This window comes from Vulpes vulpes, chromosome 9 (genome assembly GCF_048418805.1).
Source record: "Vulpes vulpes isolate BD-2025 chromosome 9, VulVul3, whole genome shotgun sequence".
Classification (NCBI taxonomy): domain Eukaryota; kingdom Metazoa; phylum Chordata; class Mammalia; order Carnivora; family Canidae; genus Vulpes; species Vulpes vulpes.
In genome coordinates, this window is record NC_132788.1 from 58,720,542 (window position 1) to 58,842,437 (window position 121,896).

Here is a 121,896-nt window from a genome sequence, read left to right on the forward strand (position 1 = left end):
ACAGAAAAGGATCTGTCAGGTTAGAAGGACCCAAGTTTGGGGTGTAAAATGTTGTCTGCTTCCTATTCATCTAGACTGACTTACTAACATACCTATGCTCAGTGGACTTTTATAGACAGTTTAGAAAAAACGACTGAGCCTTCTTCCCCATGCTATCACCAGTTCCACCAGAATGGAACTGGGCTTTTAGAGCATATCTAGAAAGCTTGGTTAATCTTTTCATATTCATAGTATTGAATCACAAATGCTGTTCCCTCTTGGCCTCAGTTCTGTACAACTAAGTGATGAGCAAAGGGCACATAATATGCTCTGAAAAGAGTAGCAAAGCATGCTTTGCCTACTCTTCCCATACCAGGAAATTCTTTTGGAACTAGATTAGCATTGCCTTCTCTGTCTGAGAGGATGGTTTACATGACAGCTCCAGCCTCCTGCAGCTTTTGCAGGCTGGCCTTCTCAGAGTCAGCATGTTGTTTCCATAATCATTTTGATATTTTAACTCAGGTACCCCAATCTTCACTCCATCCCCAGATGATTGTAGTACAACCTGTTAGCTCTGTTGACCTCTCAAAATTAGTGCCCAAAGCAGGGACCACAGGGATGAATTTTCTATTAAAAAAATAATTGGAACCAATTCATGTTCAGGCCAAAAACAAATTGTTGCCATGCCTATGTATTTTAAATGTTAATTTTGCCTAAAAATATTGCAGTGACTTTAGGCAGGAGTGCCAAAGGACACCATGACCTTGTCAAACTAGCATAGTTTCTCCTAACCTTCTGCTCTAGCTTAATCACTCTTCCTTACTCAGGAAGAGAGCCCCACAAAGTTATCAAAAAGAGGCTCTAGCCGCCATCCTCTGGCTTTTCTAAGAACTTTTGAGTCCCCTAAACTGTGTAGAGGCTACTAAGTTTTGTGGGCACTAGAAGTCACTGTGATGATAGATTGAAATTGTTTCCATTTGCTATGGGACAATTTCTATCAAAGGAAGGTTTTTGCCTCTGGACAGCCCCCTGAGCTCCCAGCCAAACAGGCCATGCTAACTGCCCACCATCCTCTCTCAAACTGTCTTAGGAAGGAGCTTCAGGCTAGGTCAGTCACAGTAATGGCTTTCCAGCTGTCTTGTCCTTTGATTCTTCACCAGGCCTGACAGTTGTCTGCATTTAATGCTATTTGTAACCGTGCATCTGTGTTCATGACTTCCCCCACTTCTCGCTGCCCACACCTGTTGCCTTTGTGTTTCTCTGCATTGTGGCTGTTCCTGGGTTCTGGTCTATTCAAAGCTCTTCTATAACCTCACTCTAATGGTTGTTTAACAATTGTTCTGTGAGCGGACATTTCCCCTTGCTTTAATGCTTCTTCTCTTTTAAAGACTACGTGCATTCCCTTTGAAATGAAGCATTCCTGGATTACCTGTTAGTGCTGGTGCTTGAGGCTGGCTGTGGTAGCCTGGGCGACTCTGTTCAGGTTGTAGAATAACTAATATTTTACCTTTTTTTATGACTCAATTGAAGGGCACTTCTGTCTGCTCCGATTTTAATTCCTTGATAGATACCCAGTGCATCCTAGCAAGGAAGGCTTTCTACTCCACTGGCTCCTTCAGAAGCAAAAGTACGTTAAATTTTACACTTCATTGACTGGGGTCTTCTTTCTCCCCTGTATCCCCTTCACCCAACTGAAGTAAAAAGCTGAGACCAAGAAGAACGCTGGGATCAAGCCTTCCTTGCTAGCCATGCCCTAATAATGAGCATATCTTTATGTGGTCTCCACTGCATTTGGTTTTGTTTCTGACTTCATATTCCTTTGAGGTACAGTCAGAGGAAATGCTGAATTCCAAGTAAGCTCCAGTGAGGAGCTACCTTTCAGCTTTGGGAAATACTGCATCCAAAACAAAACCAAAAACTATAATCAATAAATTGACACAGGCAAAATTATGGTTCCCACCCCCACATGAAACGGGGCATTTTGAATGTGGCTCTAAGAGTGAACATTTCTGTCTGTGTGTTGTGTACGCTAGGTGATGCCCTCAGCAGGACTGACTACTAGACTGTAAGTGTGTTTTATCAAAGTGTGTCAGAATAAAAACTCACTTGCACGAATTGAAAAGTACAGAAATGACACTTGTGAACGCGTGAACGTTAACACTGTAGTTGATAGATCTTAAGCTGCTAATTGTTGAGAGAGAATTACATTTATGTTTTGTCTGGTTGCTGCATATTCTCAGCAGCACTTTTACTGTACATACAAATTGAAATAAAGACCTCAGCTATTAACGAGGTGGTTGGACTCGGGTTTATTTTGCTCTTTTGCATATTTATTCAGTTTCCATGACAAGTTTGTCAGTTTGAAAACTTTCCACTAGTTTGTATATTTAGAAAATCTGTGTGTGTGTGTGTGTGTGTGTGCGTGCGCGCGCGCACACTCAGTATCTTGAAACCATAACTGAGAGGTAGGTGGCTGTCACCCAAGATTTTATACCCATCATCAGACTGTCACTTTGCCACAATTCCTTTCAACTGGTAGGTAAGATTGCCTTTTAGTTATTTGGAGGAAGTTTTTTAGAGGTATCCCCCCACCTCAGATTAATCTAGTGACCCCAGATGGGTATAATAATCCCTGTCCATTCTTTTTTACAAGTGTGTTTCACTGTGCTCAGAGGTGTAGCTACCAACTGTCACCATACAATGCTGTTATAATACCATTGATTATATTCCTAATCGCTGTTCATTCTTATAAGGCTTTGTTAATAAGCAATTGTTATGATGGGTATATAAGTACACTTTGTAAAACATTTGACATTTGAGGTCTTATATACATGGAAGGGGTTATTATCTAGCTAAATCCCATCTATGGTTTTGTTAGGGAGTAGTAATTTTTTTTAAGTAATCTCTGTGCCCAACATGAGGCTTGAACTCACGACTCTGAGATCGAGTGACATGCTCTACTGACCGAGCCACCCAGGCATCCCTAGAGGTAGTAATTTTATTTTTAAGAAAAGATTTTATTAAAAAAATAAAAAGATTTTATTTATTGGAGAGAGAGCATGAGCAGAGGGCAGGGAGAGGGAGAAGCAGGGTCCCCACTGAGCGGGGAGCCTGATGTGGGGCTCCACCCTGGGACCCCAGGATTATGACTTGAGCCAAAGGCAGGCACTTAAACCACCTAACCACCCAGGCACCCCAGAGGTAGTAATTTTTAATATGGATTCTCCTTAATGATCTCTAGGGCAGCCTTTGGAAATCCAGAAGCTCTCATCTTTCCTTTGACAGGGTACCAAGCAGGTACCTGATGACTTGATTCTTGACAGCCACAATTTGAATGTTGAGATATTTGGACCCACACTTCTGGCTTACTAGCTCTGCCTCCTATCTATCTGAACGTTAGAGATATCTTGATCCTACCTAGTGGGTGTTGTGAAAATAAAGAATGCCTCTGTAAAAGCTTTTTAAATTGCAGTGAGAATGCCTTAAATTTCTTGAAGTGTGGACCAGGCTGCCATGTACATATATGCACGTTGAACATTGCCCAACCCCATAGTAGGCTACACTATAAACTCAATATATCCACATGTTGTGCAGGGCATAACAGGTACAAAGAGCGGGCCTGATTATAATAATTATATAATGTATAATCTCAAAGCATGCTTTATTTTCATTCATTAAGAACTTGGAAGAGTGGAAGGCTGGTAACAAATCTGAGAAGCTGATGTGAAAACAGACTGGGGAGACAGGCAAGGGTATGGCCAACCAGAAAATATATCTCACCAAAACATTCAAATGTACTACTTTTAAACTCTATGAACTAAGCCAGCCACCTAGCCAGCTTGTGACCTCGAGTCTAGGTAGCGAAGAATGGCTAACATTTATTACTCACTAAATGTTCTTGAATGCCAGGCATAATGCTTAGTACTTGGCATGCAGTTCTCACTGCTCCTCACAGTCTCACACAGGCAGTCCCTGCATTGTCTAGGTTAGGAAACAAACCTGGGTTCAATGGCTTGCCCAAAATGATACTGTTAGGAAATGGTAAATGAATGTGTTGGAAAATAAGTTGGTACAATATATATAACAAAAGATGAGGGTTTACAATGTGTGAGTCTAAGAGTTAATATGAACCAAGAAGAAAACAGCTCAGTAGAAAAATAGGAAAAGGTTACAAAGTAGCTCATAGAAAAGGAAATGAATGGCCAGTAAGCATTCAGAAGAAAATGTTCAGCCTCATGTGTAAATCAGTACATTAAATGGAAAAAAAAAAAAAAAAGGCCAGTTGTGGAGTAGTATACTGTCTCCTGTTTATGCAAAATATTCTCGTTTGTGTAAATGTATGTATGTAAGTCTCTAGAAAAGGAACTGCCCAGTAAGCTGTCCCCACGTAGTCGTTCCAGGGTGAGGGGGGCTTTCATGCTTGACTCCTGAAAATACGAATCTCTTGAATGCAAAATGTATTTGTTTTCTAATTAAAAATACCAACAGTTTGTAAAAAGGAAAAGGTCGGTCCATTGTGGAGAAATGAAAAGAGTTGATAATGTTTCTAATACCAGATTATAATAGACCATTTTCTGCATTAGGATTGCCCTAGAAGGGTCTCTAGACCCAGGGTGAACCATCTACTGGGCTTTCTGGAAACCTGGGTTTCCAGGCTTGGTGGCCAAAAGGATCTCCCACTGCCAGAAGGGGATGTATGGAGAGGTGTGACCGCAGTAGTGGGTACAGCCTGTTCAACTCACCCCGGCACTTATCCCACAACATTTGAGAGCCGCTGTGTACAGCGACTGGGCTGTGGAGATGTGCTAAATCAAGAGAAAACTGGTAGAATGAAATACATGTTGCAATAGAGGCCACGCGTGGGAGAGGAGAGGAGGAGGCACTTCTTACAGGGCAATCGGGAAAGGCTTGGGAGGAGGCAGCGGTATCTGCCTGGCACGGGATGTGTTTGGGATGAGTGGAGGTAAGGAGGGGGTTACAAGTTGAAGAAGCAGTATTAAAGCCATGGAGGTGAGAAAGCCGGAGGTGAGTGATTCCAACCTGTGAGTGAGTGACGGGCAGGCTGCCTAGAACAATGCGGGAATCAGCAGCAAAGTTAAAAAAGCGGGGTGGGGGCAGGGGAGCAGGTTGTAAGAAATCTGGAAAGCCATGTTAAAGTTTCACCCTACAGCTACCGCTACCAGAGAGGCTCATCAAAGGTCTTGAGAGGTGTAGTGACCCAGCCTGGTGTTTACAAATAATTGTCATCATTTCAAAAGAAAGCAGTAGCCTCTTTTTCACTGTCCCAGGTCAGTTGGGTGATTGAGAAATGCTGCCCGAGGTATTTGGTCTTTTGCCTTTTGATCCTATAATATAGAAGGAGCTTCAAAATTTTATTGATGTATGAAAACTGAGGGTAGAGGAAGATCAGACCCCAATTTTTACTTCAAAAAAAATTTACTTTTGGCATTAGAATCCTTCAATCCTAGAGCAAGAGTACTCAACAAAATCTAGTCTTCTGTCTTTATGAATTTCAGTTTAAGCTGTCCAATCAAATTTTCCTTTAGAATGGCAGCCCGGGTGGCTCAGCAGTTTAGTGCCGCTTTCAGCCCAGGGTGTGATCCTGGAGACCCGGGATCGAGTCCCATATTGAGCTCCTGGCATGGAGCCTGCTTATCCCTGTGCCTGTGCCTCTCTCTCTCTCTCTCTCTCTCTCTCTCTCATGAATAAATAAATGTTTAAAAAAATTTTTTTTCCTTCATTTCAGCAGTTACTGAGATTCTATTAAAAGGTACAGCAGGGGCACCTGGCTGGCTTGGTGAGTAGAGCATGCAACTCTTGATCTCGGGGTCGTGACTTCAAGTCCCACATTAGGCTTAGAGATTACTTTTAAACAACAAAAACCATACCTTAGATGATTGTGAGGATTAAAAGAAATAGTTGTAAAGTGTCTCACCCAGCACCTGACCTCAAGTACGTGCTCCACAAATGGTCTCAATTATTATTATTATTATTATTATTATTATTATTATTATTATTATTAGACCAAGAATCCCTTGAAGACAAGGACCTGTTTCTCTCATCTGGATCTCTTCAGAATATATCCTGACTCCCATTCTCGCTGACAAGGGGCTCAGTAGCCAGAATTTGGGCTGTCCCTGGCAGCCCTGGCTATGGAATTGGTTTGGGAAATGGAAAAGTCAGTATTTGTCAAGAAAACGTAAACAAAAAGAGAACACAGCCATAGGGATCAAAAACCTGCAAATGGAAGGACATACAGCTGGCTAATAATTTTATTGATGATTTCTTAGCCATAGTGGCAGGGACACTGCCATGTTCAGGGCTATATCCTCAGTGACAGGAATGATGCCTGACATTTAACAGGTGCTCATTAAAAAGTGGAATTTAAAACTTCACGATTGAATCCGTATTCTGTGCCAGGCACAGTGCTACTTGTGTTACCTTCTGTTCTTATCCCTGCTATGAAGAGGAGCTGGTGTAATTTTCATGTTGCCAATGAAAACAGAAGCTCAGATAAGTGTATGGATTTTTCCCTACGAACAAGTCGTTTCATCAATGGCAAAGTCAGGATTTGAACTCGGCTGAATTGCCTCTAGAGGCTATGCTGTTTCTACTATTCCATTTTGCTGGACAATGAATCAAGACTTGTGGATTTCAGACTTTGTGTGAGAAGGCAAATCACTTATTTTTCCTGGATCCCAGTGTCCTTACTATAAAGTTACCTTAGTTCTCTTCTAGGAATAAAATGATATTCTTAGCGTTTGCTGCCTAGCTCAAGATCTCCTTAGGAGCATTGGCCATAACCATGGGAAGAGTTAAATATTGAGATAGGATGAAGTGGAGATTTGCAGCTGAGATCTGAGTATGACCATAATAGGATTGGGTGTATGGGAGGAGGAGTGGAGCAGGGAGCCAGGAAAGGGGTTTGAAGCAGACATAACAAGGTGTCTGCATGACAGTGGGCACATGGGCATTCTGTTCTCTTACTGTAGGAAATATTTCCTGATCTAAAAGAAAAAATTAAATATAAGGTATCATGGTGTTGACATATGAAGCAACTTTTTTTCCAAAGATTGATTGATTGATTGATTCATGAGAGACAGAGAGAGAGAGGCAGAGACACAGGCAGAGGAAGAAGCAGGCTCCATATCCAGGGAGCCCAACGTGGGACTCGATCCTGAGACTCCAGGATCATGCCCTGGGCTGAAGGCAGCACTAAACCGCTGAGCCACCCGGGCTGCCCGACATATAAAGCAATTAATGGGAGCATTAAAAGAATGATAATTGGGCCAGTTCTCTTCAGTATGCTCTTCATGAGATGTACAAGTTGTGTTCAGCTACTCAAAATTCTCACAGAGCACATCAAGACATCTCTGGTACTTCAAAAACCAATGTTCAAAAGAAAAAGTATCACAGTTCTATCTCATTTAGTTTTTCATTTACTGTAATGGGTTATCTGAGAGAAGTAGTGCAGGCAGCTCAAAATTTCCTCATGTCCTTTAAAAAAATGTATTTTTTAAAAAGATTTATTTATTTTAGAGAGAGTACACAGTGGGGAGGAGCAAAGCTAGAGAGGGAGAATCTTAAGCAGACTCTGTGCAGAGCCTGACATGGGGCTGGATGCGGTGCTCGATCCCATGACCCTGAGATCACAATCAGAGCTGAAATCAAGAGTTGGATTTTAACCGACTGCACCACTCAGATGACCCATTAAAAAATGTATTTTTAATAGTTGATATTTCAAGCACAAAATGTAAGAATTTCAAACATCAAGCAACAAAGTTTTTGTCCATTTTGAATGCCCTAATAAATAAATAAAAATAAATGGCTATCACATAGTTCAATTTTCCATTTGAAAACCCCTTTATTTACTTCCCAAAATATTTATACATAAAATTCGAATTTATCAATGAACTTTTTTCTCAAAGAGTATGTGTAATTTGTGCATGTTAAAACTTGACCTCACAAGCATTGTAAATCCCTGAAGTTTCATTCTGCATGCCCAAGGGGTCTTGACAACCTCTTTTTAATAGAGAACCTGACAGACTGCTTTAAGTACTGAAAACTTTTTTTTTTCCCTCTTATTCATTTTCCATAGGTATCTTCCAAAACATATGACACACTTCCTACTGAAATTCATTTAATAGCCATGACAGGCTGTCAGCCCACAGAAGTGCACGTGGATTATCAGAGTATGACACTCTTGCCCCTGCACTAAAACAACCCAGACTACCTTTATTCTTTTTTTTTTAAATAGCAGTGAATTGCTTTAAATTCACTGAGATATGCCTCCCACAACCACACAATTCACTCATTTACAGTATTCTACTCAGTGGTTTTTAGTATATTCACAGAGTTGCTCATCCAGCATTGCTAATTCCAGAACATTTTCATCACCTCCAGAAGGAACCCTACACCCCTTAGCTATCACCCTCCTCTTCCTCCATTCTTCCCAGCATGAAGCAACCACTAATCTACTTTCTATCTATAGATTTGCCTACTCTGAACTTTTCATACAAATGGAATTCTGAAATGTATGGTCCTTTGAGATGTTTCTTAGGGTGTTTTTCAAGTTTCATCCATAGGGTAGCACGTTTCAGGACTTTATTCCTTTTACTGCTGAGTAATATTGCATTGTATGAATATACCACATTCTCACTCATCATTGGATATTAAGGCTTTTTTCTACTTTTTTGACTATTATGAGTAGCACTGCTGTGAACATTCATGCTCAAGTTTCTGAATGAACATATGTTTTCATTTCCCTAGGAGTGGAAGTGCTGGGTCATATAGTAACTACGTTTAACCTTTTGAGAAGCTATCAGCTTGTTTCCAAAGTGGCTGAATCATTTTACATTCCTACCAGCAGGCTCCACAGGCTCTCCAGCACTTGTTACTATCTGACTTCTAAATTATAGCCATCCTATGTGTCTAACGTGGTATCTCATTGCAGTTTTTTTTTTCATTATTACAAACAAGTTTATTTTATTTTTTTATAATAAATTTATTTTTTATTGGTGTTCAATTTACCAACATACAGAATAACACCCAGTGCTCATCCCGTCAAGTGCCCCCCTCAGTGCCCGCCACCCAGTCACCCCCACCCCCCGCCCTCCTCCCCTTCCATCACCCCTAGTTCATTTCTCAGAGTTAGGAGTCTTTATGTTCTGTCTCCCTTTCTGATATTTCCCACACACTTCCTCTCCCTTCCCTTATATTCCCTTTCACTATTATTTATATTCCCCAAATGAATGAGAACATACACTGTTTGTCCTTCTCCGACTGACTTATTTCACTCAGCATAATACCCTCCAGTTCCATCCACGTTGAAGCAAATGGTGGGTATTTGTCATTTCTAATGGCTGAGGAATATTCCATTGTATACATAGACCACATCTTCTTTATCCATTCATCTTTCGATGGACACCGAGGCTCCTTCCACAGGTTGGCTACTGTGGACATTGCTGTTAGAAACATCGGGGTGCAGGTGTCCCGGCGTTTCATTGCATCTGTATCTTTGGGGTAAATCCCCAGCAGTGCAATTGCTGGGTCGTAGGGCAGGTCTATTTTTAACTCTTTGAGGAACCTCCACACAGTTTTCCAGAGTGGCTGCACCAGTTCACATTCCCACCAACAGTGTAAGAGGGTTCCCTTTTCTCCGCATCCTCTCCAACATTTGTTGTTTCCTGCCTTGTTAATTTTCCCCATTCTCACTGGTGTGAGGTGGTATCTCATTGTGATTTTGATTTGCATTTCCTTGATGACTATGTACTTTTATTCTAATACATCTTTTCATTAGCTCTCCTATTTATATCTTCTCAACCCAGGCTATGACCATCACATTTCATTATTGCCTAAGTGCTTGACTTACTTAAAAGGCTTCCATTTCCCCTCTAAAAACTGCTTTTCACCCACCATAGGGTAGGATCCCATATATCCTGACTCAGAGTTATGTCCAAAGTAAGATTAAATGGCTTCTGAATGTGGCCCCACCAATAAGTAAGAAATATTCTTGGACTCTGACTGCTGACCTAGAGCAGCTTTGAGACTTCTTGCTTAAAACCAAGATTTTTATTTTTTAATTTATTTTTTAATACTTTATTTATTCATGAGAGACACAGAGAGGCAGAGACAGAAGCAGGCTCTCTGCAGGGAGCCCGATGTGGGACTTGATCCCGGTACCTTGGGATCGTAACCTGAGCTAAAGGCAGACACTCAACTGCTGAGCCACCCTGGTACCCCAAGATTTTTATTTTAAAAAGGAAAAAGAAGGAAAGGGAAGAAAGGGGGAGAAAGGAAGATAGGAAAGAAGGAAAGAAGGCAACTCAGCCTACCACTAGTTGTGTGACCTGAAACTTGGTTGGCCCAGGCCCTCACATGGGTGTCCCACTTCCTTAGGGCATGCCTGGTGCCGCTTTACTCCTCTGGACCTTTGCATGTGCTCTTCCCTCTTCTTGCAATGACCCCACCACCACCACCACCTCATCTGTCTGCCTAGCAAGTTCTTATTCTTTTACATAACTTTATTAAGGAATTTTTCAAAGATAGGGAAAAAACAAATAGTATAACGAACCCAAATCCACAGTTAGCAATTTGTAGTCTATCTTGCTTCACCTGCACTTGCTCTCCACTCCCCTCTTCCCCCAAACTGGATCCATTTGAGGCAAATATCAGATAGCAGACAGTATTTGTCTATTTTTTTTTAATTTTTTTTAATTTTTATTTATTTATGATAGTCACACAGAGAGAGAGAGAGAGAGAGAGAGAGAGAGGCAGAGACATAGGCAGAGGGAGAAGCAGGCTCCATGCACCTGGAGCCCGACGTGGGATTCGATCCCGGGTCTCCAGAATCGCGCCCTGGGCCAAAGGCAGGCACTAAACCGCTGCGCCACCCAGGGATCCCGTATTTGTCTATTTTGATTTTTTTTTCTGGTCAAATGTGGTGGGGTTTTTTTATTATTATTAAAATGACATTCACATAATAAAATTAACCAATAAAATAAAATAATAAAGTGAACAATTCAGTGGCATTTAGTACACTTAAAATATTGTGGAACCACTGTCTATCTGGTTTAAAAAAGTTTCACCACCCTAAGAAACCCCATAGTCATTCAGCAGATGCTCCCCATCCCCCCTTCCACACTCCCCTAATCACCATTCTGGATTCTGTCTGTGTGGATTTACCTATTCTGGACGTTTCATTTAAATGGAATCATCAAGGCAATGATTAAAGGACTGGGGTGAGAGTAGGGGGTGAAATGGAATCGTCCCATATGTGACTTTTGTGCCTGGCTACTTTGACTTAGCATAACGTTTAAAAAGTCATTTATGTTGTAGCATGTGGCATCATGTCATTCCTTTTTATGTTTGAATAATATTATGTTGTATGAACACATTTTGTGTAGCCATTCACCAGTTGACCACTTGTGTTGCTTCCACCTTTTGGCTGTTCCAAATCAGCTGCTATAAATGTGTGTACATGTACCCATTTGAGTATCTGTTCCCAGTTCTTTGGGGGTGTACACCTGGGAGTGGAGTTGCTAGGTCATATGGTAATTCAGTGTGTGACTTTCTGAGGCCTTAAGTGCCTCTGCGAAGCCTGTCCTGACTTCCCCTCACACACTTAGGTGTCCCTGCCTGTTGTTGCGGTCTCAGTTGCAGCCCCCGCTGCACTGAATGGCGTCTATTGGTTTAAGTGTGGTGTACCCATGCTACATCCCTTTCTCTGGTGAGTGAGCCTGCTTTCAGGAAACACTCTTCCCCACTCATGCTCCCCCTAGTTAAAGAAGACCCCATATGAACCCTGGCTGGAAGGATGGACAAGTGATCTCATCAGGCCAGTCAGAGTCAGTCCTGAGGCTCTGATGACTCCGATTGACTTACTTCAATGCGCGCTGCATTGGAAAAGACAGACTCTACCCCCTTTTGCTATCTATAAGAGTCCTGTGTGCCCAGAGCTGCCCCAAGCTCAACATGCCTAACTAAGCATGAAGTCAAGAGGGAAGGAGGCAAAGCCAAGACACAGAGACAAGAGATAGGTTCCTCATGAAACCAGCCTGACTCCTGGATGCAGCCATCCTCAAAGCCATTTCATTTTTTGAACCTCAATGGCATGAGTCCCTCACTTTCCTTTATTGCTAAAACTGTTCCAGTTGGGTTTTGTTAACTGCAGCCGGGAGACACATGTGATGGTTGACCCATGAGGGACCATCTGCCAGGACCCTTCCTTGTGGAGCCACACCTCCCCCAGCGTCAGCCATGCTGTCTGCATGAGAGTCACCATTATTCTCAGTCTGGGACTGTCAGGCTCAGGACCTGAAAGAGGGTCAGTCTAGTTTTGGGGTCACAGGAGCGGGTAAGCATGAAGTTCGTAAGGGAGAGCTTCTGGCAGGGAGACGCCGGGCCAGCAAGGTGAGACGACACACAGCATGGCACCAAGCTACTGGCCCCAGCCACTCCTATAGTCAGCACACTCTATCCTCACCACGGATTGACCGGTAACATATGCCAGTATGATTCTAACTAACCCCCCTTTTGGCCTGATCTGTCTGTTCATGTGTCTCCCATAAGCTCCTAAGACACAAGAGTTGCCTTAACACCAGCACGGCACTCTGACCGGACACCTGCAAGGACACACAGCTGACTTTGTCCAGTGCTTATCCATCCTAGGAGCAGGCAACCTGCCTTCTGCCCAAGTGTGACTCCCCGTGACCTCAGGCAAATCACCTCTCACTGGCTCTTTAACTCAGCTGGAAAATGGAGGTAAAAATACACCTGCTTCATGAAGCTATGAGGGTCTCATGAATTAATCTGTCAAAGTACCTAGAACAGAATCTGATACATCGTACAGGCTCAGAAGATGTCAACTTGTGTTGCTATTCTTTGGAAGCACTGCTCCCATGTGTATCCTTTGCTCTAGCTGTGGCGCAATGTTGCCACACGCTGTCACCTCCACACCTTTGCATGTTGTTCCTCCTGCTTCTCCATCCCTCTGTCCACTTAGGAAATGTCTATTCTTCCTTCAAAAAGCACCTCTTCTCAGAAGACTTCCTCGACCAACCCTTCTTCCCCTACAATGAATGTCCCTCAAACAGACCAAAAATGGTCTTCACTCCCTTTTCTGAGTATGTGTTCTAGCACCGGCTAGGCTGGGCCCTTGTAACCACCAAGCAGTGAGTGTGGCTGTGCATTTACCCAACTGTCAGCACCCCCAGATTATGAGGGGAGCACAGGGAGGGGTTCCTGTCTCCAGGGACCCTACAGCTCCTCAACGGATAGGTGGTGGCTGGGGCCCTGGGAGCCTATAACACATATCCCATGAGGGCACTTTAGGTTGGTTCCAGCTTTGGAAAGTGAGATACCTAGTGTGAAATGGTCACAGATTGAACTAGAAATCTCCCAGTTATGGCACAAGTACCAGAGGAACTTGTAAGTCTGGAGGGAGGCCAGTATGCAATGGGTTCCCACACTTCAGACCTGCAAACTAATTTACAGGTGGGCCCCCAAAAGGAATTTGGAAACACTGTTCATCTTCTCACACAATTTTAAATTGACACAATATTTAAAGTTTAATCAGATGTAAAGAATGTGCTTTCCAGGATATTTTAAATATTGACATTTTTTCTCATCACTATTGGTAATACTTCCAGTGAATCTAAAGAGCATAGTGATTGGATACCCACCACCACTCACATAAAAAGTACAAAAACAAGTTCTTCTTTTTTTTTTTATTTTTTTTTTATTTTTTTTTATTTTTTTTAATTAATTTTTATTGGTGTTCAATTTACCAACATACAAAAAAACACCCAGTGCTCATCCCGTCAAGTGTCCACCTCAGTGCCCGTCACCCATTCCCCTCCAACACCCGCCCTCCTCCCCCTCCACCACCCCTAGTTCGTTTCCCCGAGTTGGAGTCTTTATGTTCTGTCTCCCTTCCTGATATTTCCCAACATTTCTTCTCCCTTCCTTTATATTCCCTTTCACTATTATTCATATTCCCCAAATGAATGAGAACATACACTGTTTGTCCTTCTCCGATTGACTTATTTCACTCAGCATAATACCCTCCAGTTCCAACCACGTTGAAGCAAATGGTGGGTATTTGTCGTTTCTAATGGCTGAGTAATATTCCATTGTATACATAAACCAAATCTTCTTTATCCTTCATCTTTCGATGGACACCGAGGCTCCTTCCACAGTTTGGCTATTGTGGACATTGCTGCTAGAAACATCGGGGTGCAGGTGTCCCGGCATTTCATTGCATCTGAATCTTTGGGGTAAATCCCCAACAGTGCAATTGCTGGGTCGTAGGGCAGGTCTATTTTTAACTCTTTGAGGAACCTCCACACAGTTTTCCAGAGTGGCTGCACCAGTTCACATTCCCACCAACAGTGTAAGAGGGTTCCCTTTTCTCCGCATCCTCTCCAACATTTGTGGTTTCCTGCCTTGTTAATTTTCCCCATTCTCACTGGTGTGAGGTGGTATCTCATTGTGGTTTTGATTTGTATTTCCCTGATGGCAAGTGATGCAGAGCATTTTCTCACGTGCTTGTTGGCCATGTCCATGTCTTCCTCTGTGAGATTTCTCTTCATGTCTTTTGCCCATTTCATGATTGGATTGTTTGTTTCTTTGCTGTTGAGTTTAATAAGTTCTTTATAGATTTTGGAAACTAGCCCTTTATCTGATATGTCATTTGCAAATATCTTCTCCCATTCTGTAGGTTGTCTTTTAGTTTTGTTGACTGTATCCTTTGCTGTGCAAACAAGTTCTTCTTTATTAATGAAGTTTTACTTCATTGTTTTTTTATTTTTATTTATCTTTTTTTTTTTTTTTTTTTTTTTTTTTTTTAGTAATTTCTACACCCAGTGTGGGACTCAAACTCACAATCCCAAGATCAAGAGTGGTGTGCTCTTCTGACTGAGCCAGCCAGGCTCCCCTTATGTCATTATTTTTGAATATGTTGATTATTAACAAATATTTTGAAACTTGAATCCACAGCACCCACAAAGTTTCAGCTTGGGGTAATATATTCTTATGTGATTACATGCTCCTACTTCTCTGTAGGAAAAACTATAGACAAGTAAAGCTTCAAATATTTAAAATTTTCTGTGATGGTAAATCACGTAAGTGTTTAAAAACTGTTACTCTGGGGTTCCCCGGGTGGCTCAGTGCCGCCTTCCACCCAGGGCGTGATCCTGGTCCCACGTCAGGCTCCCTGCATGGAGCCTGTTTCTCCCTCTGCCTGTGTCTCTGCCTCTCTCTCGGTGTCTCCCATGAATAAATAAATAAAATCTTTTTTAAAAAACCCTCTTATTCTGGAAAGTTATCATTACAAATGCTATTAGTATGCAACTGATCAAAACATAAATATATTACAAATAAAAAAATATAAAAATATTACAAATATTGAAGAATTTATTCATGAGAGATGGGGGGAGGGGAGGCAGAGACACAGGCAGAGGGAGAAGCAGGCTCCCTCCGGGGAGCCTGATGTGGGACTCGATCCCGGAACTGCAGGATTACACCCTGAGCCAAAGGCAGTTGCCCAGCCGCTGAGCCACCCAGGCATCCCCAAAATGTTGTTTGAATGCATTTTTAATGAGTTGATCAGATTTCCCTGGTTTTGTGTACCAGTGGATAAATATTCCTTATGTCTATGATGAGACAGTGTTCACTTTCATCTCATCCTAGTTCTCATGTATAAGCACTCAGAGGTCTTGTCACATAAAGAGGCAACAGAAAAGAAAGGGAGTGGTATTGGAGCAAGTTAACTCTAAAATTCCTTTAACTTCCTTTTGAGTCTTATGCCAAATCAATAGTAATCCATCATCAAGCATTACTTTTTGTTGCAACTAGGTGATAGGTAAGTATACTGGTCTCTCTGCTTTTGTGTATGTTTCCATTTAAAGAAATTATGTTTAATCTCTATTGGTTGACAAGAAGATGAGGACCCTCCTGCAATTTTGTTACAGGCAAAACATGGGAACTACTTGCCTGGCAAGAGGATTTCTTCCCAGTCTTTGGAGCCCTTAGAGCCCTTCTTCCTCTCCAGACCCAGAGCAGGACTTCCAACTGGCCTTTTGTTGACCTTGGGTCGGGGGCATTTGCCTTTCTTTCCCAAAACAAGAAGCTGCTTTTTTAAAGAGTCGGTGCCCCATTTGAAGACTGTGGTGAATGAGGATGATGAACCCCTTGACCACGGGTCTGGGGAAATGGGTCAGGCCAAGAAGGATGAAAGAAAGATTCCATCTCAGAATGCAAGCGCATTCTTTGTCTGCTCCATCCTCTCCCATGAGCCTTGCCCAGACCTTGGCACTTTCAGTGGAGAGGACCTGGGACCTGCCCAGGGTCATTCAGTTAAGAATGGTGAGGCTGGAAATCTCTATATCCATCTTCTCAAATTACTTCAGCCCAGGAAAGCTTAGCGAATAAATTTCAATTAAAGTAAAAGCCCACGGGATACCCACGGGGTATTTTATTTTCAATTAAAATAAAAGCCACGGGTGGGGGGGCGGGGGCAGCCCAGGTGGCTCAGCAGTTTAGCACCGCCTGCAGCCCAGGGTGTGATCCTGGAGTCCCTGGATGTGTCCAGCGTCGGGCTCCCAGCATGGAGCCTGCTTCTCCCTCTGCCTGCGTCTCTGCCTCTCTCTCTCTGTGTCTCTCATGAATAAATAAATAAAATCTTTAAAATAAAATAAAAGCCCACAACTAAATGTGGTCCTGGAGGGGACCCTGGGGGTGGGGGTGGAGTGGGGGGAGCTGGTGGTGGGTTAGGGGAGCATGCTGTAAAAGACCTCCTTGGGATAAGTGGCAATATTCGAACAAGGTTTTGCAGTCTAAGTAATAGTATTGCCTCATGATGAAATCCCCTGATCTTGAAAACTCTGCTGTGGTTGTGTAACAGAATGAACGCCCTTGCTCCTGGGAAGTACTCACTGAAGGGTTTAGAGTCTAGGGGCGTCACGTCTGCGACCTACTCTCCGGTGCTTGAAGGGGGATGTGAATATGCAGAGAGCGGGTAAGAATGCGAAAACTTGGTGAATCGGGGCTAAGAAGGGGGTGCGAGAGAGTTCTCTGTACTGTTCTCACAACTTTTGGGGGATGGAAACGACCTGAACCGAGCAGGTGCGGGAAGCCTGGTCTCTGTCGCCCCCGGGTGGCCGGCCTGGGGAGCGCAGCCTCCGAGTCCAAGAGCCTCCGGCCGCGGCGCCCGACCTCCCCGGGTCCAGGCGGGTCCAGGCACCCGGCGGGCTCCGGCCTCCCGCGGCCGCACCCCCCTACGCCGGCTCGATTTCCTCGCTGCTCAAATCCGTCTGCCTCTGCGAACAGCTAATGTGAAGTCACATTAATCTCGGCTTGAAAGAAGTCGGAATTCCAGAGCTTCCAACTCAGAGCACATGCTTTCTACAAGCAGGGAAACCGAGGCCCGGAGAAGACAGACTGAGCGTGACTAGAACCACGGCCGTCCTGCGCCTTCCTCAGCAAGCAGGGCCTCCGAGCCGCACCGAGCCCTCGGCAGCCCCGACACCTAGCCTGGGTCCGGCCGCCTGGCCTGCCCCCACCCCCACGCGCCTCGGCCCTCACCCCCGCCCGCCCGCACCTTCCCCCGCCCGAGCCCTCCCCGCGGTGTCCCGCGCTGGGAGGGGATCCCACGGCGCCCGGCACAGGGCGGGGACGTCAGCGCGGGCAGGAATGCTGGTCCCCGGGCCCGGGCCCTTCACCCCCCGCCCTGGCTCCGCTCCCAGGTGACCGCCCGCGAGCGCGAGGGAGTGTCCTTCCCGCGGCGTCCGTGGTTCCCGAGGAGCTCGGGGCCGGGAGGGGCAGGTGCGGGCAGGGCGCCGAGGGGGGTGGTTTGCGCCAGCGGGGGCCCCGCCCCGTGGAGGCCCCGCCCCGTGGAGGCCCCGCCCCGTGGAGGCCCCGCCCCGTGGAGGCCCCGCCCCGTGGAGGCCCCGCCCTCTCCGCGCCCCTGGACGGCCCACCCCGTGGAGGGAGGCCCCGCCCTCTCCCCCGCCCCTGGAGGCCCCGCCCCTTGTGGCCCCGCCCTGGAGGCCCCGCCCTCCCCGCCCTCTGGAGGCTCCGCCCACTCCCTGCCCCGTGGCGGCCCCGCGCCGCGGGAGCATCGAGGGGCTCGGCGGCCTCGGACGACCCAGGCGGGCGGGCGGCAGGGCCTGGCCTCGGTGCCCTCCCTGGGGCCCGACCTGGACGTCCCTCCCCCAGCCCGCTTCCTTGCCGCGCCCGCCGGCCGACCCGCTCGGGCCTAGGGTCTCACCCGGGGACAATGGCAGGGGCGGAGCTGCAGCGGACGTGCGGACAATGGGCCCCCGGCCACCCGGCCGACCCGCGTCCGGCCTTTCTCGGCCTGGGCGGGGCCGCGGGGCGAGGGGGACGCGGAGGTGGCGCTGCTTCGGGCCGCGAGCCACAGCCCCTCCCCCCGGGACCCTCTACACCCCTCCCCCGGGACCCTCCACACCCCCCCGTGCCCCTCCCCCCGGACCCTCTACACCCCCCCCCGTGCCCTCCCCCGGGACCCTCTACACCACCCCCCGTGCCCTCCCCCGAGACCCTCTACAACCCCCCCCCGTGCCCTCCCCCGAGACCCTCTACACCCCCCCCCCGTGCCCTCCCCCGAGACCCTCTACACCACCCCCCGTGCCCTCCCCCGGGACCCTCTACACCCCCCCCGTGCCCTCCCCCGAGACCCTCTACACCCCCCCCGTGCCCTCCCCCGGGACCCTCTACACCGCCCCCCCCCGTGCCCTCCCCCGGGACCCTCTACACCCCCCCCCGTGCCCCTCCCCCGGGACCCTCTACACCCCCCCCCCGTGCCCTCCCCCGGGACCCTCTACACCCCCCCCGTGCCCTCCCCCGAGACCCTCTACACCACCCCCCGTGCCCTCCCCCGGGACCCTCTACACCCCCCCCCCCGTGCCCTCCCCCGAGACCCTCTACACCACCCCCCGTGCCCTCCCCCGGGACCCTCTACACCCCCCCCCCCGTGCCCCTCCCCCGGGACCCTCTACACCCCCCCCCCGTGCCCTCCCCCGGGACCCTCTACACCCCCCCCCCCCGTGCCCTCCCCCGAGACCCTCTACACACACACCCCCCACCCCACCCCCGCCCCGTGCCCTTCCCCGGGACCCTCCCTGGCGCCCGTCCTGGAGGCCAGGGGTCCTCCCCAACCCACCTCTGCCCTCAGCGCTGCCCACCTTCAGGCCTGGCGAGGGGAGCAGGGGTTTTCAAACATACCCCCCCACCCCGTTGTTTTTTTTTTTTAATTAAGGTAAAACTTACCTAGAGGGAAATGGACAGATCTCAAATATGAAGTTTGATGAATTTTTGTTTCTCAGAACAAGATAGAACATTCTCAGCTTCCGGGAAAATTCCCTGGGGTTGGTTCTTTCTTTCTTCTTTCTTTTTCTTTCTTTCTTTCTTTCTTTCTTTCTTTCTTTCTTTCTTTCTTTTTCTTTCTTTCTTTCTTTCTTTCTTCCTCTTTCTTTCTTTCTCTTTCTTTCTTCCTTTCTTTCTTTTCTTTCTCTTTCTTCCTTTCCTTTCTTTTTCTTTCTTTCTTTTTCTTTCTTTCCTTCCTTCCTTCCCTTCCTTCCTTCCCTTCCTTCCTTCCCTTCCTTCCTTTCCTTTTCTTCCTTTCCTTTTCTTTCTTTTTTTCTTTCTTTCCTTTCTTTTTCATTTTTTGTCTCTATAGCTTGGCTTTCTCTAGAATGTCCTAAATTGGAAGCATACAGTGTGGAGACTTTAAACTGGCTTTAAGATTCCTCCCACCTTTTTGTGTCCATCAATAATAGCAGGGTTCCTTTTTTTTTTAAATAAAATATTATAAATTTATAAACCCTTGTGTGGGTTCTTTTTTTTTTTTTAGGGATACCTGAAGGGCTCACTCAGTTAAGCATCCCAACTCTTTTTTTTTCTTCCTTTTTTTTTTTTTTTTTTTTTAGATTTTATTAATTTACTCATGAGAGACACACAGAGAGAGGCAGAGGGAGAAGCAGGCTCCATGCAGGGAGCCCGATGTGGGACTTCATCCCGGGTCTCCAGGATCAGGCCCCAGGCTGCAGGTGGCGCTAAACCGCTGCGCCACTGGGGCTGCCCGTGTGGGTTTTTTTTTTTTTTTTTTTTTTTTTTTTTTTAATTTATTCAGAGAGAGAGAGAGAGGCAGAGACACAGGCAGAGGGAGAAGCAGGCTCCATGCACCGGGACCCAACGTGGGATTCGATCCCGGGTCTCCAGGATCGCTCCCTGGGCCAAAGGCAGGCGCCAAACCGCTGCGCCACCCAGGGATCCCTCCGTGTGGGTTTTTATTCCAGTGTATGGCAGCACTTCCATGAGTTTATCTGTTCACCACTTGTAGGACATCTGGATGGCTTCCAGTTTAGGGCAACTATTAATAGAGCTGCTACAAACATTTGTGTACAGGTTCTGCGTGGATGTGTTTTCATATTTCAATACCTAGGAATGCTAGGTTGTGTAAGTCTACGTTTGACTTTTTTTTTCTAAGGATTTTACTTATTCATGAGAGACACAGAGAGGCAGACATAGGCAGAGGGAGAAAAGCAGGCTCCCTGCGGGGAACCCAGTGTGAGACTTCATCCCCAGACCCCAGGACCATGACCTGACCCGAAGGCAGAGGCTTAACCGCTGAGCCACCCAGGCATCCCTACATTTGACTTTTTAAAAGATTACCAAATGAGATTTTAGAGGGGCTACACAAACACACTTCGAACAGTGTGTGAGAGTCTTCACTGCCCCACATCCTTGTCCTCTCTTGGTGTTGTCAGTTGTAAATTCAGCCATTCCAGTGGGTGTGGAATTGTGTCCAGAGAGTATTATGGTCTAAACAAAGGAGTAAACACCCAGAGCACCCCTTAACCTTTAGCAAGTCCCACTGGAAGGAAGTCCCAATGGTTCCCTGGCCTTTCCTGGCCTTCCAAGTACTGCATAGGTGCAGGCATGGGTCCTGGGGCCAACGTCAGCCCATGTGCCGACCCTAGTGGGCTGATGCTTGTCCCCCATCAGTCCCTGAACTTCCTGTCCTTGAGTCCTTCCCAGACTTTCTGCCCATAGGGGAAGGAGCTGGCATGGAGTCCCCAGACTGAAAGTCAGGGCGCCGGGTTCAACCTGAGTCCCACCTGCTTGGCCATCCCACCTCCCTTCCAGATAAAGAGCCTGCCCTGGTCCACACAGGCGGCTGTACCAGGATACCAGGCACTGAGTGGCTTATAAACACCAGACATTTCTTTCTCATGGTTCCGGAGGCTGGTAAGGCCAAAGATCAAGGCACCAGCAGATTTGGTGTCTGTGGAGAGCCTGCTTCCTAGTTCCCAGCTGCTCCCCTGTGCGACCTCAGCACCTCTCCAAGGCCCCATCTCCTCCATGGGGGTGACGACTTAACACACGAATTTGAGGGGGCCACACTCAGTCTACAGCCCACCCTCTGGAAGAATCACAGAGAGACAGATGGGGAAAGGGGTGGGTGAAGGCAGGCACTGGGTTTGGAAGCCAAGGGCGTGGGAGGTGGGGTCGGTTGGGGACCGCTGAGGACCACCTCCCGAGCCCCCCCAACTCCCCGGCATTGGAGGCCCGCTCGCCTTCCCCAGATCACGCACCTACTGCGGGCCAGGCGCTGTCTGGCACAGGCGACAAGCCCGCCCCGGGAAGGGCGCAGTCTGGCGGAGGAGACAGATGACATGCGGCTCCAGTGAGCAGCCTGCTGGGGGAGCGCCTCTTTGAGGGGGGGCGTTTGAGTGGGGACTCGAGTGATCAGACGGTGGCAGCCCTGGGGAGTCCGCAGAAAGGGCGCCGGCCCAGGCCTGGAGGTGGGCACGTGCCCGGCCTCGCAAGCAGCAGCCCGAGGCCCATGTGGCTGAGCAGAGGCAAAGGGGAGGGGACCAGGCACTGAAACAGATGAGGCCGAAGTGTTCGTTGGCTTCAGCTGTCCTAACAAAGTGCCACAGCTTAACCACAGAAAGTTCTTTTCTCACAGTTCTGGAGGCCGGAAGTCCAAAATCCAGGTGTCAGCAGGTCTGGTTTCTTTGGAGGCCTCCCTCCTTGGCCTGCAGATGGCCACCGTCTCGCTGTGTCCTCAGGTGGTCTTTCCTCTGTGTGTGTGATCGCCCTCCGCATCCTAATCTTTTTTTTTTTTTTTAAGATCTTATTCATTCATGAGAGGCACAGAGAGAGTGAGAGGCAGAGAGGCAGGCAGAGGGAGAAACAGGCTCCTTGCAGGGAGCTGGACATGGGACTCGATCCCAGGACCCTGGGATCACATCCTGAGCTGAAAGCAGATGCTCAACCACTGAGCCACCCAGGCACCACCCCCCCATCTCTTCTTATAAAGACACTTGTCCTATTAGATTAGGACCCACCCACATGACCTCATTTTAACTCAGTCACCTCAGGAAAAGCCCTCTCTCCAACCAAGGTCATACTCTGAGGTGCTGGTGGGGGGGGACATAATTGGGGCATAATGGATGGCTTTTGCTTGGGGGGGGTTCTGGGGGGAGCCAAGTTGGGCAAGAACTGACAAGATCTGATCTGCATCTTAATAGGATCTCTCTGGTGCCTCCAGGGGAGAAGGGGACACCAGTGAGGACGCTGGGCCTCTACGGGTGGCAGGGCAGGTGGGAAGCAGGGCTCTTGGTGCATTTGGGAGGCGGAGTCAGCAGGTTTCCCAGAGGATAGATGGGGGAGGTGGGGGCGGAAGAGGAGATAAGGGGGCCTGGGGTTTCGGCCTGAGCCCCCGCTGAGGGAGACCCCCGCTCCCCAGGCGCGATTGCTTGTTTCCTCTGTGCCTACCGTATGCAGCTCAGCCCTGCGGGTGAGGACGGCAGAGCCGGGAGCCAAGAACCCAGGCCACGCGGCCTGCTGCCTTGGCCCTTCTCTGGCCTTTCTCCTTCCTCCTGGCAAGAGCCTAAGCCCCCGCTTGGACAAACATCTTGCGGCCGTTTCCGCCTCGCCTGCCCGGAGCCCCAGCCTGGCCTGAACAAACACTCAGGACCTGTGCTTCCGGCTTTGGCTCTGGGAAAAGCCCAACCAGGGGCTGAGAGGTCCCCCCTGGAGAGGGGTGGGAAGGAGGAGTGGCCCAGCCCCCCGTCAAGGTCGGCCTGGCCTGCCCCAGGCCCCCTGCCTCTTCTGGAACCGCCAGAACAGTGCTTTGGCTTCAGTGTCCCCATCTGTCAAATGGGCCCAATCATACCCCTTCAGAGGACCATAGGGGGTGGGAAGCACCAGGCACGGAGCCCGCGGGCAGTGGAGGGGAAGGTTCGAAGGGATCCCCCAGGACCATGGTGCACCTCGAAGCCCGTTCCTGTCACTTCAGAGCCTCCTGGAGTCCCCATCAGAGATGAGGAGCCAGGCCGGCCTGGGGCCGGAGTAGACATTCCTGATGATGTAAAATACATGGAGGCGCCGGCTGTGGGAAGCAACACTTCCCCGGGAGTGTGAGCAGAGGCCGCGGGGTGTGCGTCAGGTGGCCCTGCTTCCAGGGCCCTGTGAACGGTGGCACGCAGTGGACAAGCCGCCAGGTTCTGCGATCAGAAAGATCGAGGCTCAAACGCCAGCCCTGCGGGCACGGCCAACCCCTCGGTTTTCTGAATGTGGAGGGAGGCTGCTTGGGGCCCCACGTGAAAGGTTGAGGCACGAGCCCCCGCACCCGCAGCACGGCCACTGTGGTCCTTCCCACCCCACGGCCAAGGGGACAGGGTCTCCTTTCTCCACCTTCTAAGGAGGCTCCACCATTCGACACCCCCTACTTGAAAGCTTTGCCAGATAAAGTTTCCCCAGCTGGGGTTTGATTTTGGTTTTGTTTTTGTTTTTCAGGCAGGATCTGGAAGCGGAAACAATGGAATTAACTTTTTTTTTTTTTCCTTTGGAGCAGTTTCTCCTCATCTGAGAGCTGTGGGATTAGATTCCTACCTCGCCTTCTGCCTTCCTGTCTTAGAGGAGCCCCCAGGAGAGGATGGGTGTGGGTGGAGGAGGGCAGAGGGGAGGGGGCGGGGAGGCTTGGCAGGGTGAGCAAGGAGTAGGGGAAGATGTGATGTGCTTCTTCCTGCCTCTGGGTCTCTGCCCTGGTTGTCCCTACCCTCAGTGCCTGCCCCCACTGGTGGCCCCTCTCCTTCAGACCAGACATCACCTCCTCCTGGAAGACCTCCAGGACCTCCCCAACCAGGGCTAAAGTGACATTGCACCTTCTTGCTGTCATTAACCTGGCTCCGCCTCCCACTGTAGGCTGCTTGCCTTGATTTACAGCCCTCTCCTCCGCGGAGGCTGTTGGCTCAGCATGAGGCCTAAAGATGGCCCTCAGGGGACACCACCCAAATTGAGGAGGGACAGGGGGACCCAGCCCCTGCGCCGTGGTCCTCACTGTCTGCTCAGGCATTTTGATCTGGGAGGGGAAAGGCAGTAGGGGGAGAGCAGAGGGAGAGTCACACTCAGATGGGAAGGCCAGGGTTAGGGGGTGGTGCGCAGGGAGAGGGCACAGGGCTGGACTTGGTGTGTGTGGACTTTGTGTTGTGACTTTGGGCACTGAGTTCTCCCCGAGCCTCAGTTACCCTCTCTGTAAAATGGGGATAGCAGCACCACCCGGTGGGATTAACCTGACTGGCCGGCCCCAGCCTACAGCCGCGGGGGTGGGCTGCAGGTGCCCACCCAGCCTAGCAAGGGCAGCAAGGGCCGGCGCTGGGGCTGCGCCCTGGCGGTGGGCTCTTCGGCGCCGAGGTGCTGGGGCCTGAAGGTGAAAGCAGAGCCCAGAAAAATCACATGGGACCAAGCAGCTATTGGTGCTAAGAATAACGTGAGCACCGCCCTCCTGCCTTCTCCCAGCATCCTCCAAGAGAGGGGCAAGGGTCCTCCAAATAGAAGTGAATTGTGGGGGGGGGTACGGTGGGGGGTTCACACCTGCTGTAAATCAGCACTTAGGAGCCTTTGCAAAGGTAACCTCTTGGCCTCTCCCCAGCCGTGCGGGGCAGTGCTGGGCGGCCCGAGGGCGTCATGGTGTCTGGGCTCCAGCTTAGGCTGCACTGGTGGCCCCGAGGGCTGACGAAGAGAGATGGACTGGAAGAGGGGGACAGGAGACAGAGGGCAGGTCTCGGGAGAAACGGCTGCCCCTTTCTGGCTGGATGTCACTGGGGGCTTGTCCATGCACAGGAACGCGCAGACGCGGGCACCGGCGCGGGCACTCTGCCCCCTCCCGCATGCACATGGCACCGTGGCCAATGTCTGGCAGACGGCCACCGGCCCCCACCCGTCGCTCACCGTGTGCCTGGCTCTGCCCCGCGGTAATGCTCCATGACAACTGAGGAAACTGAGGCACAGATGAAGGCAGTTCCTTGCCAGGAAGTTGCAGAGCTGGGGTTCCACCGAGGCTGCCTTTCCAAGAGGATCCCGAGGACCACCCAAGTGGGTCTAGCCCTGGAAGTTGTATGGGGGGGGCCTGGGGTGCACAACCTGAGACAGGTGACCAGCTGTCCTGAGGCTCTCCGTCCTCACTCTGGGCTGTGCGGAGGGGACAGATCCTGGGCTGGGTGGGGGCTGAGTGTTTCCCTTCCAAGACCCCTCTCACCCCATCACCCTTCCCTTTGCAGGTGCGGCTGCGCTTCTGGTCTGTGACTCCCTGTAAAAATCCATCGGGACCCACATCCCCCTCTGGTGACTTTTGCCTCATGCTTGTATTTAACACAATTAATACACATCCTTTGAGGAGACTTAGAAAATTCAGACATGAAAATCTTCAACACCCCCCCTCAGCATCATCTCCTGTCTGATTGTGCCTGCCCTTGACCCCATGACCCAGGGGCGCACACACCCTCAGTGGCTGGGCTTCAGGACGCCCATCTGTAGCTGTACTGCTTGTCAGAACCCACATCCCAGGGCTGGAGCCCAGGCCATTGGAAGCCCTCAGTTCCTTTTCCAGTGGGGGGTGCTCGATTCTGCCCATGGGCACTGATGGGGAAGTGAGAACGCAGAGGCAGGAATGGGGGTGACGTGGGCCCACTGAGGAAGCGAAAGTGCCCCCTGAATCATCCCATCTCTGACAGGACTGCCCACAGAGGGCCCGGGCCAGCTCCCTTGTCTGGGCTGGTGGGTCAGAGAGTAGTGCCCCAGCTCCCAGCCAAAACCACTCTTGGGGTCCCCGGTTATAATTCAGGGAGGAAAGGGGACCTTACCAGCCTCAGACTCCTGACTTTGACACTGGCCTGGGCAGCCCGGCCTCTTGAGTGAGGCCCAGGGAAAGAGCACCTGATTGGCTCTGTTTTTAGGCAGAGACTGAACCAGGACTAGGAGCCTGACCTGCTCCAGCCTGGGCCTCAGACACCTGCCCCAGGATTTCTTGATGGTGCCTCCAGGCCAGTGCTGGTGTCTTGAATTTCCTGTGCCCCTGCATCTCCATGTAAATCTCCAAGGCCCCGCAGAGCTGGGTCCAAATCTCATGGTACCCTCTCTGCTGATGTGACCCTGGCAAGCTCCTGCCTCTCTTTAGCCTTCTAGAAAATGCGGCCAGTGAGACCTTGTGCTCATATGATATGGAGAGTAAGTGAAATAAGTTCACACCCGCCCTGGAGGGACCCAGGATTGGTGTCAGTTGGATGGGGGTGTTGGGACTCATGGCTACTCCTGCCACACTGGCCAACCCCAGGTGTAACGGGACAATGGGCTGGGTGGCTGCATCTGTGATGACCTCATCCACTTCCGCTGGGGCCCCACAGGGCCGCCTGTTCTGCTGGGGAGAGGGTCTCCCCTCCTATCCTCTTCCTTTGGTCTCCTTCCTGCTTCCCTAGGTGTGGCTGGCCCTTCCGTCCAGGCGCTCATCAATCGCACCCAAGGTGCCGAGCGTCCGGCAGGCCTTCTCGGGACCCTGACTCACTTCCTGTTTCCCGGGGCTGGAAATAGGGCTCCCTCCCCAGGCAGTTGCTCAAAGTCTCCACCACCGTGTGCCCCCACACAGACCTTGTGCATCTGCCACCACTAACTACCCAAGTCTGTGTTCTGTTGGACGTGAAACTAACCCAAAGGTCCTACCATGGCACCTCCTGGATGCCATGTAGCAGCACCTCCTGGAGTGTCTGGCCACAGGGCAGCAGCAGGTAACAGGACAGATGAGGACCCACCCTTGAGACACCTGCTGATGTTAAATATCCTATAACTAGTGTGCCATGAGCTCTGTGTAGGGTGAGTGTGAGGGTGTCTGGCCACCCTCAGGCTGAGTGGGGAGGCAGGATGGGGAACCAACCAGGTGGTGGGACCAGCAGATGTAAGTGTGGGCCTGGAGTGAGGTCGGATGGCCGCACAGAGACTGTGGATGAGGGAAAAGAGACGGGACTTTATTTACCCCAAGAGCTTTTGCAGAATTTCAAGTTAGAGAAAAACAACACGAACAGATTTACAATTTGTGCGATTTACAATCGCACCCCTGAGGCTACTGTGTGGAGAAGTGATTTGGGGAGAGGAAGAGGAAGGAGTGGGAGGAGGCATCCAGGCAGGAGGAGGTGGGGCTTGGATGGATGCAGTAGCCTTGGGGGTGGAGGAGTCCTGAACTGATGGACGGTGATTAGCTGCCGACCCCTGGATGTGTGGGAGGAAGGGACAGGGCACCCAGGACCTTCTAGGCGCCCCTGTGCGCACTGCAGTGGGGCCTACCTAGGCTTGGGTCCAGCCTGTGCCATTCCTTTGCTCTATGACTTTGGATGAGTCACTTAACTTTGCCATGCCTCATCGCCCCTTCTGTAAAATGGGTAGAAGAAAGAGTAAAAGTGGCTTCCTCTAAGGTGGCAAATGCAACAATCCCTGTGATGCTCCTGGAGGGGTATCTGCTCCTGGGCAGCCTGGATAAACATTAGCTGCTTTTATTCCAAAAGTGTTTTTCTACCTCAGGCCTTGTAGGTCTTGACTTTCTGCCAGGGGCTGCACAAGGGGTGACAAGACTACAGTGAGTCTAAGAGGCACAGCCTCCCTCACTTTTGCAGATGGGGAAACAGAGGCTCACAGATAGATGGGTCTGACCAAGGTCCCCCGATTGGGAAGTGGCGAAGCAGGATGTGAACCGGGATCCCGCTGGCGCCACAGCCTTCCATGCTGTTCTGCTTATGGACCCAAGTGGCTCTCCCCTGCCCATGGCCCTGAGCTGAGGGGATGGACGTGAGGCTGGTACCACTGCCCTATAAATTTTAACCCAGCCAAGTCACATCCTCACTGGAAAACCTTCATTTTGGACACACAAATTCTCCCCATGGCAGAGCAAGGGCTGTTGACCTTTCCTGGCAGGTGGGTGAGTGCAGGTGAGGACATTCGCGAGAGGCCAGGGGGTTGGGGGGAAGAGAAGGTCAAGGCTGCCCCGAGCTGTATGGAATGGGCACTGGCCCAGGAAATGATGGAAGAACATTTGTTCATTTCCTCTCATTCATTCATTCATTCATTCATCCTTGTGAACCTGCTTTGAGTCTAACACCCTGCCTGGTGATATATGCTCCCAAGAAGATCCAGCTCCTGAGATTCCCCCTGATTGGTGGGGAAGCCAGAGCCACAGGTATTGTCACCCAGTGTGGGTGCTCTGAGAGTGGAAGCACAGGTCACCCCAGCAGTCCAGAGGAGGAGGTCTAACCCAGCCTGGGAGGTCTGGGAAGGCTGCCTGGAAGAAGAAGCCAGAGCCAAGTCTTGTGGACACCCTGGAGATTAAGATGGGAAGACAGGGTAAGGGAGGAAGTTCAGGGTCTTATGGGACTTAATCTGCACACTCGAGGGACCCAGGGACTGTGGGCCTTTGGGGCTCAGATTCTGACTAAGGATAAGAGACTCTGGGGGGTGGGAGGAAGTCCTGGCAAAGGATGGTGGCTCATGCTGAGACACGCAGCTGTGGTCAGTGGAAGTTGCTCTTGAGTAAGATGAGGAATGGCGTCACCCAAAAGTCCCTAAAGAACCAATTCCAAGTTCCTCAACAGAGGGGACTCTGGCCGGGCTGAGAATTATTCACAGGCTGGGCCGCCCAAGGTTAAAAGCTGGACCAGCCAAGGCCAGAGGCAGGACCCGCCAAGGCCAGAGGCTGGCCACTTCAGGTCAGCCTGAACTCCACAAAACAGAGACTGGGCTACAGGTCATCACAATCATGGAGTTTCATGAAGAAACCTCCTCTGTCCCTGGAGCAGCAGGACCAGGACTGAGAAGGTGGTGATGGCCTCCGAGGTCCTGAATCCCCGCGGGGAGTCCCACAGATCGGAGTCCCACAGCAGCCCTCCTCCGGCACTCCCTGCGCATCAGAAACCACGAAGCTACAGCAAGACCTTTGCTGTACACTCACCCCCACATGCTCTTGACTCCCCATTTGTGTACATGTGACCCCAGTGTGCACCCCCCCACACACAAATGCACTTTCCCACTGCTGCTTATGCACATAGATCCTCACATTTGTGCCCGTGTCCCCATCTCCCCACGCACAGACCAGGAGCCTCCAGGCAGGGGCTCCTACAGGCCGGTGGGGGCTGTGGGGAAGCAGCCCCATGGGGCCCCTGGTGCCTCTCTCCTGGTGGCAGGGAGCTGGGCCAGTGGGCTCGGGCCCCATTCCTCATTCCTCAGGCAGCTGTCTGTGAGAAAGCCCCTCCCCTTCAGAACCAGCAGCCTGGGGCGGTATGTGCCCAGCTCCGGGAGTGTGCAAACAGAGCAGAGTCTGCACCCACTTACCAGAGGGGCCCCTCGAACTCACTCTCCTAAACTGAGCTGTGGATCACCCACCCACCAGCTCCTCCCCAGTGCTCTCTGACTCAGATAGAGGCACCCCAGTGTACTAGAGCCCAAGACTCAGGAACTCCCCGGCTGGAGCCTCCCTCTCCTCACCCTCCACCCATACCAGGTACCCCAGGCCTGGCAAGCCCACCTCCTACTCAGCCCTCAGGCCACCTTTTCCTTCTCTGCCTCTGCCAGCCCCTGTTCAGGCCCGTGGCATCACCTGGTTGGATGTCCTCAGAAGCTCCATCCCTGGCCTCCCTTGGTCCATCCTCAACCTACCCCTCTCCCTCAGAAAGACATTCTTAAGCCATCAACAGCTTCTCAAGCTTGCGGCATGGACAGAGGGCCCTCCCAGGCTGGCCGGCCCTCCAGCCTCTGCTACACCCGCACCACGAGTCTGGGGGCCTCCGCTCTGTTCCTCCAGGGCTCAGCCGGCCACTCACCTGTAGGTCTTTGCCCTTGTTGCCCTTGCCGGGAAAGCTCTTCCTTCACCTTCCTCACCCCTCAGCATCCTGCAGATCTCAGCTCTCAAGGTCTCAAGCCTCTGCCTTGAGGAAGCCCTCACCGACCCAAGGTGGGCTCCTCTGTCTGCGAGAAACTCTCCTAGAATCACCTGGTATCCCTCCTTCTTAGGATGGATATTTTGAGTTTCGGTGATGTCATAATTTGAGTTCTTTGATTAAAGATTGGTTCCTGAGTTCTTTGATTAAAGACTGGCACCTGGGTGGCTCAGTGGTTGAGTGTCTGCCTTCGGCTCATGGCATGATCCCGGGGTCCTGGGATCGAGTCCTACATCAGGCTCCTAGCAGGAAGCCTGCTTCTCCTTCTGCCTGTGTCTCTGCCTCTCTCTGTGTCTCTCATGAATAAATACATACAATTTAAAAAATAAATGAAAAATAAAGATCGGCTCCCCCATGAGGCTGAGCTGAAGATAGTATGGACCACCCCTGTGGGTCCCCATAATATTCCCAATTCCCAAAGAAGGAGGGGCTCTGTTCCTGTGTTTTATTCCACGCTGGGCTTGGCCTGTGTATGGAGGTGGAACGGAGAGGGGCAGACCTCGGAACTGCACCAGGAATCAGGTGTGAGGAGTCACTGTGAGGGTCAGCGGGGTGCCCAGGCTGCAGTGGGCAGAGCAGGAATGCCTGGTCTCGAGAAGGTGGCTGGTCGGCATAGCCACATGGACAAAGAGGGGTCAGGAGACAGCTTTGGCAGGGTCTGACCAGTGAGGCCCAGGGAGGAGACCTCCAACAAAAAACATGATTCTGATTCTGCTTGGCAGATGTCCTGGGGTGGTGATACAGCCCGCCAGCCATCCCAACATAGTGACTGTGTGTCTCACCCTGGAAGGTCCAGGGGATCACTCGGCTCACTGGGGAAGACCATGCCCTCATACTATGGGGTAACCGATTTGATAGGAGCGGCTTCTAGCACTGCTTCAGGGCTCAAGGGAGCCTACTCAGAAGGGTCATTTAGAGCAGGCCTGGAGTTCACTGGGGAGGACTTCCCAGGACAGGTGACATTTGGGCTGGGTTTTGAGGGATGCAGAAAAGTCCACCCAGAAAACAAGACAGGAAACACATTTTCTCTGGACTCTCTCTTTACAGACTTGTATAGGCCACAGGGCCAGTAAGACCTGGGCCCTGCTCATCCATGCCAGCCTTTCCCATATACCTTGTGCTATTACGAACAAGGACTCTGGAATCCAGGCTCCAGATGCCGGCTTGTGACCTCAGGCAAGTCACTGCATGGCCTTGTGCCTCAGTTTCCCCACCAATAGATGGGTATGATAATGGCAGCTTCTTTGAAGGGCTGTTGTAAGGTTTCAGTAGAGTAATAGATGCAAAGTGCCTAGAACTCGGCCCAGCCAGGGTCAGGCTATGGAAATGGTAATTATTATTTTGTTATCTCCCACACACTTGCTGAGTGAGGGGAGGGGTAGGGGGCACGGGGGGGGGGGGGGGGTGAGGGGTCTGGAGGCACACTAGATTCCAGGGAGCCACTGAGGAAAGACCCAGCTCCCACCCTGAGCAGAGACTGAACACCACTGGCCAGCTCTGTGGAGGGCACAAGGTGTATCACCCCGATGTACAGAAGGGGAAATGAGGCCCAGAGGAGGGTGTGGTCTGAGAGGGAGCAAAAGGGTCTCAAGATGGGACCCTGGCTGCAGGTGAGAGGAGGCAGGACAGCGAGAAGTGGGCATCCGACAAAAACTCAAGCCAGCTCTGAGCTCCCCCCAGCCCTAGGGCAGGGCGAAGGCAGGACTTTCCAGAAGTCAGAGTTGGAGGAATTGTGGGCACAACACCTTACCATCAATATATTTAATAATAAACGTCACTGATTATTTACTGAGGGCCGGGTACTGGCTACACACTGTCTAGGGATTATCTCATTCGATCCCCAGGGCCAGGAGAGGTATGAAAACAGACCCGGAGAGGGGAAGGGACTCACCCTGGATTACATCGATAGGAAGCAGAGAGTAGGGATCTGAACCCAGGTGCCAGGACTACAGGGTGACAACTCCACAGCCTTGACTGGGGTTCCCCTGCATCGTCACTGGGCCCCCTCCTGGAGAAGAGGGAACAGCCAAACCTGGATGAAAGTCCCAACTGTACCGTGAGCAGCTTGGTGGCCCAGAGTCAGTCACTCGCCCTCTCTGAGCCTCCGTTTCCCCCTCTTTACCTGGGCTCCACAGTCCCTGCAGCAGGAAGGGATGAGATGAAGTTCATGTTGGATACTCAGTAATTGTGTGAGCGCTCCCTAGACCTGGCTCAGGTGCCACTTCCCCTGGGAAGCCGGCCTTGCTTTGCTCACATGGGCCTGTTGTTCCAATGTCCTCTATGGATCCCCTCAGCCCTGCTGCCTAAGGACACAGGCACTGCCATGCTCCCAGGGCATGCAGTAGGTACTTACTCAACCTCTGCCAGAATGAGCGTGGTCAGACAGACCTGGGTTCAAATCCAGAGCTATCGGCTTGCTTCCCTAAGCCTCTGTTTACTCATCCATTAAATGGGATCAACAAGACAGGCCTGTGGGGATCTTGCAAGGACTGGCTGGGAAATGTCTAGGGTACAGGAGGTGCCCCGCCCATGTGACTCCCCATCCTCCTAGCTCTGGGCTTTCCCTACCCGCCCTTGGCTCCTGGCGTCAGAGACATTCATGGAGCACCTGCCGGCTGCTCAGGGATCACCTGACCCCAGTCGGCCCTGCCCCGGGTGGCTGTCCTCTGGAGATGGCTGCAGCCTGGGAATGTGGGTGGGGACCCCTGGGGCGGCCTGCCCCTCCCTGGCTGCTGCTGGACAGAGGCCTCAGTGTGGAGCTGCCGGGTCCTTTCACGGGCCTAGAGCCATGACTGGACGTCTGAGAATGCCGCCCATTATCCGATTCACAGAGCACAAAGGGGCCACGCGGGGGCTCGTCAGGCCAGGCGCCCAGGATGGGTGCATGGGGGCCCCGGGTCCCCACCCCAGCCTGCCGTGTCCGCTCCACAGAGGGCAAGCATGTGCCTGGAGTTGAGAGAGGGCATCTCTCACACACAGGAATGAGAACCATTTCCTCCAGCCTTATGAGGAGACAAAGACAGAGCAATGACCAGGGGCGCATTGTCACAGGCAAGGGCAGGCCACCCCTCCTAAGCCCTGAAACCAGACTTTCTGGGTCACCCTCCCCACCCTACTCCCAGGGCGACATCCAATGGAGGCTGAGGAAGGTATACTCCAGAACTCTAAAGGGGGCTAGAACCCCCTAGTTTTCCATGGCGTCTGCACTGTGGAAGCATCATCGGAGCCACACCAGCAGCACCAATTGTCTGTAATTTAAACACATTAGTGTGATGGGTACTGTGTCTCTTGTCAGCGAGGCCACTCTAGGGTCACCCTGGCCCATCCTGGGCAACTCCAGTAGGACATGATAGCAATGACAGGAGACCTAGTGCGAAGGGGTGAGGCTAGCAAGGGAGGGGATAGGAGTCACTCTGGGCCATCTATTTGCTGTGTGACCTCAGGCAGGCCTCTAGACCTCTCTGAACCTTGGCTTCCATGTTAATGAGTGGGAGGGAGACCCAGTGGAGCGTTAATTAAAGGAGGTGATCTCGTGAATCTGAGCCCTTAATGGCACCAGCAAGACACACCTCAGTGACAATTGCTATGGGAATGATATTTTCTGGGTCTGGTGGGGCTTTCCTGAGTCGAGGACAGATGATCAGTTTGAGGAGTCTGAGGGAGAGGACCCCATGTTTCAGAGCAGGAAAGGCAACGGATATCATACTTCCTGACATGCTAGGCAAACGACACGTCTATGTTTTTCTATCCTCACAGCAGTCTTGGTGAGATGGATTATATTCGCCTTTTCCAGATAAGGAGACTGAGGCTCAAAGCAAGGCGGAGCCACCAAGGTCACATAGGTGGTTAGGGGCTGAGGTGGCCCTGGACCTCAGGTCTCTCAGCTCCAAGGCAGGGGGTAGAGGGATGCAATGGCCAAGACTAGGGTTTGGAGGCCAGGAGGCTGTACAGCTATAGACAAGTGCTGGCACCCTCCTGACCCTCAGTGTCCCCATCTGTAAAACAGGTATCATAAAACCAACCTCTTCCTTTCAGGAGGAACCAAGTTGGGTAAAGGTCCCTAGAAGCAGCAGTGATAGCTCCTGGCACAGTCTAGGCCCTTGCTGGGGGTGCTGTGCTCTCCCAGAGGATTCTGCTTCCAGCACCTTCCTGTCACCAAATACATGCTCGGGGCAGTCAGCGTGTCAGGAGCATTTCCTGCAGGGAAAGCATTCTCTTAGGTCAGGCCCAAGGGACAGAGGGGCAGGAGGCACCCCTCCCAGTACAGCCTTGGCCCCACTGTTATTTTTTCCAATTGAAGAAGAAAAACATTTCCTCCTCCTCCTCCTCATGGCTCTGCTGAGGATAGACAGGGCAGGATGGGGAAGCCCCCACCCGGGGTGGGGGTGAAAGCCCAGACCTGCCATCTGTGGGCCAGCCTGGCCAGCGACCAAGGGGTATCCAGACAAGGACACGCCCCTACCCTGGGCCTGGGCCGCCGTGTCCACATCTAAAAAGGTCCTGGATTGAACCTGTGTTGCCTACATGTCTGGTGTGTCATACCCTATGGATTACAGCTTACTCCGTATTTGTCTTTAACGCACATCATTTTAAAAAACTTCAATGCATGCATTTATCAAGCAAGCTTTTTACATCATTATTATACTTGGAAACCAGCATCACTTGCCAAAACCAGAACATAACTTTAAATTAAAGTAAATTCTAGAATTCTGATGTCAACAGCACTAAGTGGAAGACCTTTTCTCTATTAAAAATGGACAGTGACAAATGTTAGAGATGTATTAAAGGCACATTAGCCCCAAAAGGAGATCTTCTCCTTGATATGATCAGAAGTCTTTTTTTTTTTAATTTTTATTTATTTATGATAGTCACAGAGAGAGAGAGAGAGAGAGGCAGAGACACAGGCAGAGGGGAAAAGCAGGCTCCATGCACCGGGAGCCTGAGGTGGGACTCGATCCCGGGTCGCCAGGATTGCGCCCTGGGCCAAAGGCAGGCGCCAAACTGCTGTGCCACCCAGGGATCCCCTGATCAGAAGTCTTGAACAAAAATTGAAAAGGGCCTGAGTCAGTGTGATTCAGGATTAGGTGGTAGTCAGTTGGTTAGTCCGGGTTAGTTAATTCATAGTTAAAGCTGGGTGTCAACTGAACCACCTTCCTGGGTTCTGTCCATCTCCCTTTGGTTTCCTCTCAAATCCCTGCTGGGAGGATACCTCTCCTGCTTCTTAGCAAGGTCAGGGAGATGTGGGTTCTTTTACTTGTTCCTTCCTTCCTCCCACCATGAGTTATCAGCACCCCTTCTGCCCAGGCAGGGGTACAGGGTGGCAGCCGTGTAACCCATGCTGATCCAAAGCAGCTCCCAGCTAATGGGCGAAGGGGAGTAAATACATTATCTGGACACAGATCTGGGCTCAAATTCTCACCTTGCCGATATCCTCAGTTCCTCCATCTGTGACATGGGCTCGATGACCTTGGCCTTGTCAGCTGGCCGTGAGGACAGCTCGGGACCTTGCAAGGGCAGTGCTGGGTACAACACTCAGCCTTGGGTGGGCAGTGGCTGCATCAGCTGCCATGGAACCCAAGGCAAGAAGTTTGTGTGTGTTGGGGTGGGGGGGTCCTGTGGGGCCATTGCTCAATGCCGGGGGCGGGGGGTGTTGGGAGGAGACACTGCCGTTTGCCCAGGAAGACTCGGACTTCCTACCAGTGCCAGCCTGTCATGTAGCTGGCGCTGTACTTTCTGGTAGTTATGTTGCTTACATCTCACAACCTCCCAGGGGCCTGGGTGCTATTATGATTGTTTTGCTTTACAGACAAGGAAACTGAGGCTCAGAGAGACAAGTGCCTTGCCCTAGTCAACACAGCACTTTGAGAGGACACCTGGACCCAGCCTGTGTCCATGCCCTCTGCAGTCTAATCTCACCTGCCTGCCCCCAGCCCGGGGTGGCTCCTGAGCGCCCATTGCTCAGCTTCACAGGTAGTTTGTGTCCCAAGTGCCAGGAACCATGCGCGCCAGGTGGAGCTGTGACAACATAGAGCATTTTCCTTGAGGCTCAGTGGGGGGAGCTGCAGGATGCAGCAAGATGAGCCCGGAGACAGGAAGGAAGCTAGGAGGGGCGAGAGCGGAGAGACGGCTGGGAGATAGGGAAGGAGACAGAGAGAGACACACAGAGAGACACAGAGATACGCACACAAAGAGACAGAGGGGAAAGAGAGGAGGGTGGGGAGGGACTGGGGGAGAGAGACAAAGAGGGAGAGTAACCAGGAAGAGCAAGAAGACACAAAAACAGAGATGGGGCGGGGAAGGCTAGGGAAAGATAAGAGCAGGAGGGAGGCCGACAGATGGAGTGCTGGGGAGGGCTCCGAGGAGGGGAGGGGGTTACAGCGAGCGGCTGGGTACCCCTGTGGGGCTCCCCAGTCCACTCCCACAGGCGGCACAGCATGAGCCCTCTGCATCCAAAGATGGAGGTGAGGGCATCCTATTGAGCTGCCCCTTGAGCGGCCTTGAGCCCAGGGGGGCACAGGCTAACAGAAACGGAGCCTCTGACTTCCTGCCGTTGAACACTCCTGGCTGTCAAAGCAGTGGCTGGAGGGGGCCACCGAGGGGGAAAGGCAGGAGTCCAGGGTGTTGGAAAGAGGGAAGTGGGGGACAGCTGGAGGCCTGGCCTTTCCCGCCTACCCTTTGGGGCACAGAGAAACCCTCCGTCCTGGGCGCCACGTGGAAGCCCCTGATGGGAGCCCCCTGATTCTGAGTGACCAGAGCTGGTGTGGGGCGCGGAGAGATCTGGGGTGAGGCTCCGAGCCAACAGACTTCTTGGGCCAGTCCTCTCGCTTCTGGGGCCTCAGGTTCCAAATCTGTAAGGTGGGATAATCAGGGCACCAGCCTCGGAAGGCATCTGTGAGGATTAAGTGAGTCAGTACAAGTCAAGTACTTGGCACAGTGCCTGGCAGGGGCAAGCCTGCTTGGGCACCGGGGCCAGATGCCGTGTATGTCTCTCCTCTGGGCTCTGTGACCTTGGAATCACGGTGGCTGCCTCGGACCCCCAAGGCCTACCTGCTCCAGGTGAAAGAAGAAAGGTCTGAAGAAAGGAGAAGTGGGTCCAAGTGCCAGCCCACTGGTGGCTGATCTTCCACCCACTAAGTCTGGGAGGATTTTAGGTGATTCCAGAATCCTGAGTAAGGGGAAGGGCCTGGCAAGATGTAGTGGGTAGAAAGGCAGCAGCGCACAGAGCTGGGTCTCCACAGAGGAACGGGTGGGCCACCCGAGGCCACTCCCTACTCCCCCGGGGCCAAAGCCTGTCACTCTGTGTGTCGCCTTCCCAGCAGGGCCTGCTCCGGGGCTTGGCACATGCCTGAAATAGTTCCCCTCTCCATGTTTTCCTAATTTATATGCCTGACCCTTGAGCTTTTGTCCCTCTGTCCCTGACCCTTGTAAAAACCTCCCTTCTGGGGCCGAGGTTTAGGGGGCAGATCATGGAGTCCGAGGAGGCGCCCTGTGCCCAGCGGGCCAGCGAGGCCTGGACGGGGTCCGGGGTCCGGGGTCCGGGGTCCGGGGTCCGGGGACAGCAGTGTCGGGGGGGGGGGGGGGAGCCTGTAAGTGTGAGAGCGGAGAGGGAGAGACCGGGGGCGACAGAGAGGGGCCGAGGGCACGGGCGACGGGGAGCCGACGGAGGGCGACACAGGGGCAGGGAGCAGAAGGCAGAGGGGGACGGGCGGTGGTAACAGGGCTGATGGGGCAAGGGGAGGCGGACAGAGGAGAGCCCGAGGCCGAGGAACGGCGGGGAGACAACACACACGGAGTTGGGGGGCTCTGAGGGGTCGGGCGGGGAGAACGGAGGGAGACGGGGACCGAGACCGGGGAGAAGGGGAGGAGGAAAAAGGGAGACAAGGCCGAGCGGCCGAGGGGAGGAACGAGCGACGGAAGCGGAGGCAGCGCCGGGCAGGGAGCCCCGGGCAGCGGGCGCCGCGCGGGAGGGCCTGGGGCGCGCGGGGCGGCCTCCCCGTCTACGGCCGGGCGGGGCCCGCGGGGGCGGGGGCGGGGGCGCGGGCGGCGGGGGCGCGGGCGGCGGGGGCGCGGGGGGCGGGGGCGGGGCGCGGCCGGGCGGGGCGCGGCGGGACGGGGGCGGGGGCGGGGGCGGGGGCGAGGGCGTGTCCGCCGCGGAGCCGCCCCCGCCCCGCCCCCGGGCTGCGCCGCGCGGCTGAGCCGGGGCCGGGGCGCCGGGGCCGGGGGCCGCTGGCGCGGGCAGGAAGCGCCTCGCGGCCCGGGCCCGCCCCCCGCCTCCCGCCGCCTCCCGCCGCCTCCGGGCTCCGGCTCCCGGCCGCGCCGCGCCCCATGCACTCGCCGCGCCGCGCAGCCCGCGCTCGCCCGGATGGCTCGTCGCGCCGCGGGCGGCGCACCCCGTAGCGCCCGGGCCCCCCGGCCGTGCCCGCTGCTGCCGCCGCTGCTGCTGCTGCTGGGGGCGGCGCGGGCCGGCGCCCTGGAGGTCCAGCGCCGCTTCCCCTCGCCCACGCCCACCAACAACTTCGCCCTGGACGGCGCGGCGGGGACCGTGTACCTGGCGGCCGTCAACCGCCTGTACCAGCTGTCGGGCGCCAACCTGAGCCTGGAGGCCGAGGCGGCCGTGGGCCCGGTGGCCGACAGCCCGCTGTGTCACGCCCCGCAGCTGCCCCAGGCCTCGTGCGAGCACCCGCGGCGCCTCACCGACAACTACAACAAGATCCTGCAGCTGGACCCGGGCCAGGGGCTGGTGGTGGCCTGCGGCTCCATCTACCAGGGCTTCTGCCAGCTGCGGCGCCGGGGCAACATCTCGGCCGTGGCCGTGCGCTTCCCGCCCGCCGCGCCGCCCGCCGCGCCCGTCGCCGTGTTCCCCAGCATGCTCAACGTGGCGGCCAACCACCCGAACGCGTCCACCGTGGGGCTCGTGCTGCCGCCGGCCGCCGGCGCCGGGGGCAGCCGCCTGCTCGTGGGCGCCACGTACACCGGCTACGGCAGCGCCTTCTTCCCGCGCAACCGCAGCCTGGAGGACCACCGCTTCGAGAACACGCCCGAGATCGCCATCCGCTCGCTGGACGCGCGCGGCGACCTGGCCAAGCTCTTCACCTTCGACCTCAACCCCTCCGACGACAACATCCTCAAGATCAAGCAGGGCGCCAAGGAGCAGCACAAGCTGGGCTTCGTGCGCGCCTTCCTGCACCCGCCCGACCCGCCGCGGGGCGCCCCGTCCTACGCGTACCTGGCGCTCAACAGCGAGGCGCGCGCGGGCGACAAGGAGAGCCAGGCGCGGAGCCTGCTGGCGCGCATCTGCCTGCCCCGCGGCGCGGGCGGCGACGCCAAGAAGCTCACCGAGTCCTACATCCAGCTGGGCTTGCAGTGCGCGGGCGGCGCGGGCCGCGGCGACCTCTACAGCCGCCTGGTGTCCGTCTTCCCCGCGCGCGAGCTGCTCTTCGCCGTCTTCGAGCGGCCGCAGGGCTCGCCCGCCGCCCGCGCCACCCCGGCCGCGCTGTGCGCCTTCCGCTTCGCCGACGTGCAAGCCGCCATCCGCGCCGCGCGCAACGCCTGCTTCGTGGAGCCGGCGCCGGACGTGGTGGCCGTGCTGGACAGCGTGGTGCAGGGCACCGGGCCGGCCTGCGAGCGCAAGCGCAACATCCAGGTACGCCGCCGGGGCCGACCCGCGGGGGGCGGGAGGGGCGGCGTGCGGTCCCGGGCGGGACACGGGGGCGGGGGGGGGGGCCCAGCTGTGCGTGCTCCGGGCCCCAGGTGCACTTCCCGGGACCTAGGCGTCAGCCAGGGTGGGGGCGCTACGGGTGCGCGCCTGCGGGCCTTCTAGAGAGCGCCTGGCTTGCGGGCGAGCGGAACCAGGTGTGCGGGAGGCGTCGAGGCTGCAGATCTGCGCTGGAGAGACCCAAAGGTGCATATGTAGCCCAGGTGTGCACGTGGTGGTCCTAGGTGTGTACTGAGTGCAGAGCAAGCAAGCGCACGTCTAACCAAAGGTGTGGCCGTGTGAGCCTATCAGAGCCGCCCTGGGAGTCGGCAGATGTGCGCTTGGGCTCGGCAGGTGTGCAGGGAGGCATGCAGGTGTGCGCCAGGGCTCTGCAGAATGTGTGACGGGCAGCAAGGAGGGAGTGACAGGGATGTGTGTGCCAGACCCTGGTCGTGCAGGAGTGAGGGCAGGTAAAAGTGTCGCACACTGGGGCAGCAAGGTGGGCCTGGGTGTGCAGTGGAATGGGTGTGGCAGGGAACACAGGTGTCAGGAACCGGTAGGTACTCTGGGGAGGCCGCTGGTTGGCAAGCAGCTGTGTTCTGAGGCCAACTTTTATTCGCTCATTCAACGTCTGTATACTGAGCCCTTAGCAGGTGCCGGGCATGGGGGCTGTGGGCCAACCAACGACACTTGTGAAATGCCTACTGAGTGCATCAACTGTCTTGGTCCTCACAGCAACCCTCTGAGGTAGGCTCTACTCTCATCTCCAGTTTACAGATGAGGAAACTGAGGAACAGAGAGGTTAAACAACTTGCTCAAGATCACACAGCTGGGAACCAGCAGAGGCAGGGTTCGAATCCAGGCCGTTATGGCCCCATCTGGGTTCTTAATACCCCTGATCCTTTGCTGTCTTGTGGACACTTCGTTCAGAGTGCGTGTGTGTGTGTGTGTGTGTATGTGCAACTGTGTTGGAGGAGTCTCAGGTGGCTGGTGTAGGGACAGGAGAGTAGAGGGAGGTGAATAGGACTGTGCAGCACTGGGGTGTTCAGGGGGTAGGAGAGGGCCAGGGGCTCAGGAGGGAGTGGGGAGGGGCCAGGTGCCACTAGCAAAGCAGCTGGGTGGGAATGGGGCCCAGGCTGCTAGAACTGGCTTGGACAGAGGTGAGGGCACCAGGCTGGGGGATCACTGTGTGTGTTGACCTTGCGGGGGACATGGCACAAGTATAGAAGGGAATTTTGTGCAGGTCCCCTCAAGAAAGCCCACTAGCAAGGGGTCACTTCTTCAGGGGGCCCTGAGACGTGGAACCCTGTGCCTTTTCTACACTGTGCATCCTTGTGCAATCTGGGGAGTCCATTTCAACCCCAGGCTTTGCCATTCCCCTAGGAAGCCTCAGTTTCTCCCTCAGCAAAATGCTGAGGCCCTCAGCAAAAGGCCCCCCATGGCTCCGCCCCATCCCTCTGCGTGGTCTTCAGGCTGTGGCAAGAATCTCATGAGACTAATTATTCCCTTGTGGGTGTGCCCAACACTGGGGCTTTGAGAAAACACAGATTCCTTCTCCTGCTTTCGGGCTCCCACGGCTGCCCACCATCAGCTGGCTGGCCGCCCTGAAAATAAAGGTCACGGTGGGTGAGCGGGGCAGATTGCCACCCACAGGGGCTGGCCAGGTTGGGGCTGGCTGCCCAACGCTGTGATTGGGACATCTACCATTCCGCCCCTCAGAGCCACATCCCCCAGAGGGGTGTGTTCGTGGGTACAAGCTCTCAGGGCCAGAGGAGGTGAGTGGGTGGGGGGAGTTGATCCCTGTTCTATGGAGGGAAGACCCTACTGTGGTGGTCAAGGCTGAGGTCAGGCCAGCTGCTGGGCCTTCCTTTGGCCTTTCTAGAGCCTGTGTGTCCATCCAGGCCCTTGCTGTGGGTTGATCCATGGGATTCCTCAGGCGGCCACTGCAGTATCCCCCTCCCCCTCTGGCAGGAACCGGCCTGGTTCCCACGGTCCCCAGCCTGGCCTGGTGCAGTGACTCACTCTGCTGAAGGGGGCTGGGGCTTTCTTCTCCTTAGAGGGGCAGGGCCTCTCCAGGGACACAGGCCCAGGGACAGAGTGGCCATGGGCCTTCTCCCTAGCTCAAGGTGATTTCTGGTCCTTCTCAGCCATTCTCCCTGTGACCTCCACACCCCTCCCCCCCTTCCCCATGCCCAGTTGTGGACACAGGTCCGTGCGGCCACATCTCCCAGATACGTCCAAGGCCACAGAGTCTGGGCTTCTAGTGTAGCCTTGGGTGGGTTGGGGCACGGTTATTCCTGCTCTTCTCTGTGGCCAGGTCCCCAGTTACAGGCTCAGAATTTGGGCTTTGTACCCTGGATTCATATCCTACTGTGTCACTTCCCAGCTGTGTGACCTTGGCACGTGACTTAACCTCTTTGAGCCTCAGTTTTCTCCTCTGTAGAATGGGGACAATAAAAACAAATCTCCAGGGATGGCTTTAAGGACGAAATGAATGAGGTAATGTGGAGTGTGTGGTACCTGGCATGCAGGAAGCACCTGGTAGCTGCCTGCTGTTCCTGTTTTTACCCCAGGGGCCCTATTAGCACGGGTCTGGGCTTGGTTGGCCCCGGACAGCTCTGACCTCTTTTGGCTTGTTCTGCAGCAGTGAATACTCCCACCACTTCCCACCTCTAGCCCCAGATGGAGGCCTCAGTAGACATTTCCTAAGCCCCTACTGTGTGCTCCAGCCTGATGCTGTGTGCTGGTGACCAGTGGTGACTCAGTTTCTTTTCTTGTGGCCGATGCAAGTGAGCAGAGGATGGACACATGGCCAGGCCCTTAGAGACCAGGGGGCCGCGAGCAGGTAATAGGAGACCCTGGACAGAGGGAGCCCCAAGAGGGGACATCACAGCTTCTGGGGAAGGTGCTGTCAATGTGGAGGTAGTTGGATGAGCTGGGGTTAGCCACACAAAACTGCCACAAGAAGACAAAAGGGTCTTGGCCGAGGGAACAGCCTGTGCCAGGGCCTGGAGGTAGGAGACAGCAAAGTGGCCAACAGAGCAATTGAAGGTGGTCCCTGTGGTGGGGGGCATGGGGAGAATGTGAGAGAGAGACTGGGAGAGTGGGGCAGGGCCTGCACTTGCAGGGAGGCCTCATTGTGGATTTGGGACTGTATCCTGGGGATATGGGAGCCACGAAGGGTCTTAGCCAGAGGAGTGATGTGAGCATTTCACTTTCTTCTTCCGTAGAATGGGAGTGATAATAAGGTACTTAACTTATAGGACTGCTGTGAGGTTAAAGGAGAGAATACCTGTAAAGTTCTTAGTAGACTGCCTGGCGCACATGTTTGCAATCACAGCTGACCCTTGAACAATTCGGGGGTTAGGGGTATTGACCCCCTGCATGGTGAAAAATCTGCATTTAACATCTGAACCCAAATTCTGAGCCTGTAACTGGGGACCTGGCCACAGAGAAGAGCAGGAATAACCGTGCCCCCACCCACCCGAGGCTACACTAGAAGCCCAGACTCTGTGGCCTTGGACATATCTGGGAGATGTGGCCCAGCAGCACTGACCTGAAACTGACTTCCCCGAAACATAACTACTAAGAGCCTCCCGTTGACTGGGAGCCTTACCAGTAACGTAAGTAGTGATTGATGTATATTTCTTATGTTATGTGTGTTGTATGCTGTATTCTTAAAGTCAGCTGGGAAAAAGAAAACATTATGAAGAAAATCAGAACAAAGGGAAAATACACTTACAGTGCTGTCCTGTAAAAAATTCCTATATAAGTGGATCCACACAGTTCAAACTTGCATTGTTCCAGGGTCAACTACACTATGATTATTTTTAATAGAATTATTTCAGAAAGTGCCTAGGTGGCTGGTGAGAGGGCAGTTAAGAGGCAGGGAGAGTAGTTGGAGGGCTGGTGCTATCTTCCCGGCAAGAGATTCATTCACTCACTGGCAGATATTTCTTGAGCATCTACTATGCGCCAGGCCCCATGGTAGGTGCTGGGCACTGTGGTGGAGGCAGTGGGTCAGGCCTTGTTCTTGGGGGATGCTAAGGGCCTGGGGTCCAAGGGCATAGAGGGAAGCAGTGGGTTCAGGACAGGACATCCAGAGGTGAAGATGGACAGGGTGGAGATGGAAGCTAAACAGTCGGGTCTAGCATTGGGATGGAAGTTGGTGCTGTCGGAATAGGGCACACGGTGTGGTGCCTCTGGGGGAGGATGAATTTGGTTTGGGGGTGTTGGGGAGTTCCAGGTGCCTGGATTCCCTTTCTCTCCCAGAGCCACCTGACCTGACTTCTCTAGCACCGGGTGGTCTCAGTGCAGGACATAGGACCCTGCCCTTCCATCTGTTCTCTAGGGACAGCTGACCTCCAAGCGAGGTGGCTTGGGTGGTCCTCTGGAAGCCCAGCCCCTCAGTCAGGGTGATTTCAGACTTTCCAGATCCTCACCTGGTCGACTTTGTCCTCTGCTGTCTGCCACTTCGTTGTCTGACAACGAAGTCTTAGCCTCTGCTGCCACCTTCTATCCAGGAATCTGCCAGAGAAGGGAGGAGCTGCCCAGGTGTGAGGTCAGAAACAGGGAAACGTGTCCACCCCGCCAGGCTTCGGAAGGCCCCGACTTTGTCCCTGGTTGTTTTTGGCATAGTTGGGGTGGTGGCACAATTATGAGAAAGTGAGTGTGAAAATTATCCTCCATTGCACATAGCTTGGATCCCTTTCCTCAATTTAGATTTGAGGTGAAAGCAAGTTGGCAAGTTGCTATGCGCTATTGATGGGGAAACTGAGGCACAGGGTTACCCAGCAAGGTGAGGGCAGGCTGAGTCTAACTCCCTTCCCCAAATCTTTCCTCTCAACCGTTGAGTGACCGTGATATTTGTTTTTTTAAGTCAAAAGGAAAACCAACAGGGAAATGCCAATGCTGCATTTTCAAGGTGTCTTTTTATAGTAAAGGTGGAAAAAAAACCCTCAGGCTGTTTTAAACTGGCATGCGGTGGGTGGGCGCTCATCGTCAAGAAGGCGTTTTCTGAACCAATTTAGGGGCTGAAATCCTGGGTGGAGGTGGAGGGAGACAGAGCTTCCAAAATGGGCTTTACATTTGGAGTTGCGCTGGGGGCTGGGAGTGAGCTTCCTGTGGCCAAGGGTACAAGCGGGCACTTGGTGGGACTTAGGGGATTCCAGTAGGGTTGGCCAGGGTGACCGTTTAGCCTAGAGAGATAGACAGGCCTTGGGCCAGGTGATGGCTAATAATCCAATATCCCGGCCCATCCTGGGAATGTCCGCAGTCCTGACTCCCAGGTACGAGATGTTGAGTCCCATTCTCTTGCCTATATGCCGTGTGGCCAGGGCGAATCATGTACCCTCCTCTGGGCCTCTGCTTCCTCATTGTAAAGTGGGACAGTGTCTTCCTCTGAGGATGTGGGCAGATTGAATCTCACATGCGGTGCCCAGGAAATGGCAGTTGGAGGTATTAGTAACAGGAGGGAGAAACTGCATCTGAGAAGAGTGTGCTCGGCATGTGTGAAACAGCCAGCAGAGCAGGGAGTGCTCAGAGGAAGGGAGTTCAGGCCCTCAGAGGAGATGGAATCACACCAGGTCCTAAAAGTGACTTGGGTGGGCAAGACGACAGAGGGGTAAGGCAAGGGTGTGTCCGGGGCTGCCCCAGCTGAGTGAGCTCGGGGGCAGGAAGGCAGAGGCTGACCTGGAGAGTGGGCATGTTTTCACTGCCATCGACTGGGCAGGTGCCAGGTACCTGGAAGGCCTGCGGGGTGTGTGCAGGGTGGGTGCCCTGTCAGCTCTCCGGGGCTGAGCTCCTGGTTCTGAGCAGCGTCACTGCGGCGGCCCTTCACGAGCACCCGTGTGCCTGATATCACAGCCCCCCACCGTGAGGCAGGAAGTGCTGTTATCCCCAGCTTACAGATGGAGAAACTGAGGCCTGGGGTCACATGGCTGATTAGCAGGAATGGGGACCTGCAGACTGGCTCTCTGGCCCCAGAATCCATGGTGGATGACGGCTAGCATTCTCTGTGAGCTCTCAGCTGGGAGTTCTGCAGTAACCCTGTTCCATGGAGACTTGGGCCGGGCCCTTTGTACAAAACCCTCTTCTGAGATAGCACCTCCACGCAGGCCCCGGATGGAAACTGGGAGCTGATGGGGCAGTGACTCAGTTCCAGAGTAGGGGGAGCCTGGGCAGGCCATCTGTCAAGGCTGGGGCTGAACAGGCCTTCTGAGGAAGTGGGAAGGCCGGGAACCACTAGGTGCATTCATTTCTAAAAATATGTGTGATCCGATGACTCTGAAAGGAGTGAGCTTCCTGGCCCTTTGAGTGTGCAAGTGACGGATGTGGTCAGTTTGAATGATGACTTGACAGATCTCCTTCAACACTAGACCAGTGCTGGCCGGGTACTGGGGCTGGGAGGCTGCCTCCCCTCCGGGGCAATATGGCACCATCCAGGGTTTGTTCAGAGAGTGGATGGGGGATCGGCCTGGCCTTAGCAATACCCACAGTTAGGACCTGCCACACCCAGGCAGGACCAGGGGGTACATGCATGCTGGGCCCTGGCACCGATTCCCTGGATTCAAGTCCTGGCTCTGTACCTTCCTAGCTATGGCCTCGGGCAAGTCACTTCCCTTCTCTGGTCCTCCTTCCCTTCTGCAAAATGGGGTCAGCACAGGGAAGAACGGAGCAGCCTGGTGTTTGGCAGAGGCTGTGTGAGTCAGCATCAGCCCCTGCAGAAACACGCTGCAAGGGTCAGATTTGCTGGCCCGCGGCTGCTGGTTTTCATGGAGATTAAGGAAACAGTTCTGAGTTCTGAGTTCTGAGCTCCGGTTCTGAGTGAGTTCTGAGCTCCGGTTGCTGGAGGGAGAACAGTCAGGGTGTGTGTGGAAGAGGAGCATGAGGGCCTGCGCCCCGGGTGATGTGGGGTCCCATCTCCTTTCTGGACCTCAGTTTTCCAATCTGCGTCGGGCTGTGGGAGTGGCAGGGAAGCACTCTGTCGGAGAAGGGCTTCCATCAGTATCTGTGTTATTACTATTAATGCTGCTGTCTCTTGGGAGTTGATTTTGTGTTAGGCAGATTGCAAAGTTCTCTATGTGTAGTCTATCTTTTAATCTCCCCAGAAGTGGAATGAGATGAGTTTTATCCCTACAGAAAGGGGAAACTGAGGGCCAGAGAGGTTAAGTGACTTGCCTGGGGCAACACAGAGGGTAAAAGGTGGAGCGTGTGTCTGGCTACAGAGCCCATGTTCATCATGTTTACTCTTTGGTTCTTCCCAAAACATTGGGACACTGCAGGGGTGTGACCCAAAGGGGCTCTCAGAGGCACGGTGGGAAGGGGTGAGGAAACAGACACCCAGGGGAGCTCTGGCCCTGCTGGGGGTGTTGTGAGCAGGACTGGGAGCTTCCCAGTGCGCCCCGGGGCCTGGCATGGTCCCAGGCATGGGGCTCCTGTTCCCCAAGACTGCACCTGTCTCTGCCTTCACCCACCAAAGCCCAGCCTGCCTAGGAAGCATTTCCTGCCTGTCCTTGCTCCTGGTGCAGGGTTCTCTAGAATGTGGCAGTATAGGAGGCTCCCAAAAAAGGGATGAATCAGACTCTGCCCCTACCCTCCAGGAGCTCCCAGGCAGCCAGGGAGGAGATCCTGCCAGAGGAGATGCCGCAGCCAGGGCTGTGCAGTGCCCAGCCTCTTCTGAGGGAGTCAAGGAAGGCTTCCTGGAGGAGGGGGATGTTGGGGTGGGACTTGGGCAGATGGGGCTGGGGAGGGCACTCTAGGCAGAGGCAAAGGCCCAGAGATGTGGTGGATGGAACGTGGCTTGGGTAGCAGGCAGAGATGAAGCTGAGTGTGTGGGGTCTGGGGTGCAGGCCAAGGATTTAGATGCTGTCCTGTGGGCTGCGGGGAGCCAGCAAGGCTTTTGGGGAAGAGTGAGACATAGTTGATCCAGGTCTAGAAGGGACTTCATAGCTGCTGGCCCCTCGTCAGGCCCGCTAGGTGCTGGCAGGAGCAGGAGGCTCTCTCCCAGAGTCCCCACTGTGGCTGGACCAGGTGACTCCCGTGGGTCTCTCCAGCTCAGACAACGGTGTGGGGATTGCCATGGAAACCAGCTGGTGCCGCGTGGGGACAGGCCTGGAAAGTCTCCTGGCACCAGCCACGTGAATTTGGATCCTGGCTACCCTCGGAGTGTGGCCGTTTTCTTTTCAAAGCCTGTGTTTGGGCCAGAGCCGAACCCAGCAGGCTGCCTGAATGGGCCCGTGCACCACCCACTCTCCCGCTGACACTCAATGCCACCGGGATCCGAGATCCGCCAGGCCAGCGGGGCTGGCCCCTCCCAGGCCGCCATCCTTTACCCTGAAACACGATAAATCACACGCTAGAGGAGGGAGGAAGCTCGAAGCTCCATTATGAGGCCCAGCGAGGCCCCAGCGGGGCGTTAATCATGTAGTGCTTTCTGCTCTGATCGGTAAATAATGGGGGGGCAGCGGGCAGAGGCCTTGAAGTGGAGGCCAGGCCCGGGAAAGGAGCTAAATGGGGCTCTGCGGTCACCTCCGCCCCCATGCCCCTCTCAGGGCCCGCCCCACATCCCTTTTTGAGGTGAATGAGCCCTCCAGAAGTGGCCGTCTCCTTGGTGGGCCTCAATTTCCCCAGCTTGCCACCCAGGGCCTTCCCTGCTCCCGGCAGCCAGGTCCCCCATGGCTATTGGCCCTGCCCAGCGGAGCATCGGCTGGAGGGACTATGGTTAAGGGCAAGGACTTTGCAGCCAGCCTGCCTAGGTTGGAGGCTCGTGTCTGGCCATTTTGGCTGTGTGACCCTGGACAAGTCACTACCTCAGTTTCCTTTGCTGTAAAGTAGCACCAACTTACTAGGGTTAGATGAGGTTGTACAGGCAGGGCACAGAGCCAACTGTAGCTGCTCACTATTGTGCTGTTGATGCTACTGGATTGTTCTTATTTCCAAGCGATCCCTTCCTGACTTGGGGGCGATCTCTGAACTGGGACGTGGGCAGCTGGAGAGAGGGACCCATGTGGCACCTCCATGTCCCTGGCACGTGGGACCAGCCCAGAGATGTTTGCTGGGGCCTCCACGCCAGCCCTGTCCCCTCGGGTGTGCCCACAACCAGGTGGATGATGACTCTGGGACGGAGGCCAGCACCCTGGGGCTGGGGAGGAGGGTGTGAGTTCTAATCTCCAGGGCTCCCTAGCCCCAGGAGGAGGAAGGCCAAATGTGCCCGAGAGAGAAGCAGCTGCGGCTCTCAGCTTCTCCTGGCCCACATCCCCTCTAGGGGAAGAGGCTGGGACGGAAACTGTTCCAGGGAGAGAAGGGGCGGGAGCCGCAGGACGCTGCCACCCCGCCCCCATCAGAGCAGGCCGGGGAGAGAGGGAGTGACTTCCCCGGCCAGGGAAGAGTCGCTGGCTGCCCATCCCACACTGTGCTCCTCTGGGACCCCAGGGGGGAAGGGCTGGAAATGGGGCCAGGCTGGGCCAGAATGAGAAACAGCTTCAAGAAGGGGGAGCTGGGTGTCTGGGGGGGCCACGTCCAGCTAACAAAACAATGGCTGCTTGAGTCAGCGGCTGTGGTAGCCGTTCCCAGGCAGGCCCGAGCTCTCAGCACCCGTTGTGGGTGAGGGTGGCTGCAGTGCAGCGGCTTGTCCTGGGGAGTGACCCGCACAGCGGATGGGGAACGTGGTCAGATAGAGGGCTGCTGGGAGCTGAGCCCTTCCCCGCAGCCCTCTGTGGAGGGTGCTTTTATTATTCCCACTTTACAGAGGCAGAGACTGAGGCTCAGATGGGAAGCAGCATCCCATGGTGAGTGTTGAGCCACAAGACTTGGTACGTCGGAGGCTCGATTTCTCTGTCTGTAAAATGGGGACATAACAAGAGTGTGGCTATGAGGCAGTTCTGCACCGAGCCTACATGCAGCAGGTCTTCAGTCCAGCTGGGCCTCTGACCTCAGCCTGGGGACTCTCCCTCCAGACTTTGTCCAGCTTGGTGGCAGGGCCTGGGGTGCCAGTTTGTGGCTAGAGGCGAGACACACATATGATGCTCAGGATGGTCTGGCTGGTTGGTTTGCACAACTCTTCCAGGTGATGCTCAGCTTGCCTGGATGAATGCAGTGCCCTGGGGCGGAGTGACCCGCCTCCTTCAGAGAGGGGGGTCAGGGAAACAGAGGCAGGCCTCTCTGAAACTCTGGAAGGGTCTACTCAAGCTGCCATGTCCATTGCTACTTCTCGGCTTTTCCCCTACCTGATTCAGGCAACCAGGGGTGATGGTGCTGTGTGTCCTGAGGAAGCCTCTACCTCTCTCTGTGCCTTGGTTTCACCTCTGGCTCAGAGCCAGGCCCCTTGGCTGTTGTTCTGTGGTCCAGTTGCACATTCTCTCCCTGCTTGCCTCCCCCTCCAGGAAGTAAGGATCTTGATCACCCACCCGGAGGTGCTGGTATTTCCTTCCCAGGCAGCAGGCAGCTTCCTCCATGATGTGGGGGCCATTGCCGGTTGCCCTTAGAGCCAGGTCCATCCTGTTTCCTCCCTGGGCCGCCACATGGTAGGCCCGTGGCTCGTTCCATGACTCAGTTTATCTTCGGTGGAGGTGTCCGCTCTGTGGAGCCACAGGGCATGAGCTGCAGTTTCTGGCAGCTTAAGGTGGGAGGGAGGGTTTTGGGTCTGGAGTCACAGGTGTGACTTCAAATCCCCACCTGAGTACCCGTGGCACGCAGGTGACCTTGAGAATGCTCCCCCTTTAACCTCAGGGCTTCTCTCTCTCTCTTTTTTTTTAAGATTGTATTTATTCATGAGACACACACAGAAAGAGACAGAGACACAGGAGGAGGGAGAAGCAGGCTCCCTGTGGGGACCCCGATGTGGACTCGATCCCAAGACCCCAGGATCACACCCTGAGCCAAAGGCAGATGCTCAACCACTGAGCCATCCAGGTGCCCCTATTATTTTTTTAATAAACCTTTTATTTTAGAATAATTTTTGACTTACAGGGAAACCACAAAGATAGTACAGGCAGTTTCGGTGTACCCTTCCCATTTTCCCCATCGGTAAGGTTTTACACTCCTGGGGTACACTTGTCAAAACTAAAAAACCAGCGTTAGTACTTGACTCTCAACTGAACTCCAGACTTTACTCCACGATCCTTTTTCATTTCCAGGATCCCAAGTTGGCATTTAGTGCTTTATAGTTTTAAATGCTCCCTTTAGCTGTGAAGGGTGACAAGGAGGGGACTTGGTTTGGTTCTGGCCCAGGTATACTTTTTAATACCCAAAAGTGATTGTGTGCTTCCAGCTACTCACAGTGAAGCTGCTTTCCTGGGATCTTGGTTTGATAACGAACACTTGAGGTGTGACAGTGCCCTCAGTGCCCGAGCACAGAGCCCCAACAGCCAGCGTCTTCTGTACCTGGGATGGAACCACTGGGCCTCTCAGGCTGCCACCCAGCCTTCCACTGATGCCTCATCCTCCTTGGAGTGCCATCTGCAGCGGGGCTGAGGTTTGGTGGGGTTTGCAGGCAGGATGTGGAGGCCTGAGAAACTGGGTTCTTGAAGCTCCTGCTCCAACCGGCTTCCTGGGGAGAGAAAGTCAACACAATTACAGTTGGTAGTGAAATCGATATGTCAGAGTTTTAATGGGAAAGTGGGCAGAGCTGAGCTTTGGCCCCAGGAGGGAGCTAGCTGGAGAGGGTGGGTGTGTCCTCCACTCAGAAAAAAGCTGAGACCTGCAGCCAGCTATTGCTCTTCCCATTTCAGAGAGGGATATACTGAGGTTCTTAGAGAAACCAAAAGTAGCAGCCAGGTGCTGCCTGGCCTGAGTACCTGACTCTCCTATGTTGCCGTGCGCGCGCACACACACACACACACACACACACACACACACACAGAGTAGGTATACAGTTGGCCTATATGTTGCTCTAGTTCTCCAGCACCCGCCACAGCACTGTTTGCTCTCAGTCTGTGGAACAGAAGCAGCTGAATACAGTCAATCACACTTTAGTCAAAATTAGTCTCTTTTCTTTAGTAAACACTCACCCTAGAGCACAGTCTCCACCCTGGAGAAGCTCATGTTTATGCTACCATGATAAATGAAAGTGGTAACCAGCACAGTGCTGTCACAGAAGAGGGGAGATTTTTTTTTTTCTGAGTCATATCTTGAAAGCTGGTGAAAAACTTACTGCCGGGACATGTCTGGCAAAGGGACTAGCATGGGTCAAGACAACAGGGACTGATGGTCTAGGGGAAGTATGAAGGCTCAGGGGTGTGGGAAGGGCACTGGCTGCTAAGGGAGCGACATTATGAAAGATCAGGAGCCCTGGTGGGAAAATGTGGCCACATTCAAGGAATTACAGAGATTGGTGTGGTCAGAGCAGAGGGTGGGACAGAGGGAAAAAAGAGACTTGAAGCCTGGGTAGTTGGAGCCAGATCACAAAGGCCTTGAATGCCAAGCTTGATCCTGAGGATGGCCAGGAGCTGGAGACAGGTTCTTCTTACTGCCTTTGGAGACCAAGTTTGGCAGAGGCCACGCTGGGGACAGCCACCCCATCCCCAAGGGCGCTCTCCCCCTTTCCCGGGCCTGCAGCCCCCTCCCCCAACAGGCAGGCGTTTCCCGCCTGGTCGGTGGACATGTGTCCCAGCTTCCACTTTTGAGCTGGTTGGCAGCCTTGTGATTTCCCCTGGCAGTCAGGGAGTCAGCTTCCCCCTCAGAGCACAGATCATTCAGAGCAGCTGACAGGGGTTACTTCTCCTTTAAACATTTTTTTTTTTTTTAAGATTTTATTTTTAGGATAAGGAAAAAAAAAAGTTGGAGGAAAGGCTTTTTAGAAAATTCCTTCGGTACAGAATTAATGGCTTGTGAACATCAGGGCGGGCAGGCGAGAGATGGATCCCCGGCTTGCTCCTGCCTCATACTCTCTGCCGCCCCGGCCCCCAGGTCACCCTCATCTCGGGGCCTTGTCCGTCTGACTTTTTCTGGCTGGCTGGGGTCCCCCACTGCAGGGCCCAGGGTGGAAAACCCCAAAGGATGTCATCTGGGGCCTCTCGGGTCTCCCCATCCCTCTCCAACCTCCTCCCCACCTCACCCCTCCCAGAGCTCAGGGAGGAAAATCGTGTCCCCCAGGCAAGGGTTTACAATTTTAATTTTAAAGCAGCTTATTATTTCATGACGCAAGTAATCCATATTCAGTGAAGAAAAGTTATGTAACCCCTAGGAAAAGCTTCTTCCCTCCTGGCAGGCCTTGGGCCCAAATGCCCACTCTCCTGCCTGCTTGCTGAGAGCCCCCCTCACTTCTTTGCTGCAGCTGCAGGATTGCTGAGGGGCGGGCCTGGGGCTGGGAGAGGTAGCTGGGGAGCTGTCCCCGACCTCGGAGGGGACACACACACAGGATGGAGTCGGCACAGTAGGTCTGAAGCTGCAGGACAGGAAGGAGCCGATTATGTGACAGCCCAGGGAATGGCACTCCAGGCAGAGGGAGCAGCAAGAGCAAAGGCCCTGAGGTAGGGCCCACTGTTTGAGGAATAGAAATGAGCGGAGAAGCGTGGGTGAGGAGGGTATGGGATGGGTTTAGAAGGGCTCAGGGCCCCTGATGGGGGGATTTAGGATTCAGTGTTTATTCTAAGTGTTGTGCAAACCATCAGAGGATTTCAAGCAGGGGAGGCCTCTTTGCATTTTTAAAGGGCTCACTTGGCAGCTGTGTTCAGGGGGACATGTTGAGATCTGAGGGGGCCCAGAAAAGAGGGGCTGGGAGAGCCTCCTGGGTGAGAGGCTGCCTTGAGGGGTTCCTGCTCTGTCCAGCTGGAAAGCTTTAGAGGAGGGGCAGGATTTGTCCCAAATTCCATTTTATAATAATCATTTTAGTGACAGTCACATCTGAGATGGCAGTAGTGTCAGCTAACACTTCTGGAGCATCTGCGCACACTGCAGGCGCTTCCCTGATGAATGATCTCATCCCGATTCTTGTGACAGAGGTGCTAGAGATGCACCTACTTCTTGGTTCAATAAACTGAGGCTCAGGGAAGTGAGGCGACTTGCCTGGTCACCCCCAGCCACTCTGTGGAACACTACCCACTCATGGGTTTTGGCCCAGAGGTAGCCCCAACCCCACCCCACTCTGGGCTCAGGGCTCAGCCCCCCAGGACACCCTGGGATACAGGCCTCACCTAGAGGCTTGTGGGGCCTGAAACTGTGTTTATTCACCCAAGGACAGGAGGACCTGGTATTTATTGTTTTTGAAAACTAGCTGAGATTTTGAGCAAACCCCATACAGGCACATCATCAGTGACTTAGGCTTGCAAAAAGTATAAATGAGAAATTTTTAAAAACCCAACAGGGACGCCTGGGTGGCTCAGTGGTCGAGCGTCTGCCTTTGGCTTAGGTCATGATCCTGGGGTCCTGGGATCGAGTCCTGCATCAGGCTCCCCGTGGGGAGCCTGCTTCTCCCTCTGCCTATGTCTCTGCCTCTCTCTCTCTGTCTGTCTTATGAATAAATCAATAAAATCTTAAAAAACAAAACAAAACAAAACGACACTAAGGCTGCCAGTTTTGATGCTACATTCTGGTGACCTTCCGAGGCTCAGAGCCTTGGCTGCCCACATCCAGTGTCCAGGGGCCCAGGGTGGGGCTAAAGAATGCTGCCAGTTTCAACCAGAGAGACATGACACTGCAACTGGTGATCTAGAGCAGGCCCTGTCCCCCCGTGAGCCTCAGTTTCCTCGTCTATGACGTGGAACCTCATAGGACTGCCAGGATTTAGGGAGTTGATGCCTGGTACAATGTCAGTTCTCAGTAAAGATTTTATTTATTTATTTACCAGTTTGAGAGAGAGCGAGAGAGAGAGAGAACACACCGAGGGAGAGGGAGAAGCAGACTCCCCACTGCTGTCAGGCCTTGGGAGCCCAGTGTGGGGAGCCCACTGAGCAGGGAGCCCAGTGTGGGCTGTATCCGTGGACCTGGGATCATGACCTGAGTCGAAGATAGACGCTCATCTGACTGAGCCACCCAGGCGCTCCAAGCATAGCCTGTTGTTACATTTACCATCATGACTATTACTGTGGATGTGCCAGCTTTACCAAAACGGCCCTCTGACATCCTGCGACTTTTCTCAGTCAGAGATCTTTCTGTCATGATCCACACGGAGTTGTGGTGGCCCCAGGGCTGGGGGTGGCTCTCCTGGGCCACGTGCCGTTATTTTCATGCTCAATCCTGCAGGACGCTGAGGTCCTTTCCCCATCTACTCTTCTAAACCGTCCTTGTGTCTGCATCCTTGTGGATTTGCGTGATTATCTTCTCAAAGGTGCTTCCTGGAGGCCTGGTTTGTACTTTTGTGCAAGTTGCAGAAGGAACCTTTGGAAGGAGCAACAGGACTCGGGGAAGGGCAGGGAACAAGTCCAGGGAATGATTGGAGACTAGGGTCATTAGCTCCATGTGTGGGAGGACTGACTGGCCACTCAGGGTGGCACTGGGCCCATGTGGATGGCAGGGATGTGCATAGACACACCTTGCCTTGGTTTGTCTGTCTGTAATGTGGGCAAATGAGGGGGATGTATGCTTGTGGGAGAGACGGAGGGCCTTGGTTGGGGGAGGCCTCAGTCTGGGGTCTGGTGAGCTGCTGGACATTGCATGGTGGTGCTGGGGTCAGAGCAGGGGACCTGGGAGGAGGAGACCCAGCCAAGGCTGGAGGGAACCTCTTGGGTAGCAGCAGGTAAGTTGAAGCAGAGAATGGCCTCAGGTGGTCTGGTGTGGGCTCCTCTGCTGTGCCCGGCTGTGACCAGCCAGGAGGGGCAGCTCCGCATGCAGGAGGGTGTGGGGGCCTCACCCTGTCCTCACCATACTGACCTCCTGACCTCATCCCATTGCCACCTCTTCTTGCCTCCATCACACGGCTTTTCCTGTATGCTTCTTCCCTACCCGAAACGTCATCTCCTTGGGGCAGCTCTGCGACTAACGCTGAGGTCAGGGGTCAGTCTATGGTCAAGGGTAGGGTCCTGCTAGCGTTTGGGCCTCAGCCCAGACCTGGGCATGTGAAGCAGTAGCAGGACTTTAAAGTTCTGATACTGGGGCCTGATATACAGTGTGGGCAGGGAGCCAAAGAAGGTTCTAGCGGTCTGACGTATTGCTTCTTTTCCAGCTGCAGCCAGAGCAACTGGATTGTGGGGCTGCCCACCTGCAGCACCCACTGTCTATCCTGCAGCCCCTGAAGGCCACGCCCGTGTTCCGAGCCCCAGGCCTCTCCTCCGTGGCCGTGGCCAGTGTCAGCAACTACACAGTGGTCTTCCTGGGCACAGTCAGTGGGCGGCTCCTTAAGGTAGGGCTGCGAGGTCTGGGGGGTCCGGGCTGGGGAGGCCGAGGGGGTTGGGGTGGTGAGGGGAGGCTGAGTCTGGGGAGGCTGTACACATGGCCTCTACACGCCTAATATTAGCCTCCATTCTCTCCAGTTTGCCTAGCACCTTACAGTTTACAAAGCATTTTTCACATCTGTTTCTCCTACTTTTGCTCATAACAAAACCTGCCCTGTCTGGGAGAGGAGGGAAGTCAGGCCTGAGAGAGGGCCCTTCTCTTGGGTCTGTAGGACCCAGGACTTTGAAGCAGAGGGATCTGAGTTCAAGTGTCTGGACTCTTGACCTTGGACAATGTACTTTCTTTTTCTGGGCCTCAGTTTCTGCACCTGTGAAGGGTTGTAAGCCCTGCCTCTTGAAACTGTTATTGGGGTTTGATAGCGGAAGGCAAGTGGGGGCTCTCACTGCTGTTTCCCTCCTCACCCCGCCTGCCACCCTCTGAAGCCCCCCACCCCCAACTCCCCCCAACCAAGACGACTGCTTTCTGGAGGTAATGATTCCTGCGGCTGGGAAAGGTGAGAGGAATCTCACCACCATGCAGTAGGAAGGATTTTCCAGGGCCTGGGCCCAGCCCAGGTGAGGGGCTAGGCCAGCTTCCTCTCAGCCACCTCCTGTCCCTGCCCTGTCAGGAAAGTCAGCTGCCTGGCACAGCTCCAGTGTGTACCAGGCCCTGGCCTAATTGACTCAGATCTGATAACTCCATTACCTCAGCTGCCCAGGCAGACGCCATGCGCCAGAGGTGGGCTGGGGATCAGAGCCCTGGCCACCTGGCCCCGGGACCCCGGGACAGGGAGCATCCTTCTCCCCATTTGAAGCCCCAGTGAGGGTCCTTAGATGGTGGGACTCATGCTCTGGAGTTAGATACTTAGGTTCAGATCCTGGCACTGCTGGTCCCAGCTGTGTAGCCTGAGGGTGGTTCCTTCTCGCCCTGAGCCTCAGTTTCCTCATCTGTCATGGGGGAAATGACTGGTCAGAGTCAACTGCCCCCTGTGAGGGAGGTGGCACCAGGATTCCCATTTCACAAATGAGAACACTAAGCCTCTGAGAGGGGAAATGACTGCCCCAAAGTCACACAGTGAGAGCTGGGGTTGAATGCTGACCAGGAGCCCACATGACCCCTCCACCCAGACCTCATTACCCACCACCAGCCCCTCCCTGCCTGGGGCTTAGATCACAGCACCCAGCCCAGGCTCTGGAGCACAGTAGGTGCTCAGTAGATGTTTGAAGGAGTGGGGATAAGCTCAGAGTCTGCTGGGTGCCTGAGGGCGACGGCAGGGGCAGGTTGGACACTGCCCAGGCTGCCTGGGCAGATTCCACCAAGAGGCCACCTGGATGGGTCACGTCTCAGAGGCTGGAATTGAGCCTGTGGGAGCCTGGGAAGAGAATAATTTCAATTTGGTGTGTGGAGGGCATTTGAGAAACTCTTCTAGAGAGGGCTCCGGGAGGACAGATCTTAGCTGAAGGGAGAGGAAGAGAAGTATTCCAGCAGGGAGTACAGCGTGGGTGAAGGCCTAGAGGCCAGAATGCCTGAGTGGAAATGAGCCTGGCAGAGTAAGTTGGGGTTGGTTGCCGGGGCCTTGAATGCTAGAACAAGTTTATTCAATAAGCAGGAGGGAGCTACCAAAAGTCTGGAGCCCACAAAGGAAGGTCAGGCAGTAGGAGGCCTCTGGCAGCCAGCCCAGGGAGGCATCTAGGCCACTGGTCCCAGCTCGGGGCCTGGTGGGGCCTCCAACAAGGCAGCATGTTGGAGGTGTGAGGGGCCAGCCAGAAAAGAACAAAGTCTGATGGAGCTCTGTTGGGCGTTGTCTGTTCTCAGAAGGACATGCAGAGGGGCTCTCAGAGCCAGAGAAGCTTCTAGGCCTCAACTAGTCCTGGTGTTCCTTCTGCCAGGGCCTTGGCCTCCACTCCCTAGACCCACCCTTGGACTGTGGGGTCAGACAGGCCTGGGCTTGCCTTGTGACAACCCTGAAGTGTCTTCATTTTATGACTCTCACCAAGTCTGTCACCTCTCTGAGCCTCAGTCTCCTCATCTGTGAAATGGGCACAAGAGGAGAGGCAGGAGAAGTGTGTCCCCATCAGCACTTTGCAGGCATCTTCTCCATTGTGCTCACCATGGTCCTGAGGGGCAGGTGTCATCAGTAGTCCGGTTAGGTCAGGAAGCTGAGGCTCTGGCGGTGGAAGGGAGTCACAACTTCATGTTTGTACAGCTTGTAAATGTCAAAGCCAGAATTCAAACCCACGTCCCTGCTCTTAGGCATGATGCCAGACATCCTCTCAGAGAATCTTTTGCAAACTGTCAAGTGTGTATGTATTCACAGGGTGGGAGGTGTTGGAGAAGACCAGTCAGGGAGGGAGTTCCTGGTAGGGGCACAGCAGAAGCACACGTGTAGAGGCCGGAGCCCCCACTCTCCTGTACATGTCCGTGATTTCTCACCAGTCCTGGAAGGCCTGAAAGACAATGAGGCTGAGACCCCAAGCCTAAGTCTGGTCCCCACCTGCAGGGGCATATGCCCCACCATGGGCACCCTCCTGATGCGCCATCACACTGACGGCCGCTCCCCTCAACAGATCAACCTGAATGAGAGCATGCAGGTGGTGAGCAGGCGGGCAGTGACAGTGGCCTACGGGGAGCCTGTGCACCACGTCATGCAGTTTGACCCAGCAGACCCTGGTTACCTTTATCTGATGACATCCCACCAGGTAAGGTCAGAGACCCCGCTTGACATGCGAGCTTTCTCCCACTCTTTCTCCCACCAGGAGCACCTTCCTTTCCAGTCCCCTTTGTCTGCAAGCCTTCACTTCCCAGTGGAGGCATCACGTCTGCGGGGAAGCCCTGTGTCCCCAAATGGCCCCTGCTAGAGCATCAAGCCTCAGTTTCCCCAGCCACTCAGGGCCCTGGCCATCGCTGATTCCCCCAGACAGGGGCCGCCAGCCTCTCTGAGCTGGGCCCTCACCTCTGCCTCCAGATGGCCAGGGTGAAAGTCGCCGCCTGTGCTGTGCACACCACCTGCGGGGACTGCGTGGGTGCCGCCGATGCCTACTGTGGCTGGTGTGCCCTGGAGACACGGTGAGGCCCCCGGCGGGGGAGGCTGGGCCCCAGGGCAGCTGCAGCTGGGTTTGGGGGGAACCTACCTGGACCCTGACCTGTGCCCTGCCACTCCAGGTGCACCCTGCAGCAGGACTGTGCCAACTCCAGCCAGCGGCATTTCTGGACTAGTGCAAGTGAGGGCCCCAGCCGCTGCCCCACCATGACTGTCCTGCCTGCAGAGATTGACGTGCACCAGGAGTACTCAGTGAGTCACGGGGAGAGCTGGCACTCAGCTTGGGGGACGACACAGGGTGGGAAGCCACCTTTCACCTGACCCCAAGCCCAGAGAGGTAGACACTCCTGCCCATGGTGCCCCAGGGACCTGGAAGCAGAGCATGAGAATGTCTGGGCTTTACTGAGCATTTACTAAGTGCCAACACTTGCTATGCACATGGTGTTCGTGTGTTAGGCCTCCTTCAACTCTGTGAAGTGGGTGCTCTGAACATCTCCATCTTACAGATGAGGAAATTGAGGCATAGAGAGGTAAAGTGATTAACTCATGGGCATACAGTGAGGGATTAGGGGAGCTGGGATTTGAACACAAGTGGGCAGGCTCTAGAGTCTCAGGAGGGAGGGAGTGGGTTGGAGGGTAGAAGGAGAGTGAGTCTCCAACCTCCCACCTCTTCCCAGCCCCAGTACAGGGAGGGGCAGAGGGACCACCAAGTGCCAGGCTGCTATTTCTTGTTCTTAGAAACAGACTAATCTGCGATATGGGGGCATGTGACTTCCTGCTTCACCTGTGCCCAGGGAAGACCTGGAGCTGCCACAGCTCCCTCACCACCCATAGCAGCTGGTATGAGGACAGGGACTGAGAGACAGACAGGCCTGGGTCCCGCCCAGCCTAGCCCTCAGTGACTTCTCTAAGGCTGGGTGTCCTCATCTCTCAACCAGGGGAGATGGTGGTTCTAAAGGGGCAGATGGGGCCTGCAAAGGGTGCTCCTTTGCACCCCTCTCCCCATTATTATGTATCACAGAGTCCTTCACAGGCTTTATCTCATCAGGCTGACTGGGCATAGGTTTGTCTTTTCATTTATTCATTCATTCATTCATTCATTCATTCTCTTATTCATTTATCAGGTGTGTTTTTGAGTACCTACTATGTGCTAAGTGTAGTTCTAGACTCTGGGGACACAGCATTGAAAAAGACAGACAAAGCCCCGGCCCTTGTGTGGCTGACATGCTTGTGGGGGCAAGAGATAGGATGGCAAGACGGTGGTGACAAGTACCATGGTGAAATGGGAAGCAGAAGAGAGGGGTAGAGAATGGATGGGGGAACGTTGACATTTTAGACCAGGTTGGAGCCTGCCTCATGCTGCAAATGTTGCACTTGAGCAAAGGTAGGACGCAAGTGAATCAGGTGAGTATCTGGAAAGAACATTCTGGGCAAAGGGAATTGCCAGTGCGGATGCCCTGAGGTGAGAACAGACAGGTGGACAGGAAGGACTATTGGATGGGGTCAGAGATGTCATGGGGACCAGGTCATGAAGAGCCTCCCTGACTACTGTAAGGTGGTCAGTGTCATTTTGCAGATGGGGAAACTGAGGCCTCGGGAACCCCATGTAGGATATAGCCCTCTGGCCTGGGGTCCCGGCCACTCGTCACCCTTCTCCCAGGGTTGCTAGGGTGGCGGTGGGGCAGTGGGGGGAAGACCTGCTCCCCAGTCCCCCAGCTGAGGGTCGCCGGTCCCTAGGGCATGATCCTGCAGATCTCCGGCAGCCTGCCCAGCCTCAGCGGCATGGAGATGGCCTGTGACTATGGCAACAACATCCGCACCGTGGCACGGGTCCCAGGCCCTGCCTTCGACCACCAGATCGCCTACTGCAACCTCCTGCCCAGGGACCAGTTCCCGCCGTTCCCGCCCCACCAGGGTAAGTGCCTCACATGCTGGGCTCTGAGTACAGCCCCAAAGGGGTGTCATGGTGGAATGTTGGGCATGGGGGTCCTGAGATCACCAGCCTCCGACGTTGGTGGAGACCCCCGACCCCTTTGTTCTTCTCTCCCCGGCTTCCCTGGTCCCTCTAGATCACGTGATTGTGGAGATGTCTGTGAGGGTCAATGGGCGGAATATCGTCAGGGCCGATTTCACCATCTACAACTGCAGCCGCGTCGGACAGGTGTATCCCCACACGGCGTGAGTGGTTGGGGCGTTTGCCGCTGGGTGGGGGGCAGGGTAACAGGGAAGGGGCTTTGTTCTCAGGAAGACCGTTGGAGGATAAATGGTGATGTCCTGGAGACTCATAGGACCCGGCTTCCATGAGCACTGAGGCTGTAGGGGCCGAGAGAGGTGCTTTGATTACACTTAGTCTCCTAAAGGCCCTGCTTGTCTATTCTCTCTTTACATACCTCTTGTAGCAGGGAGCTCACTATCTTACAAAGTGCCCCACCCCCTTATCATGCAGAAGACCTTTTTCCCCTGTGTTGAGATCTACCTCTTGGGTCCCCGATCCTGGGGGCTGGGGTGAAGTGAGGGTGGGGAGCTAAGTGTCTGAGGTGTCCCTTGCCTTCCAGCTGTACCAGCTGCCTGTCGGCACAGTGGCCTTGTTTCTGGTGTGCCCAGCAGCATGCTTGTGTCTCCAACCAGTCACGGTGTGAGGCCTCACCAAATCCCATGGTAAGTTAGGCCTGGGGGGGAGACACCCTCTGCCTATTTCATTACCTTTTTTTTTTTGAGAACATTTCCACATCATTACATTTTCTTCCTGGCACCAGATTCAACAGCTGCCCTGGCTCATCACATAAAAGCACATTTAACTAATCCCCTATTGTTGGATACACTGATAGCTTCCCATTTCTTTTTTGTGTTCTTATATAGCCAGGGCATGGTGTGCATCCTTGATTATTCCCTGGAGACCAATTCTAGAAATGGCATTTTGGGGGTGAAAGCGTGACCGTATTTTTATGCCTTTAACTCAACTGCCTCCAGAAAGCCTGAGCCAGTTTAAACTCCCACCTGCATGCAGTAGGAGGGCCCCTTTCTGCACATTTTGCTAATACTGGCTAGTTTCTTTATATATATATATATATATATATTTTAATTATTTGAGAGGAGAGAGAGAAAGAGCTTGAGTGGTGGGGGGACAGAGGGAGAGGGAAAAGCAGACTCCCTTCTGAGCAGGGAGCCTGACTCAGGGCTTGATCCCAGGACCCTGGGATCATGACCTGAGCCGAAGGCAGATGCTTAACTGACTGAGCCACCCAGGTGCCCCAGTACTGGCTGGTTGTAAATTTTACTTGTAACATTTTCAACAACCCTGTGGGGTCAGGACACTTGTCCCTGAGGCCAAGATGTACCAGATTGGGACCTTGAGTCCAAGCCCCTCCTGCCTTCCGCAGATCAGGAGTTGTGCTGAAAGGCCCCATTTTGGTCTCCCTGTGGACACTGTAGACCCAGGGGTAGGTGATTCCTCAGGCAGAGAAGATGAGCTGGCCTCAGGAACCATATGCTTTCAGGTCCTGTTGTTTATGCTGGTCCCCTGAGCTCTACAGCTGGCCAGGATCCAGGCCCTCTCTGGTGCTATGGGATGGCTGGATTGAATCAATTATACCGCAGATGGGCATGGTGGGGAGAGTTGGGGAGCAGGGGGAAATACAAATGAAGATGCCACATACCTTGCAGATGGTTGATTTCCGAGGTGTGTTCACTCACAGGGTGGCCTCATGTCTTTGCCCAAAAAGCCTCTAAGGGCATCCCAACTTCAAGCCAGGGATGACCAAATGGTATTCCTGAGACTTTGGCTGGGGCTGTCATGCTCCCACCAGGTGGGATGGCTAGGCTGGGGCCAGGCCGGGGGGAGTTGGTAGTAGTGGTGCCAGGGTTCTGAGATCACAGCTCATCCCCTCTCAGATCTGTCTTATATTAGTCACCGAGTCCCTGCCTGAGGGTCCTTTCCCCAAGAGACGGATGCTCTATTTTCCAGATGGTACAACTGAGGTAGCCAATAGGGTCCTGGGGGCCCTGATTCTTGGCAGGAGGAGGTCACCCTGGGCATGCATCCTAGGGAAGGAGCTCCAGGCCCCAGAGCATCTAAAGCCCCAGCCTCTTGGCTCTGGGCTCAGAGAACCTCATCAGGAATCCTCCAAGCAGGTGCAGAGATCAATGTGTACATGCTAAGGGGCAGGGGGGCTCCATGGCCCACACCTGGAAACCTCTGGTCTATGTACCTCCTGCCAGAGCCCCAGCACTGCTTTGAAGAAGAGTCATCTAGGAGCTTAACTCAAAGGACTGACTCAGTAACATGGGCCTTCTGGCACTGGGAGAGAGCCCCAGGGGAGTCTTTGTGGCCAAACCATAGGGGAGGCCCCCAAGCCTCTGCATTGGATGCCAGGTTTCCAGTCCGGGCCAACCAGGACTCCTATTCTCTTTTGGGGACCACATCTTCCAGCCCCCAGCCCAAGGCTTGGTACATACTAGGGACTCAATGACTGTGAACATAAAGCATTTGTGCTGGCAGCTTGAGTCTTATGCTGTAACCTACAGGGATGAGGGTGAGGAAGACCCAGCCTCAACATGATTCATTCAGCATTTATTGGGCACCCTTTGTAGGCCTAAGTCTGCACAAGGCACTGGGAAAGAACCCAGTTAGACATAGTTTTGCCCTCCCCATCATGAGCCAAGAGCCTGAGGTATGAGTTGTGGCTGTGTGATCCTGGGCAAGCTTCTGAACCTCTTTGTGCCTGTTTCCCCATCGCCTATTTTACTTACTATAAAACCATACATTCACTACTATAATATGGCCTGACTTGCCGTGCTGGGAATCCAGAATTGCATCTATGAGGCACCAACTCCATACGTGGCACATGGTAGGTACTCACTAAAAAGCCACTATGTTCCGTAGGCGCTGGTGGCCACTTTGCTGGTTTGGGCCAGGTAGTACTTCTCCGGGAAGGGGACCTTTGGGCAGGGTCCTGACAGATGCATAGCAGCTCACCAGCCTGGAGGTGTTTCTGGGGCAGCACCTCATAAACCATCTCCCCCAGGTCTGCAGCTCTGGGGGCCAGGAGTTGGGGCAGGGGGGCACAGAGAGGGCCTGTCTCAAAGGATTATGGTAATCTAGCAGGAGAAGAGGCAGCCCCCTCCCCAGGCCTGCAGAAGGCTCTAACTGATATTTAAGTTGGCATTTAATTACATTTCAGTTTGCCATGCGAGCGCCATGCTTCTGGTCAAGTGGTGGGCGGGGTGGGGTGGGGTGTGCACATCTGCCTGCACCCCTCGAGAGCCGGGAGGACATAGTAGGGCTTGGGATAGGCCACGGAGGTGTCCCTGGGCAGGTGCCAGGGGCTGAGTCTCCTGTCACTTTCCCATTCCCTTGGGCCCCAGAAGGAGAAAGTGGAGGAGGGGAGGAGAGATGGGAGGGGAGGCCCCCCTGACAGGGAGGCTGGCCTGGATGCCACTGTGAACCTGAACTTTGTGAGGAGCTAGTGGGGAGAGTGGTTTGGTAGGAACAGGGGACAGTTCAGGGGGTCGTGAGGGTACAGAAAGGTAGGAAGGGACCAGGTCAGGTGGGTTCAGGGTCCCTGGGCCAGCTACACTATATTGGGATGCCAGTTCTTGACCCTTTAACATGGGAAAGGCTGTGATAGAGTCTGTGAGGCCCAGGGTGGGAACAGGTGAGTCCCTCTGTGAACCAGCACACACTGGGTTCCCGTCCGGGTTGATTGTGGCTGTTGGCACTGCTGACCGAGCATCTATCCTCATTCCTGGTGTCCCAGTTTCTCAGCTCTGCCTGGAGTATGGGCAACTGGCTGTGGTTTCCTGAACCTGCAGGTGGTGCCCTGCATGGCATTCCAGCAAAGGGGAGAAGCCAGCAAAGGGGATGCCGCCTCCTGAGGTGTCCGTGTCCTGGCTTGGGATGGGGCAGGGAGGCCCCTAGCGTTTGTTCACATGCTGGGAAACCCTAGTTCAAACTTGGCCTTGGCCCCAACAGAATTAATTGACTCATGTGAGTGTGGAGTCTGGGGTGGGGGGGGGCATGGTATCATCTTCAGGTATAGCTGGATCCAGGGGTTCCCACCACGGTATCGGGACTTCCTGCCCCTCTGGGTGGGGTCTGCGCTCAGGCAGCCCTCTTTTCTCGGTAGCAAGTCGGCCTCAGCAGTTCCAGGCAGTCTCCTGATTTCCTGGCAGCCCCAGAAAATGAGAAGAGCTTTTCTTTCTTATTGGTTCTGCAGAAGTCCCATAGTTAACTCTCACTGGCTGAACTAGGGTCACAAATGCTCCCTGAACCAATTGCTGAGCCCAGGCCAGGCCCAGGGTGCCCACCTATCCCTGGAGCTAGGGAGTAGAGTCAGTCTTCCCAAACCACAGGACTGTGGGGGAGGTTCCCCAAAGGCCAAGCCAGACTTGGAGGCAGCTGGTGCTGGAGGCCAGCAGCAGACACTCCAGCTGCCCCCATGGAGGGTTAGCCAGCTCTGGGGCGGGAGGGACAGGGGAGGTACCGACGGAGGGCAGAGGTGTGCAGGAGCCTCGGCCTCAGTTCCACTCTGTAGAATGGGTACAAGCACCAAGTGGTCGTGGAATCTTGGCTGAGGATCAAGGAGAATGGGGGACCCTCAGGGGTGGTCCCATGTCATTTCCTCTGGTGGGGGGGCCTCCTGTGGAAGGCTCCCCCTGCTCTGACCCTCACCCCCCAGACCCCCCGTCAGCCACCTACCCGCTGGTGGACTGGAGCTGGGAGGACAGCACAGAGCCCCCGGCCAGTTGCAAAGGCAGAACTGGCGGCAGCCATGAAAACTGATTGCAAACATGTGGGTTCCATTCTCTGAAATTCCATGGGGTTTACACACGCGACTGTGCAGGACAGCAGCTTGGAGGCACAGGGATTTGTGTGTGCTCACACTGAGCTGGCCCAGGCCCACAGAATGGTCAGCTCAGGGGCCTCCCCTGGGCCCGGCCGCGTGGTTTCGGCAGCCGAGGCCTCCGTGGTCTGCAGCGGGCTCCGCTCCCGGGGAAACGGACCAGTCTGGGTGAGGCTGCTGGGCCTGGTGGTCAGCAAACAGTCTGGACAACTAGAGGCCTCTTGTGCTGCCCATTCCATCTCGGGCAAACTGCTCTGCCTCTCTGTGCCCTGACTTCCTGGGCTGTATAATGGGCATAGCGATTGTACCTACCTCACAGGGCTGTTGGGAGTTAGGATTTGGCGAATTGATTCGGTGCCGAGGGCTCAGAACGGTCCAGGAGCACAGGGAGGGCTGTGTGAGCCAGCGGTTTCCACTGATACTGGCATGGTGGTCATTTCTCAGTATTCCCTCAAGGTCCAGCGATATGCTGGGCTCCTGCGGTTCCCCTTGAGGACTCCCTTCCTGGTTAACAATAAGGACAGAAGACCCCAGGGAGGCCCCCGAATTCTATTCCCAGAGGCCTCTGCCCTGGCTGGGTGACCTCAGGGGAGACACACATGGCTCAGGGCATTCCCAGTCTGTCCTCAACCAGACTTGGACAGGAGGAGGGCAGAGCAGGAAGCCCTCCAGATTGAAAAGTGTCAGCCCCTGGATTGATATGGCTGCTGCAGGGTCCCCAGTCCCCTTGTCTCTCAGGCTCTCAGCCCATCAGGCACAGAGTGTGAGGAGGCAGGACATGGCCCACCGGGACCCTCAGGTCTGAAGAACCTAGTGCAGGCTGAGGGCTCCAGGCTTGAAGCTCAGAGAGATCACCCAGGCGGCATGGTGGGCCCAGCCTTGCCCCCTGGTCTCTGCCCCTTGCCCTAGGCCTCAGGTTCAGGCCTGTTTCTGGCCTGCAAGGCAGACAGTAGGAGTTCAAAGGCCAGCTCTGCCCCCTGACCTCAGGTGTATCACCACCTTTCTGAATCTCTGGCTCTTGGCCTCCCTCCCTCCATCCCCCCTCCCTCCCTCTCCTACCTTTCTTCCTCCCTCCCTCCCTCCCTTTCTTTTCTGAAGTAGCCCCTGCTCCACCTGGCCTCAGCTGTACCTCTGCCATGGGAATGCTGGTGGCCAGGCCTGATCCGGGACTCTCTGGGGGTTGGCACCTCTGCCCCAAGGCTGGGACTCTGGCCTGCAGAAGTGGGGAGGGATGTGAAACCTGGTGTCGCAGGGTCCTCACAGACTGTTTCCCACAGGCCATCCAGAAGCCTGGAGTTTCTTCTTTCTGAATCATTTAATGTGTGCCAGTCTGGAGACCGAGTCTCAGAGAGTGGGTGCAGCCCCTTATTTTATAGCTGAGAAAGATGAGGCCCAGAGATGGGGAATGGGGCCAGGCCTCAGCCTCAGCCTCCTGACCTCCTTGGTGAGGCATGCCCCAGAGCAGCCACGGGGGCACTGGTTCCATCACTGGGCAGCTTACTTCATTGCTCTGTGCCTCAGTTTCCTCATCTGTAAAATGGGGCCATAGAGTCTCCTGCCCATAGGCGTGTCATGAGGGACAAAGGAGATGGTGTGTGGAAGGCACTGGGCATGTCTCTCTCGGTGGTGGCGGCTGTTGTGATTTTATTCCCGGTGTTTCTCACTGCCTGGGCTGGCAGGCATCCCCGCGGAGAGCAGGGGCCATGAGTCCTGTCTCTTCTGCAGTGCTCCTGCTTCACCCTCACCTCTTTGTGTTTTGACTGCAGAACCCTCAGGACTGCCCCCAGATCTTGCCCTCTGCCCTGGCACCCATGCCCACAGGCAGCTCGCAGAGCATCCCGGTGCATCTCGCCAATGCTGCCTTCCAGGTAGGTGGAGGCCAGACCCAGGCAGGGACGGGGAGAAGGCCGTCCCGGTTGGGGACCCAGGCTCTGGGCCCTCTACCCACACTTTGCTTCTGCGTCTCTGAATTTCCAGGTTCTGTCTGAGAAAGCCCCAGTATGGTCACAGGGGGTTGGAGGAAAGAGACTTGGGTGGTGAGGGCCTAGCCCAAGGGACAGCAGGTAGCTAACAGCTTCTGAGGGAAACCCTGGCCAGGACCCCCAGACTCCCCAACCCTCGAGCTCTCCTGGCAGAGCTGGGCTGCAGCCCACAGGGGAACCTTGTCCATGTCCTGCCTGCCCCGCCCCTAGTTGTGATTCTGGACACACTTCTTCAGTTCATGGCTGGCATGTCTTACCTGAAGAATGGCCAGAGGTCCCCTGCACTGCCCCCTTGTCCAGATGGGGAGCAGGAGACCCAGAGAGGGGAAGTAGGTGATTTGAGGTACATGATGCAGGGCTGGACTTGCACCCTAGCACCGGACTTCTGCTACAGTGCTCTTCCCTGCAGTCTGCCTTTACCTCCCCACCCACACATGGGGAGGAGGAGTTGCAGCTCCTTTCTGGGTCCCTCCTGGAAGAGTGTCTTGGGTGGGAAGTGTTGACGAGTTCTGGACGTGTGCCAGCCGTCCCCCTCCCCAGCTCCTGGGGACTCACCATCTGTTGCTTCCAAGGGGGTGAGCAGAGGGCTGTGACAGCTGTCACACGTGGGGACCACGTGCTGGGCATCTGGGATGTGTCAGGCAGCCTCGTGGCTGGAGCTTTGTAAGGGGCAGGTGCCCTCCCTCTGACTCCACCCTGCAGGAGTGGCACAGAGCCTCTGGAGTGTGAAGGGGCCTGGGCTGGGCTGCGCTGGAGGGCGGTGCGGCTCTTTTGGGCTACAAGAGCCTGGCATGGGGGAGGCTTGAGCCCTGGGATTGGATCTGAGCTGCTGCGTCCCAGCTGTGTATAGCCTGGGGGAAACAGTGTGCCTGTTTGCTGAGCCCATGCCCTGGGGAGCCCTGAGACAGCTTGGGCTTGCTCTCCTGAGGGGCTGAGGCCTGAGCCCAGAGGCTCAAGAGGATGGACCCCCCTCTTGGCTTAGCGTGGGCAAATGAGCTCAACAGCCACCTTCCTGTGTTAGCTTCAGAGTGAAAGGGGGAGAGGGGTCAGGCCAGGGCAGAGGGGTGTGCTGACCTGTTTTCTCCTCGGGGTGTCACATCTGCTGACAACAGGGATATAAACAGGAAGTCCTGCCACGAGGCTGACCTAACACACATGAAACCTGAGTTTGTTCAGTCAGCACATATTTATTGATACTGCTCCCTGGAGGCTGTGCTGGGCAAGATGAGGGTGCAACGTTGGGCCCTGTTTATTTAGTCAACAGACATGTTGAGCACCTCCTGCATACTAACAGCTAGCATAGATTAGTTACCCACAGTATGTAAACCACTAAAGATACATGCTCTCCAGTTTCCCCAGCAACCCTACTGAGTAGGGAAGCCTGTTTCCATTACAAAATTTAGGATACCAAAGCTCAGACAGGAAAGCCACTTGCACAGGGTTGTGCAGCAAGGCAGGACCAGAGGGTAGGATTCAAACTGATGGAACCTGAGCTCTTTTACTGCCATCCACTGCCCTTGGAAGTGTCACATAGGCTAAGATCCAACCCCAACCCTCCCCAAGGAGTGGGGAGACCAGTGTAAACAGAGCCTGGGTAGGGGGCTGAGGGTGGTCCTCAACATACAGGGTGGGGACAGGCTTTAGGAACTTCCTAGAGCCCCTCACATGCACCCAATCCTCTGCTAAATGAATAAATGGTCGAATGAGGGGTGCCCACCTGATTTAAGGGGAGGGTCTAGGAAGTCTTTGGAACATTTGAGCTGGATTCTAAAGGCTGTGTTGAGTTTTGCAGGGTAGTTAAAGGGTTAAAGGGGAGATTTGTTGAGGTGGAGCAATGGACTGGGCAAAGACCCGAGGGCAAGGCAGCCTGTTCCATGTCAGAGTGTCCTGCTATGGCATGGGCACTGGCCTGTGGGACAGAAAGTGGGGTGGGTGGGTTGAAGTCTTACTGGGATGAGCCTTGAATGCTAGTCATGCTAAAGAGCTGGGACTTTGTGAGCTGAGTAAAAGGCCATTGGTTCAGGCCATTGGAGGGTGTTGGTGGCATGGACAGCACAAGAGCAAAGTTCTAGGTTCTCACCTACTCCTTGTCTCCCTCAAACACTGGACATGAAGGCCAGGAAGGACATTTTGAAGGGGTGGGAGCCTGCGAGTAAGACCCAGCCCACATCTCAGGGTGGTAGACCATGATGTGCTGATGGTAGAGGGTAATGAGTGCTGATATGACTCTTCAATACCCCCATTTTTCCCAGGGTGCAGCCCTAGAATGTAGCTTTGGACCAGAGGAGGTCTTTGAAGCCATATGGGTGAATGAATCCACTGTACACTGCAACCAAGTGGTGGTAAGTGGTGTGGCTCCAGTGTGGGGGGATGGGGGGGTGGGGAAAGGCCTGCATAAGCCCAGATGCTCTACTCCTTCCTTCCCACCTATTCCCCTCCTCCTTTTGATCCCTCCCCATCCTCAACAGCCCTGCCCTCTCCTGTCTTCATGATATCCATCCCCTCCCCTAGCAGAGACTTAGACCTCACCCATGTCCTTCATGCTCTTTCTTGTCCTTTTGCAGCTGCACACAACCCAGAAGAGCCAGGTGTTTCCACTCAGCCTCCAACTAAAGGGGCAGCCAGCCCGATTCTTGGACAGCCCTGACCCCATGACAGGTGGGGACCCCCACCTACCCAGATGTCCCCAGGGAGTTCAGCCTTAACGGGTGGGGATCTGCATTGGGGGACTCAGCCAGTGCTCGCTGCAGGCACAGATGTCCCACTTGCTGTTCCCTACGCACAGGCCCTCAGATCCCAGCCTTGCCATTCTGTACCTGGTCACTTGCTCAGTACTTATCCATTGAGCAACTCCTCCGGGCCAGACATCTCTGTGCCCAAAATGGCTGCGCAGCTTTGGGCACTTCCTCAGCCTTCCCTTTTGAGCCTCATTGTCCCTGTGTGACATGAGGCACAGGTCCTTTCACAGAAGGCTTGGTGAGGATTTGCTGAGATGATGCACACAAATCTTACAGCTGTGTTTGGGACATAGTCAGCACCCCCAGATGGTGGCTAGTGTCCTTACGGCTCTTACATGTATTGAGTCAATTCTCTAAGAGCCTGTTCATGGAGAGCCTTGGATATCCCTGGTGAGCATACCCACCCCCCACATCGCTACCATGAAGACCCCAGAGAGACCCTAGAACCAGCCTGCATACCCAAGGCCCTGAAGAACCCTCCCCACACTCCCTCTTGGGCCACCCTGAGAATCTGAGGCCCTGGTTCCCACAGAGCCCACATTGCTCGGTGGTTCCCCAGCATCCCCAAGCTCCACTGGGGGGTAAACAGTTCCACTCAGGCCTGTGTGTGAAGCCCAGCCCTGCCACACACGGGCTATGTGACCTTGGGCAAGTCATTCCTCCTCTCCGAGCCTCCGTCTCTTATCCGTCAAATGGGGCTGATAAAGAGCTCCTACTTGTTTGAGTCACGGTGAGGGAAGATGATTTTAATGAGGCTGTGGCTGCTGCACTGTGCTGAACACAGGCCCTGGAGAGTTTAGAGAACCCGGACTCACCTCTGGGTGGGACACCACAGCATGAGGGTGAGTGCAGAGGGCGCCGTGGTCATGAGGGCACTGACCCATGCTGCCTCCATGTCTCTCCCAGTGGAAGTCTATAACTGTGCCATGGGCAGCCCCGACTGTTCTCAGTGCCTAGGTCGGGAGGACCTGGGACACCTGTGCGTGTGGAGTGATGGCTGCCGCCTGCGGGGGCCCCTGCAGCCCCTGCCTGGCACCTGCCCTGCCCCCGAGATCCGCACGGTAAGCACCCCCACCCACGGAGGCCTGTCATACCACATGCCTGCATGTGCAACACACATAGCACCCCTCATGGGCTCTCAGACCCGTGCACCTGTGCTTGCACACGACCAGGCATATGCATGTAGTAAAACCTACTGAGCACCTGCTGGGTGCCAGGCCCCCTCTGTGCCGGAGACACAGCTGTGAACAAAACAAAGTACCACCCTCGACATGGAGCTAATGGTGTAGTGGGGGAGGAGGGTGGGCAGTAATAAGTAAGGAAATAAATAATTTACATATAGAAGGTGGTAAGTGCTATGAAGAAAAACAGAATAAAGGGGAGAGTCTGGGGTGGGGGAGACGCTGGAGCTCGTGTCTAGTTTTTATAGCGAGGTTGGGGAAACCTTGCCAATAGGATGATAACTGAGATCAGTAATAACCAAGCCTCAGTTTCAGTGAAGAAAATCTTATGGAGGAGCACTGGGTGTTATACTATATGTTGGCAAATTGTATTTAAATAAAATTCTAAAAATTAACTTAAAAAATGAAAGTCTTAAAGGGATTGTCATCGGCTTAGCCTTGGCCAGGTGCCCCTCCCTGGCCCAATAAGTTCTGGCTGGGATGCAAGATCATGTGGTCAGACGTGGCCCCTGGGAGGCGGACCTCGTTGTCCCCTGGAGACTCCCCCCACCAATGTCACTGACTTTGTGCATGCATACTCACATCCCCACGTCCACGTGGGCTCAGTAACCCGCACGCACATCCTCACTGGCAGCCCCAGTGACCTGTCAAGTGAGCAGTGGTCCCAACTCTTTCAGAGCCAGTACCTTCTCCTGAGCAGCAGGTGGACATGGTCATGCCTCCTCCTGGGTGTATGCAATAGTGGGGGTGGGTGAGCGAGGAGGCTGCTGACCTTCCAGCCTCAGAACTTCATTCATCCTCTGTCCCCTGGCAGATTGAGCCCCTGAGTGGCCCCTTGGATGGCGGGACCCTATTGACCATCCGAGGCAGGAATCTAGGCCGGCGGCTTAGCGATGTGGCCCATGGCGTGTGGGTTGGCAGCGTAGCCTGTGAGCCACTGGCTAACAGATACACGGTGTCAGAGGAGTAAGTAGTGGGCAGTGCCCAGGGTGGGGTCTGAATGACTTCTAGCGACCCGCCCCCAAAAGTGCCAACCACAGCTTTGCCCTCCTCTCTCCCCTCTGCCATCCCACCCTCCCCGGCACCCTGCTGCTCCCCAGAAGTGGCCCACCTTCAGGTGTCCTGGACCTTGCTCAAGTCCATCCCCTCTCCATGTGCATCCTGCCCATTCTGCTCTGGATACTCCTCTTTACCCTTCAAGTTCCCATTTCAATGCCTGCTGCTCTGGGAAGCCCTCCCACGTTCCCCTAGACCAGTTCCACTTCCACAGAAGCTTGGCACTGATACAAAAATCAAAACAAAACAACAACAAAAACCTTGCAGTTCACGAAGTGTGGGGCTTCTGGTGTGGTACCAGGGTCTGGGCCTACAGCCGCGGAGCTAGAGGGCTGCTAGAGGAACAGGGAGTGAGCTGGATTTCCTTGGGGGTGGCGGGGAAAAGGACTGTAAGTCTGGCTTGCAGAAAGGCCATCAGTCTACCAGCCTAGATGTCCTCATGGTTGGAGAACGTTCAGACCAAAGAGACCGTCTTATCCAACCCCTTTTCATATCTTTGCAGAAGTGTGGGAAAGTCATGGGGTGAGGGTGGTCCCGGGGAAGAGCCTGGCATCAGGGTGGCACTTGGGGGTTTCAGAGTGGCTGTCTTCCACCTGATGGGGAATGATTTCATTTTGTGGGGGGGGAATGATTTCAGTATTGATGTGGGTGATGCTGTTGGGTGCCCTGGCCGGATAGCAGCCCCCACTGTGAGTGGGAGGGGTGGGTAGTCGAGTGCAAGAGTGGGGAGCTCAGACACCCTCCGGGTGGACTGGGAGGCATTATTTAAGGGAGAATACCCAGCCCTGGAGATGCTCAGCCCACTCCGCTGACCAAAGCTGCCTCCCCCCAGGATTGTGTGTGCCACAGGGCCAGCCCCAGGGCCATTCTCAGACGTGGTGACAGTGAACGCCTCCAAGGAGGGCAAGTCACGGGAGCGCTTCTCCTACGTGGTAAGGGAGGCCACGCCCACCTTCCTGCCCACCCCACCAGCCACACTCGGGGGATAGCCTGAGGCCTGACCACCTGTCTTCCTCCCACAGCTGCCCCTGGTCCAATTCCTGGAGCCTGACAAGGGCCCCAAGGCCGGGGGCACCAGAATCATAATTCACGGAAGCGACCTCCATGTGGGCTCCGAGCTCCAAGTCCTGGTGAATGACACAGAGCCCTGCACAGAGCTTGTGTAAGCCCCTGGTCTTGGGCCACTCCTAGCCCAGGAGAGTTGGGGTGGGGGTGTTAGATGAGTGGAGTGACATCTTTGCACCAAGCGATACTTGGGTCTTCACCTGCTGTGTCCCCTAGCCCAAGTCCCTCTCCCCCTCTGAGCCTCAATATCCTTATCTAGTAAGAACCAGTATGAGTTCTCTGTAGTACTCATACTGTAGTACTTATGAATAGTACTCTGTGCCTGGTATACAGTAGGTGCTCTGTAAGTGACAGCTCATCGAAAATGGTGATGATTGTACACGTTCTGAGATCCTCTGGCTGGCCCAGGGTTGTGTTTGGTGGCAGTGGTGTGGTCCACAACCTCTTGGTGAAATGCCTGTTTTTATTATGTACTTCCTGTGTACCAGGGCCCAAGGATGGCCATTACTAGGGGATACCAAGAGGAGCCCAGCGGTCTCAGCCCCCAGGGGAAAGCAGACACTCCCTCAGGAAATCGAAATATCTGAGATTGGGGAAAAAGTCAGTGCTTTCAGAGCCACTCCTCAGCAGGGGTGCAGTGGAGAGAGGAGCTCTGGGAAAAAGCTTCTTGGATGGTGTGGGATGGAGCAGAAGATTGGAAAGTATGGGCAGGATCTGGGGAGGGGGGGAAGGTGTTGAAGGTGGGAAGCACAGCGGAGCAGAGGCGGGGCAGTAGGAATATAGAAATAACAGGTTTCTGTGCATGGGGCCAGAAGACCAGGTTGGGAGCGGCAGAGGAGCCCTGGAACCCAGGCCAAGTGCACGGGCCTGTGCCCGGCCGATGGGCAAGCCGGAGCCATCAGTGGGAGGTTGGGGCCCTGCGGATGACACCACTGCCCTCCCACAGGCGCACGGAAACCAGCATCACCTGCACGGTGCCTGAGGGCGCCCTGCCGGCCCCCGTGTCTGTGTGCGTGCGCTTTGAGCGCCGGGGCTGCGTGCGCAGCAACCTCACCTTCCAGTACATGCAGAACCCAGTCATCACTGCCATCAGTCCCCGCCGCAGCCCTGTCAGGTGAGACCCCAGACCCTGACCCTCAGGCTGAGCTCACGCTCTGGAGTGGCAGGTGGGCTGATGGGGCTTGCTGTCCCCCACAGTGGCGGCAGGACCATCACGGTGGCCGGTGAGCGTTTCCACATGGTGCAGAATGTGTCCATGGCCGTGCATCACATTGGCCGGGAGCCCACGGTGAGGGGGCAGGGGCCAAGGTGGGGTGGGAAGCAGCCCATAGCCCTGATTGAGTGGGCCTCACCCTCCTGCGTCTCCCCCACCACTGTGTCTCTCCCTCTCTGTCTCCTTGAACCTCAATCTCTCCCCTTTCTCCGTATCTGTCACTTCTCTGTATCTGTCCATCCCCACCCTTGGCCCTGGCCCTCCCCTACTAGCTTTGCAAAGTTCTCAACTCCACCCTCATCACCTGCCCATCCCCTGGGGCCCTGAGCAATGCATCAGCACCTGTGGACTTCTTCATCAACGGGCGGGCCTATGCGGACGAGGCAGCTGTGGCGGAGGAGCTGCTGGACCCCGACGAGGCGCGGCGGGGCAGTAGGTTCCGCCTGGACTACCTCCCTGACCCGCAGTTCTCCACGGCCAAGAGGGAGAAGTGGATCAAGCACCACCCCGGGGAGCCCCTCACCCTGGTCATCCATGTGAGTGTCAGTGGGCGTCAGGGCAGGGATGAATGGGGCCGGGCTCAGCCGTGCACCTCAGCGAGCCACCCCCCCCGCCCCCCCCAAACTCTGCCTCCACAGAAGGAGCAGGACAGCCTGGGGCTCGAGAGCCACGAGTACCGGATCAAGATAGGCCAGGTGGCCTGTGACATCCAGATTGTCTCAGATAGAGTCATCCACTGCTCGGTCAATGAGTCACTGGGCACAGCCGAGGGGCAGTTGCCCATCACAGTGAGTGAACAGGGTGCGCTAGGTGGAGGCAGACCTGGCCCCCAGCCCTGCCCCATCTGATTGAAGGCCCACCCCTTCCTTGTGTGTCAGAGCTAAGCATTTTCATGCTCAGTGGAAGAGGCCAGGGGAGCACAGCAGAGGTTTACATCCTCTATTGAAAGGCCCAAGAATTTAGTGACTTGCACCTGGTCAATGAGCAGCCCCAGAGAGGCCTGATGGGGCTGGAGCATCAGAGGGCATTAGAAGTTGCCCCTGCTCCACCTGATGCTCCACCTAGAGTCTGGGCTGCCAATCACCATGCAGAGTCACAGACGGAAGGGAAACCGGAAGGCAGAGAGAGCCCAGAAGTGGGACCTTACTAGGCTGTACCTGCTTGCACACCTCTGAGGATGGGGAGCTCACTCCTTCCCAGGCAGCACATGCTGCCTAAGAGGGATCTGTCTGGGAAAACTCCCTTGCACCCGCACCCTAGACCCTGTTATGCCCTCTGAATCCTCAAACGTTGCCTGCTCCCCGTGTCCTGGAACAGCCTTCCAGGTACTTGGCGACAGCAGCCAGACCCTGTGAACTGCCATGTCTCTCTGGCTGCTCTGCAGCTCCTTCCAGGCTGCGATAATAAACACAGCCCTCTGTGCTGAGTGTTGCCTCTCGGCCAGGGCTTGCCAAGCATCCCCTCATTTAGCCCTCCCAGCATCCCCGGGAGGTGCACGCAGTTGTCTCTGGCTTATAGATGTGGCATCAGAGGTTCAAAGAGGTTAGGCGGCTTGCCCAGGACCCCACTGCTAGCGAGCAGAGGAGCCAAGGTACAGGTCCAGGGAAGCTACAGCTCCCTTCCCCCCACCTCCACACAGATCCAGGTAGGCAACTTCAATCAGACCATCGCCACGCTGCAGCTGGGGGGCAGTGAGACCGCAATCATTGTGTCCATCGTCATCTGCAGTGTCCTGCTGCTGCTCTCTGTGGTCGGTAAGGACCTTTCTCTCATGACACCTTGGAGGGCAGATCTGTCCACCTCATGTCCCAGCCCCTCTGAAGATTGGCAGATAGGAGGAAAGGCATGATGGACCAGGGACGCAGCTTGAACAAAGGCCTAATGGTGGGTTGCTCACTGACAAGTGTGGCCCCGCTGCGGCTCACACGGGGGTAGAAGGGGATAGAGGCTGGAGGACGTGCTGTGTCCTAGCTGCGGGCCCTGGGTGCCTGGCAGAGGAACCCGGACTCTGTCCTCTTGCCAATAAGGACCTACTGAGAAGACTTAAACAATGGTTGTTCAGGGAAGATTAACCTACATATTTGGTTGGCTACCCCATTATTTAGATAATGGTTATGAAGGTGATACTGTTGATCCTTGAACAACGTGGGGGTTGGGGCACTGCCCCCAACCCTGCACATAGTCAAAAATCCATGTATAAGTTTTGATTCCTCCAAAACTTAACTAGTGGTAGCCTCCTGTCTGGAAACCTTACTGATAGCATAAAGAACACATATTTTGTAGGTTATATATATTACCCACTGCATTCTTTTTTAAAATATTTTATTTATTTATTCATGAGAGACACACAGAGAGGCAGAGACACAGGCAGAGGGAATAGCAGGCTCCCTGCGGGGAGCCCGATGTGGGATTCCATCCCAGAATCCTGGGATCATGTCCTAGGAAGCCAAAGGCAGATACTCAACCACTGAGCCACCCAGGCATCCCTACATACTGTATTCTTACAATAAAGTAGCTAGAAAAAAAGAAAATCTTATTAAGAAAATCATAAGAGAGAAAAAATACACTCACAGTACTTTATTTTTAAAAATCTGCATCCAAATGGACCACACAGTTCAAACCCAGCTGTTCAAGGGTTGGCTGTGTGTGTGTGTGTGTGTGTGTCCCCCTTCCCCCACCCCAGAAAGGAATTATAATACCTCTGTGACATCTTTTAAATGTTTCATAATTTTTTATCTTTTATTTATATATTTATTTTTAATTTTCTCATCGTTTCACGAGTTAACACCTGGTCATTGTGGAAAGAACTGAAAAATGATAAAAAGCAGAAAGAGAACAGAAATCGCTCATAATTTTCTTGCCCAAAGAAAGCCACTGTTTACCTCTATTTTTTACTGAATTATAATTGACATAAAATATATCAGGTTCAGCTGCACAATATTGTGATTCAGTATTTTTATACAGTTACCATCTGACACCATACAAAGGTATTACAACATTATTGACTATATTCCCTATGTTGTATAGTTCCTATGTTAGGTCCCCCAAAACTTATTTCTTTTATAAGTGGAAGTTTATGCCTCTTAAGCACCTTTACCTGTTTCACCCAATTCCCCCCACCCCTCCTCTCTAGGAACCACCAGATTATTCTCTGCATTTATGAATCCATTTCTGTTTTGTTTTACTTGTTTATTTTGTTTTGTTTTTTAGATTCTTTTTTAAAAATATTTATTTATTTATTTATTCATGATAGAGAGAGAGAGAGAGGCAGAGACATAGGAGGAGGGAGAAGCAGGCTCCATGCCGGGAGCCCAATGTGAGACTCGATCCCGGGACTCCAGGATCACGCCCCGGGCCAAAGGCAGGCGCCAAACCGCTGAGCCACCCAGGGATCCCCTGTTTTTTAGATTCTAAGTGAAATCACATAACATTTGTCTTTCGGTGTCTGACTTTGTAATGTGACACCCTCTAGGTCCATCCATGTTGTCACAAATGGCAATATTTCATTTTTCAGGGCTGAGTAATATTTCATTGTATCTATATACCACATCTTCTTTATCCATTCATCTACCCATGAATGCTTGGGTTTGCTCCCATGTCTTAGCTATTATAAATAATGCTGTAATGAACATCCGGATGCATGTATCTGTTTGAATTAGTATTTTCATTTTTTTCAGCTAAATACCCAGAGGTAGAATTGCTGGGTCCCAGGGCAGTTGTATTTTTAATCTTTGAGGAACCTCCTGTTTTCCATAGTGGCTGCATCCATTTATGTGCCTACCAACAGTTTACCAGGGTTTCCTTTTCTCCACAGCCTCACCAACACTTGTTATATCTTGTCATTTTGATACCAGCCCTTCTGACAGGTGTGAAGTGCTATCCCATTGTGGTTGTGATTTGTATTTTTGATGAGTGATGATGAGCATCTTTTCATGTGTCTGTTGGCCATCTGCATGTCTTCTTTGCAAAAAAAAAAAAGTCTGTTTAGGTCCTCTGCCCATTTGTTAATCAGATGGCTTGTTTTTTGCTTTTCAGTTGTAGGAGTCTTTATATATTGTGAATATCAACCTTTATCAGATACATTGCAAGTATTGTCTTCCATTTAATAGGTTGCTTTTTTGTTTTGTGGATGGTTTCCTTTGCTGTTCAAAAGCTTTTTAGTTTGATGTAGTTACATTTGTTTATTTTTGCTCCTGTTGCCCTTGCCTGAGGAGACAGATCCAAAAAAATATTGCTAAGACTGATGTCCAAGAGCTTACTGCCTGTGTTTTCTTCTAGCAGCTTTATGGTTTCAAACCTCAAATTTAAGTCTTTAACTCATTTGGACTCTATTTTTGTATATGGTGTAAGAAAATGATCCAATTTCATTCTTTTGCATATGGCTGTCCAGATTTCCCAATACCATTTATTGAAGAAACTGTCTTTAACCCAGTGTATATTCTTGCTTCCTTTGTTGAAGATTAATTGACCATGTAAGTATGAGTTTATTTGTGGACTCTGTTCTAGTACATTGGTCTACGTGCCTGTTTTGTGTGGTACTATACTGTTTCGATTACCTTAGCTTTGGCTATAGCTTGAAACCTGGGAGCATGGCACCTCCTGTTTTATTCTTTCTCGAGATTTCTTTGGCTGTTTACATTTTAGGATTGTTTATTCTAATTCTGTGAAAAATACCACTGGTATCTTGATAGGGATTGCACTGAGTCTGTAGATTGCTTTGGGTAGTGAGGGCATTTTAACAGTAATTCTTCCAATGTATGAGCATGGTATATCCTCCCATTTCTTTTGTGTCATCCCAAGTATTTCTCATCAATAATTTCTAGTTTTCAGAGTAAACATTTTTTTACCTCCTTGATAAAATTTATTCCTAAGTATTTTATTCTTTTTGATTCAATTGTAAATGGTACTATTTTCCCATTTCTCTTTCTGAATAGTTCTTTATTAGTTAGTGCATAGAAAGACAATAATAGCATACTAATTAGTATCCTGTGTATATTAGTATATTAGTAATATATACTAATATAGTATCCTGTGACTTGACTGAATTTGTTTAGTAGTTGTAATAGTTGTTGTTTTGTGGGTTTTTTTGGTGGAGTCTTTAAAGTTTTCTACATATATCATCTGCAAATAGTGACAGTTTTACTTCTTCCTTTCCAATTTGGATGCCTTTTACTTCTTTTTCTTGCCTAATTGCTGTGGCTAGGACTTCTAAATGCTACGTTGAGTAAGATTGGTGAGAATGGGCATCCTTCCTGATCTTAGAGGAAACACTTTCAGCTTTTCACTGTTGAGTTTGATATTAACTTTGTCTCCATCCTATATGTCCTATATCACTTTATAGTACGTCCCTCTGTACTCACTTTATTGAGAATTTTTATCATAAGATGTTGAATTTTGTCAAATTCTTTTTCTGCATCTATTGAGATGATCAAATGATTTCTATCCTTCATTTTTATGTTAATGTGGTGTATCACGTTATGTGATGTATGGGTGTTAAACCATCCTTGTGTCCCTGCAATGACTCCTACTTGGTCATGGTGTATGATCCTTCTAATGTCTTGTTGAATTCGGTTTGGTAATATTTTGTTGCAGATTTTTGCACCTTTGTTCATCAGTGATGTTGGGCTGTAGTTCTCTTTTTTTGTAATGCCTCTTTCTGGTTTTAGTATGAGGATAATGCTGACTTCATAAAATGAGTTTGGAAGTGTTCTTTCCTCTTCAGCTGTTTGGAATTATATCAAGAGGATAAGTATTAACTCTTCTTTAAATGTTTGGTAGAATTCACCTGTAAAGCCATTTGGACCTGGACTTTTGTTTTGGGGGGAGTTTTTTGATTACTGACTTAATTTCATGACTAGTAGTCAGTCTAATTAGATTTTCTATTTCATGATTAAAAGATTGTATATTTCTAGGAATTTGACCATTTTTCCCAGATTCTCCAACTTGTTGGTGTATAACTATATAGTATTCTCTTATCTTTTGTATTTCTGTGGTATCAATTATAATTTCTCCATTTTCATTTCTGATTCAATTCAGTCCTCTCTTTTTTTCCTTTATGAGTCTGACTAAAGGTTTGTCGACTTTGTTTCTTTTTTTTTAAGATGTTTTTTTTAAAACTTATTCATTCATAGAGACACAGAGAGAAACAGAGACAGAGACACAGGCAGAGGGAGAAGCAGGCCCCATGCAGAGAGCCTGACGTGGGACTCGATCCCGGGTCTTCAGGATCACGCCCTGGGCTGCAGGCAGCGCTAAACCGCTGTGCCACTGGGGCTACTCCTCGACTTTGTTTTTTTATTTTTATTTATTTATGATAGTCACACAGAGAGAGAGGCAGAGACATAGGCAGAGGGAGAAGCAGGCTCCATGCACTGGGAGCCCGACGTGGGATTCGATCCCGGGTCTCCAGGATCACGCCCTGGGCCAAAGACAGGTGCCAAACCGCTGCGCCACCCAGGGATCCCTCGACTTTGTTTCTTTTCAGAGAACCAGCTCTTGGCTTCACTGATCTTTTCTACTGTGGGTTTTTTTTTTTTTTTTTTAGTTTATTTCATTTATTTCCGCTCTGATCTTTATTTCTTTCCTTCTACTAACTTTGAGTTTTGTTCTTCTTTTTTCTAGTTCCTTTAAAGTTAGATCATTTGAAACTTTTCTTGTTTCCTGAGGTAGGCCTGTATCACCATGAAATTCTTAGAGTGGTTTTTTCTGTGTCCCAAGATTTCAGACTTTTTTTTTCATTTTAATTTGTCTCTATATTTGTGTTTATTTGCTCTTTGATTTCTTCATTTACCCATTAGTTTCAGTAGCATGTTGTTTAGCCTCTATGTGTTTGTGTCTTTTCCCATTTTCTTCTTGGAATTAATTTCTAGTTTCATGCTGTTGTAGTCAGAAAAGATGTTTGATATTATTCCAGTGTTCTTAAATTTATTGATACTTGTTTTGTGGCCTAATACATGACCTAACCTGGAGAATGTCCCCCGTGTACTTGAAAAGAATATGTATTTTGCTGTTTGGGGATGTAATGTTCTGTCTGTATCTGTTAAGTTCATCTGGTCCAATGTGTCATTTAAGGATGATGTTTCCTTATTGATTTTCTGTCTGGGTGATCTATCCATTGATACAAGTAGGGTGTTAAAGTCCCCTACTGTTACTATGTTGCTGTCTATTTCTCCCTTCAGGCCTGTTAATATTTGCCTTGTATGTTTAGGTACTCCTCTGTTCAGTGCATCTTTACAAATGTTATATTCTCTTGCTGGATTGACCCCTTTATCATTATGTAGTGTCCTTCTTTGTCTTCTATTACAGTCTTTGTTTTAAGGTCTATTTTATCTGATGTAAGGATTGCTATCCCAGCTTTCTTTGCATTTTCATTTGTATGAAACATGCTTTTCCATCCCCTCACTTCCAGTCTGTGTGTGACCTTAGATGTGAAGTGAGTCGCTTGTAGGCAGCATATAGATGGGTCCTTTTTTTTTTTTTAAATCCACTTATCCACTCTATGTCTTTTGACTGGAGAATTCAGTCTAGTTATATTTAAAGTAATTATTGATAGGTGTGTACTTACTGCCATTTTATTAGTTGTTTTCTGGCTGTTTTTGTACTTTCTGTTTCTTTCTTCTCTTTCTCCCCTTATGTGTTGATAGTTTTCATTAGTGGTATGTTTAGATTTCTTTCTTTCTTTCTTTTTTTTTTCGTTTCTTTTCTTTTGTGTATTTTATGTTTTTTCTTTGTGGTTACTGTAAGGTTCACATATAATACCTTATATATATAACAGTCTCTTTTAAGTTGATAGTAAGTTAATTTTTAATACATTCCAGAGCTTCATATTTTTATTCCACTCCATTACATATATATATGTGTGTGTGTGTGTGTGTGTGTGTGTGTGTATAAATTTATTTACTTATTTTAGAGAGAGAGAGAAAGAGAGAGAGAGCAGGAGAGGGAGAGAGAATCTCAAGCAGACTCCACAATGCGTGTGGAGCCTGACACAGGTCTTAATCTCATGACCCTGAGATCATGACCTGAGCTGAACCAAGAACTGGACGCTTAAACAAAGATCCAGACACCCTCCACCCCATCTTATATTTTTTGATGACACAGTTTACATGTTTATTTTATGTATCTCTTAACTAATTATCATATTTTAATTAATTTTACTATTTTTGTCTTATCCTTTATACTTGCTTTATAAGTGTTTGGCTCACTATATTTATTTTATAATGCTTACCACTATTTTAAAACACACACACACTTCTTTTTAGGAGAATGGGATATCAGAATTGTTTTCCTGGGTGTTCCCTGACCCTTTACCCTGTAGGAGTTTTTAGCGCACCAGGGAGGGGAGGGCTGCAGGCGAAGGGCACCCATCCACCTCCCCACACCCTGCCCAGGGGAGCTGGAGAGGAAGCTAGTAGGACCTCTCCCTCCAGCCCCGGGCCCTGTGCACTGCCACGTGCCAACAGATGTTTTCCAAGGGGCTGTCCAGGCCTGACCTGCCTCTCTACTGCCTGCAGCCCTGTTTGTCTTCTGTACTAAGAGCCGCCGTGCCGAGCGCTACTGGCAGAAGACTCTGCTGCAGATGGAGGAGATGGAATCTCAGATCCGAGAGGAAATCCGTAAAGGTAGCGGGTTGGGGACCACGCGGGGCTGTGGACCTTGGCTTTGCCATCTGGGGAATGGGTTCGAGATGTCCTCACAGCTCCCTGCCAACCCCCCAGGCTTTGCCGAGCTGCAGACAGACATGACTGATCTGACCAAGGAGCTGAACCGCAGCCAGGGCATCCCCTTCCTGGAGTATAAGCACTTTGTGACACGCACCTTCTTCCCTAAGGTCAGCCTGCACCTTGCTAGCCACCTCAGGGGCCCCTTGACCTCCTTCTGGGCCCTGCTGCCTTAGAGGGCCCCACATGGGCCCCTGGAGCAGTGCCTAACCTCCATGTGCTCTCACGGCAGCCTTGGCCACCTGCCCTCGCCTGTGGAGGGAAGGCGCCTAGTTTCTCCCCTCACTTTTCTCTGTTCATTTGATGTCTAGCTGTCCATACAGAAGCCGGCTGCTGGCCCCAGTCTTCTCCCGGGGTGTAGGGCCTGCCTCTTTCCTTACTGAGGTGGCGAGCAGAGGTGGCCCAGGCTTTCCTAGGCGCCCAGTGCTCCGCCAGCCTCTCTCAGCCCTGGGTCCCTTCCCAGCCAGGCTTCTACATCCCCTCCTCCTGCCCATTGGACTCTACCTCAAGCCTCCCACCCATCTTTGTGTTCCAGGGGCTGCTGCCCTGGCCCCACCTTCCCTGGCCTGGCCAGAGCATTCCTGCTGGCAGCCAGTGCCCTGCCTCTTGCCCTGTCCACACTGTTCACCATGCAGCAGCCCAAGCAAGGCCATACCGTGGTCCCTGCTGGCCTCTCTGCTCTCTCTCCCATTCCACACTGAGCTGCTTCTGCTTCCTCATAAGCCTTGTGTGCTCTTGCATTACCACACCTTGTATTGGGAGGTTCTGCTCCTTCCTTTCCTCCCCCACCCCAAGCCCCTTGGGCCACCCCTCCTTGCTTCTCTGGACCCTTAAGGCCCCTGGGCATGGTCTCCTGCCTCTTCTTCCTTTACAAGGTATCCCTTTGCACTTGTTGAGCGGCCCTTGCATGCCAGTCAGGGGAGACCGCAGCCCTGCTGAGATGCCGGGGGGTGGTCTACCCCTACAGTGTTCCTCCCTCTATGAAGAACGTTATGTACTGCCCTCCCAGACCCTCAACTCCCAGGGCAGCTCCCCGGTGCAGGAGACCCACCCACTGCTGGGAGAGTGGAAGGTGAGTATCCCGTGCACGTGTGTGCATGTACACGCAGGGCTCAGAGCCACCCCATCCCTCATCTGGCCCATTGATCCTAATCATGGGAAGTTGAGAGGGATCAGTTATTGGAAGTAAGTCCTCCATCCCAAGAGGCACTCAAGTGGCCATTCAGGGTGTTATAAGTGCTCCCCAAGTGAGGTAGGGAGGCAAGAGGATTGGGTCTTTCTGGACATTCCATTCTACCTGCTGCCTCCAGAATGGCAAGCAAGAGGGTCCTACACACAGGGACTCAGGGTTACCTCCAGACACCCTTAACCTTTTTCGAGGCCCACTTTTCAACTCAACTGAGCCATGATTCCCAGTTGGGAGTTAAGAGACATCTGCCATGAAAGGTGGTGAGCTTCCCATCCCAGGAGGCATTCGAAGAGCCATTCAGGGCATTATAAGTCCTGCCTCCCAGGCCACGCAGAGGTACCAGACCCCTGTGCACTGCACCGATTACTTCCACAGATCCCGGAGAGCTGCCGGCCCAACATGGAAGAGGGGATCAGCCTGTTTTCCTCGTTGCTCAACAACAAGCACTTCCTCATTGTCTTTGTGCATGCGCTGGAGCAGCAGAAAGACTTTGCAGTGCGTGACAGGTCAGGCTGCAAGGCTCTGGGAGAGGGACAGGGGCCACACAGCCTGTCCTGGCTTGGCCTGGCCAGACCCAAGGCTGGGCAGTTTGCAAATCACCTTGCCTGCCAGGCAGTAGGCATCCACCCAGCACCAGGCCCCCACGTGCTTTCCGTTCCTGGGCCTGGATGCCCAAGCTATGGGCTCAGGGACATGGTGGTTGCTGGAATGTTCAAGAAGGTGGCCCTTTGTCCAGGTGGGTTTGAGCTGCACTCTCACTCATCTGCCAGGCACCAGCCACACAGGCATACCTGGGGTCACCAGGTCCACAAGGCAGCAGTGGAGCCCCATACACATGCTCCTCACATCCCAGGGCCCTGAGGTACGGCTGCTGCTGAGGCCACGCACCCACCCACAGGTGCAGCCTGGCCTCCCTGCTGACCATCGCGCTCCATGGCAAGCTCGAGTACTACACGGGAATCATGAAGGAGCTGCTGGTGGACCTCATCGACGCCTCGGCCGCCAAGAACCCGAAGCTCATGCTGCGGCGTACGGAGTCTGTGGTTGAGAAGATGCTCACCAACTGGATGTCCATCTGCATGTACAGCTGTCTGCGGGTAACACAGTAGGGCCTGCCACCTCCCAGGCCTTCCTCATGACAAGCATCACATATCTGACTCTGTTTCACCCTCATGCCAGCTCTGTCAGGAGGAGTCATCATACCCTTCATGCAGATGAGGGAAGGGGCTCAGGGAGCAGGGACAGGCCTGTGGGGTCCAAGACACAGCTCAGGGAAGGCCTGGCTTCCCGTAAGGGCTCAGAGCAAGCTCAGGGCAGAACAGAGGCTGTGTCAAGAGGTTTGTTCCAGATGGTTTTCTTAGTCATCAAACCCTCCCCTGTGTGCCTTTGGACCATGACTCTGGGTTCAGACGATAAACGAGGCCCAGTCTCAGCCCTTAAGATTCCCCCAGGCTTAGAGGAGACAGATGTGGAAATAGCAGTTAACATACAGAGCAATAAATGCCATGCAGTGGAGCTCAACTGCTGAGGCCTTGGGCCTGGGTGGAGGGTTCAAGGTGGCTTCCTGGAGGGGGTGACCCTAAGCTCAGGTCTGAGGGCTCATAGGAGGGCAGGGGTATGAGGCCCACCTGGCCCAAGATGCTTTACGCTCCCCAGCCTGTGATTTGAGACATTCTGTATTCTAAACTCACCCTGGGCAGCTTAGCAGAGTCATGGGCTTGGCAGCCGGCTCATCCAGGGTTCAAGTCTAGCCCTGCTACTTCCCCACTCAGTGACCCTGGGCAGGTTGATTGTCCTCTCAGAGCCTCAGCAGTGAGGATGACATCCCATACTGGAAAGAGTTGCTGGGATGACCAAATGCATGTACCTGCCCACAGCCAAGCATTTTCCACCTCAGAGATATGGAGACACCAGGGGTGGGGGACAGGAGGCAGGGGGAGACAGGAGGATGGCACCAGGATCCAAAAGGGGTAACAACCCAGGCAGCCATGGAAGTGTTGGTGGAAGGGGCTGGTGAAGGTGTTCCAGATGGGGCCACGGCATGGCCAAAGGCTTGGGGGCTGGATATGGAGGCGGGTGGGGGCTGGGCCAGGCAGGCTGGGCCTCAGCCCCTCACAGCCCTGTGCCCCCCCAGGAAACAGTGGGGGAGCCGTTCTTCCTGCTTCTGTGCGCCATCAAGCAGCAGATCAACAAGGGTTCCATTGACGCCATCACGGGCAAGGCCCGCTACACGCTCAACGAGGAGTGGCTGCTGCGGGAGAACATAGAGGCCAAGCCCCGGGTGAGCTGGGCTGGGTCAGGGCAGCTTGGCAGCAGGGTGGGAGCCATCTCCCAGGCAGACCAGGAACACCCTGACCTGAATCATGACCCCGCCGCCTAGGCCCAGGGTAATGATGGGAGGGACTTGCTGACTGTCTCCTCCTCTCTTGCAGAACCTGAACGTGTCCTTCCAGGGCTGTGGCATGGACTCGCTGAGTGTGCGGGCCATGGACACAGACACACTGACACAGGTGAAAGAGAAGATTCTGGAAGCCTTCTGCAAGAATGTGCCCTACTCTCAGTGGCCACGTGCAGAGGACGTTGACCTCGGTGGGCAGGGCCTCGGCATTGGGCTACTCCAGTGGGAACGGTCCCCTGCTTTGGTTGCATGTGCCTTTCACTCAGCTAATGTACATTAATTGTGGCCCTGGGGACACGGAGACGATCAGACAAGGTGCCCATCACCAAGGAGCTCCTGTTCTGGTGGGGAGATGGGTACTGCAGTGTGAGCCAGCTGCAGACAACAGCAAAAAGTATTCAGGGAAAGCTTGCTCGAGGAGGTGAAGTTGGAGTGGGTTTTGAAGGATGCATAGGAATTTCGGTTGGGCCAAAATCTGCCATTCATTCTTTGATCGTAGGCCCCATTCCAAGCACCAGATTGTGATGATAGATGGGTTCAGTGACTGTCTATTCATAGCAGGGAGCTCCCTGGGTCTGGCACGCAGGGGCCGGGATAGGCTGTGAGATGAGGTGGGGCAGGTGTTCAGTCACCCAGAACCTGGAAGGGCAGTCAGTACCTCAGGACAGTGGGAGTCATGGAAGGTCTGTGATCCCTTTCACACATGCCACCTTTTCTTATTTCATCAGCGATAGTAAAGTAACAGCGTCAAGGTTGGAGACATGGCCAGACCTCCTGCTCTGTGCCCATGTACTCTCTCCTCTGAATCTCTTTCCTCCTTTGCATTTTAAAAAATAAGGCTCAGAGAGAGCCATGGCTTGCCCTAGATTCCACAGAGGGAGCCAGACGCCTCTCCCTGTGCGGCCTGGGCTGGTGCTGCCTCCTCCAGCCAGCTCCCCGCCCCTGAACCCTGCTCTCTGCCCCCAGAGTGGTTTGCCTCAAGCACGCAAAGCTATATCCTCCGGGATCTGGATGACACCTCAGTAGTTGAGGATGGCCGCAAGAAGCTCAACACGCTGGCCCACTACAAGGTAGGATCCCCAGCCCACCCCACTCCCACCTCTGCCCTCCCTGACCTCTGACCTCTGACCTCAGCCTCTCCCCTCCTGTCAGATCCCTGAAGGTGCCTCCCTGGCCATGAGTCTCACAGACAAGAAGGACAACACACTGGGCCGAGGTAGCACCGGTGGATGTGGGGAGGGGGTCAGGCCAGGCTTCGGCCCCTTCCTAGCAGCCCTAGTAGGGAAGCCAAGAGGCAGGGCCGGGCCGGGCTGTGGCCTCCTTGGGCGGAGCGAGGACTGGGCCAGGCCCCCTCTGCCCCAGTCCTGTTTGGGCCGCCAGGCCTCCTCAAGCTGGGATCCTGCGGGCAGCCAGAGAGAGGCCCCAAGAGGGCGGGATGTGGTTTCAAGAGGTCTGGGCAGCAGCCAGGCTGGAGGGGGAGGCGGCATATGCCCATCTGGGTTTTGGGCTGCGTCCCTGCCTCAATTCCACCCCCCATCCACACCCTCAGGCTCGCAGACCTAGCTTTCCAGCTGCCAGGCATGGGGTCCAAGGCTCCTTTGGTCTCAGGGTCCCCTGCTAAGGTCAGCAGCAGGATCTCGGGTGTCTTCCTGCAGCTTCTGAGGTCTGGGCTGGCAGGAGCTCTGGTCTGGGCAGTGGAGCGGTGAGGGCAGCCACCCTGTGCCCCTGTGGGGTCTCCGCCATGTCTGTCTGTTGACTGTTTCTCCTTTCTCCTTGTGTGCGTCTCATTTGTGTGCCTTTTTGTCTCGGGCTTGTTCTCTGTGTGTCTCTCTGGATCTCTCTTACCTCTGTCTCTGTCTCTGTCTGTATCTCTCACTCTCACTTTCTTCCGGTATTGCTTTGGATCTCTCTCTCTCTCTTTCTTTTCTGTATCCATTCCTGTTTTTCTCTCTCTCCACCCCCTCCTCTCTCTTGTTTATTTATTGTGTTTTCCTTCTCACAGTGAAAGACTTGGACACAGAGAAGTATTTCCATCTGGTAAGTGCCTGGCCTCTGGCCCTAGGGGTGCCCACCCTCACTGGGTATGGACTTGGCTTCCTGCCACCCTGGGCCTCTGGGGAGAGTACTGCCAGGCTGGGGAAAGGCTGGGGGTTGGGGAGCAGGGATGGGTCCCTTGTGCCCCGCCAAGCACCAGGTACCTGCGGGTTGCGGGACAGGACCTCCCACAGGACGGCCAAGGATGGTGCTGGGCGCCAGACTGACCAGCGCTCTGGCCTCCCAGGTGTTGCCCACAGACGAGTTAGCAGAGCCCAAGAAGTCCCACCGGCAGAGCCACCGCAAGAAGGTGCTACCGGAGATCTACCTGACTCGCCTGCTGTCCACCAAGGTGGGCCTGGCCACTTCGCCCCATCAGTGGGCCAGCTGTCCACACGTGCCTGGGTGTAGGGGGAGAGTTCTCCTGTGACTCTGGATGAGCTCCCTTGAGAGAGGCTCAGGGCTTTGTGTTGCTCCTGAGGAGGGGTTTTCTCACAGCCAAGAAAGGTACCTGACGGATGGCTTCTGTATTAGCCACTGTGACAGGGCAGCAGAGGTCCAGAGGGGTCAGTGCTGTCGCTGAGGCCCCAGTGGCTCAGGTGGTAGTCATCACCCGGCCCTACCAATTCCCTACCCTGTGCCCCAGTATCTGGATAAGTCCTTCCAATACCCTCCCCAGGGAGGAGGATTTCACAGATGAGAAAATCACGGCCCAGAGAGGTTAGTGACCAGCCCAATGGTACCTGGCTTTCCCACACACCAACCCAAGCACTTTAGGCTCCCTGGAGCTACCAGAGGTGCCCACTCACCCTCCCCAGGTGGTGCTGGGCTGATAGCAGCCACCCAACTCTTCTGCAGGGCACGCTGCAGAAGTTTCTGGATGACCTGTTCAAGGCTATTCTCAGTATCCGTGAAGACAAACCCCCACTGGCCGTCAAGTACTTCTTTGACTTCCTGGAGGAGCAGGCGGAGAAGAGGGGGATCTCAGATCCTGATACTCTGCACATCTGGAAGACCAACAGGTTGGTGGGCTGACAGCGTGTGGGTGGTGGGCCGGCAGGGAGGGAGGTGTAGCCTCCTCGCTTCAGTGTGGGCAGCCCAAGTGCAGGAGTTCGGAGCCTGGTCTCTCAGCCCAGCTGCCAGGGTTCCAGCCCTGTTTGGCCCCCTCCTACCCATGTGACCTTGGGTAAGTGACTTCACCTCTCTGTGCTTTAGTCTTTCCAGCGGTAAAACCAGGATAATCAAAGTAATCCACCTTACTTGTAAGAATTAACTAAAAGCGAGCAGGGTGGAAGTTTGGCCCTTACCATCACTTCTCTCCTCAACTCCTCTTGGACGGGCACCATCAGCTCCATTTTACAGATGAGAACAGTGAGGCTCACAGAGAAGGCCCTGCTCGAGATCACGCGGCCCTTGGCAGTGGCAGAGCCAGGCTCAAACCCACCCATACCCAGTTCATAGCTTTCCCTTGAGGCATGTCTTTTTTAGCTTTTGGGGTCACAGGCCCCCACAGCTTGTTGAAAACTTCAGCCTGAACCTCAGGAAAAGTGACAGCCTAGACGTTTCTGTGCAGTTGCAGGGGCTTCTCAGAGCTCCGGGTGGGTGGGGGAGTGGGGTGTCCATGCACTCTGGGCTGCTGAGTCACTGGGTGGCCCTGGGTTGGGGGTATTGCCAACCCTTTCTGGCCTCCTGAGGCCAAGGCCAGAAATCCAGACCCCGCCCTCCCGCAGCCCTTTCTGGCTTCTCAGTGGCCCCCGCTAATGGTGGACTTCCTGCTGCCGTGCAAGGGCTGTAAGGAGGAGCCGTGTGCTGCCGCAGGGCGGGGCTGAGGGGGTGGGTTCTTCTAATGAGAACCAGGACCAGGCTGGAGGCTCCCTCGTGAGAACAGAAGGCTGTGTGGGGTTGGGGGAAGGCCTGAAGGTAGTCTGGCCCTGCAATGCCTGCCTGGAGCATCCTGCCCCGCTGCAAGCAGCAAACCCTCCTCTTGGCCCCTCTGCCACCCTAGCCAGCTGGGATGGTCATCAGCCCTGTTTGTGGAGGAGCAGACTGAGGTTCTGTCTTAGGTTGAAACCTCTCTGGCCTTGAGGGGTAAAGCCGGCCTGCCCTTGGCGCCTGGCTGCCTTCCTCTTTGACCCCCCTCACCCAGCAACCCCCTCCTTTGTGGCCGCACCCTCACACAGCGCCTCCATCACCCCCATCCCACAGCCTTCCTCTCCGGTTCTGGGTGAACATCCTGAAAAACCCCCAGTTTGTCTTCGACATCGACAAGACGGACCACATCGACGCCTGCCTCTCTGTCATCGCTCAGGCTTTCATTGACGCCTGCTCCATCTCCGACCTGCAGCTGGGCAAGGTCTGCCGCTCCGGGGTGGGCTGCCCACGGCCGGGCGGGAAGAGGGGGCCAAGGCAGGGGGCGTGCACCTTGAGTCTTTCTGGGAGGGGAACCAAGGAGCTCGGGTTTGGGGGGCAGGGGATGAACAGGGACCTTCCAAATGGGGCAAATGCCCAGAAACTGGCCCTTGTGGTCAGAAAGTCTGCACCCGTCTCGGGTGTGCTCCACACCCCCTGCCAATGTTTAGGCCCTAGAGCCAGGCCCGGGGGAAACCTGCGTGGTCAGGTACAACATCATGAGAGACTCAGCCAGGCTCCGAGCAGCAGTCCTGATGGCCGAGGGCCTTCCATGTGGGCACCGAGTGAGGAGTGGGTAGAGGGGAACAGGTGACCTCTGAGCTGCACACAGGAGGGGCCTCCCTGAGACCCCTGGCTTTGGAGCAGGGAGAGGAGAGAGAACAGCATTCCAGGCATTGGGAATTACCTGGCCGAGAGCAGGGAGGCATGAAAGAGTACTGGCCGCTGTGAACCTTAATGAGATGGTGTCCTTAGACCTGGCACTGGAGGATGGCGGGTACGCCGCCCTGCCTTCAGCCTGTGACTTCCAGGGGCTGCGCGAGAAAGAATGCCATCACTTCTCACATCCAGCCTCCGCAGGCAGGATGCCTGTGACAAAGAACTGGGAGCGCACTTGGCACGTTTTGCTTTTGGGTGTTGGAAACATACAGTGGGAAATATTCCACTGAGCCAGCAATCAAGTTTCCGGCAATCTTAGCCACCAAGATGCATAACCCTAAGCAAGGATGTAGATGAAACAGCTTGTGTGCAACTAAGAGCTGGCACAGAGACCGTGTACTTCCCCTCTAAAGGAAGCAGGTCCCCCTTCAGGTCATCCCCCTACAGTCCTATAGAAAATAGGGCAGGGGCTCCGTGCCGAAGGGCAGCACACAGCAGTGATGGGGCTGTTTGTGTGGCAGTAGGGACATGGCTTGTCCAGAAACAGATGTGTCCGTCTGGTCTCCATCCGCCCGCTTATCCCCACTACTCCCCTCTGCCCAGGATTCCCCAACCAACAAGCTCCTCTACGCCAAGGAGATTCCCGAGTACCGCAAGATCGTGCAGCGCTACTACAAGCAGATCCACGACATGACTCCGCTTAGCGAGCAGGAGATGAACGCGCACCTGGCAGAGGAGTCCCGGGTGCGGCCGGCTCCAGAGGGGCCTTGTGGGCGTGGGGCTGGGACCCGACTTCCAGGGGCAGGCTGTGGGCAGCTGAGGGTTTGTGTGTAACCCCCTGGGCTGGGGCTGGGGCTGGCCTTGGCCTTGCAGGGTAGGTTAACCACCCCTCCCGCTCCCTTCTTCCTCTCCGTAGAAATACCAGAACGAGTTCAACACCAACGTGGCCATGGCTGAGATTTATAAATACGCCAAGAGGTATCGCACACAGGTGGGTACCCCTGATGTGAGGTGCCCCCCCTTTTCGGCCCTGCCCTCCTCCTCCTCTGCTCAGGAAAACCCCAGGAGAAGTTCATGCTCAAGTGTCCACACCCCAGGACATTTGCGCTGTCGGGGGCCAGTTGGCAGCAGTAGAAATCCAGGCTGTAGAAGGTGGTCCCCGCCTTCTACAGTGGGGGCCTCAGGCTGTGACCCAGCTGCCCCTTGCTCCCCCCTCAGATCATGACTGCCCTGGAGGCAAACCCCACTGCTCGGAGGACCCAGCTGCAGCACAAGTTCGAGCAGGTGGTAGCCCTGATGGAAGATAACATCTACGAGTGCTACAGTGAGGCCTGAGCCTGGGGGAGACGTGCTGGGGAGGGACACTGCCCTCAGCTTCACTCTGTGCCACTCTGTGCCGTGCCTCTGACTCCGGCTGGGAAATGACTGAGCAGGATGGGCTTCAGGAGAGGGGCTGGGGAATGGAGGAGCTCCTCTGACCCAGGCAGGGGAGCCCCTCAGTCCTGGCCCCTTGGGCACCTCCATCCCCTCCCACCTGCCCCCAGATCTGATCTCTGGGTTGGGGACTTGAAAGCCAAGCCAGCCCCCTGGTAAGGCTCCCGCCACCCCCCAAGCACAGACTGGATGGAGGCACCCCCAGCTCTGCCACCACCGCTGCTGCTGAGAGCCCCGCCCCCCATGGCCCAACGCCCTCAAACAGAGGAGCCCCCAGCCCAGAGGCCGCAGCCAGAAACACTACCTCATCAATGTGGCGGAGGGGAGGCCTCCTGGAACCAGCCCTCCGTTGGTTTCTGCTTCAACCACCAGAATGTCATCTCCGTCTTCTCACCCCGAGAGAACCCTGGCGACGCACGGTTTCAAGCAGCGTCAGGTGTTCGTTGCTCGAGCAGCTGCTGGTGGAGTGGGCAGTGCCCACGGCCCGTGGGCAGGCTCCGTGGGCTTCCCCACAAGCTGGGGTGGGCGGAGGACGAGGGGACAGGTGCTGAGTGCTGCCAGGCTGGAGGGAGGGAGAGGGCTGAGTCGCACCAAGGCTGTAGCTGGGCTACTTGATCTTGCTGGAAGTGTTTCTAAAGATAGCACCACTTTTTTTTTTAAAGCTTTTATATATTAAAAAAAAAAAAAAACTTATCACGCGCCAACTGTGAATAGCTGCCGCTTGTGCAGAGGACCCGGGGAGGGGTCCCAAGGGGCTCCCAACACAACACTGGAAAGGACTGTTCCAGGAGACAGGCAGAGACAACCCCCCGCCCCGACTCAAGGCCCTGAAAAAAGTCACCCATTCTGTTCCTGTCAGAAGCGACCCTCCACTGCTGACCGGGCTCCCCCTGCAGCAGACCCAGCCAGCACTGGGACTGGCTCTGAGCCTGCGGGGGCTGGGCTGGAGGGGTGGCTGAGAAGCTCTGGAACCTTCTTTATAATAAAAGCCTGATGGGAAAACCTGCTGTGGGCTCCAGCCTTTATCCCGAGATGGCCTGGAAGGGAAATGTGTGCTTGTAGGAGAAAGAGGACCAGCTGGGTGTAGAGCCCTGCCTCGGCCATGCTCCTGAGGGAGGGTTGGGCAGATACCTGAGCCCGCCCTGGGCAGGCAGTGGCATGGTTCAGTGGGACAGTGTGTGCTTGCCATGGGCCTGGCCCTCAGCTGAGCTTCCTGGGCTTCGAGGGCCCCCATGGGACCTCCAGGAAGCCATCAAAGCTCCCACGGGCCACCTACCCCTGGGCAGACCCCACTCCTAGGACCTTTATAACAGGCCTGTGAGGAACAGAATATTATGCCCATTTTACAGATAAAGAAATGGACTGTCAGCACCGTAGAAGAATCCCCACAGGTCACACAGCCAGGGAACAGCAAAGTGGGAACACAAACCAAGTTGTGTGGGCCCCTCATTCCTCTGTTTTGTGCTTCCTCCAGGCAGTCTCCACAGTGGCTCCCTAATGTGTAGAGAGGTCAAGGTCCTAGAGAGAGGTCCTAGAGAGAACTAATGTTTATGCACACCCCCCTGAATTCCTCATCAATCTTGAAAACCCCACTTTTTTCACATTAGGAAATATGCAGTTTCCCCAAGGCCAGTGTAACCTTGGACTGGTCCCAGTGGGGCAATCCATTCCTCATGATGGTCAACCTTACCCAAGTAAGGTCAGCACTAGCACAGAACCCCGCACCACCACCCCCCCAGCCCACCCAGCTGGCTCTGGGCCTAAGCTGGGGGCGAGGTTCATTGCTGTCCCCCCAGGAAGAGGGGGGCTTCATTAGAGGACCGGCCCCAAATCAGAAGCGACTCAGTTATGTTTCTGTCACAATGTGGAGAAAACTCAGCACCCAATTATCAAGAATAAGAACTAAGAAAAATTCATACCATGTATTTATTTTTTTAAATTCATACCATTTAAACAAAATCCCGCAAATACCAGTTCTAGAATTAATGAGAACAGAGAAGTGAGAAAAGAAAAATAAACAATTTTTAGCTTTAAAAATAGCCTTCTCCTGTAGGGGCTTCTGGGTGGAGACAGATTCTTTATCTTTCCAAATTTTCTATTTTGAGCACTGATTCCCTTTTATTAAGCAGCATATTTTCTAATTTAAGTATTGACACATTTGATAGGGATTTTTGAGTGGTGTGATTTTAGAATGAATACATGCTTCCTGCAGAAATGTCAGGAAATAAAAGCTACCCTAATCCACCCATGGTTCATGTCCCAGAGAATGCCAGTCCCGATCGTGTGCCCACCTGGGCCGGAGGCTGAGTAGAATCCGGGGCCAGGGTATACACACCATTTTGTAACCTGCCTTTTCCCCTGTGCAACAGTATGTCAGTGACATCCTTCCCGTGGCATTAAAGATTCTGCAGCTTGCTTTAATGCCTGATTAACATGCAGCTCCTTCTTGCAGTTTAGAGACACGTTGGCACACGGAGGGAAAATCTCTAGTTTTTGGGGTCGTTTCTCTGCACAGAAGGTGGGCAACTTCTGTGAGCCGCCCACAGGTCTGACCTGGGGCCCTGAAGACTTGCCTTGCAGGGACAGGATGCCTCGCTGCCTGAGGGCCAGGGGGAGTGGAGACCCTCGGCACAGGGTCCTTGAGTGGGGACCAGGGAGGTTTGGGTGCGTGTCCCTGTCCTGGGTGCTGTCCGGCCCCTGCCAGGCCAGGAGTACCAGCCCGGCCCTAGCTCGTGGAGGCACGAGGCCCAGCGATGCCGCCCTGGAGCCCGGCCGGTGGCCCCCACACCCCCTCCAGACCATGAAGGGAGCAGAGGCATTCCAAGACCCCCAGTGGATGCCCAAAACTGCAAACAGTGTGAACCCTATGGATGCTCTATCTTTTCATAGACACACATACCCACAACAAAGTTTAATTTATGAATTAAGCGCAGTAAGAGGTTGACAGGTAGTACTAATATATAGTAGATTGTTATAATTGCTCTAATAAGAATTCTGTGACTGTGGTCTCTCTCTCTCCCTCTCAAAACAACTTACTGTACTATACTCCTTCTGTGATGGGAGAGGATAAAAGGTCTAAGTGAGGAGATGCAGTGAGGGGAGGGACACAGACATTGTGACATAACATCAGACTGTTATCAACTTTTCTGATGACGCATCAGAAAGAGGATCACCAGCTTCCAGAGCACGCTTGACCTCAGCGTGAAACCTCGCACAGTGAAACCATGGATATGGGGGCACTACTGGATGTTGCTGTGCATCTGCAATTAGGACAGGATTCGGCAGGGAAGGCCTGTCCCAGTTCCACATGTGTCAGCTGAGGCAGCTCAACTGCAGCTAGAAGTTGTGATTCAGAGGTGGCCCACTCCTCTGGCTGGGGCTGCAAATCAGGGTGCCTCTGTTCCCTTCCACCGGCTGCTTGGGCTTTCCCACAGCATGGTGGTAGAGTTCTAAGAGCAAGCGTCAAAGCAGAAACAAAAATAAGTAGTACACACAGGGAGTAGAAGCTGCTAGTCTCCCAAGGTCTGGGCCCAGAAACTGTCTTAATGTCCTTTCCTCTGTATTCTACTGTTCAAGCAATCACAGAGCCCAGATTTAAGGGACAGGGACCTAGACTCCACCTCTCCATGGGAAGAGGATCACAGAGGTTTTTTTTTTTTTTTTTAATTTTTATTTATTTATGATAGTCACAGAGAGATAGAGAGAGAGGCAGAGACACAGGCAGAGGGAGAAGCAGGCTCCATTCACCGGGAGCCCGACGTGGGATTCGATCCCGGGTCTCCGGGATCGTGCCCTGGGCCAAAGGCAGGCGCCAAACCGCTGCGCCACCCAGGGATCCCGATCACAGAGGTTTTTAAAGCACCCTGCACTTCATCTCCCATTACTGTCCCCCCTCATTGGACTTTAGCCACATGGGCCTTCCCTGAGGCACTTTGAACCTGTCAAGCATGTTCCCACCACAGGGCCTTTGCACTTTCTCCTCTTTCTGTTGCTTACAGCAGGGCCTCAGTCAGTAACTATTGTTGAAAAGTCCTCTCTGTAGCCAGAGGGCTCTTTCTAAACACACACCACGTTAGGCTCTCTTCCATGCCTATAACCCTCCCTGCCCCCCAGTTGTCTACCTTCCCTTGACCACACCATCACTCACTCTTCTCCCTACCCCATGCTCCTCTCAGAGCCACAAACCCCCTCCTTCCACCACATTGTCCAGCCCCACCTCACATGCTGGGTCCTCTGCCTCATCCATCTCCTGCTCATCCTTTAAGACCAAAAGCCACCTCCTCCAGGAAGCAGTCCCAGATCTCAGGCTGGGTTTAACACCCCTCCCATACCTGCACAGGCCCCTCCATACCTTGGACCCCTGCACCAGCCCTTTATGTTGTACAACCTGTCTCACCCAGGGTAGGAGTTCCTATCTGGGCCCAAACCAAAGACGGTAAAAATCAGCCTCCACCCACACCAATTTGTGAGGGGGAAAAAAAGCCTTTATTGATAAATAGTTTACAATGAAATAAATAGAGTGACAGTTTGTTGGGGAATAAAAACTCAGGCAGAACCTCAGTGTCTCCATCCCAGCTCTAGCTCTCAGTCTCTGTCTTCCTACTGGCCAGTTTGGATGAGGACGACTTGGTGGGCATGCCAGCCCTCCTAGGGCCCCTGGGGGCCTCTGTCTTCCTGGCCAGGTGTTCAGGCAGCGTCTTAGACCTGCCACCATTCGGAGCAGCAGCAGCCTTGGCTTTAGGTCCCTCCTTGGCCGCATGGGCAACGACTTCTTTAGGGGCACGGTTTTCCTTCTTGGCTGGAGAAGCAGCACCATTCGTGCCCTATAAGAAAGCAAACCAGGAACAAGAAGACAGAGTGGGGCAGGATTGGGCACATAGTGTGGAGCTCACAAGAAAAGGGCTGAAATCCCAGTGGGCTCCAAGAGGGTGGAAGTCTGGGTGACTTTGGACAAGAGACCCCATCTCTTAAGTGTGAAATGAGGGTGATGATCCTCAGAGCATCGGAGGGCCAGACAGAGGTGAACTGTGCTTTGTACAAAAGCAAATTACCCCCTTCTCCATGGAACCTTCCAGGGGCCAGGTGTGCGACACCCAAGCTCGCGCCTGCTCAGCAGGGAGACCCAGACCAGGGGAGTCACACAGACACCCACCTTGGGGATGGTGGATTTTGAATTCTGACTCCCAGCTTTTGTTTTCCTGTGGGTCTCACCACCTGTCAGAGGGCAGGGAGAGCATGTGGGAAGGAGCCCTTTCAGGAGGAGCTGCTGGCCTCCGGGAAGGGAGGACCAGGGCTCCTCACTCTGACACTTATGGGCTCTGCAGCCTGGGGCAAGTCGGTCAGCCCCTCTTAGCCTGGGTGCCCTGATCTGCAAACTGCGGGCAACAGCATCTCTCTCATGGGATGGTTGGGGGATTAACTGGACCGAGGAAGACCATCTCTCACCCTGAGCAAGACACCAGGCAGGCTCTGTGTTCACCTGCACCAAAGACCCCTAACTCAGTTTATTAGTCTCTAGTCTTCTGCCTGTCTTCCACATAGCAGCTGTGATACATTTTAAAATATACCCTGTACCCTAGGCTGTTCCCTGTTCGAAGACCTTCCATGGCTCCTCATTGTCCTCCAGATACATTCCAGGCTCCCAGCTGCCCTTCACAGGCTCCCCTATTTCCCACACTGCACACAGAACTATCTGCACTTCTGTGCATGCCTCTGGGCAAAGCTTTGCACCCTGGGACACCTCCTCCAGGAAGCTTCTCCTGACTTCTCTCAGTTGAGTCAGGCTCCTTCTCTCTCTAGGCTCCCCCTTCCCTAAACCTACCCTCCCACATCTACCAAGAGTTCCCCTACTCTCCAGGTCAAGCCAAGCATTCAGGCACACTTGCTAGATAAGGAACCTCCACTGGAGAGCAGGCCCCTCCCACGCTCCCACCTCATATGCAGTGGCTGCCGCAAACCCCTGTCCCCAGCGCTCCTCTCACCCCACTCACACACCTACCTTGGCTATTCCTCCTGCCTTTGACCTTTGACTTCCCACTGGGCCCCGTGGCCCTGGGAAGGGCCTGCGTGGCCTTGTCTGGCTGTTGGGAGACCTTCCTGGCCTCACTCACTCTTGCCTCTTGGTTTTTGGTCTGGCTGCCTTTCTTGGGAGCCTTCTCCTTGGCTGTACCTGGTTTGGGAGGAGCAGTCCTCGCCTCTCCTGGCTTCCTGGGTCCCCTTTTCACCTTGTCTGGATTGGGAGGGTCCTTCTTTGCCTCCTTTGGCTTCTTGGGGACCTCCTCCTTGCCCTCACCGGGTCTCCTGGGAGCAGTCATGGTGGAGGTCTTCCTGGGTTGAACTTTCCTTTTATGCTTGGGAACCAACTGGTGGAATAGAGAGAAGTTCTCAGTGTCTCATACCCCAGGACCCTACACGAGGCTCAGAGAGGAAGGCTTTGTTCCAAAAGAGGAGGCAAAGTCGGGGGGGGGGGTGGGGGCGGGCAGATGCATGACCACTTCCTAAATGCCTGATGCCGAAGACACATTCTGTCCTTGTATTGCTCTTCAAGGGAGGGGTGTTGCTCCTAAATAGGAGCAGAGTGGAGGGGAACCCGAGTCTCCTAGACACACCCTAGGTTCTCTTATGTACAGGCACACCTCCTCCGCCCCACTCTAGCCCTGTGTCTAAAAGTCTCAAAGCCAGGCTCCTGGGAATAAACTGCACAGCACACACTAAGTCCTGACCCCAGATGCTCCGAGATGCTCATCTCTGAATCTCTTTTGACCTCTCACCCCATACCTCTTCCCATTCATTGTGGCTCTGACGCCCCCTCCTTCTCCCACCTAGGCCCTGCCCCCACCTCATGCCTCACACCTCCATAACTCCCTACATCTCCCTTTTGCCTCTCGGGTGGACCTTCCAAGTCAGATAGCTCAGAGTTCACAACTTTGCAACTCGGCCAAGTGTTCTCTTCTCCCACTAGCCTCAGTCTTCTCATCTTTACAATAGGGCCATCAGGGAGTGGGTGAGAGGCAGGGCAATTCGAGAGCCCCAGGCAAACAAGTGGTCTCTGTCCTGCTAGAGCCCACCTCTAATGATGTTGCTCCCTCTGCCCCCAAAATCTCATGGCTTCCTATTACCATCAAGACCAGAAACCACCCCTGCTCCTAGCACACATGTGCACACGCGTGTGTGCACACGTGCGCGCGCATGCACACACACACACACACTCTTAGCTCCATGACACTCCAGGCTCCTTCCCTGTCTCCCCTCCCTTCAGCCCTCTTTCCTGGCTGGCTCTCAGGCCCTAGAGCCTAACCCAGCCATGAGCACCCCCAGTGTCTACCTCCTCAACTCTCCTTGACCCCACACTGTGCGTCTGGCCTTGCCATAGCTACGTCCAGCTCTGGCCCTTGCCTGGGAGTTCTACGAGGACGGAGCTGTCCTCAGCTACCTGGTTACCATGGGGACTGGAACATGGCAGTTGAGAAAGTTCCACAGTGTTCTATGGTTACTGTAAGAGCAACTGCCACATGCCAGGGCACAGCAATGCCAAGACAGACCCCATGTCTGGGTCCCTGAGATTTCCCTGGTGGCAGCTGGCAGTCACAATGCTGGGGTTCAATTTTGTGCCCAATCTGCCCTCAGCTCTAGGTGGCCCTGAATGCCTGCCTCCCTTCTGGGACCCTCCCCTTGGAAAGGGGAGGATGTTGTGGCTCTGGGAGGTGCCAGCCCTGGTTTGGAGACCCGGGGTTTGGAGCCAGAGGGCACGAGGTGCAAACCCAACTGTGACCTTCTAGACCTCCTGGTTGGGTGTGCCTTGTCCGTTGTGAAGAGTTCCAGGGAGCTGCTGTGGGTACTCGGGACCCAGAAGTGAGCACAATGGACACAGTCCCTGGTCACTGAATGCACGTGACAGGGATGAAAGTGGGCACAGCAGGGGAACTGGGCCCCTGCAGGGTCTCAGGCGAGGCACACCACTAAGCTCCCTGGAGGAGAAGGCATCTCCGAGAAGACACAAGGAAGACAGGGAGAGAAGGTGGGGAAAGAAAAGCCTCTCGGCGGGGGCCAGCACCCAGGGCCCGGGGAGGAGTCGGGAGGGAGGTTCCCACTCTGGGGCCCAGTCTCTCCCGCCCTGGCCTCCCCCAGCCCCACTGTCCAGCCCAAGCAGGCTCACTTTGAAGCTGCCGGTGGCCCCCTTGGCCTTGGAGTTGGTGGGCCTGACAAGGAGGCCGCGGTGCATGCCAGTGGCCAGGGCCTGCTTCAGCAGGTACTTGAGCCGGATGACATCCACCGTCGGGTACTTCTGCAGGATGTAAACCTTGATGGCGGCCACCGAGGTGCCCCGGCGCTGCTCTCCCGCCTGCAGCGCCTCCAGAACCATGCGCAGCACGGGCGGGTGACGGCGCCCCACTCTGACGACGCCACGGCTCGGGCCTGCGGATGGACGCGGCGTCACCTGGAGCCCAGACAGCCCTCGGGCCCCATCAACAACAGACACGCCTGGCAAAGCACCTGCTGGGCACCGGGGCTGGGGGGCAGCAGGTCTGGGGGATCGAGCCCACCCCAGGTGGGCACCACTGCCCGCCGGCCTGGAGCAGCCCGAGGGGAGGACAGCCCGCTGTCGGCCGCGGTCCCCAGCGAGGGTTTAGGGCTGGGCACACACCAGGGGCTCCATAAAGATTCACTGAAAGAATTAAATGGTCCTTTTAGAAAACAAAATAAATCAGGCCAGTTGTCTAAATCTAACTACCGTAGTTTACAGGAAATCCAGGGGCTGGCGAGAGGGCCATGGGGAGGAAATAAGCAAAATCCAGACTGTGAGGAGCGCTCCAGGACACACAGCCCAGCTTCTTCTACAAATAAACAAGGAGGAAAAGAAAAAGTGGGAAGGGGCCCTACGGATGAAAGAGACTGCAGAGCCCTTTCAACCAGATGCAACGTGGAATCCTTGGCTCAAACTCAGAACAGGACTTCTACCAACTAGTGGTGGTGTGGGTGTGTGTGTGGGGGGGGGCAACCAGATAAATGTGAATGTTGGAAATATTTGGTGATATTAAGGATGATATTTTTTCAGGTTTGCTGATGGCATGGTAGTTATTTGCAAGAGGCTCTTATCTTTTAAAGGTAACTATTGAAGGCAACAGAAGCAAAAATCAACTATTGGGATCACATCAAACAAAAGGTTTGCACAGTGAAGGAAATCATCACAGAAGGGAAAGGCAGCCTACTGGATGGGAGAAGGTATTTGCAAATGCTGTATTCTACAAGGGGTTAGTATCCAAAATATATAAAGAACTCCTATAACTCAATAACCAAAAACACCAGTCTGAATAAAAAATGCACAGAGGATTTGAATAGACATTTCTCCAATGACAGATCACCAAGAGGCACATGAAAAGATGCTCAACATCATTCATCACCAGGGAAATACAAATAACAACCACAATGAGATAGCACCTCACACCTGTCAGAAGGCCTAAAATTAAAAAAGACAAGAAATAGCAACACCTGGGTGGCTCTGCAGTTAAGGGTCTCTTAATCTCAGCTGTGGTCTTGATCTCAGGGTTATGAGTTCAAGCCCTGTGTTGGGCTCTATGCTGGGCATGAAGCCTACTTAAAAAAAAAATAAGATTAAAATAACAAATGTTGGTGAGGCTGTGGAGAAAAGGGAACCCTTGTGTACTGTTGGTGAGAATGTAAATTGATGCAACCACTCTGGAAAACAATATGGAGGTTCCTCAAAATTTAAAAATAGAGCTACCCTACTGTTGAGCAGTTCTACTTCTACATATTTACCTGAAGAAAACAAAAGTTCTAATTCAAAAAGATATATGCACCCCCCTATGTTCATTGCATATTATTTACAATAGTCAAGATATGGAAGCAGCTCATGTCCATGAAGAGATGAATGGATAAAGATGACATGGTATGTGGATTCAGTGGAATATTACTCAGCCCTAATCTTGGCATTTGCAACAACATAGGATAAACCTAGAAGATATTAGGCTTAGTGAAATAAGACAGAAAGAAAAGACTGATTTCACTTATATAGGGTAACTACACTTAATAATGGTAAACATTTTGTAACATATACAAATAACAAATAACACACGGGATGCCTGAGTGGCTCAGGTCATGATCCAAGAGTCCTGGGATTGAGTCCCACATCAGGTTCCCCGCAGGGAGCCTACTTCTCCCTCTGCCTGTGTCTCTCCTTGTCTCTCTGGGTCTGTCATGAATAAATAAAATCTTTAAAAACAAAACAAAACAAAAAACCAAATACTAAATCACTGTTATATACCTAAAACTAATATAATATTGTATATGAATTAAAAATAGTTTAAAAAAACAAAGATGGGGCACCTGGGTGTCTCAGGCAATGAAGCATCCGACTCCTGATTTTGGCTCAGGTCATGATATCAGGGTTGTGAGATCGAGCCCCATGTCTGGCTCTGTGCTGGGCATGGAGCCTGTTTGGGATTCTTTCTCTCCCTCTGCTTTTTGCCTCTCTGCACCTTCCCTGCTCCTCTTTTTCAAAAATATAAGAAATAAAAATTTAAAAACCAAGATAAATGCGGGACTATCTATAGGTGAAATGATAATAAGCCTGGCATTTGCTTTGAAATAACACGGTGGGTAAAATAAGACTAGTTAGGATCTGATAAGTGTTAAAGCTGGATGATGGGTGCATAGGGAAGGGAGTGTGTGTGTGTGTGTGTGTGTGTGTTGGGGGTGGTGGTGGTCAATATACCACTCAGTCTACTTTTGCATGCATTTGGAAGTTTTCATACATAAAAAGTTACAAAAGAATCCCACTCCTGGGTATGTATACTCAAGAGAAATAAAAACATATGTTCAAATGAAGATTTGTACACAAATGTTCATAACAGCATTGTTTATAATAGCCAAAAGTAGAAACCCAAATGTCCATAAACTAATGAATTGGATAAACAGAACATGGTATTAGTCGTAAAATGGAAAATCATCCAGCAAAAAGAAAAAATGAAATACATCCTTGAAAACACGCTGGGGGGACGCCTGGGTGGCTCAGTGGTTGGGCATCTACCCTTGCCTCAGGTCATGATCCCAGAGTCTCAGGATCAAATCCCACATCGGGCTCCCCGCAGGGAGCCTGCTTCTCCCTCTGCCTGTGTGTGTGTGTGTGTGTGTGTGTGTGTGTGTGTGTGTGTGTGTGTGTGTCTCATGAATAAATAAATAAAATATTTAAAAATAATAATAAAACATGCTGGTATAAGAAGTCAGTCACAAAGTCACATGTTGTAGGATGTCATTTACACAAAATGTCCTGAATGGCTAATAATAGACAAAAAGTAGATTAATGGTTGTGGGGTGGGGGGTGGGGGTGTGGATCGTGGGTGGGAATGGGCAGAGACTGTAAGGGGTACAGGTTTTCTTTTGGAGGATGAAACTATTCTAACTCCACTATTGCCTGTGGTGATGGATACACAGCTGTGAATATACTAATAGCCACAGTACCCTTTAATGGGTGAATTATCTCATATGTGAATTGTTGAGATCTCAATTATCTGTTTTTGTTTAAGTTGCAAAAGAAAATAGGATCAAGGGGTGAGAAGCCCTCAGTCACTAAAGACACATAAAAGCGGTCTAAATATCAAAGACCTAATTTAAGTGTGGTGATTAGAAATGTTGGCTTCTGATCAATTTGCAAAAATTAAAGACTTTTAAGAAGGAATCAATTGGCATATATATATATATATATATATATATATATATATATATATATGAGTGTGTATGTTTATATATACATATATGTTTTAATACTTGAGAGAGAGAGAAAGAACACACATGAAACCTGGGGGGAGCGGCAAAGAGAGAAGCAAGCTCTCCACTGAGCAGGGAACCCAACGTGAGGATCTATCCCAGGACCCCAGAGATCATGACCTGAGCTGAGGGCAGCTGCTTAAGCACTGGAGCCACTCAGGTGACCCAAATATACACACACACACACACACACACACACACACACACACACATTTTAAAGTAGAAAAGAAAAAAAAGCAAAAACTTATAGAGACCTAATCCAATTCAACTATTGCTGCCTCCTGACCAGGAAGAGCTCCATGTCTGGGAATACTCGTTTTGGGCCCAGAGCTCTTGAATGTGTGGAATCCCTCGTCAGCCACACCCAGGACCTTGGGAGTTTCACTCTCCTTTCTGGGCCTCAATCTTCCCATCTGTACAGTGAGGATGGAGTCTCTAAAGAAATCTGCACACTCCCAACTGCAGCGTCCTCTGGCCTGGCCTATGAGGACAGTTCTAACCACCCCCCTCCCTCCCCCAAGCCAGGCCCTGTCCCAGGGAGCCACCCCAAATCTCCTGCCTCCTCGGGGTTCCTACAGCTGAATTCAGTCCTCCTTCTGCATTATTCAATGCCTGCTGTATCTCAGCATGACCAGAACTCACAGCTCCCCCAAACTTGTCCTCCACCCTCTCTCCCACAAACGGCACCCACTATACCTACCCAGACCCCCACGCAAGAACCTGGAGGACACCCTGGATCTCCCATCGCCTTCACCACCACACCACTCCACCCTTTCTTCATGGGTTTCTCCCCCCTCTATCCCAAGGGCCCCAATCTCCTTCCCTCTGCACCTTACCTCCCTCATCTCCCCACTGTCCTCAGCATAAGGGCCCAGCTGGAGACTTGGAGGCTCAGTGTGGCAGGCCCTGCCCCTCCACCCTTCCTGCCCTGCCACTCTGCCCCTGGCCAGGGAGGGGCCTGGGACTCCCTGGATGCTTCCCCCAGCCCCCTTGCCCCTGGGCCTCTGCTGATGCTCTTCCCTTGCCTGGGTGGCCTCTGTCCCCTATGGGCACTCTGGTAGCTCTCACTTATCCTTCCAGGCCCACGCAGCACTGGGATTTGGACACCTGCCCTGACTTCCCAAGCCAGAGTGAGGAACTCTACCCCAGGCTTCAAAGCACCTGGAACCCACCCTCCAACTTTTCCTCTGAAGGAGCCTTTACTCACACTCAGAACACTGCTCCTACTGTACCCTCCTTCTCCTGGGTGAGGCTTAACCCTCCTTCAGGGGTCACCTCCTCCAGAAAGCTTTCCTTGACCTCCTGGAATGGGTTAGTGGCTCCTCTGGATTCCTACAGCCCTCTGTATTCCCGACAGTAAAGCACATGCCAACATTATCAAATGGCATCTATAAATAAAGCAGTCTTGCCCTTCAGACTGGGAGCTCCTGGAGGGAATGAACGGATCTATCTATATCCAGAAAAACTCTGAGGCATTGTTTGTGGACTGAAAATTGGGATACAGCCTTAAATCCAAGGCCCAGCCTTATATCAAATGCTTGCTCTTTGTTGCTAAACCTCCAACTAGCTGCCCTGCAGCCGCCAGCCCTCCCCTGACAGGAAATGGGCTCCAGCTGGGGAAGCCCACTTTGCCCTCTCCCACTGAGCTGGGCCAACCTCAGAACCCAGACTGGATCTGGCCCTTGCCATCTCGGGCATCGGCTCTTCTGTCCAATGAGCATGTGAACTCAATGGCCTCTAGGATGGGTGCTGGGGCCAGGCAGGCTGAGGACGCTGGGTGGCACAGGGAGGTTCCAGGACACCCAGGGAATGGGCTCCTGAGGAGCTGCCTCCTTTGCCTACCTGGCTTTTCAGACCCAGACACCACGGATGACCCCTCTGTAGAGGTTGAGGAGGTTGAGGAGGTTGAGATGTCACTGGAGGCAATGCTCCCAGGAGCCATTGCACAGGCAGATGCAGACACAGATGCAGATGGTCAGACCCCTTCCCAAGGCGTGAGACTTGCACGCCTGCCCATCCTCTTATATATCAGCAGCCCAGCCGCATCACTCCAATTAGCCTCTGATTGGGCTGGGAGGCTCTGAGCTGCTGATTGGGGCAGGGGGCCTGGAATGGGCACTAAAACCTGCCTTGTGTGCTGACACACCAGCCTGACCACCCACTCCTCTGTGACCTTGGGTGAGTCAATTGATTTCTCTGGGTCTCAGGCCCATGGCAAAATGATGGGTGCTGAGATGCTTGATCCCTCCTGTGCCCTTTGCCCCCACAGCGCCTGGAGATGCTGATGGGAAACTAGGCACACCTGGGTTGTGGCCTCCAATCCCACCTGCCCCAATGCCACTCCTGTTCCCAGGCTACTGCTGACCTTGGTTTCTCAAGAAGTGGCAACTGAAGGCAGGCTGCTGGGGTTTTCCAGGAGCAGACACCCCAGATTAACCTGTGACCGACCTTCTTTTGTTTTGCTTTATAAGAAAAAAGTTTGAAGGGATGAATGAGCAATTTTTACTTTTTAAAAAACTATTTTATTTATTTATTTTTTTTTGAGAGAGACAGCAAGAACACACACGAACAGGGAGGAGAGGCAGAGAGAGAGGGAAAAGCAGACTCCCCTGATGTGGGGCTCCATCCCAGGACCCTGGGATCATGACCTGAGCTGAAGGCAGATGCTTAACTGACCGAGCCACCCAGGCAACTTGAATGAGCAATTTTTAAGTAAGCTTACCTAGCAAAAATCTCCATAAATTAGTAAAAAGGACAAAGGATATGAATAGATAATTCACCAGGAAGGCTGAAAACACAAGAAAATATTCTCAACCTCCTTAGCGTTCAGGAAAATTCACACTGAAACAGTGATAAGATACTATTTTCCCATCAAATTAACTAAAATTGAAAGCAGTGTAGGCAGGGATGCAGGGAGCCCGGCCCTCAGGGCTTCCCCCAGGGAGGTAAATTGGGGTGCAGCCTGCTTTGAAAAGGTATTTCCTTGAACTCAGCAACTTTACTTCTCTGCCCTAGGAGTGCATTAGTCAGAAAAGAAACAATTGATGCATTATCTGGAAAAGAAAAAAAAGAGAGAACTAACTTCCAAATGAATCCCTCAAGGCTTGGCTGAACTACTGCTTCGTGCAGAATAGTGTGCAGCCATTTGAAGTGTGAGGTGAATTAAACCAAACAGGAGGTGGTACTTCACACCTGGTAGAATGACAGATATTTAGATATCTACCGATGCTGGGTGTCTAGTGCGTGAAGAAACACATAGCTGCTGGGAGAGTAAGCTGGAAGCCACTCTAGAAAGCAGTGCAGTGACATCTAATAGAACTAAAGACAGATTCGTGCCACATCGCACCCATAGCACTCTGGGGATAAATATGAGCGAAACTCTTACACTGATAGACAAGGATGCTCACTGCAATCCCACCAAAAATTCTAAACAACCTAAATACCCACCAGGAGAAAAGTGGACAAATAAACTGTGGTCTAGTCACATGGTGGCATAGTATACAGCAGTGAAAATGAGTGAACCAGAGCGGCACCTGGCTGGCTCAGTCAGTGGAGCATGCGGCGCTTGCTCTTGGGGTCATGAGTTCAAGCCTCATACTGGGTGTGGAGTCTAGTTTAAGTAAATAATTAATTTTCAAAATGAAAATGAATGAACCCAGAATGTGTCTATGGAATATGCTGCCCCCCTTCTTTTTTTTTTTTTTTAAAGATTTTATTTATTTATGACAGACACAGAGAGAGAGAGAGCCAGAGGCACAGGCAGAGGGAGAAGCAGGCTCCATGGAAGGAGCCTGATGTGGGACCCGATCCCAGGACTCCAGGATCACGCCCTGGGCCGAAGGCAGGCGCTAAACCACTGAGCCACCCAGGGATCTCTGCTCCTCCCCTTCTGAGAAGAGAGAATGCATGTGTGAGTGTGCGTATGTGTGGGTGTACGCACATGTGTTTGTGTATAAGTGAAGGCACAGAAGAAGGTCTGAAAGGATTCACACCAAGGTAATAGCAGTGCTTACCTCTGAGGAGGATGTAGGATTTGGAGGGGACAGGTTCAAACAGATCTGCATTCTTCTCCTGGTAGTCTCTTTATTTTGGGGATTTTTCCAGGGGACTCTCCATGACCAGATGTCTGGATTGAGGGAGGTGGTGGCCATCAAAGTGTTCTAAAGTGAAATCAGATATCACTCCCCCGCCTAGCACCCTTCATAGCTCCCCACTGCCTGTATGTGGAAGCTTGACCTCTTGAATCCGCCTTATGGACCCCCTTTCTCCCTGGAACCCCACAGTCAACCACTGTGGCTCTTGGAATGGGCTAGATGCTAACAGCTGGGCTCTCCTTCTCCTTTGTGTTTCTTTTATGTGTGTGTTAGATGGATGCAAAAACAGCCCCAATTTCTCACCCCTGCCTGTCCATATCCATGTCCATTTGCATGTAACTTTGCAGCTCCTCTCATACTCCTTGTGACTTGCTTTGATCAACAGAATATGGTGGAAGTTCCATGTGAACAAGCCCTGGCTAGCCTGCTGGATGTTCAGAGGCCCACAGCATGGTCACTCCTGTCACCCAGCCCACAGCTGGTCCACCAGTCAAACCTCCAGTTGACCACAGATGTTTTCATGAGCCCAGCAGAGTTTGACCAAGCTGAGTCCAAATCAGAAGTCCAACCACTTTGTTGACCCACAGAATCACAAGCAACAATACATGATGTGTTGTTATAAGCCATCAGGTTTGCAGGTTGTTTGTCATGCAGCATAAGTTAACTGATAGAGTCTACCTACAAGGCCTTTCTTTACCCTCACTCACCTTCTCTGTATGGTTTTCCATTCATCCTTTTGGACCCAGTAGAGCTCTGAAAAGCCCCCCACCGACCCCTTAGGAGGTGAGGACCCCCTCCACTGGTTCCAGCAGCCCTCAGGACCTCTAACACCCTGAGTTACAGCTCTCCCACACTAGCCCCTGAGTTTTGGAGGGCCCCAGGGGTGGGCAGGGCTGTGTCTGTCTTGTTCCTGGTGCCTAGTACAGTGCCTTGGCACACAGTAGGCACTCAGCACCCACTGCTGTGGAACCCCAGTGCCAGAGCCCAGCCTGGCCGAGCAGAAGAAGGCCTGAGAACCATCTGCAGGAACCATGTTAGAGCAGGAGACAAGATGAGGCAAAGAGGCACATGGTGCTGGCACAAACAGGGGCAGCAATTTTGATCACATTGTGGGGAATTTCCAAGAATTGAGAAATAGAGAAAGACTCAGAGATACAAACATTCCCACGAGCTTCATATGAAACCCTGCTCCTGGGCTGTGCCAGGATAGAGCTTTGCATTTGGAGGAAAGAAGTTCTAAAATGTGCTGCAGATCTAAAAATTCTTCTTGAGGATTGCCTTTTTACAGGGAAATGATAAGTGTGAGGATCAGACTGCTGGAGAGAAGAAGGGCTGCTCAGTGCACTTATGTGACTCCTACTGAGACCGGTAGGGGATTTAAGTCCTGCTGACAACTGTTTTACCATCATCAAACGTAGAGTGGGGGGTCTCCTCCAGGTGAACTTTCTCATAGGTCTAAAGATTATAGTTCTACTTTTTGGAGCAGCAATAAGGTGTTTGTTCTGTGTAACGCTAGCCCCATGTAGCATCAGGGCATTTGTGACTTTAGTCAATAAATGCATAGAAGGCAGGGCAGAAATAGTAATAGCCATCACGTTCTATGTCCATGTTTTATATTCACTATTTTATTTATACATGAAGAAGCTAAAGTTCAGAGAGGACCTGGGCTGGAACCCAGAAACCCTCCGTGTTAGTGAAGAAACCAGCTTATAACTCCAAAACAACAGTGGTTGAAACAAAAAAAAAAAAAAACCCATGAAATCATTCTCTCATGAGACTCTTCAAGTGTAAGTTGTGGAGGGTGGGAAGGCAGCATGGGAGATCCAGCCAGGCTCCTTCTTGCTTGATGCTGTGTTGTTCTCTGCCCACAGATTCCCCCTCAGGACACAAGATAGCTGTTGTGGCTCTGGTCATCATGACCACACTCCAGCCATTAGACAGGAAACAAGAGAAGGGGAAGATGCCTCCATTCTCTGAAACATGCAACCCAGAACTGCACATACCATTTCCGGTTATACCCCCTCGGCCAGACCTTAATGTCCTGCCACTGCAGATGCAAGGGAAGTCGGGGGAGATGCAGTCCTGTGCTGAGTGGCTAGGAGCCCAGCTAGAACTTGGAGTGATATTACTAAAAGAAGGAAAGGAAATGAGTATTGGGGGCTGTTAGCACTTGCTTCCACCTCTTCTGAGGCTTCTCCATTATTTTAATCTCTTGACCACCACTCCAGGGGCTGCTCCTTTGAACTTGGTTCACAATTCTGGGAAGGAAACTCACATTTATTGAGTGCCTACTGTGCACTGCAGTTTTCATAGCAATAATCTCATCAGTCTCTATAGACAATTCTACCAACTGGGATGAGTCTCCTTTTTAAAGCTGAGAGGCCTGAGACCTAATCAGGTTGGGGGACATGGTCTGAGGTTGCATGGCTGGGAAGAGCACCCACTGCTTCTCTGGGAGCACCCTGGGGGGGGCAGGAGTGCATGTCTCTGCTGGGGGGCATGGGGTAAGCTGCCATCAGGTTTTGCTGACTTGGTGGTGCTGGAGTGGGAGGGTTGGTTCAACGCTCTCTCCTCCAAGAGGCAAGATCTAGGTAAGAGCTCTGTGTCCTTGAGGCTGACCAGGTCACAGACCAGAGACTTGCTCCCTCCTATCCATCTCTGAGTCCTCTGCGCACCCTGGCCTGGGGTCTGCTTCCTTAGACTGGGTTGAGTGGACAGATATGAGTGTATACAACAGGCATTCCATAAACCTGATGCTACCTGGAGCCTGGAGATGACGTGGGTCACACCCTCAACCCAACCTAACCTAAGTCGGCAGCTCTTTGCCTTTATACATGGCAAGTGCCCCCAAAGTGGCTGTCACATCAATTATAAATTAAAAAGGGAAAGAGAATTTTCTCTCTACCAGGATAAAAGAGACTTTTCTGGTTTGAGAATAAATTTTTTTCTCTGGATGTGAGGCTGAAACAAGCATATCGTTTCTCAGAATAAGTGGGCTGAGGTGGGGCAGTGAGGACACAGGGCTGCCGGCCACTGTCCCTTCCACTGCCACGCCTGCCCAACACCCTTGACATGGAGAGTGAGACCTGGGGGATCAGCCATGGGAATCTTCTCCTTGGCATCCACACTGTGGGAAGGAGGCCTGGTGGAGCCAGACATCACCCACTTCGTGGTCAGCCCCTCTGGGCCACTGTTAGCTCTGCCCACCCTGTCTCCCGCCCTCCTCCTTCTGGCAGCCAGGTATTTTTTGGGCTCCTTCCAGTCCCCACCCTCACTCAGACCATTTGGTTTATTTAAAGCTGGGGGATGATCAGGTGACCTACCCCTGGCCAATCAGAGGATGAATCCCCCTTGTAGCCTGGTGATGGGTTTTGGGGTGAACAGCTGACCCTGGCTGGCCAATCAGAAGATGAATCCCCCTTCTAGCCTGGTGATGGGTTTGGGGGTGACCAGCTGACCCTGGCTGGCCAATCAGAGGACAAATCCCCCTTCTAGCCTGGTGATGGGTTTAGAGGTGACCAGCTGACCCTAGCTTGGCCAATAAGAGACCTACCCAGGGAACTTTGCCAGAACTGTGAGGAAAGAGCAGCTGACTTTGTGAGCTGCTTCCCGAGCCTAGGACTTGCTGGTAGCCCTTTCATGCCACCTCTTGGGAATAGTCAGCCTATGTGTGGAGCCAACACAGAGAAAAGCATAGCCGGAAGGGGAGATACAGAAGTCTGATAACATCTGAGTGCCTGCATCCAGCTGTGCCTGAAGCCCTGAGCTTTTTGTTTACAGAAGCCAATAATTTCTTCCTTTTGATTCAGCCCTATTGGTTCAGAGTTCCTGCGACTTGTAGCTGAAGAAATCCTGACTGACATCCACTTAGGGAGGCAGAGTAAAGAGGGGTCATAGTAAAGAGCCCAGCTATTACCCACTCCAGCCCCACCATGACACTGAGGACCTTCCATCTCAGGCTCCAGCCACCCTTTGCCACCTTGGAGGTTGAGGGTAACTCTTAGGCCTATATCTCCATCCTTGTTTCCCTTGCAGAGGATGTTCTCTCGGTAAGGCCTCCTTCAGACTGAGGCCCAGGAATGTCAGAAGTCTCCCACCAGCTGCAGTGCGCCAGGATGTAGGCTGGCCACATGAAGCTTGCAGTCCTCTTAAGCTCAGTGTAAGATTCCCCTTTTGCAGATAAGGAGACACAGAGAGATGACAACTTGCTTGCAGTTTCACAGGCCACCTGGGTCTCTGTGACTCCAAAGTTGGGACTTTTCTCATGCCCAGGTCTGCTCTCTCTACCCCGCACCCCCAGGGGGCTCTGCCGGTTGCCCAAACCCAGCATCCTGGGGGTCAGGATCAGGTGGATGCTGCCCAATTTCAGTCCATCCTGCAGATGAAGAGCTTGAGAGCAACAAAAACCACCACCCTTAACACCAAGTATAGGAGCTGAGCTTTTAATGCCCCAATTTGCTTAGTCTCCAGGCTGAGCCAGGGAGAGCTAGAGCTTCGTGTTTTGGTTATGTGGAGGGGGGGCAGTTATGTAGGCAGCTCGATTCAGATGCCCAGAGTTCTGGCCAGCTTTGCACCAAGGACTCTCCAGAATGGAGAATGGAGTGGAGCTATTAAGACGGGCTCACCCAGCAAAGGAGCTGGAATCTGGGACCTGTGAACATCCCCAGGGAAGGTGAGTCCATCTGAATTTCCTACTTTTTGTTTCTAAGCTCTTTGAGACAAGGGTGACACTGGGGAATCAGCTCTTCATTAAATGTAGGCAGGTGAATATGGCTTCTAGAAGCTCCAAGCTGGCCCAGAGTTGCTGTGGCCTAGCTGCCGGGCAGGAGAGTGGGTGGTTTGCAGAAGCTGAAAGAAAGGCTTGTTTCTCCCTAGGCTGTATCGGGAAGGGGAAGCACCGGGCCTGCAGCTCCATGCCAGAGGTGAGACGCTGGGCCTTGGTCCAGACTCCAGTGCCCTGACATTTTTTCAATCCTGATGACTGCGTTTTGTGTTCCCTTGACTGTCCCTCCCTACTGCCCAGCCATCAGTCCTGGTCTGGCCTTGACTCCTGGCTAATATTAAAAATTATGCTCAGGCTGTATGCTCAGGGCTCTGCCCGATCTCAAAATGGTCACTATCAAGAGGAGATGATCATATTAATTAATTATATCGATATTCATAATGTTAACTACAATCTGTACAGCTCTTTACCATTTACAAAGTGCTCACACATGCACACACACTGGCGCACACACACACACACACACACACACACAAAATCTTGTTTGATCTTCCACAGCAGCCATGTGTTGGCAGGGCCAGGGATTTGGGATTTCCATTTTTCAGGGAAAGAAAGTGTTTCCAGGGAGGGAAACAACTGTTCAGGGTCATCAGCTGAGGGTGAGCTGCTGCTGCTAAGGTGTTTTCAGAGGATAGATATGCTCTCCCAGCCCACTCATTCCTCCATTCATTCCTCCATTCATTCCTTCCCTCATCCACCTAGCATTTATTAAGCACCTACTGTGTGCCCCACTCTGTGCTAGACACTTATCCCTAAGCTGGGACACTTTTCCAGAGAGCAAGAGTTCTTGTGTTCCTGAGAGATGAGTTGGGGGGAGTAGGGGCAGAGATCCCACTGGCCCCTGGGAACTCGACTCCAGATGGAGCATCCTTGCCGAGTGGGGAGCCTCATCTTTCTCTCATTAATTCTTTTTTTGTTTGTTTTCCAAACTCAGGGAAACTCTGTAACCTGGTTCCGACAGGACTGACTCCTGTGGGGCAGCTGTGGCTGGGGGTAGGTGTAGGGAATGGGAGACTCCTACAATCGGCCATAGAGTCCTTGGCAGGGCTTAGGCCGGTGCCACCTGGCTGGTCTCCGTCTTGGAGGCGCTGGCAGAGGCCTCGTCGTCACCCAGTGGGTTCTTGCCACAGCAGAGGGTGGTGATCATGCAGTTCCGGAACTGGAAGGCAAGGGACATGAGTCAGGGTCAGGGTCCACTGAAAGTGTGTGTAGCAAATTGGGGTGGTTGGCAAAATTTGCCTCCAACCCCTTCCCTGCTTCTGGCACTCAGAGGGTTCCACTGCCCTCTCAAGCCTGGCTCCCTGGAGGTAACTTAGTAAAGCACATGTGGCCCCACCCCAGAGATGCCAGGGACCGAACCCAAGGGGGTGTTGCTACTGCTGACATTCCGTGATGCCCTCTGTGTGCCAAGGGCTGTCTGTAAGTATCTTATTTAGCCCTAGAGTTTGGGATTTTGCCCTCTCTAGGCATGAAGGCACTGAAGGCCAGAGAAGGGAAGTGACTTGCCCAAGGGTCACAGAGCTAGAAAATAAGAACTGAGATTTGAACCCGATATGCCTAGCTCCAGAGACCATGTTTTCCCCACTGGATCATGTATTCTGCAGAGAAGTCACTGGTTGATGTTAAAGAACTGCTTTATCCCTTCATCCCTCAGATTAAGACTTAGCTCCTTGTTCAGCTTTGTGGAGACTGGCACCCATCCCCAGGCTTTGTGGAGAATGGCATCCCATTCCCAGGCTTAGGACTTAGTCTATTTGACTTTTAAAGTGGGCCTCCAGAACCATCTGGCCTGGCGCATCTCATCCTTGAGCCAGTCTCAGAGACACCTGGAGGGCTTGTTAGAAATGCAAATTCCTGGGCCTACCGTGAGCTTCTGATTCAGCAGGAATCTGCATTTTTCCCATATGACTGATGCCCTGGGGGATGCCAGTTTCCCTGTCTGGTTTTGCTGGTGGAATGACTGAGGACACGGCTTGTCCTCCACAGTCAGTGCCTGAAGCCTGGGGCCCCTGGACCCGCCTGTCCCACCAGCAGGCACCTGCTTGTTCATCATGATATAGATGACAGGGTTGTAGATGGAGGAGGACTTGGCGAAGAACGCCGGGAGGGTCATGAAGATGGGGCCAAAGTCGGAGCCCTGGTGGGTGAAGATGTAGAATGCCACACTGGCATAGGGCACCCAGCAGATCAGGAAAGCGATGACCATGATGATGACCATGCGGGTGACCTCCTTTTCAGCCTTCTGGGTGGTGGCCGATTCCTGCTGCTGGGCAGCTGCCTGCAAGGATACAGGGCCTGCTATCCAGACTCCTTTGGGACAGGAGCTGGGCTCAACCCAACCAGCACATGTGTCCCCAGCACCCAGCACAAGGATCATACCTCCTTGACTGTGAAGACGAGCTGTCCATAGCAGAAGAATATGACAAACATGGGGATGGCGAAGTGGACCACGAACATGTAGATGACGAAGGACTCATTGTTGATTTCTGGCTTGAGTGTGTAGTAGTCGATCCCACATGAGCACTGCATGCCCTCTGGGATGTACCTGAGCACCAGAGGGGGGTGAGACAGGAGAGGGTGTAAGGGAGACCCATGCGTGAAGGATCTGGGAACAGGCCGCAGTCGATCAGAGCCCTGGCTCTGCCAACACACCTGCTGTGTGGCTGGTCTTGCTGTGGGCCTGCTTTCCCTCTCTGTAAAATGGGTATGATAAAATATCTGCTTGGCTACATGACTGTGAGGATTAAATCAACGGAGATGAGAGATTCAAATGCCCTTTGTGAAAACAGTGTGCTTTGGTTGTATGGAGGCTGTGGTATCACAAGATGGCCCAGTCTCTCACCTAGCAGAGCCTATACGCTGCTGACCTGCGTTGTGTTTCCTCACCAGACATGCTGCTCCCAATGGCCAGAGACTAGGCCTCAGGCTCTGCAGGGCAGAGGTTGGTGGGAGAAGGAAAAAGCTCCCAAATTCTGTATCGGAGGCAGTTCATACAAACCAAGTTCTTACTAACAGGGTAAAAGTATTTTCTAAGCCAAAGATGGGCACACAGAGTAACTAAGGGATCTTTGCACATTGCCTAGAAACAAGAGGTCAGGATGTTTCAGTGATTTCAGAGGATGATGACAATGGTGTTCATTGGCTATGCCTGTGTGGATGGGACTGGGCAGAACTGGAAAACATAGGGAAAGAGTCTGGAGGGGGTGGGCTCAGATTCAACGGAACAAAAATTGACCTCGCAGGCTGAGAGAGGAGGGAGGGGAAGAGAGATTTCCTGGAAGCAGAGGGACACCAGGCCTCCAGGAACCCACAGGGTCACCAGTCCAGTTTCCCAAACCACTGTCCTCCTATCTCCCATCTGAGCCCCATTTGGGAATGATGGACTAGAGGCTGGACAGGACCTAGTTCCCAGCCCAGCCGCTACAATGTCACCACCTGCACTAGGCAGGCTCACCCTCCCTGGGTGCTGAGGCCCAAGGTCAGAGGGAACTGCCTATGGGGCAAAGAGGATTGGAATCTGGCCCTGGCTTAGTTGAGGATTAGGGGCACAGCCAAGGTGAAGGGTTGGGGCGTCTTGGATTCTCCTTGACATGGGGGCTCAGGAGATGGGACCAGCCCCCATAGCAACATTAGGGTCTGATTCTCTCTTCCCTTGCCCTAAACTCCTCCCTTGGGAGAGCTGTCAGGGTGGCCGTTTAGGGTAGGGGACATATAAGCTCAATGTCCAGAACCAGACAGCACCAGGTTTGAGTCCTGGGTGAGGGACCCTACAGAGAACCCCCCCCCCCACCGGGGACCCTTCTCTTTTGCTCAGTGCCATTACCTGGACCAGCCAGCGAGGGGGGGTGCCGCACAGGCCAGCGCCATGACCCAGGTGAAGGCGACACCCATGATGGCATGGTTCTCCCCAAAACGGAAGTTGCTCATGGGCTTACACACCACCACGTACCGCTCAATGGCCAGGACCACCAAAGACCACAGGGCAATTTCACCTGCAAGGCAGTCAGGGACCAATCAGTCAACACACCACCTACCTGGACCCCACTGCCTAAGGAGGGAGCACTCCTGGATGGGAGAGGTCGGCCAGGAAGGCAGCCTGGGGCAGGGCTGGGGCCAGGACTTGGGATGGAGATGGCTTGGACTCTGGGAAGAGGGGTGAAGAACCAGTCTGCGAAGGAGAATGTGCAGAGTAGACCGGGGTGACAGGCAGAGTGCCTGTTGGAGTTGGACATCCTCCCTCCCTCTTAAGCAGTGGCCTCTCCCACCTGGGTCTATGGGTCCCGCATCTCAGAGCCAGGAAGCTAGGGAATCATTTGTCCAGAGGAAGAAGCAGAAAAGAATGGGGAAATTTGGGGGTGCCTGGGTGGCTCAGCGGTAGAGCATCTGCCTTTGACTCAGGTTGTGATCCTAGGGTCTGGGGATTGAGTCCCACATTGGGCTCCCTGTATGGAGCCTGCTTCTTCTGCCTGTGTCTCTGCCTCTCTCCCTCTGTGTCTCTCATGAATAAATAAATAAAATCTTTAAAAAAAAAGAATGGGGGTATTAAAACATTACCCCAAAACTCAATGGGGAGGTTGGCCATAGACTCTATCAACCGAACCAGGATGTTTCTGAGAGACAAAGTGAACACTAAAAATTATTACTCCAAAATAATAATTGTAAACTGGTGCCAACCTTGCATGGAAGTGCCCACCTGTACATGGTACCCTCTCATCCCTGTCTTCCAGCCTTTTTGTGTGGGGAAGTTCTTCCCCTCTGAAGAAACTCCTTCCATAGGAAGGCATTACATTGTGTGGTGATCTGTAGCTTTGAAAGATGCTTTCGAGGGACGCCTGGGTGGCTCAGTGCTTGAGCATCTGCCTTCAGTTCAGGGCATGATCCCGGGTCCTGGATCGAGTCCCACATCATCTCCCCACAGGGAGCCTGCTTCTCCCTCTACCTCTGCCTCTGCCTCTCTCTGTGTCTCTCATGAATAAATTAATAAAGTCTTTTAAAAAGAAAAAAAAAGAGATGATTTCGAATAGTTTCTTTGGAAAAGTGATGAGGGTGCTGGAGAGACAATAGATCCTGTTTAGCAGCTGAGGAAAGTGAGGCCAGGAGAAGGGAAGAAACACATTCAGGGATGTGGCAGGGCAGTGACCAGGGCCTGGGTCTTCCGGCTCAGATCCAGGACTGGCCCCCCTTCTCTGGGACACACAGCCTCTCAGGCAAGCAGGAGAGAGCCTGGGGTGGCTGCAGAGCCTAGCATCAGCCAAAGGACTGCCCTGTCGCCTTGTCTTCTCTTTGCTTCACATGTCCAGGGCGCTGTCTCAGCCCCATTCCCAGGGAATCTCCAGCCATCACTGGGTGTTTGTCACCCTCAATGAACACAGATCACCCAGCTTCAGGCCACGAGACAGGGGTGAGACAGGGGTACCACATATAGACAGACCCTTCTCTGCAGGGTCAGATGGATGCCAGTGGGGAGAGACTGAGCACATTGCCCAACACAGGCAGAGTCCAGTCGCTGGAGAACTGATCATCTGTGTGCCATCCTGGGCTGAGAGCCCTGAGCTCAGGGATCCAACCTGTCCACCCCTATCCCCAGTGCCCGGCATGGGTCTGACCAGCACAGGTGCTCCAAGGGAAACAACATGGCCCGAGGGGCCACAGCGATGTGGGGTGGAAACTCCCCACCACAGTGTGGCCCCAGCAAGGCCATTGACTTCTCTCATGCTCAGATTCCTTGATGTAAAGGAAGAGAGCGACAGTGTCCAATGCCTGCCCTCAATAAACAGCCTAGCTTATCATCACTAACAGTGTATGTTGATCAAGTGGACACTGCTGGTGAACATAGCGGGGAGCAGCCCTCTTAGACACCATCCCCAAGTACGGGCTGTCTCTCCAGATCCCTCCACTCCTCCTGGCTCCCGTATCCCCCCACATCCCACCACTGAGACCCCAGCTCATACCGCCCAGTGTGGCAAAGAAGCCCTCCACATTGCATCCTGTGGGCCCGAAGACAAAGTAACCATGCAGAGAGGTGTAGAGGGTGGTGGTGAAGCCACCGAAGACCATGAAGAGGTCAGCCACAGCCAGGTTGAGCAGGATGTAGTTGAGAGGTGTACGCAGCTTCTTGTGCTGGACTGTGACGTAGAGCGTGAGGAAGTTGATGGGGAAGCCGAGCACGATCAGCAGAAACATGTAGGCAGCCAGCATGGAGAACTGCCATGGCTCAGCCAGGTAGTACTGTGGGTACTCGAAGGGGCTGCGCACCACACCCGTCTTGTTGGAGAAGGGCACGTAGAAGTTCGGGCCCTCCGTCCCGTTCATGGCTGCGGTCCTGGCGGCTGCCCCGTGGGCGGCTCAGTCCTAAGAGTGCTGCTGAGGCCTGAGCTTGGCCACCCAGGGCTCCGGCAGGACGACTTCAGGCTCTGACCCCCCCCAGGCCATTATAAAGTGACCTCCCCTCCCTAAGCTCCTGGCTGAATCAGCACCCGGGAGATTGGGGGCGTTATTAATCATAATAATCCCCACTGCCGCAACTAGGGGCCTAATTGGCTTCCAAGAGAGGCCAAGGTGACTCTAGACAGAAGCCTGGGGCCAGAGAGGGGAGGTGCTGGGGACCCTGGGAAAGGGCAGAAGGCCCGCCCCCAACTCTTCTGGTCCCCAGGAATCTCTGCCCAGATCAGTCTGGCCTGGCATTGGGACCTCTGGCTCCATGCCATGTCTCCCTCACTCATGTGAGCTGACTTTGTCTCCCCACTGGACAACGAGCTCCCAAAGGGTAGAGGCTCTGGTTATTCTCAGTCTCCTGACTTCCCACACAGCCCTTTACCAATTTCTTCCCCACAAGTCACCTCCTGGCTCATCCAGTTGCCAGGCTCTGAGCCCAGCCCACCTCACCAGATTATGAGCTCTGTGAGGGCAGGGGCCTCATCCTGCCAGCTGTAGCACTCTTCATGCCAGACACACAGCCCAGCATAGCCCAGGAACTCACTAGTTATTTGAGTTGGAATCCACTCGCTCTCTCGTTCATGAAACATTTATGTACAGACCATTGAGGATACAAAGATCCAGAAAGGAGGAGGTTATGGACTGAGAAAGACTCTGACGTGGGAAGAGCAGATCCAAGTCCAGGGAGGGGCTTCCATGAAGCTAAGGCAGGGGAGACTGTCTATGAAAGGGAGGTGTCTGGGGAGGTGGGGTTTGAGGAAGAGGAGTATATTGCTAGGTTGCCAAGTGGGAAAGACGGGAGACTGAAGACAAGAGCTGGCAGGGGCCTGAGGCAGGGGCCTGTTTGGGGGTGAGG

The 121,896-nt window shown here is 53.2% G+C and overlaps 4 protein-coding genes and 1 pseudogene across 13 annotated transcripts in view; 2 read left to right on the forward strand and 3 right to left on the reverse strand.

The window, feature by feature from the left end:
- The window catches only part of TMCC1 (transmembrane and coiled-coil domain family 1), a 247,575-nt gene extending 245,307 nt beyond the window's left edge, over positions 1 to 2,268 (forward strand). For all 10 annotated transcript variants that reach the window (XM_072720243.1, XM_072720244.1, XM_072720245.1 and 7 more), the window contains one exon: positions 1 to 2,268. This exon is cut by the window's left edge and continues 1,748 nt beyond it. The gene's annotated coding sequence lies outside the window, so the exon portion shown is untranslated.
- A 36,201-nt stretch (positions 2,269 to 38,469) lies between these two features.
- PLXND1 (plexin D1) lies at positions 38,470 to 94,946 on the forward strand. The gene is made up of 36 exons (XM_072720249.1): positions 38,470 to 39,906; positions 56,057 to 56,233; positions 58,833 to 58,964; positions 59,231 to 59,331; positions 59,428 to 59,557; positions 61,043 to 61,220; positions 61,375 to 61,483; positions 61,861 to 61,963; positions 67,914 to 68,015; positions 70,382 to 70,471; positions 70,694 to 70,787; positions 71,774 to 71,928; positions 72,863 to 73,014; positions 73,937 to 74,036; positions 74,127 to 74,266; positions 75,116 to 75,283; positions 75,367 to 75,457; positions 75,655 to 75,918; positions 76,021 to 76,170; positions 77,022 to 77,136; positions 83,896 to 84,003; positions 84,100 to 84,212; positions 85,070 to 85,174; positions 85,667 to 85,797; positions 86,190 to 86,388; positions 87,426 to 87,572; positions 87,724 to 87,880; positions 88,656 to 88,759; positions 88,842 to 88,905; positions 89,692 to 89,726; positions 89,971 to 90,075; positions 90,582 to 90,745; positions 91,929 to 92,076; positions 93,114 to 93,254; positions 93,427 to 93,501; positions 93,729 to 94,946. Exons 1-36 carry the CDS (start codon positions 38,626 to 38,628, stop codon positions 93,843 to 93,845), a joined length of 5,745 nt encoding a protein of 1,914 aa, XP_072576350.1. The 5' UTR covers positions 38,470 to 38,625; the 3' UTR covers positions 93,846 to 94,946.
- Positions 94,947 to 98,406: 3,460 nt separating this feature from the next.
- Positions 98,407 to 107,072, reverse strand: H1-8 (H1.8 linker histone). Its single transcript, XM_072722443.1, has 5 exons — positions 106,936 to 107,072; positions 102,100 to 102,359; positions 99,943 to 100,306; positions 99,097 to 99,158; positions 98,407 to 98,767 (listed from the first exon to the last, which is right to left on the reverse strand). The coding sequence occupies exons 2-5, from the start codon at positions 102,304 to 102,306 to the stop codon at positions 98,522 to 98,524; spliced, it is 879 nt and encodes a 292-aa protein (XP_072578544.1). The 5' UTR covers positions 102,307 to 102,359; positions 106,936 to 107,072; the 3' UTR covers positions 98,407 to 98,521.
- A 7,168-nt stretch (positions 107,073 to 114,240) lies between these two features.
- On the reverse strand, positions 114,241 to 120,530 carry RHO (rhodopsin). The gene is made up of 4 exons (XM_026016915.2): positions 118,429 to 120,530; positions 116,985 to 117,150; positions 116,644 to 116,883; positions 114,241 to 115,764 (listed from the first exon to the last, which is right to left on the reverse strand). Exons 1-4 carry the CDS (start codon positions 118,530 to 118,532, stop codon positions 115,654 to 115,656), a joined length of 621 nt encoding a protein of 206 aa, XP_025872700.2. The 5' UTR covers positions 118,533 to 120,530; the 3' UTR covers positions 114,241 to 115,653.
- On the reverse strand, positions 119,965 to 120,917 carry LOC140594012 (rhodopsin pseudogene; annotated as a pseudogene).
- Between the last annotated feature and the right edge of the window lie 979 nt (positions 120,918 to 121,896).

Excerpts from the sequence above, each read along its gene's own strand:
- PLXND1 (XM_072720249.1), top strand. The coding sequence starts at position 38,626 with ATGGCTCGTCGCGCCGCGGGCGGCGCACCCCGTAGCGCCCGGGCCCCC. Across the intron at positions 75,458-75,654 it reads ACATTGGCCGGGAGCCCACG|CTTTGCAAAGTTCTCAACTC; the intron begins GTGAGGGGGCAG and ends CTCCCCTACTAG. Across the intron at positions 93,255-93,426 it reads ACCTGGCAGAGGAGTCCCGG|AAATACCAGAACGAGTTCAA; the intron begins GTGCGGCCGGCT and ends TCCTCTCCGTAG.
- H1-8 (XM_072722443.1), bottom strand. The coding sequence starts at position 102,306 with ATGGTTCTGGAGGCGCTGCAGGCGGGAGAGCAGCGCCGGGGCACCTCG. Across the intron at positions 100,307-102,099 it reads GGGCCACCGGCAGCTTCAAA|TTGGTTCCCAAGCATAAAAG; the intron begins GTGAGCCTGCTT and ends CTATTCCACCAG. Across the intron at positions 99,159-99,942 it reads AGGCAGGAGGAATAGCCAAG|GTGGTGAGACCCACAGGAAA; the intron begins GTAGGTGTGTGA and ends GCCCTCTGACAG.
- RHO (XM_026016915.2), bottom strand. The coding sequence starts at position 118,532 with ATGAGCAACTTCCGTTTTGGGGAGAACCATGCCATCATGGGTGTCGCC. Across the intron at positions 116,884-116,984 it reads TCGTCTTCACAGTCAAGGAG|GCAGCTGCCCAGCAGCAGGA; the intron begins GTATGATCCTTG and ends GTATCCTTGCAG. Across the intron at positions 115,765-116,643 it reads ATATCATGATGAACAAGCAG|TTCCGGAACTGCATGATCAC; the intron begins GTGCCTGCTGGT and ends CTTGCCTTCCAG.